The sequence below is a fragment of the Mya arenaria genome, chromosome 12, assembly GCF_026914265.1.
Source record: "Mya arenaria isolate MELC-2E11 chromosome 12, ASM2691426v1".
Classification (NCBI taxonomy): Eukaryota; Metazoa; Mollusca; class Bivalvia; order Myida; family Myidae; genus Mya; species Mya arenaria.
This window is the reverse complement of record NC_069133.1, coordinates 35,852,317-35,970,589: the sequence shown is the minus strand read 5'-3', so window position 1 is coordinate 35,970,589 and position 118,273 is coordinate 35,852,317. Positions and strand designations below refer to the sequence as shown.

Below are 118,273 nucleotides of genomic sequence, written 5' to 3'. Positions count from 1 at the left end.
CTGTAAAACATGCTGTTTTTATTACTACTTACTTGTTGTACAATCAGGCACACATCTTTTATAAAAAATAATTACATTAAAAGTAAATTGAAACATTAAAATCCACTTTTCTGAGCCAGAGTCCTAAACTCACAGTCTTGATTATAAACAGTCTCAAGTAACTAAGAACCATTTCAAAATAAATGGTATAAATTCAATAAGTAATGAAATTCAGCAATTCATCTGAAGGAAAGTTACAATGTAATAAAGATTCAGTTTTGCCACATGAGTCTGAACTCAGACTTAAGACTGATTGTAAGAATGACCTTTTGAGTCCGCGTCTCAAGCTCAGACTAAACGTGTAATAGTTAATAAAGGCTCCTGTGCCTGTTTCTCATACTCAGACTCAATGTGTATTAGTGAATATGGGTACCTGAGCCCGCATCTCAATCTCGGACTCAAGGTGAATTGGTGAATATGCACTCCTAAGCCCGCATCTCAGACATAAGATGTATTAGTGAATATGGGCCCCTGAATCTGCGTCTTCAACTGGGATTCAAGGTGTTTGTGTGAAAGTGAGCTCCTGCGCCCATGTATTAAACTCAGACTCAAGGTGTATTAGTGAATATGGGCTCCAGAGCCCATGTCTCAAACTCAGACTCAAGGTGTATTAGTGAATATGGGCTCCAAAGCCCAGGTCTCAAACTCAGACTCAAGGTGTATAAGTTAATATGGGCTCCGGAGCTCGCGTCTCAAACTCAGACACTAGGTGTTAGAGCGAAAATGGGCTCCTGTGCCGTGTCATAAAATCAGATTCAAAATATATGAATGTAAATGGGCTCTGGTGCCCGCGTCTCAAACTCAAGCATAAATATGTATTAGTGTAAATGGGCTCAGACTCAAGGTGTATTAGTGAATCTGGGCTCCAGAGCCCGCGTCTCAAACTCAAGCTCAAGGTGTATTAGTGAATATGGTCTCCAGAGCCTGCATCTCAGACTCCAGGTGTATTAGTGAATATGGGCTCCAGAGCCCCCGTCTTAAAATCAGACTCAATGTGTATTAGTGAATAAGTAAGTGCTCATGTGCCCGTGTCTTAAAATCAGACTCAAGGTGTATTAGTGAATATGGGTTCATGTGCCCCCGTCTCAAACTCAAGCTCAAGGTGTATTAATGAATATATGGGTTCCAGAGCCTGCGTCTCAAACACCAGGTGTATTAATGAATATGGGCTCATGTGCCCGTGTCTTAAACCCAGACTCTAGGTGTATTAGTGAATATGGGCTCCGGAGACCGCGTCCAAACTCACGACTCAAGGTGTTTGAGTGAAAATGGGCTCCTGTACCCGTGTCTTAAAATCAGACTCAAGGTACATTAGTGAATATGGGCCTTTGAGCCCCCGTCTCAAAATTGAGACTCAAGGTGTATGAGTGTAAATGGGATTTCGAGCCCGTGTCTCAAACTCACACTTAAGTTGTTGTAGTGAATATGGGCTCCAGAGCCCACGTCTCAGACTCGAGGTGTATTAGTGAATATGGGCTCCGGAGCCCGCGTCTGAAACTCAGTCGTAAGGTGAATGAGTGAAAATGGGCTCTTGTGCCCGTGTCTTAAAATCAGACTCAAGGTGTACTAGTGAATATGGGCTCTTAAGTCTCCGTCTCAAAATTGAGACTCAAGGTGTATGAGTGTAAATGGGATTCTGTGCCCTTGTTTTCAACTCAGACTAAAGGTGTATTTGTGAATAAGGCCCTTTGAGCCTGTGTCTCAAACTCCCACTTAAGGTGTAGTAGTGAATATGGATGCTGATGCTAATGATAAACAACAAAGACCGACGTATGTTGAGAGTTTGTTTATTTTTATTGGACACTGCATGTACAGAGGCTTACTATAAGCTTAGAAACACTTATGGCCGTAAAAAATATGGAGTATACTAAGACAGAAAATGTACAACATTCATTGTTTTTAACGTGTATTGAAGTGGATGGCAGTTATTATTTCTAGACTAGCTGGCAACCAAAACATTGAACTACTTTAGCAATTTTTTAACAATACTGCTTGAAAACATTAATTTTAGCACTATTTTCATTGAAAAACGATCAGAAACTTTTGTAATTATATTTTTTGTAATAGTAATTTTTATCTATTTCTTTCAGAAAATCTTTGTAAAGAATACATCAAACACCCTTTCTTTTAGGAAATAAATATTCACCCGCTAGGCTATAAGTTTATTTATTTTAAACCCCTAACTTGTGTATAACAATTATTGAGCTAGTGAAACTCTAGGATTACTTATGCTCTGAATAAGTCCTATAATGATTAGAATTTATATACTTACCATATAATGTGACGTAATTTTATACATGAACATGACATAGTTTTAACTGACGGTATACATGGTCAAGACCTACATACATATAGAACATACAATGAAGCCACGATTGTTTACAAATATGACTAAAATTGAGACTCGATAATAATTTGCACTTTGTGCCAATTGTTCATAACTTTGTTTCAAGTTAACAATGTTGTTAACGTCGTTGTTGTTAACTTCAAATTGGTAACGCTCTGGAAGCTTCACAGATACACTTATGATCCACAGAATGATTCTAAACAAGTGTTGAGACAAAAACGGTTTAGCTTTACTTGTTAAATATGAGCACATCACCTTTAAAAGTTAACAAAAATGTCGTTAATCATGTTGTTAACTTAAACAAAGTTCCGAACAATCGGGCCAATACGATGTATGCACATACTTGTTATAATTATAATTGCAATATTATGACAATATACAATATTAACTTTGCTTTAAATCATAAATAATCTGCAGTATATTTCAAAAGCATGTTATCTTTATCAATTATAATTTACAAATTATGGCTAAGTGTATATATAAGTGAATAAATCAAGATTAATACAAATCGGGACATAATTGTACATTTTCATCTTTTAAAAGTATGATGATGCCTTGCATTTTACAATATATTTCCTTCAGTGAAACATGTTTTCTGTAATATAATAAGCTTTCATAAATGCATCTAACATTTTTTTTACCGCTTTTTTACAATAAATTTACCTTAGTAAATTGTGTATTTGTGTTTGTAATAATAAACTTTTACAAATGCAGAATAAAAATCTGTGTTAAATATTCACAGAGAATATATTCCGTAATAAAATGAAAAGCTATATTACACTGTCAGAGGCACTCTCAAAAAAGTTAAGTCTTCCAATTACATCAAATAATGGCAAAGAAACTTTAAATGTATAAAACATCAAAGTATCCCACTAAAAGCTGAAGCCAAGTTAACCAGGTAATTTTTAAATCCATTAGTTTATACATGTAAGTTTTATAAAATTAAGATTTTTTTATTATTTTTTCAATTTTAAGTTTACACCAATGGTGTGTAAATATGTCATTTTATACATGTACTGATAAGCCACAATTTTGTTAAAATTAATGATTAATTTATTTTCCTTTCAAAAAGAATTTTAAGACACTAAGATAACAATACCTATACGATGTGATATTAACATATATGGTAACCAAAATATGACTATGCAAAAACTCTTAAACAAGCATTCTGTCCAAAACCATCTTAGTATGCTTAAAACGCAAATAAGCTCCGATCTCAACATAATTTCTATCATATACATGTATTCCACACTCAGGTAGACGTTAGAGCATCCAAACAAAACAATTGCTCATTTAAACAGATCTTTGAAAAACGAAAAAATACAAAACAAAAATTATCAAAGATTCTGACTGTGGGCGTAACCTTTGGGCGTAATCCAAGATTCTGGCATTATTGCTTTCAAAAAGAAGGAGGCATTTGCTTTTTTTAACAATAAATGCAAAAGATTCTTGTTTAAAACACAGAAAAAAAATGTTTTAACAATTTGAAATCTCCAGAACCAAGAAATATTTTTCAGAAAAATTGGTACCATAAATTTTTACAAAGCCCATTTTTGTAACAAAATTAAACAAAATAGGAAATATTGTTCATTTAATGCAACAAATTCCCTAGCAGATGCGATTATTTTTTGCACATACCCCTTTTAACACACAACGAAAATGTGTCAAACTCAATAAACGGACAAACACACATAGCGAGGGCTGTAAGCGCGACAGACGGACTTAACTCCTATTTTTATATGGAATCACATCCATCATACAAGCCCCCTTCTTAAGCCCAATAATATTACATAAAACACTGAAGCCATATGTCTGGATATAAAATATACAAGTAAAATGCAAAATTCTAAAAAGAAATTCCTTCATTGAATTTTCTTTTATTCCTCTTATTCTTCTTTGTCCAATGAACATTCATCCATCGAAAATACATATACCGTACATTGCTTGATATATGCCAAAAAATATGCTTATTCTGCACTGAATGGTATTATTGCAATGGAGATATGAAATGTAACTATAACAACAATTATACCAGTAACCATGGCAATAGAGTGATACAATAATTTAAATATTTCAAATACACAACACTAACCACTAATTTATAATAATGTGTTTGAATATAAGCCATGATAAGCGGAATATGATCATCAGTGGAAGAGCAGCAAATGGGCAGAAAATAAAACAAAAAAAACATTGAAAATGAAGACAATGAATTTACACGTAATGGTCCGATGAAATTGACATTCGGGGTCATTCAATGAAGCTGGCCAATCCAAGCAGTCCTTAAACTTTGTCACCTTAAGAAAATTGAACTTCTTTTTGAAATTCATAAGTCCGTTTCAGGACACACTGATTTTTACACTAGGAAAACAAACATGAAACAATTCCGTGGCATTGCTTTCTCTTTAAAGAAGCCATCCACTACTTACTCACTAATTAAGACACATGACAAACATTATTTATCAACAAATTATCCATCACATTGCCCCCCTAAATGCTTCATATTTTTTTTCAAAATCACAATTCACTTGTTTGAACTTCGAAAACTGACACATTCAACAACAAACAATGTACCAACAATCCATTTACTTTTCATCAAAAAGCTATTGCTTGGAATGTGACCATAGCTGTCCATTGAATGACCTCTGAATGTCAACTAGGCAAGCAGGATTAAAAACAGATAAAAACCTAACAGGCAGCTATTGCATGCACAGGTCCAGTATCCTGATAATTATAATAAAAATTAAATGTCAAACTCCAGTATGCCACTGGCTACATTCAAAGCACGGTTAACGTTGCTATAAACTTGGGTACATTGTATCCGTTTTGAACACGTACAGTAACAACATCTTGATATAAAGATGGACTTGGTCACATATCTACAGTTTTCTAACGATGTAATTCAAATGACCAATAAATTGTTGACTTTTTACATTTAATTTGCACCTTCGAACTGTAATGGCACATTTACTTTTTTTTTCAAATTTTTGAATTTCGAATTGACCAATGACAGTTCAGTATCTATAGCTTCGCACCTTGACATTTGCAACCATCCAATCAAATGCAAGGTAACAAAATATAAAAAGTAAAACATAAACTATCACTTTAATGTTTAAGTCTGCATTATGCTGAATCTAAAAGTAAGTCAGTTTCAAATTGAACTTTCTTTGCTTTCCTTATTTTTCTTAGTTTTAGAGAAAGATGGCATTCTAAATTTCTTCTTCTTTTTCTTCTCCTTTGTGGGGGATGGGTGTTCCTTTGTCGGGGACCCCTGAAATTGAGGAAATAATAAAAATTAAAATAAAGAAGTAATATAACAAGCATCTAAACATTAGTTTTTCTACATCATCTTAGAAACCATTTTACCTGTTTTTGTCATTTGTTTTATCAAAGTTTATTAATGAACATAATACTGTCTATGTCCTCCATTTTATTTCAATTCATCAGCTTTAGATATTCAATAATAATTCATGCTTTGTCTCATTTCCTCAAGTGTCTTCCCATTGCTGATGATGTCATTCAGATTTGGCCAAAGAAAGCATTAAAACATTGTTGTTCACTTACAAACCACAAAAGGGAAAAACCTCCTTACTTTTACACTTGAACGCTAGCACTGTTGGTGGACCAAACCATACAAGTCTTAACCAACATAACCAATATCATATTTTTTCTACAAAAGAGCTACAAACCTCCTTGCTGCTACGCCCGGATTCCTCCAGAGTTTCACCACCACTGGCACTGTCCGTGGACCGAAGGGTGTCAGACTTGGCTGGGGATCTCATCTGCTCGTCGTCACCGTTAACAGCTTTCTCTGTAATGATATATAGTTGTGATAGAGTGGGATAAACGTGGGTTTGTAGGTAGTAAGGAGAAGATTGCGGCCATAGGAAATATTTTGGGTGGCAATGGATGGAGCTAAGTGCTGTCAATGCCCAAAGATATCTGACCGCATCTTAAATTCTCTTGATCAAGTGACATGTTCTATTATATATACCATCATTTGCATGCATGACTCGTGTTGATAATGCAACAAAATGGAGTAATTTCATTCATTTCTTAACAAACCGGGTATTTCCATTCAATTCTGACCAAAAATGGAGAATTTCTGTTTAATTCTGACCAAGATGGGGCATTTTGATTCAATTCTGACCAAAATGGGGTATTTCAATTCAAATCCAACCATAATGGTGCATTTCCATTCAATTCTGACCAAAATTTGGCATTACCATTTAATTCTTGTGTGTTTCCATTCAATTCTAAACCAATATTCTTTACAAAATGGGGCATTTTCATTCATCTCTAAACAATGCAGTTGTAGCCTAAAAGGGACATTTCTATCAACTTCTAATGGTTCATGCAGCATCATTCTCTTTAAAGGCTGTAAATACAAAATTCTTGAAAATAAAACAAAACAAACAAAATTTGTTTCAATTTACTTATTGTTGGGATAATCATTAATCTCTTCGTTGGTTTTTTGAGAACTTTAATTATCACATTACCCTGAAAGGTTGTAAGAGTCTGTGTACCTGGTATAAATGTTCATGCAAATCATGCTTTCTAAGTAGGTAACACGATGCATATTTGACGATGCTCCAACCAATATGTTTGAGGACCATGCATTTCAAAAACTCAATTATCTTAAACTTAATTATTATCTCAAAGAATGCAACTACGCTTTTAAGTTTGTATGGTAAAAGTCTTGCCGACTCAAAACAGCACTTATCTTAAGGCTTTCTTCCAAAAGGGAAATGACTAGAAATAAACAAAATCTTAAATCTTGATTTAGGGGCTGTTTGGCCGTTATCAAGGGTTGAAACTATTATCTTACTGCTTACACAACATTGTGTATCCACTACTCTAGCGCTGGCTTGAATGGTATTCTATGTTTAAACAAGAGCGCCATAGAGCGAACACTCGTCTATTGTGTTGTTGTTTCAAAAAGGGGCATGACTCTACAATTATTGAAGTCAGAGTTATATCCCTTGCTAAACATTAATGTATTGTCTCGGGCAACAGGTGTACCAAGTTTTTCTTGAATATTTTTTAAGTTATGGCCAAGGTACAAGTTTTTGCACTACAGCGATGACACCAACATTGACCCCACGGCTATGACCATACTTCGTCTGATCTTTTCTTCGAAAAACCAGACAAGCTAAAAATCATTAAGACATATTCAACAATACCAGTAAATACATGATTCAACTGTGGATGACTTAAAGCTTCGAAAGAAGCCACTACCAAAGTCTTGAAGAACCATGATTACCTTTCTTGCTTTTTCCCTTACGTTCGGATTTAGAGCGATCAAAATTCTTCGCTTTCAGCTCATCAATAACTAAAGGTGAGGAATAAAAAAGAAAGTACACAACAATCACACAACATTCTACTCATAAGCATTAGAGCAAATAAAAACGTGAGACAATACAGGCAAATAAAGGCATCACACTACACTACGTATTTTTTACTTCAACCGTCGGAAAGAAAGAGAAAAAAATGTAAATAAAAAAAAAAAAAAAAAAATGCTGTTTGTTAGACCATGAAAGCATAATAAAAACATCTTCAGTCTGTTTGAATGCATTTTTATTTTTTCTTCAAATATTTGTTGAACTATGTTAACAAGGCCTGTGTTAGCTATGGTACTACTTTTCAAATCCTAGCTTAGGTAACTATTCGTTGATTTTCATCTCAGAAGTTGATAGTTTTAATAAGCTGTTCCTAATCTCTAAGACATCATATTACACCTCAAGACTTACGTTCAGGGCTTTTTGGGGGGTACCTAGCTGATTCTGATCGCTGGAAGTTTGACGTAGGGGTCGTTGGGGTCACAGGGGAATTTGGGGGTCGATCTGCTCATGCAAAACATACGCAAACATGCACAACACTGAACAACATGCGTAAAGAGTTTGTGCCAGTTCTATCTTACATGCCAAATTAAACGCCATCCCAGGGCAAAGAATACCATCAACCCAATAATACTCAGAATACTAATATTCTATTTTAGTAATACAGCCGAACCCAGTAATGGCTCAAACTCGCTATGCTCAATTTCATCAATGACTCGAACTGGATGTAAAGTACCGATCTCCTTATACTATCTGTAAGCATTCCCGCTTGGCTCGAATTCCCTGAGGCTCAAAATGTTTTTGCTAATTCCTGCCAGTTCAAGCTAACCGGGTTTGACTGCATGTCTTTAAAGAATATTAGGATTTATGCTCAAAGCAAGAAAACGGGGCCTAAACCCCTTTTAAAAGTGTTTCCAAAGTCATTCATGTCAAGGTTTCATCATTTCCTACCATTTTTTATGCCAACATCGGAGCAAAAATCAAACATTTCAACTGTACATGAGGTTTAAACCCTCCCAATAGCTGTGTTTGGCATGTAAAATTAACTGCCACTGGATACTTGTCTATGACATAATCACTGAATATGAATTAAATAAATTTATAGCAAATAACATTCTTATAATAACTGTATGCAACAAACACTCTTTACAGTTGTTTTCATAATTATGTCAGAGACTAGAAAATATCAAAGGTCAAAATTCACAGAAATACAAAACAATAAGTTTATAACCATTGTGAATATTAAACATCAAACTTTTTAATATCAATATGCAAATTCTTTTACAGCGGTCAATAATAAACTAACTTTTTTTTATCGCATGACATTCTCTTTTTTTCCATTATTATTATTATTTTTATTATTATTGTTATTATAACAACCATTAAATATTTTCTTACATTATACTATAAAAATAACTTCACATTGACATCATTTCCCCCTTGTAGATTAGCATCAAAATTTTTACCGAAAAATGAATAAATTTTTTGGCAACAAATTTGTCATGTGATAAAAAGAATCTTACATTTGTTGCCATTTAATGCAAAACCTTTATGAACCTTGCTGGATCATTATTAAAGTTTAATAGCTCACCAAAGGCTCGCTTTCAGGCAATTTGTTCCATAAATGTATGTAGTAAATGGAAACTCGTGTTGGATCCTAAACTGAAATGTGTCACAAATTTCTAACTATATTTTTCATCTGTTTATGAAATGTAAACATTCCAGACTATTTGTTTTCTATTTATTACGACAATGCACTGAATTTCATCTGATTAATTAATAAATATGTGCCACATATAATTACCACGTGCATATTCATAAACTCTAAGGCAAACTACAACTAAAGTGTTATGCAAATTCAGCAAAGATAGAGAAAATAGTCAGTTTTAAGTTGAACTTAGAGCAGCTGCACTCTCACAGACTGAACATGTTGACAAGTTTTTGTCTTGGAATTTATGTGAAAATGCATGGAGACCAGTGATATAAGACTGCTGACAAAAAATCAAATCACAGATTTTCATATTTGAGATTAAAATGATGTTTTATGCATTTTTCTTAAACTGTTAGTAACAGTTTTAGCCATAAGACATTAATTTTCAAACGGAAATATGAAAATCTGCAGTCTGATCTTTTGTCAGCATTCTTATCTCTGGTTTGCAGTTATCTATGCAAAAATTGGCTCAAGACAAAAAATAAAAATGTTGTCAAAACGGTAAATCTGTGAGAGTGCAGGTTTAAAGTGCATCAGTAAAATAAGTGTCATTTCAATGACAATTTCACATTAGAAGACACAGTGCAGTTCTCAGAGTGTTCTTATAATTATAAGGGCTGCAATTAACTTCTAATTTAAATCTTCTTTTTTCTAGCTATTCCGATGCAAAAATTTCAGCCTTTTATGTCTCCTTTCACTCTGCAAAACATGAGCTGGGCTTAATTTGTATTAGATTTAGTACTGAAATAGATTAACTAGCATTTTAATCACTACCTGAAGATTTTATTCTGAAAAAAGAAGACTGCTGCAAAGGGAAAACAACATCACTCGCTGGTTAAATGTTACTGCAGTACACCAGAAAAGACACAGTGCTGGCTAAGAAAATGTCACAACTAGAGTATTAGCCAATGAAAATCCACCACACAGTCAGATGATCACTAGCACACAAAGGGAGGCAACTACAAACCAGAAGAAAAGCTAGAGCTAGCTGTCCTGGGCATATAGTCCACCATATCGGCAAATGAAACTTGAGACGCTCGGTGACTGGGCACTAAATCATCGATACTAACACTCCCACTTAATTTTTGTTCAGCAATAATGTCATCAAGATTAGTCTCCCTTGACTTTCTAATTTCTACTCTTCCAAGAATATCATCCACATTTGTCTCCCTTGAAAGTCTGTTTGGCCGAGCACCTGCAGAGTTGCGCTTAACTCTCCTCAACACTAGGGGAAATGGCAAACAAATGATGCTATTAAAGGGGTCAGGGTAAGCATTCATTTTGAGTAAGATGTCACTCAAAGATAAAACAATCAATAAAGCAAATAGCAAGCAAAAATAAGGGGTTGATGCAAGATGATTGTTAGTCCATAAAAAAGAAAAGGAGATACATCACTCTTGCACAAAACCCTCAAAAGGTACACTCCAACTAAGGGTTCAAATGTTTATCTCTGAACATTGGAAAAAAGCTTTCCCTAATTTTTGCACCTAAATAAACTAAAACCATTCTCTATAGTACAAATGTATATTTGATAACTGCAATATAATTTGAAAGCATACTCAAATCATGGCACCAAGATGCAAAGTCATGCAGCAAACAGGGTGGCAGCAATAAGTAACACCTTTATTTTAAGATTAGCATCATATAAATCCATCCAAGAGGGAAGTCTCAGTGTCTAAGACATGAACAGTCTAAGCCATGTACAAAGCCGTGCTTGCTTTATGGAACTCGTTCACGTTTTAAAGCCAGATATTGAAAAATTATAAATCATGTAAAATGTGAATAAAACCGCTGTTTAAATGATGTAACATCTTATAAAGTTCACATTTGAGCTATAATCACACATTTGTAACCCTAATGAAATTGAAATATTTTAGGTTTGGTATTTACATATATCTGTTCTATCAGCCACTTGCTGTTTGTTCATTAAAATATGTAATAAAAAATCAATTTCAACGTTTAAAAAAAACATATGTTGCCAACATTAAGTCTGTGAGCGAGTCCCTACAAGAATTGTAATATTCATAATATTTACACCGAATATTGCAGTCTACTTTTTGTGTAATGGCAAAAAAGGGTTTGAAGCAGTGCTATGCCATTGAATAAAACATTTACATATATTAGAATAGTTAAGTGTATAACGTGTGAAGTGTATGAAAGATTCTCTCTGGGTTACATGGTTGTCTTACGCAGGCTACCTACCAGCTGCTCCGCCCGGACTCGCAGGCACCGATGACGAAGAGGAGATGCTGCCAGTTGCCTCTCGGCTAGATGCAACTGGGGTTTGGGTTTCGGTTATCACTATCGGTTCAACGGGGGCTATTTCATGCAACATAACCATTATTAACTCCATGCTTTTGAATACAGATGTGATTATATATGTATTTATGTGACTAAAACTAATATTATATTGATTCTTTTGCAGCATAATTATTAATCATACTTATTTAAAGGATCAAGCCAGATCATGAACATTTTCAGGAATACTTTTTACCCAAAAGAAATTATTTTCATTGGATAAAAAAGTAGATTCCAGATTATAGGCCATTATAAATTAATTGTGAGATTTACGTCCATTTTTTTTTTTTAAATGGGGGAGCGGTATGACGTGTTATCTTCTATATTTCTTAGATGACTGTTGCATATGGGTTCATGCCCTTTCTTATTGCATAAGAGACCATATACATGTGTTTCTAGGTTCACCAAGAACACCATGATGGCGTTACAGTTCTCTTTTTTCAGGTGAATGTTAAGATCGATATGAGTATGAATAAACGCCATTCCCCGACAGTACAAGACCCATTTACAAGCAAATAGAGAGTCCAGTAAAATATTTTTATTTGAGTAAAAAAAAATTAAGAGGTGAAGGGAAAAAGAGGGGGCGGACGTGGCTGCAAATCTAGCAATTAATTTATTGTCGCCTTACTGCCCAAAATTGATTTTTTTCTAGCTTGATCCCTGTTTTGATCAATATGTTGATTGTTAGAAATGGATATGGTGATGAAAAATGAATGATTATGATGCAAATGTTTCTGATAGCAACATTTATAGATACCATGATGATGGCCAGTACATTCCATGTTTCATAATTTTATTGATTTTTTTGTCTATCAGTATTTTAGCTTGAAGGTTTATGAAATGAATTGTATCATAATTTGTGGGTTTTTTTGTTATTATTTTCATTTGCCCATTTCAGAAAAAAAATACAACAAAAAAAAAATATTCTAACAACACCCAAAATGTATAACTATACCGAGACTACGTTCTAAATCTGTTTCTAAAAGGTTTCATTCAAACATTCCAATTCAATGACCCAAATACACACATAGACAGGACTACACAGAAACAGGACAAAACACTGACACCGCTCTACAATATATGATTAGTCTATCATGTCATATCGCATTTTTCTTTTTCGTTTTGATCGAAAAAAATGATGACATAAGCTATCCATTGTAGTAATTTATTAAAGTTAACAATGTTTTTTTTTCCACAAATACAGGATAAACTAATCACACTAAAACCAAATGATAGCTCAAAGGAGCAAACACCAACCAGTCTGTTTTTTCTGTGTGTTTCTTTCTTCTTCATTCAGTCCTACAAAGCGCATAACTGAACATTTATTAAAGCCAGACTTGTGGGACTTGCAAATTCTTTTTCGCAACAGGAGTACTATGTTTCAGATGAATATCATAAATGGTTTTTGAGTCGAGTTTTTGCACGACACCGCTGACAATGAGGCTGACAAGGCTATGACAATATCTCGACTTATGTTTCTTCGAAAAAAAGACGAGCGAACAATAAAACGTAAACCAGATACATGTGTGTTTATGTGTGATACAATGTACATGTATGAGATATGTTAAAACGTGCAGATGAAAATGAGACTCACTTGCGTTAACTCTATATCCATCCCCACGGCCTGAAAGTCACAGTATGCAGTTCTTGTTAACACAACATCGAAGGCAAAGACACATGGAAATATGCAGATTGATAGATGTCTGATCTGTTGCCTTTGTTTTTATGTGTTTCTAGTTCCATAACTGTAAAGTTTTACCGATTTCTTTTCTTTAAAAATAGAAAATGAATTTTTAGACTTTATAAAAAGGACACAAATGGGTGAACACATTTTTTACGCTACGAAGCAATATTTTACCCATACATCTTTGTTATATTCTGTTTATGTTTTTATCATGATATCTCATTCTAAATGTAATATTTTTCCAAATGAACCAAAGGCAACAATTCATCCTTTTAAAGTATGGCGCAGAATTGTGATAAAGCTGAGTGTTATAAGCAGTGTTCAAGTCTGTCCACCAAAACTACACTTACAAGCTCTCAGAATGAGTATAATGTTATGATGGAACTTAATGAATGAAAATGAAAAAATTAGTACAATGCAGCCTGCATATCAACTTTTACAACATCAATGTGCAGGATAATTATAATGACCTTCAATCAAGTTCGAGCTTAACCATAAAAAGTCCATCTTACAACATCACATGTGCAAAAACTGTTCACAAGACCCTCATCAGTGCATGCTTGACAGTATAATCTACTGACAATATTGGGGATTACATCTTATGGTTAAACCAAACCTTTTGGACTTCCATCTATATCTTATTGCTTAACTTAGTCAAGTGCTGGGGACATGCTTTAAGTTCAGTCCAGGGTCAACATGACTTGAAGCAACTTTTAATATCATTGATCATGCTTCTAAAGTCATCCAACCATCTAGCTTACATCCACTGTATACCCACATCTGATTGGTTCAATCTCTTGCAAATTGCCCATTCAAAGTGCGACAAAATTCTATATTTAGTAACATGGGAAGTCACTAACTTACCTCCCAAGAGGGCATGGGCTCAGAGTCCTCTTTCATAGTTCTAAATATACTAACAATGGCCTGATTTTATATATAGTAACAAGGAAGATTACTACTCACCGTCCTCACTGACATCCACTGCAGGCTGGGAGTCATCTGCCCTTAGTTGCTGGACCTGTTGAAGCCTCTCTTCTGTGGAGATCAGTTTACCATCAGGGCCTGGCTCTAGATTCTCCTCTGTAGGAAAATAGAACATTCTTATTTGTTTTTACTGAAATGAGGTATTTTCACTGATGTTTTTCATATTTTCACTAAGTCCCATAGAGAGATATTTGGTTCCTGTGTTGCATAACAAATGTAACGAATCATCACTTAAAGTTAATTTAATGACATTATCATTATCACGAAACAAAATAAGCCTGAAGTGGGAGTTTGCATTGGTTCCAAATGATCCACCTCCCAATCAGAAGGTTTAATCTCCTAACATATATACCCTTTGTGTCCCATACACCATTCTTCCAATAGAAGAGAGATATATGTACAGTTAAACTCTGTTGGCTCAAACTTGTTTGGCTCGAATTCCTCGTTGGCTTGAACTGGATGTTAAGGACTCATTTTATTATACTGAAGGTAAGAATTCCCGCTTGGTTCGAATTTTTCCAAGGCTCAAGGTATTTTTGCCGGTCGCTAGGAGTTCGAGCCAATGGGGTTTGACTGTATATAAATCAATCAAATATAATAATACAACTATTACCCTGTACAGGGGGGAGTTCACCCTGCCCCCAATGTTCAACCTGCCAATCATAGAGTCCTATTTCATAACATGTACTCTGTGTTCGTACCATTCTTCAAATAAGTGAGACATATTTGTAAATAAATCTTGATCTCATATAATAATAGAACTGTTACCCTACACAGGCGGGAGTTTGCCCTACCCCTAATATTCAACCTTCCAATCGTAAGGTTCTATCTCCTATCATATACCCTTTGTGTCCCATAAACTAATCCATCAAGAAGAAAGATAGTTACAATTTATATAAATATCAATAAAGAATATAATAATACAACTGTTACCCTGTACAGGCGGGAGTTCACCCTGTCCCCTATGTTCCACCTCCCACTTGTAGCGTTCTATCTCCTCCTCTGACATCTGCTCAAATGGGTTTGCAGCGTACTGGGACTTGTACACCTATAGATAAAAGTAATTGTATGCATGATATTTCAAGAATTTATTATCCACAACAAAACATTCTATGCAAGAATTCAATCACAACCATTTATCTGGGTTTTCATGGTTTAATGACATGTTTATTTTATAGCCATTTTTCAAAAACAAAACAACAAATCAAAGTACAAATGAATGTTTCAAGCTTCTTATCATTTCAGAACATTTTCAGAATAGGCCTGAAGGTTAAACAAGAGCACCCCAATGCCAACCCTCATCTGTCATTGTTTTTGTTTGTTGTTTTTGTTTGTTGTTTTTGTTTTCAGACAAATAAAGGGGCATTACTCAACTTTTTTAATGCCACAGTTATCAGTCTTGATACAAATGTGCATTTTTACATTGGTAATATGTAGAAGTTTCATATAATTTTATGAAGCTTAAATTATTTTTTCAGGTATAGCAAATGATGGTTAAAGTTGCTTGTGTCATCAAGGCAAGAAAACAACAAACAAGCTACAAACTGTCACAAACTTGGGGAAATACCCCCACACCTACCTGTACATTGTGCTGCTGGTCTCTCTGGATGATGCCCTTGGAGGCTGCTCCGATAACAATCACACTGTCTCCTGTGGCACTAAGGGAACCATCCTGCAACACATAGATCACAATTCACTGAAAAGAGGGGCCAATTATAAAAATATAATATTTAAATGGTACATGTATACTCACGACTTAACTTCATTGGGAAAAAAAGTTTTTCTTCATAGTAAAAGAACTTTAAAATTTGTGTAGAGATCAAACAATAAAATTGAAAACTCTGGGCAAGATTTTTTTAATTTATTGAATGGATATAAGCAAATAACGGCTTAACTATGTCCATATACCTTCAAAATACATCAGCTGCATACTATTTTCATCAATATAATGTTGTATGCAATTATCAGCATATTACTTTATGTTTTTTACAGTAGATGGAAAAAGTTCAATGATTTTAACTTTATCAAGTAAAATATCAAATCTTAATTCATTAATATCTTGCATTAAACATAATAATAACTATGATTTCTTTAAATTTTTTTTATGTTTTTTGCATTATTTTCACAGAATGTCTACCCTTTTCTTTCAGTTTACTTATATCAATACCATACAATTGGAATACAAATGTTTATGAGAGAATACTTACTTCATCACATCATAGTTTGATAGAAAGTCATAACAAATTTTGTTAGCGAGCATAAGCAATGATTATACGCATTGAATGCACATTACGGAAAAGTGTTCTGGACAGTTGGATGAGATGGTAAACATGGAAACCCTTACTGAAGCCACTGTGTCAAATATCACATAAATTTTTACATAAAATATCACATAAATTATCCCATTTTTTTTTTAAATAGAATAGAATGTTGGTTAACTTATTACAAATCAGCAATTTATCATCAAATATTGTTTATATTTCATGAAAATTGTGTACATAATTTTATCAATTATTGCAGTTTATTATGATATACCAGACATGACACATTTTTTTCTTTTGTTTTTAAGAGAACTGTTACAAAATTCTTCATCTTCAAGCAGATTAAAAATGTTGTAACAGTTCTTCAAAAAAAAATCATTAAAATTTTACAGTCCAATATTGAAATCATCGTAGGTGCAAGGCGGTTGCCAATAACAGAGGGCTTCAGTAAGAGTTCATTTATACAATGGAATGGTAAGATGATAAATGAATGGGCAACTTACATGACCACCGCTCTGTTCCATTTGCTGAAAAGTGGCACAAAAATAACACAGCTACAGTACAGGACAATATCTCGCTACGTGTGCCCACAAAAACACAGGCAAAACAAAAAGGCTACATTGGCAATGAAGCTCGAGTTAAAAAACTTTTGAAATGAACCTTGAGATAAAAACTCGAAAATGAAGCTCATGATGTTGTGTTGTACAATATGGGATATTTACAAATAGAACTTCTACATTGGAATCCCAATGTAATGTGACTGCAGACTTGTTTTAATGGTCTTAAAGAAGTGAAAATGCTTATTCTGTTTTCTTTCCTCTTCAAACAAACACATCAACTAAGATAGCTTCAACTTTTGAAACCTACCTCAACAAATGAATCAATAAGTGTTACATACTAAGTTCCTATTTCATCTAAATTCTATTCATGCCAAAAGAAAACCACAAGCCTTTTCTTGATTACAATTTGCTTCAAAGTACCATTGGCAGTATTAATATGTGGTGAACATGTGTATTGACTGAAGCATCAGAGAATTCCCAATTTGATAAAATATTTTATTATATGCTGTTCAGAGATTTATAAAGATTCATCAGTGAAATAAAAATGATATTTCACTGTTTCAAGAAGTGAAATAACAATTCAATATTTTTCAATGTTCACAGCCTTCTATGCACTTCCAAATCAAACCTCATCGAGCATAAACCTCAGAAACACAATTTATCCTCTAAAGGCATATAATAAACTGAAAAATTATTTGTTTAAGTGTCAAATCACAATATATTTCACCTCTTGAACACCAAAAGAAAACATTCACTCATGGCTATGCCACACCTTAAATATAGCTGGTACTCACTCGGTAAAAAATATTGCGATATAACTCGGAAACAGACAATTATCCTTTATATATGTTTTTGTTAAAACTAGTGCTCTTGCGAAGCTTTTTACCTATTTATAATTGCTAAATGGTAATACTAGCCAATTAAGTGCCAGAGTTTACAAACCTCAAATTTCTTGAATACAAAAAGAAAAACATATTAATTTAAGTCGTTTTTTCTTATAAAAATGCTTATCAATAAATGGACAAAGGGTCAATTGGAAAATGTCTGCATGAACGAGGGGGAACAGTAATAAGAGGCCATGCGCGCTAAAATCACAACATGGCAATGGAAAACAGGTGCTTAATGTTTGAAGCTACGTTTAGTAACTGTGAAAGGATTCTATTTCTGTTTTTACCAAATATCCATTCTGCTAAAACATTCATAAAACAATCAGGTAAATTCATATTTTTCTAAATTCTATATCGCAACAATGTTATATCTTATCTAGGCATCCTTTCACACAATATATTAAATAAAAACAACATATAACACAAAATCGAAAACAATGGTAAACACATTCAATATCATTGTACAGAATAGTAACATTGATTCCAGGCATTGCTCTGTAAGTAAATAAGAAACCATTCCAACAAATAAGCTTAATTCTAGGATACCTCCATTAACCTCAATGTAAAATTTCAATGTCTGGTTACCCCATACAATTTTGGTATTATTTGAAAGGTGTTTGCGTGCTGATCTCAAATTAATGGCAGATAGTACATCATAATTTATTTTATTAGAGTTTGTGTATTTGCTCTCATTTTCATTGAAATTGATCATAAAGGACATATTATGCAATCTTGGAAGGCAAAGCCATTTTTAATAAAAAAAAATCAGTATTTTTTTCTGTTTCTTTTTCTGCACACCCTTTCAAACAATATAATTTGCATATTTGTATATCCGATACTGTAAATACTCCTAATGCTCATATTCAGTAATTTTGTTGGAAATAAATTCAAACCATAGAAACTAAATCTTCTAGTTTCAGGAACAAAGAAAATTAAAAAAAAATGTCTATCAATCTCTAGCACTTGACCTGGTTAGCAATATTGCAATTCTGACAAGACAAGAATTTTCAATGCATCAAGAGTTATGTACCTTGAGTTTTTCAGCCTCCTCCCAACTGAGTCCTTCCAGGTATTTAGACGATGGACCTGCTGAAACCCTCTCTTCATAATAGTCTTTGCGAATCTAAAAATAGATCAAATTGTAATCAATTTATGCTCACAAAAATGTTTTACATCTTAAATAATAAAGATAAGATTTATCTTATGCTGCAATGATTAACAAGTGGCCTGAGCACTGAAGAGTTAGTTATGAAGTATCACCACCGATACATTTTGAAATCAGCTATATTATATATGTGGTTAAGAATGTATTCACATTACTTGGGTGATAACAAGAATTAACCGTTAACAAAGTCAAACATTGGGCAAAAAGTTATACATCCTAATTGATATATAAAATAATTTTTGCATAAAATACAAATAAAAATTAGATTTTGAAACAACCAAAAATTATAAATAATTTCTCACTCTCTTCAAATATATATATATATATACAAGATATGAATACGGTTCTCCAACTAAAAATTACATACATATTTTCACTGTATTGAGACCAGGGGTGAGATTCTCACTCTCTTCAAATAAATACATACATATTTTCACTGTATTGAGACCAGGGGCCATATTCACTAAGGTCTTGGGTATGAGTTTCAGACTCAGAAAAATGAATTCTTAAATATTTCAAAATATCTACAATGTGAAAATTTTTACTAAAGATGTGAGCCTGGTTGTAAAACTCTATTTTTTAGACAGATACCTCAATTTTAAAATCTTTGCTCCTGTAATAACATTTTAACAACAGATCAATTTTTTTTGCTTTTCTGAGTCTGAGTCTTTAACTTTAATGTTAGTGACCCCTAGATTCAGAGTCCAATCATCGCCCCCAATATATTTTCACTCACCATTTTCTGTTTCTGTTTGAACTCCCTGGGGTCGGATCCCTGGGGGGCAAACTGGTTTGGGTGATCTACCTTTATGGCTGTGCTTCTTTTGGGCGAACCATCCTCCACTTCGTCCTTCACCCACTACAAAAATATGATACGGTTACACACCACTCTTAGAGGATTGAAAAGGTTACACACTACTCCTAAAAGCTTTTCACTTTTTTGCACATAAGTGCTTCGGTTATGATGGTATTGAGGTAAAACTAAATTCTAAGAATCATAGCATTTTTCAACAAGCTTTCAGTTTTTTTTAACAAAATGTTGTTATTTACGAAACCATGTAATCATTCATTCTACTTCAAATATATATATCTGAACAGCACTTATTTAATCATAATTTGAACAATGTGGCTTTAATGTATCCACATAAAATTGATTTGACACCATGTCGGTCCATTTTCACATGGTTTGTTTTAAATCATTGAAATAGGAATAAAAAATGAACATCACTACTACTAGCATCTACATGTATAACAAAACACAAACTTCTCAACGTAATATTCTGTTTATAAACGTAAAGTCATTCAGAATTCCTTCAGTTCTCTACTTTTGGCCAATATATCTGGTCACCTACTACACCCTTTAAGCATATATCATGTCAACAACCTGTTTACATTGACCCTGTTATAGGAAAAATATGGGGTCACTGTGTGACCAGTCCTGGACCAATGGCATTGCGTCATTCATGATAGAGCGTGATGTATACATTATTACCCATAACATCAACATTGGAAATAAACATTGAATTTGACTTCCTTTGAACATGGAGAATATGATAAACATCCAACATTTCAGAGGAATAAACATTTGTGCTTTGAACCAGCATGTATTTTGCTGATATGTTAAACAAAACATTTTTAACTTTAAAGGTTATTTCAAGTGTATTAAAACATCCAAACCAACTCAACCAATATTAGCCTAACCAACTGTGATTCAATAGTTACCTTCGCACCCATCATCTGCAAATTTAACACAAGTAATTGAAACATTTTTTACTAGTTTTTGAGATGAATAATTTCTCTGTACCTGGAATAACTTTACCACATTATTGAGCCCTGAGAGCACAAACAAGACTGTCGTGGAGCAAACGACAATGCTCATCTGATCAGAGGATAACTAAGCAATAGTTTTAGTCTGAGTTATGCACCTTGCTATACATGCGTGTATTGTCACTCGCAACATGTGTACCTTGTTTCATTTGATTTTTTTTTTTAATAATTTAAGGCCAAGGCTATGACAATAAGTCATTTCTTCATAACCACCTTATAGAAATTAGTATCTATATATGTTTTTAATCACAGAAAAATTACTGAAAATGACTTGGCTTGCACAAGATCATGTAGTGTATAAATATCTATATTTTGTATTGACTACATCAGTTTTAAGGAAGCCTATCTAATCACATAAGCCTGACAGTACAAAATTAACCATCCTAATCTCCATCGCGGTTAAACCTCAGCATTAAGTGTGAAAAACTGTGACACACTGGGCAAGGGCACCGCAGGCCAAAAGCCAACGCTCACCTGTTATTGTTAGTTTTTTCTCACTTCAACAAATGGCATAACACAAAGGTTATTTAAGCTAAATATACAGGGCCTTCCTTTACATGTGCATTTTGTCTCTGGCAACAAGTGTACTAGAATAGTTTTTAAGTAATGGCCAAGTTTCAAGTTTTTTGCACATAGCCGCGATGCTGATCACATGATTCACACCCAGGCAATGGTACAACCTCAACTTTTTTTGTTCAAATTGAAAGTTGTTACATCATGAAGTAATTATGTCTTAATAAAGTCACATGATGATGATGGTTGAATAAAAGCGAAATACAACATGGGGTCGAAACACGTTGCCATTGTTGGAGATTGCCCTCCTTTTGGAGATTTGCATATATAGCATAAAATTATGCCATAATAATACCTTGGTGTATTTCTTGGGGTTTTGTGTGCCAGTCTCCTCCTCCTCCTTTTTCACGTAAACATTCGGGGAATTCAGCCAGCCAACTTTGTGTTGCTGCTTCTGACGTTCCATGGCAGCCTTGATTGGGGACCTGTTAAATAAAGGACATTTGGTATAAAACATTGCCATACATATATATATATAAGAAAAAGTTCTTGGAATTAAGCAAGCCAACTTTGTGTTTCTTTTTTCTACCATTCCTTCAAAGCCTTCATTGGAAACTTCTATTACAGATAAGTTGGTTATGCATCACATAAATGTGCAGAGAAATCAGCCAGATGACTTTATGCTGTTGATCCCTGCAGTGTTGATTGCAGACCTGTAAAACAATGAAAATTTGTCATGAATCATTTGTGTGCATTGATGTAAATGTTTGGGGAATTCAGCCACCCAACTTTTCATGGTTGCTTCTGACTTTCCAAAGTTTGATAGGGACATATGAAGCATAATTTTACTTAAATAATAGGTAAAATCAGCAAGCCGACTTAATGTTGTCGTTTCTGGCGTTCCTTCATAACACTGACTGGCGACCTGTAAATGAATAAACATTTGTTATAAATCATTTAAATGATTAAATCATTCAGCCAGCTGACTTGTGCAAATGCTTCTGGCATTTTATCACGAATTTGCACTCTTGAATTTCTTTTGACATATTAGTGTATTTCAATATAACATGCAGGTTATTCAGCTGACGGTCTGTCTATAGCCGCCTTGATCCGTAACATATAAAAGACTGGATGTTTGTTACAAAACGCTGGTGTATATTAACATGAACAAGAGGGCTATTTGTCATTGGCATTGTTTTGCCAATTGTATGTCAATGCTTTTGACTCTTTATAGCTGCCAGAATATTTTGTTCATCTAATAGTAAAAATAAACCAATTCAACAGGTTCTTTAATGATTCTTTAATTGGGGCGATGTCATACAGACAAAGTTTATTACATTATTTAACTGGCAAACATAACGTGATGAATAAAAGGATCTAAGGTTATCAGCATTTTACTGTTAACAATAAAATGGAAATTAATGGACAATTCTCCTTCCGTTTAATAGGATTTTACAATCACAAACAAGACATCTTTCAATTACATATTTATGCTTGAAAAGATATATATATATATATATATAAACATTCACTCTTACATGTATTTGGAGTGTTCAACGTCACCATCGAAGACATAGGTAAAGGAACTAGAGGAGGGAGGCACTTCCACCTCCGCATTGGACTTGTCTCGTCTCACATCACGTCTAATGTTGGGCTGCTTGTACGAGTAACCTGTTCTGTAACCCTGCAGACAGAAAAATATTTATATCATTCTGTTTTATAACTGTTCTATTATTAAGGTAGGTATACTTACATTTCACAGTTTCACAAAGACATGATTGACCTGGCTGCTGAGGGCTATACCAGTAAATCGTAACCCACGGGGGGAAGCAATTATTTAAATAGTAAATGGGTGGGTGTCTTTTTTTGCTAATTTTGACCCTAAGGGTAAATTTGATTCTGTAGGGGAAGGGTATACTTTAAAAAAAAGTGCCTTCCCCCCGGGGGTTATATGTTTAAATTGAATAGTCCTGTAGGACTTATATCATTTCAGTGATGGGTTTATTTAGCACTAAGGCCACCAATGGGGATCAAAGGGAGTGAAGCACCCTATCCCAGAACCAAAACTGGCTTTTTTAAAGCCTTTTTGAGGGCTCTCCCGACTTCAAATTTGGAATCTCAAACATTAAATTAAATAACAACCTCTGGAGCCATTGGATCTGTGGAAATCTGCAGACAAATCCTGTTTTTCAGCTGCTTGTTTGATTTACAATACCAACTCCCCCCCCCCCCCCCCCTTAATATTTTCCCGATAAATAGCAGCTTATCTGAACTCATTTGTCTTGATGCTAGTATGCTATATATTCATGGGAAAAAAAACAGGCTGGTAGAATATATTATTTTTTGCACTAATTTGATAGAGCAGAAACATGCTTGTTCAGTTAGGACAACAGCATTTCTGTCTTAATCAAAGCAATTACAGCTATTTACTGCATGCAGAATATTTAAGTGCATTCAGGTCTTGTAGCACTAAAATCTTCCTCCAAATTTGAAAGATGAAGCAGTTTGTTTAAAGGGATATCATTGACCTGTCAGCTGAAATGCTGAAACCATTTCGGCAAGAGGGCAGTTTTTTGAAGCCCTTTGAGGGCTCTTTTAGCTTGAAGTTTTGGGGAGGGGAGGGGGGGGGGGGGCAATTTATCCCTGAATCTGCGAACATGTAACATTCCTGGTTTTACAAATGCACATACATAGACATTTCACATATTGGTTAGTGACAGATTTCTTTCCCTTTGATTGATAAGTTCATAGTTTACCCTGTGAGAGCTATCAATTATGCAACACTTTCAAGGGTATTTCACTTCCACTTATTCACAAACAATCATCTACTGATAAATTATTTAGGGCTGTGGCGATGAAAGTAGCATCAAACACAATGGCGAACATCAATACACGACTAACATTAAGTCAAAAGAATTTTAAAAATTAACTTAAAGGCCTTCAAACATTGGCATAATTAGGGCACATTATTTGAATGGATCTAAACATACAAACTAGAAATTGCTTTTTTGAAAAAGGCTTGTCTCCCTCAACTGAGAAATATTCAATGATGGACATGAAATTTGTAGTTTTGGACCAGACAAAGCTACAGTGAAATTTAGCCTATTCACGTGTACTTAATAATGAACGTCTACTGCATATGATCAGTGATCCTATGAATATTAGAAATTAATGTGATAGATGGATGTAAGAAGTACCATTTCGTTTTATTGATCTCAAAATCAATAGTGGTCATGACCAATACCAGCATAATTCAATTATTTGCTCCCATGGTATAATTTTTTATCTTTTTTTCAAATGATGCTTTTCTTCTTTACGTATCTAAAATCAATCCTCCTCCCGATGAGAATTGATTACGTAATGCATCAGTGCTCACAGCAGACACCTATAAATTCTATCCCCGATGTATTCATTCCCATATTGATTTCCAACATTTTATGACAGTGACGTTTTGAGGTCTGCATCAATATTGTGTTACAGGGATAAGCTGGCTTATTTGTATGCTTGATTAAGTAGGCTAATGACTTTTTTGTTGCTTAATAGAGCAAAATAAAAGCATTGAAAATTATTCTGGTCCCTGTTTAATGTTGATCAACATTTTTCAAATGTTTAAGAAACATTTATTGAAATATGTTTTCTCAGAGATAAATGTCAATTATTTATAGCCTCTGTTTTAAATATATCTTAGATAATAGGGCATTGGATGTTTACTGAAATATATTGGAGATGAATGTCCATTTTTTATAGCTTCTGTTTTAAACCAATTCTAGATAACAGTGCATTGGACCACAGTGTGAAACAAAATCATGAAACATACCAATACGTTGAACTGCATGTTTAACAAAAAAACATTTAGATAAAAAAGTATCGAGTTTCGATTACAGACTTAAAAGCTTAACTTTTAAGTTATCAATCAAAACCTCAACGCGTTTTTATCCTTTCATTTGGATCTATTTTGAACAAAATTTTGAGAGGGTCCCTTTAACTCATCTCATATCACCTCAACTCACAGAATTATCAAGAATCCTCATCTGAGCCTCGAACTCCATTGCCCCAATTTTCCACTTCTTCCCCGAGGAGTCGACACCCCCACCTCCCTGGTTTGCCATTGCGAACGTCTTCTCTTTGATCTCGTTACTCACAAGTACAAGGTTGTCTAAGCCTGCCGGTATGGCCTGGATCTGGAATAAGGTCATATCATATTTTAAGGTAAACAGTGGTAAAAATTAGTACAAGCTCCCAGGCCCTGCACTGGTAAAATGCTTCCCGGGCTTGCTTAAATTCTGGATTTTATATACATGTAGCAGGGCTTGTTGAGTTTCTTAATGTCAATCACTGGTGTGAGAATTCTAGCTTGTCATTCCATAATCTGATTTTGAGGACTGGGCATAATCAAGAAACAGTTTTACACTGAACGAAAACCATCAATCTCATTAGGGACATCTCGAGTCCTATACTTATCGTTTTATCCCTCTCCAAGGACCCATCACTCCCAAAGCAATCTGAAATCCTCGGCTATTTTCCATCAAAACAATCTCTGATGTTTATGGACAGTTTACAATGTCAGCATTCTTTACATTTAAATACGCTGTAAGTAGATCACATAGTACTTTCAATTAAGCAGTTAAGCATAATGAGGTTACTCTTAGGAATTTTAATTATCTATGCAATAATACATTTCAGCGGGAATCAATTTGAACTAAGTAATACAAATTCCACTACAGTTATTTCATATTCATAGTTATTATTTTTACGAACTACTTCTACTGATGCACCGGCATATATCGGAGGTTGTTTTTGATGGAAAATGGCCTAGAAGTTCTTATTGCTCTGAAATATGTCAATCCCAGAGATGCAAAATCTTTTAAGTAATATGTGCATCAAGTAATGCATTGAAATCACAGTTGTTTACACACCACCATGAATGTGAAATATAAGAGTCTCAAAGGATGCCATGCCCTCAAGCTGATTTGGAGATGAATCACTGAGCCTAAAGCATATAAAATTTGGCTCTGACAATCCTGTTTTCTGTCAGGCTTTTAATGTGCCAAATCAGGATTCCATTATAACTGATATCTATCTAATCCATCAGTATTTCTTTTTTTTAAAGACATTTTGCATTGTTCTGAGAAGTTCCCTCTCTGTGCTGTATTTTTATGTAACAAGACCAAACTCATATCCAATTTTATAGTTCAATCATTCAGAACACCTCGGCCATTTACCATTGATATATTTTATAAGTTTAAATCGATTGTCAGTGTATTATTGTAGAAATAATAAAGATCCCCAAGAGTAAAATCATTAAGTTTAACAGTTTATTTGAAATTACTACGATCTATCTGCAGTGTACCTAATTGTATAGATTTCTGACATTGTAAACCGTCCATATACATCCGAGGTTGTTTTCGATGGAAAATGGCCTAGTAGTGCCGAATGACAGTTTAATATCAATTACTTAACTAATATTTGTGAATTGCATGAAGTGTCCACATTGAAGACAAGCAGGCCTCCTTCATTGTTGAGCAACATGCCACAATACCATGGTGACGTAAGATTTTTTCCTATAATCAAACCCCATTGGCTCATACCCGATTGGCCTACATTCCTCATTGGCTCAAAATGGATGTAAAGAACTGATTTCTTTATCTTCAAGGTAAGCATTCTCGCACGACTCTTATTTTACAAGGCTCGATGTATTTTTGCCAGTCCAAGGGCGTTTGAGCAAACGAAGTTTGACTGTATTTAATATAACCAACTATAGGTCAAAGAATAATACCTGTGAATTGCACGCAGAGATTACATTGAAGGCATAATGGTAGGCCTCCTCCACCGTTGAGCCACAGGCCACAATACCATGGTTACGTAACAACATCACCTGAAAAACAATGTCATCTTTATGATATTTGCTGTTTGTATTATTTACAAATATAACATGCTGAATATACACACAACATGGCTCTCAAACGGACTGACAGTGAAGGAAAGCAAAAACTGCTGCGAAATCATCATGGACACTGTGCCCCACAGATTAACAGTGATGAAATTGATCGATTGAAACTCTTGAAAAAGATGCACTGCTGAAAACAACAGGGTGTTAATGAAAACTCTTATTGACAGGTTAGTTTGCAGAGGTTGTGAAACAAGCAAGGTGCCCGTAAAAAAACATTCCGCCCTATTTTTACGTAGGGAAACTGAGCCGAGACAGTGCGTGAGATGACATAGATTGTTGCGGATATATATTCTTTAAATCATCTAAAATGTCAGCAAAAAACTAGCTTATTTTGATAAATCTATGCTTGTTTTGAGGAAATACGGCAATTGCTGATTTGGGGACCATCTGGTGTTCAGTCCCTTTAACTGGTGTGACAGATAAATTGGATTACAACCATCCTTGATAACCTTCTGCATTTGACAAAGAAAATATTGAATCCATTTCAAAATGCAATGGGTTGTCACACCACAATAAAGCGTATGATGACACCAACATCAGGACTAAAACAACAACGCTACTTTTGTTCTTTGAAATCAGGCAAGCTTAAAATTATCAAGCTCTCGATAATCACCAAATGCCCAAAATTAAGACGACTGAGTAATTTGTGATAATCTTAAGTATGTTCCTTATAGTTTTTATCAATTTTAATTAGATTCCTCACTTTATTAATTGGTCCAAGGTTTCTCTGCAGATGTTCACGTTCTGACTGGTCGATGAGGATTCCGTTGTACTCGTGGTAACTGATCTCTCCGCAGATCAGCGCTTCCTGGGACAGGGGTAGGAAGCCACATTTCATACCAGATACCTGCAGATCAAAAAAATAATTGTATACGACCTGTTCGACAAATAATTTTACCTAATGCATTGAAAATGATGACACATAGGCTAAAACATAAAATACTTGAATGAGTCGGGAATTCATTATCTGTATTGTTTTGCACTTTTTGGGGCCAAATTTTTGCCCCATTTGTCACCTGAAAAAGTACATATATTTTCCCCCATAGAACACAACCTATAGCCACAATTTTGTTTATTTTCTCAACAAGCTTGCGAAACACTACTTGTATGGATATGCGTGGACTACTTTTTGTGCACTATGTCATCCAGATGTCTGTATATTGTACATGTTAAAACTGAAATGCGCAATTGCAAACAACTTTTTACCATGACTGAAACATTTACACATAGTTGTAGCAACAAGTAAAAGTAGGCGTAAACATCATGTATGTTCCTCAACCTCTCGATTATTTCCATACTCACCGCGACTACTGCTGGTGTATGTAGGTGAATGATGCACTTGATGTCTGGCCGAAACTGGTGGATGGCCGAGTGTAGCGTGAACCCGGCCTGGTTAACCCCGAGAGTCGTCGTTCCTGGATCAATTACCTCCCCTCGTATGTCGATCTTCACCAGGGAGGAGGCGGTTATCTCGGAGTAGTTCATGCCGAAGGGATTAATGAGAAAGTGTTCAGTGTCCTGGCTTACACGTGCCTAAAAAAATTGACAACAGGTTTTTTTAAACTGTCAGTGATATAATACTTTGATATAAATTTACATTGTACAGTACAAGTGTGCTTCATTGGAATTGCCAGTTCGCCCAAAGGCATTCAAGATCACATAAATGCCCCCAAAATGAATTTCAATCCTTAAATATTTATACAGAGTCATATATTTGTATCAATATTTAGTGGTCTCCCCATTCAAAGATTTATTATTCAGAGTTTAATCTTAACTTTCTACAATTCGTGCATCTTCTATTTGGATAACATTAAAATAACCCTGAACAAAATCATGATTAAAATAACCTTGAACAAAAACTTATCTAAAAGCGGACAAGCTGGTAAACTCATTTAGATACACTCATGAAATTTGGGACCGTAAAGTAGGATAGGCATGAGGCAAACTTGTATTTCCTTCTATTCGGATATGGAGTAACATCTGTCATGTGCTAAGCCCTCAAAAGTTTGCCTTAAGGCCTAAAAAAATACATTTGGTTCAGGTTTACCCGACCCTACTGTTTTGATACTCAGATGTTGAAAAAAAAATCTAAGTAGTTTAAACCTTTTAAGCTTTATACAGAAGCTTACTTTAACACTATTCTCTAATGGTGACAATGACGTTTTTAGTCTGATATAAAAAAAAAAAAAAAAAAAAGCCTACCTACCCTACATGTTTTGTAACCCTAACCAAACCATTATTTTTTGGCCTTAAAGTCCTCAAAAAGTTGCCTTTGTATACATATTTCACTCAAAAAGCTCTGTTTATGAAACTTGAATAAGATAGAATAAATGATTTATTTCCTTTTGGTGTGTTCATTATTTGAATAAATTTAAAACTTCAAAAGGAAATTATATGTTATAGTAAATCTTTTCTCCCAATAAATCAAAATGATACATTTTAACACAAAAGTTCAAACATGACTCCCACAAGAATGAAAATGAAACATTAAAATAAAATCAATTATAATTCAACTTGATCGCAAATAATATGTCAAATTTAGTCTGTACATATAATTAATTATGATTGTCATTTTAAGTGCAGTTTCAGAAACAAACATGCAAAACAATATCTAAAATGCTCAATTAACGTCATATTTCTCAGAAATGCATAATTCAATGTATTTGGATGCATTCTTTTTAAAAAGAAATAAATATTATGCAGGACTTTTTGTTGATCCAGTACGACGATCCCCTCATGTTTTTGAGTACAGAATTAAGCCTCGTTTATGATCTGTTTGCTAAAGGATCCTATGGCCATGTTTCAATAAAGGAAGTCGGAGCTTCAAACTATGTGCAACTTCAAACGAAACCCCAGCTGCACAACTTCATCATCTCAACAACATTCCCCTAAGGTTTCAAGACTTAAGGTCAAAAAGGTTCGCACTATTCTTAAGGACGGTCATGCCGCCCACGGATAGACACAGGCCGATCCCTATGCTGCCCGCTATAAGTGGGGGGTATATAAATCTGAATCAACGACACAAATAGCGAAAAGTTGTTTTTTTTCGTTCTTTTTCTTGATCTTCAACTTAAATTACTTTTGACTTAAAATTAAATCCTGACGTATGTTCAATTGATAAAAATAAGACTGTCGGATGAATTAGCCAAAATTATAACACATGTGCTTGGCTCTACTATGTAAATCCTTGGGGCTGTTTCTATAAAGGATTTTCGTCTTAAGCTTAAATCTTTATAATCGTTACAAATGGCAACACATTTGATTCCTTTTATTGCCTCAACATTTTGTTGAATTTATGACTATTTTTTTTTATTGAAACAGCCCTCAGAATTTTAGCAAGCCCGGAAAGCATTTTACCTGTGCAGGACTTGCGGGCTTGTACAAATGTCAACAACCGTGAAAAAGGTTTTTAATAAAACAGGGCTGCTGGGTAAATTACCGTAATGTGGTTGTATATGCTGTGTGACCAGCCGTTAATGTCCACAAGTCTGTAACAGGCGGCCAGTTTACACCGCAAGGCTTTCTCTTGCTTTGTGTAGCCCATCGCTTCCGTACCTTTGATGTCAGCAACTGGAATAACTGGCGGCGCTGGAAAAAAAATATAAATAAATTTTGATCTCAACCTTTTCATTTCATATTTGTTTTTATTTATGCACTGGAAAAGGACAAAAGTTCCAGTGCCAAGTAATAATGCGACTTCAAAAACAAGTGCAGCTTAAGCGAAAAATATTGGCACAACTTTTGGTCTCAGAGGTTGTGGAGAACAAATTCAATATCTGGGCTATAAATCTATCCCATTGGAAGAGCAGTATAGGCCTAGAATTGGAATATATTTATATGCTTATTTAACCCGAAATGATGATCGATTTACCCATCGTGCATTTGACTGTTTCTTGAAAAGTCGACTTTAAACTATAAAAGAGGCTTCCAATATTTTTGTACATAATTAGTCTTTATATTTTAGGTATATACATGTTTTATGAACTATCAGAATGACAACGACATCCAAAACAGTCCTAAACTGAGGTCATGAACAGAACCTATACTATAAGTAACAGATTTATTACAAGGTGGTGATATTAAATGTACGGTAAGAATAAGTTCCTTTCATTTTTTACTCATGAATAATAACTGATGTATACTTGATTTTTGAAACTTTAACCTGTAGAAAGTATGAAGTCATGGACCAATATATAGATGGGCTGTCTAGGTACTAAGGATTCCCGGCTTGGGTGCTTGTAAGTTTGGTTAGTGGTAACGAAGCCGGACAATTGTTTTTTCCAGGTTTAACAGCTTTCTCCCCAACACAAAGCTACACTGGCAGGCTAAATCATGCCAACGAGAGTGATTTTGAATAAATTAACTTTCTTTATAATCGATATAAAATATATAATGCATAACTAATATATGGATTGCCTTGGTTATGTACACCAATAACCACAGTAGAGTGCATAAAATTGTTGGCTATTAACTGCCTGTTTGAAGCCATGATCTAACGCTTCAACAGCTTTCAAGAAGCAAAACATAATTCGCTATATCTAAGGTAACACATCCTTAGTTTTACCATAAACAATCAAGCAACCCACCATCAAACCCGAAGATCAGAGACAAGTTTGCTGCTGTGTGTATTATTTCTTGGTAAATATTTCTGACACTACAAAGCAAACAGTTTTTTGCATAATCCCAGACATCTATACTGAAAGTCAGGGATAAAACATATTGGATTTCTCAGTCACGCCTGCACCTGGCATAACATTAGTGTTAACTCCCATGTTTCTTCCAATGGGATCGGTGGATGGATTCTGATATCATCATTTAGGAAGCTTCGTCAGAAAACGACTGCCACTTACACGTCTCCTCAATCGGGATCACAGGATGCATTATGATTTATTCATTTAAAAAACTTCAGAAGAAAAACGTCCGCCAAAGTTACATCTTGTCATTAACTGGTTGTATTATGCTGATTATCATGCGCTTGCACATTCCTAGTTGGGTTGTATAAAAAAAAAATGCGCCAACATTAAGAATAGATACTGCTTAATTTTGCTTAACGAAACAAGTCAACTGGTTTAAAGCCAATTGAATAATTTTGTAAAGCAAAAATTAACAATAGCTGTTTCTAAGTAAGGATTCAAAATTTAAAAAAAAATCACAATTATACCTGTTAATACCTGAATACACATTGATCGACTGTTGAATATTGAGGGTGAAAAAGCATGAAGTTTGAGAAATGCGTTTCATTCAATACGTTTAAATTTATATTCAATTCCTAAGTGATCTGGGTTCAAACCTAATTTACTAGCAATTTAAGTTTTCAATTTATCAAATCGGATTGTCTTAAAAAATTTCACTTCAGTTTAACATGATTATCAAATGAGAGCTCTGAAAGAAGGAAAATAGAAAAATGGTGAACAATGTTGTGTTTTTTTAGCCTGCATGATCTTCTACCTATAAATGTCTCCTTTCTACCTGTATAATGCTTGTGCTAAATCAGTCAATCATTCATTGCCAGAGAAAAACAGATGTAGCAATGTTGCATAATTCTCCAACATGCATCCATTAACAATACCTAGTATTTGCTGTCTGCAAAACAGTGCTGGCTTGACTTAAGCATGTAGCCTTGGATAGATATGGATTTCATGGAAATTAAACACGTAACATCAAACAGGGGCCATGCATGATTTGCATAAATTAATTAAAGAGTTAACCAACCAGTAACACCTACGCCTCATGCTGTGTATAATAGCTTTCCTTATTCTTCAAAAAATGAGCTAATGACATTATTCAATTTTTTTCTTCAAAAAAATGTGGTAAAGAAATAATTCATATTTTTTCTTCAAAAAATTGAGCTAAAGAAATAATTCATATTTTTTCTTCAAAAAATTGATCTCAAGACAACATTTATACTTTTTCTTCAAAAAATTAATCTAAACACATAATTCATATTTATTGTTAAAAAAATTGAGCTATGGCCATAATTTATATTTTCTATTATTTTTACCATAAAATGTTGATTTTCAAATCTCAACCCACAACATAAGGATGAGCAATGTGTGACATTTTCTAAGCCTTGATTATTCAAATGTGCACTGATAAACAATATAATATATGCAATTTTATTTAAGGACAAGTGTTTTTTTTGGTTTATGATCACCGAAGTGTGTATGAATATTGAATGTCAAATCTAATACAAGGGGTTTGTCATCGCTTGGTTTATGAATATTGCATGCCATCTAAAATCATGTAAATGTCAGATTATTTTTTTCATAGGCAAAAATTCACACAGCTGTATAATATTTGAGATTATGTCTTGTGAATGACCATTTTGGCAATGGGTTTGGGCGGCACTTAAGGACCCCAAGGGAGGTAGAAGGGGGTGAAGCACCTTATGTCACAGAAGCAAAACTGGGTATTAAGAAGCCTTTCTGAGGGCTTTCCTGGCATTGAATTTTAGCAAACTTGAGTGCCAACTAACAACAAATAAAGTAACAACCAAATGCAACTAGCCTTCTTTTATTCAGTTAAAAAAAAAGTGAAAAATTGTTTTCATTTTTTTTTTTGGTCCCTGTAGCTATAAGATCTGCAAAAATCTGCAGACAAACCATATACATGAATAAATCGCCCATTATTAGTTTAAAGGAGAGTGTCGCTGAGGGAATGCCCATGCTTGTCTGTTTTATAGTCAAACAAGGGGGATAACTCAACAATTATTAAAATGAGTACAATGGGCTCATAATACAGGAGTGTGTTATATCTGGCAACATGTCTACCAAGTTTCATTTGAATGTTTATGTACAACAATGCCAACAAAGAAAACACCAAGGCTATAGAAGTTGGTAACCTCGACTTTCTTTATCGAAAAAACAGACAAGCTAAAAAAAATGGGTAAATTATCTCTGTAAAAGTTTGCCTTAAATAAACTTCCTGTTGTTGCTATATATGGGGATAAGTGGCTTTGATGCACTAGAAAGGCGCTTTTCCTTAATTAGCTTACTGTTTAAGGTGTTTGAGTAAAAAAAAAAACGCTGACAATAATTGATAATTTAGTGGATAGGGAATTCGAAACAACAAATTAAGTCACATTTTATCAAGATCATCTGTATTTCTGAAATAATTGCATCCTTAAAAAATCCTAATATCACCAAAAACCAACACATTTGGTTAACCTTATAATGAAAGCTCGATTAAATTCAAACATGTACTGGATTGGAAAGATTTGCATGATGACATAACGCACAAGTGAAAGAAAATCATTTATCACTGTATGAAACCGCCATTAAAAGATTTTTATCACACAATGTTAAACAATATCAAAAAGCAACTGATAAACATTTTAAAGTTGACAGATTATATCCGAATGAAATGTTTACTCTGGGTTTTATGCACGAGGTGTACATTTAGCAATGAATAAGTTAAAATTAAGAGCATTTTTACAACAAAAGTACATCTTCCTTTTGCCTGTAGGATATGATATTTGATGTTTTTTAATGAGATGTTTACAGGGTTTTTTTTTGCACTGAGGTGTACACTTAGCAATGAGAAAATTAAAATGAAGATCAGTTTTACAACAAAAGTACATTTCATAATTTGCCTGTAGGATATATATGTGATAAATTTTTTTTACCAATTTTATACATCCTAAATTGTTTTATGAAGGTTAAATCTTTGTTCTTCAGAGAAATTACTAAACTTGGAGAGGTATAAATACCTTAAGCTTGAATTAATTAATGCTAAACAAACACTTGAAGGGATTTTTTATGCTCTTTACACAGCAAAATTCTTTCAATACAAGACTGTTTAGGACAAAAAAAAAATACCTGACCGACCCTATTTTTTCCTCGCCGACCCTAATCTTTTTTTAGACATAAACGTAAAAAATTTATAAAAATTAAATTATATCGTAAAAAAATATATTTCTTTAAATATATCGTTATTATTTTCGTTGTTTGTCTTTCAATGTCCCCGGAGAATATACTTTCATTCCTGATTATGTATTACCGAGACGGAAAAACAAAATGTCGGAGGGCATCGAACCCTGTCCGATATCTTAAAATTGGCAAACGCATGTTTACGGTTCAAACACGTGGTTGATCACCTGAGACACATTTTGCTGTCTTTTTGATGAAAATATTTTGAATTATAGTTTGCAGTGTTAATTATCCATACCCATGTCCAAAATAAAAATTACTTTTTTTACGATTAGGCTTTGCGTATATCATGCAGGCTTCTTACGATTAGGCTTTGCGAATTCATGCAGGCTAACTGCCAGGTTCCAATACACATTTCATTAGTTGTTATATAATTTATCCGCAATTATCAATGGTTATTTATTTCGCCTTATGTAAGTCCCATCAACTGAAATCCAAACAAACACCTGTGAAACTTAACAACACATTTATTGGAATATGTTGGCTGCAGATCAAACGGTACAATTTGTGATGTCAGAGCACGAGCGGTGATAAGATCAAAGGTGCGTGGCTATGGTTTGTATCTAATTCGGTCAGTCAGATACCGTATGATCCCATTTGATTGACAGGAGTTCGCCTAGGCGGGTACAAAAATACCATACGATCGAAAAAAACAATAATCAATAATCGTCGTCTGGGAATCTTAAAACAATGACCGAAATGTTTGAATTCACTATAAATATGAATAAAACTTTGATTGTACGAAAATAAGATAAGTAAAATAAATCCATATCTGCGTTTACTTGTTCTATTTTTAACCTATCTCCACTTGAAGGCCTAGTTTATGGAGCTCACAGTTGACAAGAAAATCGGCGATTTTCCTCAAGCAAATTAACAATTTAGTTGATAATTGACTGTTTGGGTAGAACATTATCACAGATTTGTAGAAATTGAAGTGCTGTATTTGTTTTCTAAAAAACGATCGCGACTTATAAACAAGTATTGTATACAAAAAACACCAATTTCCTGGGCAAAATTGGCGAGAAAATACGGTAGTCGAAGGTGATGGAAATGATTTCAGACATTAAAAAATGCTGTTTTTCTCTGACTCTTTGTAAATTATGAAACGCTTAGATATAACATAATTGTTCTGATTCAACTGAAAATTGCATGGTATGAAAACTGTAAAAAAAAAAAAAAAATCCCGACCCTATTTTTTTTCGCCATGTCATCGGAAACACAGGTATTAAATTTTTTTTGCCTTACATAGAACTCAAGTTCTAATGTTCTTTTCATGGCAAGAGCTTTTTCATGTCAATCGCTTTTTTATTCCTAATAATTAAGTCTGTTATTTGACAGATTTTTTTTCATTAATGTTTTGTTAGTCGTGACACGCAAATGTTGACTTTGATCTTGCCAACGCCGGTGTTAGAACATTTTTATGCTCTACTTTTTTCAGGGACCTTTCCTTATAAAATCTTGTCATCATGAATAATAAATGAGAGTGTTTCAATAGTGCAAAATGGAGACCTCTTTGAAATCCATGCCGATGACATAATGTTGTGTGTTCTTTTCTATATTAGTAACAAAACCCCTATATAGTCATATGACAGTAAACATGCGATTCATTGGAGAAGAGTATTCTCCCTTAACTCAATAATATTTATGAAAATGAGATTTAGTCAGTCAATTCTTCCAAGGTTATTATGTCCCAGCCCAAATTCTCTGTTTCAAACTTGTTTTTATGTCATCATCTCATGCATATGATATGCCAAAGATGTAAATAAAAACATGAAACTTGAGACTCGAAACTACTCAAGTCCCTTATAAAAGAATAAAGCTTAAAAGCTAAGCTCACTAAATTTGTTTTACAATAATTTGGGTAATATCAACTTCTTTAAGAGATAGAAATTATTCTTATGATAATCACAATAAACATTTAATAATCAAAATTAAATTTAAGTATATGTATTTGGCTTATTGCAATAAGCTACTTAAGCCTGTTAAGCTTAAAGTGACACTCTTATTCAAAATTAGTATATACACAAGTATAACAAACATCAACTTTGACTGATAAACCTTTAACTACTTACTAAATAATGCATTTATAGAACATATTAATTACTGATAACAAGATTATAACCGTATATTTAATAGCAGAAAGCGCAAAAATATTAAATGATTGGTGAATGCTAAAAGATTTACTGTGATCTACTTTAGACTCATAAGGTAAAAATACCGTGTTGTATGCTAATTTCGTTCAAATTAAACTCGGTATCCTTCATAAGAACCATTGTTTTGGACATTTGTTCATCCTTTTTTGAAAATTAAAACAATATTATCAATTGTGGTAAATCTTATCTGGGAGTAAGAGTGCATCTTTAAGAAGTTTGGAGTAATTTGGTCCAGGGGCTTGTAGATGATCACAAAATACCTACCCCCTGCATTAATGGAGCCATGTGGAAACTTGTGGTTCGGGAGCAGTAGGTTGGAGATCTGTTGTAGCGCGAGCAGACTTGCTGGTGCATTGCCCTGTCGGAGCTGTTCATCTACGATCTCCTCTAGCTCTCGACGAAATGCCTCGCTGTTCAGGATCAGCGAGACGCGCGATCGGTCCGACATCTGCTTGATGTCCTCCTTCACCTCAGCTGGTCGTCTCAAGTTCTTCTGGTACTGTTCATCATCTGGATCTGGAGGAGAGGAGTAAGTATGATGATTTATCATTTATCAAAAGTTACCTTAATTATCTATTTTACATACAAAACATACATAAATCCTCAAAATTGACGAAGTGGTGACAGTCTCCAATTACGCTCTTCTAGTGTTCTTGGTCATCATTTGGATCTGTAAAGGAGTTCAAATAGTTTGTGACAATTAAATTATGGTTTATGATGTCTGTATCTTTTATTATATTCTTGAAAACTCTGAAACCCGTGGAAGATTATTTTTTTCATTTCAGTTATCAAAATTTAAGTCATTTGGATGAACAAGCCCGACTTCATATGCTTCACTGCTTGGCATTACATTTTTGAACAAGCCCTACTGTATAAAACTCAGAATGTGAGCAAGCCCGCATTTTACCAGGGCTTGTGGGATTGTGCTTATGTCGACCACTAGAAGTATAAGGCATTGAAGTGACATTTTTAAATGTTTTTTTTATGTAATAGTTATAAATGCATACACAACCTCAATAATATGTACAATAACATGCGGTATAAGTGAAAAGAGTTGTCATTTATTGGCATGCTTAAGTTATTGAATGGTTAACACAAAGCTTCGCCTACTTGATACCGCTCAGATATGGGAGTTGTATAAATGAACAGAAAGGACGCATGACTCTCAGACATTGTCTATATGTACCAATCCTGCAAAACATGTTTAAATAAATGTGTAGGTTGAGTTGGGCAACATCAAACATTATTATAAATCCTGATGAAAATTTCTCCACTGATAAGGTAAAATACCGTAAAAAAGCAATAGCACCATAGATATGAGCAAGATGGACAGGAATTTTCAGCCTTTAAACAGAATTTCTACCCACTCATTCCAAATGTTTATTTTTTTTACAACTTAGTCGGCTGAAAACCACAAAATGTGCTAATAAAAGTTGTTACGCATGCTCAAAGCAGAATTTCCCTGTCAAAGCTTGTCAAAGTGGGGAACAGACATTATAATGGCTGTTCATGTTTTATTCATGCAAACTTCACCAAGGTTAAATTTGTCGAGACCAGAGTTAGCTGTTGCATAGGACACACATCTGTCAGAAATGCGCCCAGACATATTCGTTCTTTCATTAATGCAATGCAGTGCAATAACGCAATATCCATAACAATCAGCTTTTCAGGAGTAATTCACGAGAACATTTTATTCGAAAAAGGATAATCATTGCATGCAAGACGTCTCGCATGTCAGATAATAGTATGGAAAGTTCCAAGAAAATTGCTGAAAAATGTCTGTAAAGGGCAGCAAAAAAGACTTTTGGCTGACTCAGAGATATCAAAAACATTGTTTTAAATATCTGCAGTTTTGTTTTTGAAACTAAACTGCCATCCAAAAGGTTTAGCTGACAGATCTTATCAACAACAAACATTTTACAGAAACAAAAGCAATAGCAGCATTCAGTGGCAACATCAACAGATGATGTCAGCAGAATAACTGACTTCCACATATAACACCAAATCGGATATTATGATTTAACTAGTAGTGTCTGCCAATGAATCCGCCCATCTCTCTACCAATGAGATCACCCATTCCTCTGCCAATGAGCAATTACTCATCCCTATACCGATGGGATCACCCATCCCTCTGCCAATGGGGAATCACTCATCCCTCTACCAATGGGATCACCCATCCCTCTGCCAATGGGGAATCACTCATCCCTCTACCAATGGGATCACCCATCCCTCTGCCAATGGGGAATCACTCATCCCTCTACCAATGGGATCACCCATCCCTCTGCCAATGGGATCACTCATCCCTTTACCAATGGGATCACCCATCCCTCTGCCAATGGGATCACCCATCCCTCTGCCAATGGGCAATTACTCATCTGCTGATGGGATCACCTATCTCTCTGCCAATGGGATCACCCATCTCTGCCAATGGGATCACCTATTGCTCTGCCAATGGGATCATCTATCTCTGCTGATGGGATCACCCATCTCTCTGCCAATGGGATCACCCATCTCTCTGCCAATGGGATCACCCATCTCTGCCAATGGGATCACCTATTGCTCTACCAATGGGATCACCCATCTCTCTACCAATGGGATCACACACCCATCGCTCTGCCAATGGGATTACCCATCTCTGTGCCATGCCAATGAGATCTCCAATCTCTCTGCCAATGGGATCTCACATATGCGCACTGCTAGTAAAGGCAAATGGCGCTTTATACTAACATCTATTAGCAACAATTTTTGGATTGCGTCAAGCCTGCTGAGTTGTTTTGAGGACTATGATCATCAGTTGTATTCGTATAACTAAATCTTGTTTATTTAATCTTATCATCTTTCAACCTTCTTTTCTTCATACTGCCTTATTTCAACTTGTAACATTCATCCCAACGATATTTTCTGGAAATGGAACGACCCACCCAATCATTATTGAACACTGTGTATAACTAATACCTCTCTTAATGGATAGGACAGTGAGATTACATTGGAGGTCCCATACTATACATTATGTATTACTCACATCACATGGATTGTATTGATTTAGCACAGAGATGAGAAGAAAAAATAATAGGACCGAAAATTGGATGAATGATAAGTGTTTTCATCCTTTGATGTACGATGATAAATCCATAGCTTATACAACGTTGTTTTTTTGAAGCTTGATAATAAATTGCGCTATTCGATATTGTATAGATATATCTTTTATATCTAAGAATTATCTGCTTATTCACAAGCATACATAAATGCTACAATGAATGCACACAGTGTAATGTGTTTATAAATTTTTTATTTTACGTTTTCTTTCTAAGTTTCTTTCAACAAAACTCCTGCTAGACTCTCCGTAACCCAAATTCTGTAGAGACATGTGCTGCTGTTATGGCCAATTAACTTGAAGTGGTTTGGAAACTGTAATTGGCTGTTGCAACTAATTGGAGAAATAAGGAATTTCTGCAATGTGTGTAAGTTAAAGTACAATGTACATGTGTACTGGTGTACTGTACGTCTGCAGCATGTATATTAACAACAGTATGGTGGAAAGAGCAAGCATTGGGCATCTGTTGTTTTTCAGTCAAAAAAGGGTCATAACTCTACAATAAGTATAGCCAAAATTGTGGGCAATGCTGTATGTATGTGTACTGTCTTAGCAACACTTGTACCAAGTTTCATTGGCACATCTTGAATGGCCTTTGAGTTATGGTACAAAGTAAAAGATGCTGACAACAACATTGCCGCCTGTTGTGTAGGCTATGACAATACTTCCACTTTTTTTCCCTAAAACAGACAAGCTAATAGTCAACAATTTCATAACACACTGTCTGGCGAATTGACACAATCATTACCAAACGTCTAAAACAATGGCATTGGTAATAGTGCTGGCGTAACTGCTATGGACATTTCAAGGGGTTAGTGTAAGACTGTTGTAATACATTCTACTGTCAATATTGAGATACAACTTTCTTGTACTTGAAGCCCACAATCTTCTATGGGCTACATTTATGCCATGGAAGAGTCTGCTTCCCCATTATATCTGTATGTGAAATCTATCTAATATGTTACTGTAATTGTAATCCTTGTAACACATACAACATTCCTTAGAGACCTTCATGTCTGGCAATGAGTCTGAAAGTGCTTACTAAGTTACTACTGGACCGAGATCTGATGATCCAGCAATAAAGCATATTTTCTTTATAGTAAAAAAAAATCCTCTATGATAATGAAATAACAATCCAGGGTTTCCCTGAAAAATTTCTGCTAGGGCCTCGATCATCTAGTGCAACAATAAACAACATTTATGAAACAGATAATGTGAACTTGTTTGGTAGAAAACATATTAAAGAATTGATAGAAATCACAATGATGACATTTGATAAAGGTTTTTTGATGACTTCGAGAAGTTCCAGAATGCTTCGGTGACAGGCTCAGATCACTCTAAGGTTTCCTAATTGGTATAAAAAGAATGGTGGTCCTAAAGAACCATCAACCTGCCATGCATTCAGTAAACATGTTTGCCGCAAACGTTTGCTGTTTGGTTCCCTGGGACCTACTGGTTGGACATATATACTTAGGAGACAAACTTCGCGCCGATCAATATCATGTTGAATATCCACTGACTCGATTTGCTCCAAAAATATACAGTTGTCATAACTTTTAATAGATTCAAAATATTTTCATCATTTTTCTGCATTTTAAATAAAGGTACAGTAAGAAACTTGCATATGTTGGATAATGTGCCATTAGAAAAGTTTCTGTGTCATATATTTTACTTTGAAATAGTTGATATTTATATTTTGGTTATATTTGTATTGGCACCTGTTTAACTTGCAATAAGTAATTTATTTAAAATAACTTTCTAATAAAAATATCATAAACATGTGCAGATTTTTATTTCCTTTCCAAATGTGTAATCTTCATATGGGTTTATACCAATAATAAAGAAGTTATCGTTGTTAATACAACACAAGGGTCATATACTGCCAGATGGCTTATCGGTTATTGGAAAATGCCCAGATATTCAAGGTATCATATCTAACTGGGTCTCAGAATGAAATGGGTTAAATGCACTTAGTTTATGAAGATTGCTCTTTATACAGGTTTTTCGTAAAGGTGTTCCCTACAGCCTAAAGTGACTAGACACCAGCCGATACAATTGAAAGAAATAAGAAAATTGTCTTACACAAACTTGCACAAAATTGACATTGTTGTGAACAACACAATGATTATTACTTAGGCCTAAAAAAAAAAATTGTTTGGTTAGGGTTACATCCTTAAAAAAAATAGGTAGGGTAGGTAGGCTTTTTATTTTTTTTTATTTATTTTTTTTATTAGGTTTTATATAAGAAAATAATTTTCATCATTGGAGAATGGTGTTAAAGCTATCTTCTGTATAAGCATTTAAGGTTTAAACTTAATATTAAAAAGCAATTTAAAAAAAAAACGAGATTTTTTTTTCTTTTTTTTTTTTTTAATTTTTCATTTTTTTTTTTCAAACTGACTATAAAAACGGTAGGGTCGGCGCCTATTCCGTAGGTAGGGTCGGGTAACCCGAACCAAATGTATTTTTTTTTAGGCCTTACTGATGTATCATGCACATTGCTTTCCACACATGCATCTTCTGCAGTTTTGGGGCATTTTTTCAATTCGAAATTTACGGGGTCGTCTAGCACATAAATCCCAGTTAGTTTAAAAATAGAGTCAGTATATTTATCTGTACTCATACATAGTTAAGATTTAAACTGGAAAGACATTACACACTCATTTTTAAACAGGAAAATTAGGTCAAGACAGTTACAAGATTGTTGCGTTTATTCTTTTAATCATTTAAACTGATGTATTGGGCCTGAGTCATACTAGCTCAGATTGACAGGTCTAGGATTGTTTATTGGAAATACTGTATTTACCAATATTTGGACCATCTGGTGTCTAGTCCCTTTAAAGAAATATGATAATTCTGTTGTTTACCTGAACAGGTGCTCTGTCATTATTATTTTTATGCATATTATTAAATTTATCTAAAACAAATTATCTGTCATATAATGTAAAACAAACACTCTAATGAATAAATAAATACAGAAAAAAATGTTTTTTAATTGCATGTTTACATTTCATATATATACATTATCAGGAAATGAGTATAAAATATTGCAGGAGAACTCTTGAATGAACCTTTTTCAACCCAGGTATGACAATAACCGCCCTGGAATTTCTCCAGAACTTGATAAGCTCAGCTGTACATATATACCTGTACATTTTCTGGAATGTGGGTAATTTAAAGATACTCACAAGTTGTACTTATGATAGGGCCATGTTATCAATTGAACATACAACAAAATATTTTAAGATTCAGAATTTGTTTGATCATCGTAATATCACTACTGATGTTGAAATTTTGATTTGCCAATTCAAAATAATCTTTGTATTAATTAATACTGCGTTTTTAACTTTGATTCAATATATATGGCATATCTCTCCTATGAGCAAATCCTGTGGCATATCTCTCCAAGGAGCAAATCTGAGGCATTATAATCTCTCCTAAGAGCAAATCTATGGCATATCTCTTCAAGGAGCAAATCTAAGGCATATCTCTCCTAGGAGTAAATCTGTGGCAAATTCTTTCCTAGGAGCAAATCTGTGACAAATATGTCCTAGAAGCAAATCTGTGGCAAATCTCTCCTAGGAGCAAATCTGTGGCATTTACTCTCTCCCCGGAGTGCACTCACGATGGCACGATTTCATGATGGCAAGTCGCCTCTTCTTTGAATCAAATTGTTAAATCATAAATGGAAAAGAATGTTGACATTTTTCCCAAATATGTTACGTACAGTTTAAATAGCATTTAAGGGGTACAAAAATCACTTAAAGTGCTTTTAAAATACATTGATAAATAGAAATCCTTTGGAATGAAAAGTGAAACCAAATAATGATTTATAGCATACATATGAGAAAATACTCAAATATCATAAGAACTTTAAAGATTGTTGACCTAGTTTTAAATCTATACCAATATCAACAGCTCATATTTTATACTCCAATGCACAGAAATATGTTTCATTATTTTGAAACTGGATAAACATGTATAATACAGTCATCTTTACAAAAATGACTTAAGAGATTCATAACTCCATTTGCATATATTGATTCAGGTTAGGTTTTGTTCAGTCACCGGAGGTTATGAATATGGATCAATGTGAAAATCAGATTTTGCTCATGTAACACGCTACAGTTCTCATGTAACACGCTACAATTCTCTGAGGATTGAAAGCAAAAACATTTTAATCGTCATTTAAAGAAGAAGATAGAATCTTATTGATTTCATCACTCACATTAAAGGTGCAATGAATGTCATAAAGAAAGAAATCAACAGATGTCAACAAGCTCAAGTATTTTCCTACAATCAGCAGTGATCAAAATTGAGCACATGCCTGCTGAAATTCTGGATTGTACATAGCACAGGCCTTGTTGAGAAAATCTAATAGTACTACTAGCGAAAGAGTTCTTCTGGCTTGTACATAATCAATTTTGATGCCTTAATCACCACATTTAATCATGCTCAGAAATTAAGTCTTAATGTTCCACAAAATCATCAATTGTAAAAAACAAACATTCTCTCTAATCTAATGCATCCAGAAACTCAGCTTATCATTATAAGATGTTAAATCCAGAACGATCCAAAAACTTATGTGTATATTAATGTGGTTTGGTACCCGATATTGCATTATAACACAAAATCAATATCGTTGGAATTTCATGGTTATTTTTAGCCTAAAATACATCTCGCATAATTATAACTAACCCATCATTGTCCTGGCGATTAATATTTTGTCCTCTTTGCCTTAAGCTACAACAGTTTTCACTTAGTAATCTGATTAGCAGGCCTGATCGATGGAACTAATTCAGAAGTCATTGACCAATATGAATCAGGTTTTGCAACCTTATTAATGTTAATGATGTGACATTCATAATATTACCGACCTTATGGAATTGCTAATTCATCTAGGCTGACTCATGCTAGGAGAATGGCAACGTCTGATAGAGCAGCATGTGTTGAATAACATTTACATTTATTTGTTAAAGTGTCAATTAAAGTTTCTTGAGAATTTCTGGAACAATTTTTAAATTATGGCCATATCGATCAACGTTGCTTTTTTTTTCATTTGAACCACCACCATGCAATGCCGACTGATATACATGACTGTGATGATAAAATAATCATAAAAAAAATGTTGTTTTAATTCTCTTACACAGACTTTGTAAACAACAAACAATAATTCACCCTACAAGTTTAAAATGCATTAAATGTTACCAGTCCTGCAAAATCATTATAAAGAGGTGGTTCTGCTCTGAGAAAGAAAACATTGAGTTGACAACGCCCTGAGATGTGATCTCATGCGGGTTAAGTGCCACTTGATTCCAGCAGTGCTCAATAGAAACAGCATAAAAAATAATCATTCATATGTTATCATAAGTCAAGTACATTAGAAAAGGAATTCAAGATATTATGGGGGCTGATTTGTGCCATTTCAGAAAAGAAGAAAACCAACCACGGAAAAACCACCTATTAAATTGAGGGCAAAGATACCTAATAATAAAAATGTGCTGGCATTATGAGCTGGAGTTGGCGCCTTTTCATGTATATGTCCTGGTAAGGCTATAACACAAAAAAATCCTACATATAAACCTTTCCGCCATAATAAGGACACTCAAAAAGAATGTTTGTACGTGTGTTATTTGATATGCTATCGTATAGGCATGCCCACTGGATGACAAACAATAACAATTTAACATGTACAGATTACATTCACTTTTTCTTTACTACAAGTTCAAACTTCATAGTTAGCCGCTATCTAAACAGTATCAATATTTGTTTAACTTTTTTGTATGTGACTCAATGTCTATCAAACGTAAACCAGTCAGTGAGGTCATAAATAATAGAAAGTGGTGGGTTATCACTTCAATTTACAAATTACTCATCAAAATTGTGAAGTTTTACTAACTAAAACTGACACATACATCAAACCATTGAGATGAAACCTCTCAACAAGGGCAATTAACAGATAATCTCCTAACTAAATTCATCCCAATCTTAAAACAAAGGCATGCAGTTTTCATATCATTCATACAGCTGAACATTAGGAACATTACAAGTAAAGCAAAAACATGTCAGGGTTGTCAAATAAATATCTTCTACAAAGTAACATTGGCTTGAACCATATGAAACAATCATTCAGCACCTCTACAGGGAAATTTTGAAGGCGAGCCAAAATATTACAGATATTATATACATGATACACTCACTGGCAGAGAGCAAAGAAAATTTGTTGGGTCTGAGGGAAAATGTCTGATTTTTTGCTGATAGGAAAAGCTATTTTCTGATAACTTATTTTCTGTGAAAAATAAACCCTGAACCAGCTGTAAATCTATATCTAACACAAGCTGCCCGGTTCTGACAAGAATACAACATTAGCAAACCTGGGCATATAAATATGATTTTTATCATATGAAAAGATTTGCAAAGATCCCAGGATAAAAATTTACCCTACACCCCCACCAACCCTGTTGGTATGCCATATTCAGGAGATTGTTTAAAGAGTACTTGGGAATCATGGGTTGGGACTCATGGGGTATGCAGTACATAGAAACAATCTTTTTTGCAATATTAGGTATGCAGATGATCAAAATAGTTCATTATTTTGAGTTTTGAGCTAGCAAGATGGGAGGAGCTTAAGATCACACTCTTAGGCTGCGATTATGACTTCAATATGAGGATTCTGCAAATTGGCGGTGCTAAATTATTATACATAATTTTGGGTTATATCATTATTATATGCATTGATTTCAATGATTCTAGTGTATAAAATAAAGTGTTGCAGAGCGCACACAATCATTTGTTCGTTGTTGTTTTTTTTGGTATAAAAAAGGGCGTAACTCATTAATTAAAAGCAAGAGTTGTGGGTCTTGCTGTACATGTTCATTTTGACTCTAACAACATGTTTAAGCAAGATTTATTTGAATATCCGAAATGGTTTTAGAGCCATTGCATGAAGGTTAAGATTTCTAACAGCAGATGGCGACACAAATGATGATGGCACCAACACCAACATGGCTAATATCAACTTTTTTCCTTTGATAAACAGACAGGCCTAAAATGCCACTGCAAGCAAAAACTGACATTAACCAATAGATAAAAGACAGGAAAACAATAATTTGAACACTAAGAGTGCTAATAACCATTAGTATCTGATATGTCAAATAAATGACTTTTTATAGCGAACCATAATTAATGTTTCCATTATATATGAAAACAAAATGGTCTGTCTGGCATAACGGTAATTGTCCATCTTGCTATATGGGTGAGAATTTTTCCAATGTTTCTCTTTATTCAATATTAGTACCAATAGAAGATCAATCAAACCTCATAAAAAAATAGTCTCTACCAGTTATTGACATGGTTTTTGCCAATGAAAGTTCTTGTTTTTTTATTGAATAACCCTTAGGGCAGATGCTGGTCAAGATTTGGTGTAAGAGGGGACACAAGTTTGGGGGTAGTAACCTTTGAGACCATAATATACAGGGGCACAGCTAAAGCCAATTTGATGTGTAGGCACAAAAGTTAGGGGGGTAGCTTGCAAATGGTGCATTTTGGCATGTAGCAAGAGGGAAAATAGCCTTAAAAAATTGAAAACAAAGACTTTCAGGTACTTTATCCAAATCAATTGATCAAAATTTTCATTTTTTTTTTTTAAAAAGGCAATGAAAGGCTTATGAAAGGTTTTAACGTGGGTAGGAGTTTTGGCAAACAATAATTTTTAGCAAGCAGCCTGACAAACAACATTTGCAAATTGACTGATGACACCAAGATTATGACAACGACATCACAAAAGGTTCAAGTTTGCGATAACAAGGCAACCATCTTGACTAATGTCTTCTTAAGCCTTTTACCTATGGTATCTATGTATTTGCCCGTGGGACTGGAAGGCCCATTCATCTGCGGGACCCCGTTTGACATGTCGTCTGCCCGCTACACGCGCCTACACCCCGCCCTGAAAATACAAGATAAACAGCTATGAAAATCAAATTATTACTATAACATTATCATCTTAACTTTTAAGCTTCATAAAATAAATACCATATTCACACATTTTCATAACATCCTTAAAACATAGGTGAAAAAAATAAATAAGCAATAAAATGCTTCTAGGCCTGAAACCCCCCAAAAATGTCAGTCAAGTACCTGAATGGGTTCATGCAGTCATGTAATAGTCGATTTAATATACATTTAAATCTGATCTGCTGTTCTCAGATTTCAAGTCAACACAATTGTAGATAGCAAAAAACCTAAACATCTACAAATATTTGACCAATTATCTCACAAGACAGGTGCAAGCTGTAGATAATTGGTGACAATCATAACTCTTTACAACGACAGCCATAAAATATGACCATAAATGTACCATCACACTTGTACCATAGAGGTATGTCGGATTTCCCACTGTGAAAATTGTTTTATTGTATTATTTACCACCCCGCAGTCATGACATTGAATATAATGGGACAGAGATGTATGCCTTTTTACACATGACCAAATAAAAACATCTAATAGTTAACCAGGTCAGTGACACATCAACATGAAACCTTTACATGTGAATTGAAAGACAAGAGCTCAATCGAGCAAACACGAACAATCTTGACTGATGTTGTGGATATGTTTCAAACACAAGGCATAACTCAATAATTACTGATGCCAGAGTTAAAGGGACTGGACACCAGATGAAACCATTGCAAGAAAAAAAGAAAATTGTACAAAATATTGATATCATTGTGTATAACGCATTGTATCTTACTTATACTGATGTAACACATTGCTTACAACACATCTATCTTACCCAGTTTTTTACGCAGTTTTTGCGTATTTTTTCCGATTCGAAATTTATTGAGTTTGACCACCATGTAAATCCCTGTCAATTTAAAATTAGCGGTATATGTATCTGCACTTATCATATGACTTTCACATGCTAAATATACACACTATAAACTAGGAATCTATTATGCATTATTTTTAAACAGGTAATCTCAGCTAAGACAGCGACAAAATATTCTTTCAATCATGTAAAATGAGGTATTATCAGCCTCATACTAGCTCATCTTGACTGTTCTAAGCATTTTTCTGGAAATAATGTGTTAGCTGATTTTGGGACCATCTGGTGTCTAGCCCCTTTAATGACTTTGCTATAAACCAGGTTTTATTTGAATATCTTAAATGTTTTTTACAGCTATGCCAAGGTTGAAGATTTCGCATGCCAACACTGAAGCAGACACTGACATTAGCTCGAATTATTTTTCTTTGAAAACAGACATGCTAAGAATTAGTCTAGTGTATTAAAAAGGTTTACGATCTAAAATAATCCTTGAAAGTACACTGCACTCATAATATTTTCAAATGCATCTGCTGCAGAAACCGCACCACACTAAAAGATTGAGAATTTGATAAAGAAAAATGGGGTGCGATGTAACCCTTCACTAGGTTACAATGCACCAATACACATGAACTCGCTTATCATGGTCCTTGGTACACCACTGTCAGAGACTAGGAATCAAACCCACAACCTCATTTACACACAGGTGACTCTGAAGAGGCTGTCCTCTTGTATAATCCTGAAATATCCCCCTAATCTCACATACTGACACAATTTGACTTAAAGCTAAAACAATATAAGCATTAACCTTGAAATCCAAACAGCAAAGACAAATATATATAGGCAGTTTATGCTAGGCTGCCATCTTTTCCTCAATTAATGTTTTTTATCATCATACCATGCATACTAGAGTCTAATGCACAACATGCTCTGATAATTATCTACGAATGCATAATGCCTAAGTGTACACATTAGAGTCTGCAATCCATGATGCCCTCAAAATTATCGAAATATGTTACAAGAGCCATTCCAACTGTGAATTGGTTTCTTTTATCTTGGTTATTATGTTCCATTAGCAAATAATACCACAAAACAGATTCTGGCTTATATCACTGTTGGCAAATACTTTGTAGGCATGGTTTATTTAACATGTATTGGCTATTTTTTGGAAATGACCTACAACCTTGGAATTGGGATTTTTGGGCATAGAATCGGAAATTATGTATCTGGAATATATATATTTATATATATACTCAAAATACTCTTTTTTACCATTTACTTGTGGGGTTTTAAAACTTCAACACCAGTAGATCAAACTATTTCTGATTGGGAATTTCTATTCAACATTTATATTTTCTAATGTGCCACAGATAAAAATGGCTGGAAAAATAAGTTTAGGCCTGAGCACTGAAGAGTCGCGCAGGATGCCAACGCTGGTCTATTGTTTCGCAGAAGGAATTCTCAATAAAAAATTAAGTCACAGTGGAGGGACTGAATGCACTTATATAATTATGCATATTATTGTTTTTGAACATTACTACCATGGTTCAAATGTGAATAATAATCAGTGAAATTTACCAGTTTTCAAGTATTGACAATCTTGGAATATATCAGTGTATTTATGATTACCACTCAAATTTAATGGTTTTCCACTAACATTTTCATTTCTGAAAGAATAAGTGAATTTTTCAAACATAATATCCTGTTACTTTTCATAAATGCTCAATGAAATTAATTTTACAAAAAACATAACATTATACGTTTATCAAAACGTGCAATCTAACATACATGGAAATTCAACACCGTCAGCTACGTTTTTGAGCAACAAATGTATCAATTAGGAATGAATTATCACCCAATAAGAGTCAAGTTTAGCGACTATTAAAACGATCATTGCCGAACTTTAACTTCATTCTTGCTTCAGTAATTTTTTGTGCAATCGAGGGTAAGGATTAAATGAAAAGTGTCAAAATACTTTAAAATCAAAATACACAGTATTCCAGTTTTCGGAGAGTCTTCGAAACATGTTTTAGTCATCAACAATAGGGCATTTAAAAGGAGCTCTGTTTTTTCTTCCATACATTTTTGTACAATTATAAGTATTAAAATTTAACCACTTCAAAATTCAAGATCATATGAGGATGTTGTTGAATTAATATGACAAGCCATCTTGAAGTTCATGCTATAATTACATCATCACATAGGACATGCTTTTTCAGCACACAATACATAGTAACACTGATTGGCGGAAGTTCATAAGTGAAGTACCAATTGTAAAACAGAAGACTTTTAATAAGTGACGCCCTGTCACATTTGTTCACTTCAGATTTTCAGTCATTTATTGCTGTGGAAAAATATGTGTGAACTCAAAAATATTTCATGCTTCATAATTATCAAAGATAATTGAGGGTATGACCCATATTATAAACAGTAACAAAGTCTTATCCTCCTTAATTGGCCCATGTCAGAAAGCGGGCTGGTATTGAATATTGGTCTGGATTAGATCTAAGGATGGTGTAGCTAATTGGATTTAGTAACCAAGGTTGTTAATAATTGATCTAATGAGTGAATGAAGTCAATGATGTATGACCATAAGATTAACTTAAGTTTAATATTGAAGACCACCAGCCATGCATGTGAAGTTTGGAACATGTATCAACTGCCATCTTCTGAAGAATTTTTTTTTTTTATAAACATTGCAATTAGATTGTTCACACAGATTATTCCACAGCAATAGCTCAAGTCCAGAAGCTGTTTCAAACCTACAATTAGGAGAGGTTTCTCAGAACAATACTGTGTGTTGAACTAAACTACCCTTACAAGCAAATACTGTTGTTGACCTTCAAATTCTGTGAAATTAATATAAATCTCTTTGTTCACATTGGCAGATTAACTGATTCAAAGAATGATTTTGTAGATTAATGACATTACCATTAATCTTGCATGAGATTACTCACACTCAATTGTGCTTTAGATCTATCACAAATTTCACAAATATCCTGGTTACCACCTTAAGCGGTACAAAATACATATACTGAAATTAAGTACCACCAAAAAATAGTTTACATGTTCACTTACAAGTAGTGTTTCGCAAAGTAAAATCTTTTTTTTCCACTGCGTCCCATCTTAAGCATTTAGGGATTTTACCTGTTTTTTTTCACCATTTTTTTTGCCTGCATCCTATCTATGCTAGCGTCCTATTTACAGTATAATACGCTAGCAACACTGCGCCAAGTAGTTTAGTTTCCATTGACCAAAACCGGAGAAAAGGAAGAATGGGTTGGTATTAAGTATAGTTGTCATGTTCATGAACAAGTAATGTTTCGCAAACGTGAAATAGTAATACTGCGCCTTATACAGACAAAACTTGATATGGTGAAGTCAATGGGACCTAGAAAGATACTCGAAATAATGAACATTCCGTATAACCGAAATGCAAAAAGTGTATAACTGAAACGACAAAATCGAAGTGTTCGACATTACCAGAACATCAAGATAATAAGAGTTTGAAATAGCAAGTTTCGACTGTATATAGTTCTTATTGACCAAGTGAGTATTAAATACACCACAGAGGTAAGCAAAGGAGGAATGGGATGGTTTAATCACTGGGTATCACATTTAAGTGAAATATATGAGATATGTTATCCCAATACACACATACAGGTATGCCAAGTATCTCTCACCTGGCTGAAATTACAGACCCATCCACTTTATAAATGGCCTAGTGGTAGTAGATATAAAAAGTCTGAAACACATCCCAGTGGGTTAAGAGTTTATTTATTGTATGAAAATATCCAAGAAAATGTTGCCTGCACTCTTAAATACTAGATTATTCTGATTTCAAATCTGGGAATTATATCTTACTATTATTTCGTTGTTTAACAATGTAAATGGGAGCATTAATCCCTGAGTTTCTTGCCAGAGGCTGACATGACAAATTTCCTGCAAGCCAAATGATGCAATAAAACTGAATATGCAATAAAACTGAATATGACAAGAGGTTCAGAAGTGAAATCCATTAATAATGCTGCATGACATGCAGTATCTAGGTGTAGAAGTAATGCTTCAAAATATATATTCACTGGGCTGATATTCAAGGCTTAGTTAAAGTTAACAACATTGTTAACACAATCGTTGTTAATTTTTAAATAACCACTAGCTGCTATGGGAGTTAAATGGATACACCTGTGATATGCAGTATTTCTAAAAAGATTTGAGACAACTGTTTCAGCTTTCACCAAATATTTCATGTTTAAAATTAGCAACAATGTCGTTAATCACGTTGTTTACTTTAATAAAGTTCTGAACAATCTGCCCGATGTTCTGCAACAACTTACTAAGTCACATACAACAATACAAGGCTGCAAAGCCAATTTCCTAATATAATCAGACATTTAGTCTGAGAATTTAAGATTATGAATGTCAGACTAAATGGATTAGTTCAATTAATCATGGCCGTGTTCAAATATTTGGATTAAAGACTTGACTTCTAGACATTTAATAGGATTATCCACATAACCATGCATTATTCACCAAATCCATTCAAAGGTTCATTAGAAAGTGTTAAGTTCATTTTATAAGGAGTGGGGGCGCTACTTTGAATGTGCACCCCCTCTAGAAAAAAACATACATGGTTTATATGTCGGTGGTAAGGTGTTGTTGTTTTAGTTGTTGTTGTTGTTGTTTTTTTTGGGGGGGGGGGGCAATTTTAAGTTTGAAAATGTTCATTCTAGTGTATTCTATTCATATTTATTCACGAAAAATTGACAAAAAAAATATTTGTGGGAGACAGACGCCAGGTGTTCCCCCGACCACCCCCTCCCAATCCGCTAGTGGGTACTTAATTTGTTTCAAGAATTACAAACTTAAGAACAGCACTGTCAGATGAGGAGTATATATAACTGTTGTACATGCATGATAGATAACAACTCATAAAACAAACCCCTTCTCAAATGGTACATACATGCCCACCATAAAATATCATAATTCTGCAGAATAAACAAGACAGGATTGTGTGTCTGAGTATGAGAGAATAACCACATGTCAAGATCTACTTTCTCTATCTACTTCTTCATGTTTAAGGGTGCTTTTTTCTGGTTAAACAGAGTAAGGATTTATAAGCATAAGATAAGATAAAATAAATACAGATAAAACCTGAGCTCATGCAGAAATGAATATTTTTATGCATTTTATAGCAATCACATTTATTAACATTTACTTAAAGGTCATCCAAGTACGAAAGAAGCTTCACATGCACTGTAGACAATTCACTGAAAAGAGTTAAGTAAAATTGTTCATGTCAAAATTGCAAAAAGATAATACTCTTAATCATGAGGTCATGGGTATGATCCTTAAGTCATTGGGCCCAAAAAATGGTTTGGTTAGGGTTACCTCCTTTTCAAAAACAGGTAGGGTACTGTAGGTAAGATTTCTTTCATTAGGCTTTTTGTAAGAACGTTATTGTCATCATTGGAAAATTGTTTAAAAATAATCGTCCTTATATTATGCACCAGTCAATTGTAACCACGCCCCATCGGTCTGGGGGGATACCGGGGTTAGCCAGGGAAATGGGCCCTGTTTTTACCTTTCAGGTGGCCCCTCAGTGCCGGGTGAATGTGGTGGTTTTGTCTTTGCGCCAAAAATACTTAAAAGTCTCTGGGGTGCGGGGGCATTTGACCAGCAGTTTGTACCCGCAGGTCGGGGATCTTACCCGGGCTTGGCTGGACCGAAAGTCAAAGTCCCCGCTATTCCCATTACCTGGGGAGGGCCATGGTTACAACTGACTGGTGCATAAAGCTTAAAAGGAATTAAAATACATCGCCTATTTTGTAGGTAGGGTCGTTACCCCAAAACCAAATGTACTGTTTTAGGCCTTGCCATTTACATCACCACATGTACACAGACTGGGCAGTACTCTGCAAAGGTTAAAGGCATATTTCATAATTAAGACAGTCTGGATTCTTAAAGCATCTCAGTTTCTCAGAATCATTTCTCAGACATCTAATGCTCATGTTAGAGTGCTTTGTCATTATTCCTGGCTCTTATCTCTCATCTGACCAATTTATTTCTGGCAAAGATAAAATCAATGTCCAGAAAAAGTTGGGTGTGTAACATAACAATCTTGCATGAATAAGCAACAGATAAAATTTCTCAGGAAAAGACTACCCTGCAGTTCTGCAAGTCCCTACACATAAACAAATATTCTTGTTTGACTTTGAATTTATGTCCAAACATCTAAAGATTGATATCTTCCTGTCACATGACAGCCCTTTCTTTACCTCACAAGCATTTTGAATTGTAAAAGCCTTTTCTTTAAGATGTTTAATCATGTTTTGAAATCAGAAGCTTTCATATATCCTTATTCTAAAGGGTTTAACTTAGCAGTTTACAAATGGTGCTGCACCCTGCCCTAAATTGGTTGGAGACAAGTATGAGCCACACTTCGCCTTTATAGAAAGAAATTATTAGGTCTGTCAAATAACAATTTTGTATTTATATTAATCTTGTACAACGTTTATTAATATATATACAAACTTAACATATTTGGCGGGGTTGAAGCCAAATATTACTACAATTAAATAATTCCCAACAGTTCCTGTCAAATTCATATAATGTTCAAGTTCTTCAAAGCCCAAAACAATGTTTGCCCTTTTCTCCCTCAGAACCCTGTCAAACTTAAAACCCTGCTAAAACACTAGTAAAGTTATAAATACATCATCAATAACTTATTATTCAAGCGACCAAAACTCAAATGATGATAAAGCAAAAAAACATTTAAGATGAATTGAGTTTGCTGCATCATTGATTTAACAAAAGACGTATATAAAAACATTTAAACTCACCTTGATAAAGTTAAACAAGTTAGGAGTTAAATCCTGGTCGTAAAAATCCAAAAACTATGATAATATCTGTTAAATCCAGGAATCTCCTTGTTTTAAACTTTCATACACATACGCGTTAACCATACACTCGAATATGAATCATCGAAAAAGCAAACAATTTGTATTCCAAATTCAAGGTCATAAGTTTGATAACACACTTCACTTTATTCTAAAAAAAGACATACATCCAGCTTAAAAGTATTTTTTACCTGAACGTTAAGTTAACGTACCTGCTTACTATAATTACAAAATCTTATTTTCGTTTATTATCTGTACTGAAATGTAGTTTAAGCAGATATTAACATAGAGTACAAAACACTTGTTAACTGATAAACAATGTTTTTAGACATTAAATAACACTTAAAATGAAATATTACTTTACTTTCTGAACAGATATATTGATCCACTCGCTGTGCGTTGTGCAGCAGGAAATAATTCCCATTAACCAATATACATGTAAAAACATCAATTTACGACCACATAAAATTGAGCAAATTAAAAGAAGTTATAGCAGCTTTTCCACAGCCGAACAAAACACAGTGTCTGTACTTTAGTTTTAACTTTCAAGCAAAATTTGCTTTTAAGCAGTTTTTGCAACACTTAGACACACCGAATCATCCGTTGTTTGAAAAACCACCGAAAAAAATCCAACCACAAAACGAAACTGAATTTAATTCATAAACCTTAGACGAACACTACAACACATTGACAAGTGCTGTGACAGTGTGAGATAGACTGTGACACACATGGACACTGGTTTCCAGACTGGTTACACATGCAACATTCACCTCACATCTTGCTCACTGATTCCAACATAATCTGCATGTAGTAGCTCTTTCCTCATTAAAGTTGAGCCCAAGCCAGTCAAAAGGGCCATTTTTGAGGCTACATCAGGAGTAAAAAAAAAAAAATCAAAAAAATCCACTTACCTGCCCGCCCCTTTTTTCCCTCTTGAATGATAGTGGAAACAAAGAATTTTTTTTAAACCTCACCAAGATTCCCATAGAAAAAGAAGGAGTATTCAATATGCAAGGCAGGAGGGGGATTACACCTTAACATGTGGGTATGTGAAACCAAAGTGTCTCCCTCCACCCGAAAAATTGCAAGCTCAAACCCCAATTGGATTATGTTGTCCAAGTCTCCAATTATTGCTTATGATAGGTGTTCTAGGAATTTCTTCAATATTTCTCTGGTTTGGGAAACATTTGAGCAAAGTATATTACAACCACAATCAAAAGTACTTCGCCCTAACTAACAATAGGATAGCTATGACATCACCATGGCTTTTCTTTCCAGAAAACAACTTCAAAGAAATACATAATTATGTGGCAAGACTGTCTAGTAAAATAAACACCTTACAAAATAAAACCTTATCTTTTGGATGGAGGTAAAATTTAAATCATAAACCGTGTAGCAAAATATAAATTTAGAGCAAAAAAAGTAGAACACTTTCAGTCTCATTATAGGAGGCGTTTTCCCTCAGCAAGTTCCGAGAAACTGTATCAGCTTCTGTATGGCTGATGACTAACCCAGACATGAAGAGGGAGATGCTGCTATCAATATTTCTCTCTCTCAGGTCTACAAATGTAGCTGTTTCTAATGATTGGAAAAACATGTACACTGTATTGAACCATGCAACTATTATATCGCCTAATGAAGAATTCATTACACAAGGGCTGCTCTTGTGAGAGACTTAGGGTTTCATCCAGGTTGTAGGATTATTTGAATGAGGTTTTAACACTTGTAAATAATTACACCTATGTAAGTTATGCTGCAATGAAATTAAATTATTACATAGACAAATGGCAATAAATTATTTCAGTCTGCACAAAATACAGAAGCTTGAAGATCATTAGATTGCTTTTGGCCCGCACAAAGTCTATTGTGTACTTTAATTGTATTATATATCACAAAACTGGCTGGGCAATCCTTTCAGCCCTAGAATTAATTAATTCATAAATATAGGCGAAAATGCCTTGCATCAAAAATCATTTTCTGCAGATTGAATTATTACCGACAAGGCCAATTTTTAAATAAATGTTTAACAGGATTTTTTTTTAAGATTATGGTAGAGGGAGGAATTAACAATAAAAGCCACTTTTATTTTCTAACTTTTATTCTGGGAAAATTTCAAGCAAAATAACGAACATCATGATCATTAAAACTAAAAATAAAAACTTTGTAACTTTTTCATCCCTTATAATAAATACCAAGAGTCAAAACTAGAAAAATTACTTTTCTCTGATTAACATAAATGATCAGGCTTAAAAAGAAAGTACAGGTAATGTTCGTGTACACCCTAATCGTCCTGGTACCTTTTGTTCTGTTAAACAATACATCCATGTCAAAATACTATCTAGCTTCTAGAAATCACCTGCATAACTTTTTTTTATCCTGTTGCACGCCCAAATTTCCCCCATTGTTCTTTTTAATTAATGGCAAAATGATCACAGTAATTATGTGCTTGAACTGTATACTGAACAATGACAACAACTTTGCAAGGTTTCTAGGACCAACAATGACGGGCTTTTATACAGTATTTAATAATTTAATTTCATATATTTAAATCATAACATTATTTTTTTTTTATAATGTTTCCAAAGTTCTGAAAGCACTATTTATGTTGAAGGGAGAAATTTCCACGGCCAATCATTAAAGGCCTTACAAACAATCACCTTAGGCGCTATTCATTAATTTAATGTAGAAAGTGTCCATATAAGTTTGAAAAAAATATTTGTCATTTAAAACTCTATTTGCCTAGAAACCCTTAAGTCTTTCTTAATAGAAAACAATAAAGGCTTTATTTGGCAGCAGCTAAAAAAAATAATTGAAATATATCACATTTTATGATTTATTTTAATTTTTTAACAATCAGACATAATTATGCTCCCATTAAACAAATATTTAAAAACTCTGGCCCGCATTATGCTCATTTTCATTTTGGAAGACTTTATAATTTACAAGTGTATAATCCAGTCTGAGCCAGCCTAAATAAAAAACAATCCAAACTCAATATTTTAACATTAAAAACAAATTATTAATAACACTTCCTCAGGCAAGCGACTTTTGCTTTTCAATTACAAATTTACAAAGCTCCAACCTTCAAAATAACGAACTGAATGCAATTACATTCCAATGTTTATAATTATACCTGCTTTTGTCAATTAAAAACCAACATGAAAAAAACTCCCCTTGAAATCCATTAAACTCATACAGTCTTCCATCTGGTATGCTCTGTCTATTAAAGTATTGATCACAGGACATGTACATTGTTGACAAAGCCCACTGATTAACGATGATTTATAACCCCCCACCACTTCAACATGGGTGTAAAATCCAGATAAAAATGCTGGTTGCTTGTCAATTCATTATGCTGACAAAGTTTTCATGAAGTGGGTGCAGACTTTGGCAGTCAAATACAAGGACAAACTTTATTGACCTGAAGTTAGGTCGAAAACACTTTAAATACTTCAACTGATGTCAAGTACAAACTTAAACCATTGTTTTCCTCCTTTTCACATTGTTCAATACAATTTCAAAATCTAGAAAGTGGTCTAGTCTTCATTTAATATGTATTGAAGATGCAACGGAAATCACAGGAACAGCCCATGAGCAGCTAATGCATTTACACTGGCCTTGTGCTAAACAAGGCCAAACAAACAAAGAGCAACACACAGCTTCACAAGACAACAAACCTTTGACCTTCACCGTGAGAGAGACACACATCTTCATAAGACAACAAACCTTTGACCTTCACAGTTAGAGAGACACACATCTTCATAAGACAACAAACCTTTGACCTTCACAGTGAGAGAAACACATAGCTTCATAAGACAACAAACCTTTGACCTTCACCGTGAGAGAGACACATAGCTTCATAAGACAAAAAACCTTTGACCTTCACCCTGAGAGAGACACATAGCTACATAAGACAACAAACCTTTGACCTTCACCGTGAGAGAGACACACAGCTTTATAAGACAACAAACCTTTGACCTTCACAGTGAGAGACACACAGCTTCATAAGACAAAAAACCTTTGACCTTCACCGTAAGAGAGACACACAGCTACATAAGACAACAAACCTTTGACCTTCACCGTGAGAGAGACACACAGCTTCATAAGACAACAAACCTTTGACCTTCACAGTGAGAGAGACACACAGCTTCATAAGACAAAAAACCTTTGACCTTCACAGTGAGAGACACACATAGCTTCACAAGACAACAAACCTTTGACCTTCACAGTGAGAGAGACACACAGCTTCACAAGACAAAAAACCTTTGACCTTCACAGTGAGAGACACACAGCTTCATAAGACAACAAACCTTTGACCTTTTCAGTGAGAGTCGCACAGCTTCATAAGCCACCAAACCTTTGACCTTCACAGTGAGAGAGACACAATTTCACAAGACAACAAACTGTTTACCAAACTGTTGACTTTCACATTGACACAGGCACACAACTTCACAAGACAACAAACCTACGACCATCACAGTGACAGGGGCACACAACTTTACAAGACAGTTACCTTTGACCTTCACATAAGTCAGACACATAACTTCATAAGACAGCAAACTCTTAAACTATCTGTGAGAGAGACACACAACTTTACAAGACAACAAACCTATGACCTTTACTGTTTACAGTAAGCCTTTTTCAACTCTCAGTTGATGAATTTTGTCTGAGCAGAATACAAAAAGTAGACAAAAAATAAAAATGTAGAAGATAAGGCACGGTTTCCTGGAAATTGACATGTACCTGCATTCAACATAAAGACATAAGTTACAATTATCCAGGGAAACATAACAATTACTTACATCATAATGAAAAGACAACAGTATTACATCAACACCAGAACTTCTGTTCCTGTAGGTAGGTCATATCACTTACTTCTGAGAGAAATAATTAAAAACAGGGCAAGGTAACTCTGAAAAAGCTGGGAGGTTATTATATAATCCACAATACACCAAAGACTCGAATTCTGTAAATATTTAAAAACAAAATATCGAAGCTGCAAGCCAATATTGAGAGTGGAATGCAGTGTGCGGAAACTAAAAATTTGGCATTATTTTGTTTGCAGGCTTTAAAAATTGTTAAACATTATTTGCCACACAAGACTGGGGTAAAAATTGAAGCAGTCGTCAGTATGCACAGGGGAGAGGCGTTACACCCCCAACCATTAAACTGCCTGGTAAGCAGCCAGCCCCACCCACTTACCTCACAAAAAAAATAGCAGTGTATACATATACATTATTGTATCAAATATTGATTGGACAAGAGGCCAGTCTATAGCTACCTTTCGCCAGGTGAGGTGATTAAAATGCAATTTGGTAAGACCTCTAGTTAAAATGAAGACCCCCTCCCCTGAAAAATATGTACATTATGATAAATGTTCTGGGTTTTTTGGAAATTTACTGCAATTTATTAATATCCCAAAATATGTAAGCCTTTTCCTGGGAAAATCTTAATAAAATGTATAGGCTTTTTTTATGCACAACTCTCGACTTTAACAAAGTTCAGCGAAAAACACTTCTTCAAATTTGAAATCTTGAACAACAAGAGGCCAACAAATAATTATGACAAAATGAAAAGATTTTTAAGTTACTTCATATTCCATTACAATTGAGGTAACTCCTTAGACATTTATGGCAATCTGACCTTCATATCTGTTAAACAATATTGTTCAAGTTAAAAATCAGAGCAAACCTGAGGCATACATAGAAAAAAATAACAACATTGTTACAATAATTAACAGAGTATATAATACACCCATGAATGCAAGACTTGCCTGCCTGGTATCTTGGAATGTTTTCACCAGCTGGCCCAAGATGCCTACCTTTCCATGTAGAAGATCAATGTTAGGATTAGCATGTGAACTATGCTGATATAAGCAAGATATGGTGTTAGCCAGGCTGATATGTTGATAGGCAATGGCTCCATCAGAAATGCCTGTACTACACATTATTGAGTTATATTGTTCTACCAGTTGGTCAAGCCTCCAGAATCTGGCATTTAATAGTTCAATTCTCACACAAAAATGAAGAGCAGTTTCCCATCATCAGGATTCCTAGAAGTGATTCTTTCACTGATGCAAAAGGTTTTATTTATGAAAAATACCCCAGGTCAAATTAAAGGGTTACAAAGCCTTTCCCTAGAAAATTAATAGCTGGACTTGTTCAAAACTTGAGTATTTACACAGCCGGGCATGGGACAATTTCACTTCAAAGAAGTTATATATTAATACCCCACCTCTTTCAGACTATTTTGACTGGTAACTGGTTTTTTTCATGTGTTTTCTTCTCATGAAGTGCATCGGTCAAAATAAGCACAAGCCCAAAGTATTGCACTGGTAAAATCTTAATACTTTCCACTTTCCATCCCAGGCTTGACCAATTCTTGATTTTAAATAGCCAGGCTTGTTGATTTTCTTATTGCAAGCACTGCTTGTTCATCCAAATGTCTTATTTAAATGAGTGCAGTGGTCGAAATAAGCACAATCCCAAAAGCCCATTTCTGGTAAAATACTTTCAAAACTTGCTTAAATTGAAATGTATTAAGCAGGGCTTTATGTGCCAAGCACTAGAAGAATGAGAATTCAGGCTCGTAGAAATCTGCCCAAAGTTTAATTTTGATGACGTTGATGAAGAATCAGACAGTCAAATACAATAAGCTAGTTGATTAGACACAGGTCTATTATTTTTTAATAAATATCAATCATGCAGTTCAAATCAAATTTAAATGTTTTAGAAACCAAGCAGTGCATGAACAAATGACTAGAGTATTGTAAACAATTGTATACATGTTGGATTTACAATCTACATCAGGAATTCCGATCAAATTAAAAACTGAATTCAAGATAAAACATCAAACAATGACCTTTACATACCCGACACATTGCACGATATGTCAAGAGGATTCTTTTAAGCTTTAAGAATGTAGAAAAAAATAAGAAAGAGTATTTTAATGGTTAATGTATTAAAACCAACAAGTAAAGAAGATAAATTTGAGGTAACCAGCCATAATCTTTAAGCCTAGCATCGTTATAATGTCACCTCACAGTTGGAATTCCTAGCCTTGTGACTCGCCTGTCAAGATTTAATCATAGCTTCAACAGGGGGCACCATTATGTATCAGTTAATGCTGACTGGGTGCGAAATGGTTGTAGCTTTTTTTTAAAACTATAAGTCAGAGAGTTTATAGCTGTTGAATTAAAAAAGGTTGACTTATTGTTTGTGGTTTGTTTATAACAAACATATCCTAGCCAGGTTACTTAACTAACATACACCTAAATCTTAATATTTTTTGGAGAAATTCACAGACAGGAACTTGGTCCTCCTGTCCTGGATTCCAGCATCAGGGATGTGATTGACCTGGCAGCTGAAGGGCTGATAGGGTATTGGGGGCACCAACTGGGGTCAAAGGGGGTAAAGCACAATGCAGCAGAACAAGCAAAATTGACTTTTTAGAAGCCCTTTTGAGAGCTCTCCTGACGTCAAATTTGAAGCAAATTGGAGTGTCAATGCTTACAACAAATAAAGTAAGAAACAAATGCAGCCAGTTTACTTTTTCTAATCACTTTTACTCTTCTTTTTTCATTTTGATTTATTTTTTGGTTCCTTACAGGAGCCCTTAGATCGGCTGGAAATCCGCAGACAAATCATATCCCTGTGTCTAATGACAGCCAGACAGGCCAGATTGAACAGCTGGGTCAACTACTTAAAAAACAAGTTATATCCCTGTGGCTATACATCTGGAATAAACTGCCAGCTACAATGATGCCACTTACACTCCAAGGATTCCAAGTTGCACTGAGCTTCAATGTAGAACAGAGAGGCCTTCATCTGACAAACATTGGTGTGAGCATCATGCATGTATGAAAAAGTACATAGTTATTAAATGTATTACACTTTTTAATATCAGTATCATTTGGGGTCCGATGGCTGTCAAATCTCTTCAACATGACTACTGACCTTCATTTGGAAGAAGAAAAGTGTGAGATGGACTACATGGATCCCATTAACCTTTTAAAACTGAAAAGAATTTTCAATTTGTCCCATTCATTTTGAAAAACATCTTGGGACATTAAAATCAACAGACTTAAGCCAATGACAAGAAGAAAACTTCATGCAGCCATCAACTAACACTTGCTTAGCTTCGCAGGCACTGTAAGCCTGTGCCTTAACATCATTTCAAAAAATGAAAATGATTTTTGGTCTAGCTTAAAGCCCTTGGCAAGGGGTTATTTTACTGATCAAGATCTAAAGCTTCCTTGCTATTAAATTTTAAGAAAACATTTGTGGTTGACAACTTTATCACCCCAGGATAGATGTTTTATTAAAACATTGTATCATTTACAAATTGTGTACTTTTTGCTTTGACTAAAGATTCAAATTTCCTCATCTTTCTCGTAAACAAAAATATTTCAACACAACAATATCAACTTTTAGAACAGAATGAAATACCATATAAATTTACGCTAGGAATTCAGGTTTGTATCTTTTACATGTGCAATAGAACGTACGAGATGATGTACTATACATATCAATGTTGCACGATGATGTTCGGTTTTATCTCACTGTCATATAATTTGAATCATGCTTTATTCTGACATTAATATCCTTGAAATAAAAAATTGTATGAAGGTTGTCCTGTGGTTGGCTTACTCATCTCTCACCAAGACGACCCCAGTTCGATTCCCAGTATGGGCGCATGTGAGTTTGGTCAGTGGTCACTAAGCAGGACAAGTGGGTTACGTCTCTGGGTACATCGGTTTCCCCCACAACACAAGACCACACCCTCATGCAACATCGTGCCAATGAGAGTGTATTAGTAAAGTTATCATAACTTCCTTCACTATTATGTTAAATAAATAATGTTTCGAGTAAATGAAAAACATAATCAGCTATAAATTTAATAGTCTATATGCATGATAGATGATTCCTTTAAATTGAGTTTTATCAAAGGTGTTACTGACTTACCTGTGTATTGTGACGTTTATCCCACAATTCTTTAACAATAAATCCACAATTTCTCCAAGAATTCAAGAGTACTGTTAGAATTGCACACAGTGAGTGTGTGATAAGGATAAAGATGATTTTTTACAAAAGTTGCAAAAAAAAGCACATTTTAACAACAATGGTTTTGTGTGTTTATATCAGGTATTAAATATTATTATTTTCATAAAACATCCCTTCAATTTAACATACATCAGTTGTTTAATAACAATTCTGTCACAATTAGTCAAAATAGAAAACTTACCAGATGCCTGGCATAAAACTTAAAAGACAAAATAATTTCAATGTTTATTTAAGCTAACTCCTTACTAAAGAAATTCAATAAATTAGTCCAATACAGCTAGACTATTTTTATTTTCCAAACCCATCTATTCACACTGTCACATAAACATTACACAGCAAAGTTTGCCAGATGCATTAAGCGGAAAAATCAAAGAAAAACATCTTCTAAAATGTGACAAAACTAACAATCCAATATTATCATGTCCCGTGCAGTGAACTGGCTAACCTGATGTTCTATCATTCAGAAGACTGTCAACACAAGCCTAAGGTTACATACTGATTAATCGACTGTATAAATTGTTTCCCAATAAACCGCTACAAAATGCAACAAAGATCTATACTTACTCGCTCATTTAATTCAATTTGAAACACAATAAAATTATATTTAAACGATCTTGACCGTTATGCTTCTTTGACCTGAATTGACAGACATTCTTAAGCAGACATATAAATGGTAGACTCAATGTTTTCTTTGAACAAAATTATGCAATAACAATAGCATAGGACCAAATTAATGGTGACACTATTTACCATAAATATTTTAGGTCTGTTCACAATTATTGAGAGGTCCAGTGACAGTTTTCAGAGGATTTTTTCTTTTTTTTAGCTTAATTTTATATTTTAGATTGATTCTGATGGTGGGGCCAATCATTTACTTTTATTTAAATATAAACACAAACATATATAGTTAACTGAAAAGTTATTGATGATTCTTAAGTGATAATGAGATTGCAGAAAATGAAAATGCTGTATAACAGGACAGGAAAATGTACTATGCAGCTTGATATACATGTTTCACAATGAGATGGGTATAATTATGCTTAATTTAAGATGAAGTGTAAACAGATTGTCTTGAACCTTGGCACCCAGGTTTCAGTCAGTGTGTCAAAGATGTTGTATGATATCAGACTCTAGCTGCAGAAGTGATTGGAAATCAATAAGGATCTATGAGATAATATCTCTATGTCTGGCTCTAGATTGATGGTAGAATTAACATGAATCCAAATCCATTGTAACATGAAACATTTTACCGAATTTTCGATACATAGCATGCAGTTATTCTCCCTAGAATATGATTAAATGTATTATTTATTGCCTGCATACTGTAGATCAAATTAATGGACTTGGCATTTTTCCCCGTGTACATTTTGTACACAACAAAGTAATATTTAACAAGAGTCTTTATCCAAAATTTTCCCTGCGTATTATCTAACCTAGCACATTGCAATATCTACAGTAAGATTTGGTAACTTCTAGGACTGGTCGGCATTCCATGTTCAAGACTTGCTCAGAGTAATTGATTATCAATATATACATAGATTTACACATACATATTTTTTGATTATTTAATTATATATGATACAGCTAAGCATTGCAGCCAGAAATATTCCAATACTGATTGATGAGATCAATACAAGATGCATGCTCTCACATTGCAGATAATTACTATGAGAAAACATTTCATTTTATATGCAAGGAACCTGGCCCGAGGCTGTTACTATTGGTAGCAATTAGTTTACAACAACTTTCATTGCTTGTTGACTCCAACATTTTATGCTTACTAAAACTATGTGAGGATTCTTTATATGATTGCATTATTAAAGAGTTAAGATGATAAGGTATTAGAATATTACCAAATTGACATGCTCAGGGTTGTACCCAGGCCATTTTAGCATACTCTTAGTCTTACTGGGCATCCACTTTTCAAAATCTGATATTCCATATACAATCTCTTTGTGTAAATCACTGGTGATGTATTCATTATGAAATTAGAAGTGACTGACTCAAATAAAAAAATCTCTGATTTACAGACCAATCTTGTGAGATCTGTAGTGGACAATCAGCTGCCCAGTAAGCTCAGTACTTATAGCTCTGTGATATCATTTGTGGGTATGACCCCAAACTGCCAGTCTAACTTTCCTTTGGTCATGAGTAAATGAACTAGCTGCAATGGTAGAACAGAGAGAAGTGTCATGTGCATGGATAAGAAGCAGTTGCCAGTAGATAGAACTATGTGCTTGTGAACTGGCAGCTTCGGGTTCAAGCCCTGCACACTTTTCTTCCAAGGCTTACTTTCCTGGTGTCAAGAGCACCTTGATAAACCTTCATGATTAATGAGTTGTATAGTGTTCATGGCTAAAAAATCAGCTGCCCACTTATCTCACTCAAAGAGCTCTGCGCTTATGTTCCAGCAGGAATGGCCCAAGCACTGCCAGGATCATTGTCAGGCATATCAGATACTGTGTTGTCTGATGACAGACAATACATGAACATTGTGTTAAAATGCAGCATTTAAAAAAAGTGAACCATCAAAACAATCGGCAATCTCGTAATGCAACAAATTGTTCGTCAGAGTTCCCAGAATATTACCCCACCCACTAAATACAAACAGAAAAGTCAAAAATTAGTTTACAATACAAGGTAAAATTTTAGGCAAACATAGCTAAGCAGTGGGAAAACACCAATAGTACATGGATAAACTGATCATCCTTAAATAATTCGATCATCAGAAGTAGTAACAACCGTGAAATTGTAGTTGCAAATCGAAAATTAGCCACTTCCTATCAAACTCAGCGCGTGCATAAATTTACACTCGGTGCCTTTCGCCGGTTATCCACTCAACACAGCGTCTAATTAATCACGATTCATGCGTTATTCTCTAATCTGAAAACATTTTTATAGTTATTGGAAATAAAATGAAAGTAAATTACCTGGTATTTAAGTAAAAACCTGCAAACTAGTAATCCAAACGAACCGCAAGTTTGACCCAGTTCTCGAGCACAACTCTATGCAAATGAGATGATACACACTTCCAAAAATAGATAGTCTGGCTGTTCCGCTTTGCGAATTTACAATATAAATATTCGATAAGACTCATTTCGATGTTAAAAAACATGATTCTTTTAATAACATTATGTATTCAACTGTTTAAAAATGTTTTAAAATCAAAATGTTAACATTACTTTTGAGTAATTATAATGCATTCGGTGTACATACAACCTTATTGAATGAATTATCAAAAAGGGGCGCAAGTATGTAAAACGCAGAATGCAGATTAACTAAATTGTCTCCCTTGGTATTTCACATATTGTAAAGGTTATTTAACACTAAATCACGTTTGAATAGCCTCCAGTGCTTAAAACTGTTTTGTTGACAGGCTATTTTCACGCTGTCAGAGCGATGATTGACAACCAAAGCCATTCTGCAGTATATAACCTTAACATTTAGCCATATTTACTTCCAAAAGTAATGAGCAGTACAGTACAGTATAGAAAAAAAGAATCTTTGTGTTAAAACAGATACTTCTTTTACCAAAAAGGCTTTTTATACCCCCACCCCTTTGGATGGAGAACGTAATTTGGTGCAAATATTAAGTGAGAAAAATGTTTTCTTTGCTTATAAAGTGAAATGTTTTCTCATGAATTTATCAGAAAAAATACCGACCCAGACCAGGTACAAACTTTTGCCTGGTAAGTGGACTTTTTTGTCCAGTTAGTGGCGAATAGCACATTTTCCAATCGGCATCTTAATAAGTTTGATAGCATAACTGTAAAGGTAAAAGCGTTATTGAACATATTGTGGATTGAGATGCAATGATTACAAATGAGCGTGTTGATTTTATCCACAAGTTCATGTATGTTCTGCGCAAATTTGGCATTCTGTGCATGCTGTAACTGCTTGCATTTATATTCCTATTTTCTAATCACTTGATTGTGCGCGCCAAGTTCTTAGTCGATTTGTTTGTTCCTTAACCATTGGCGTTGCTACAAATAGGCCTTACAGGCCTGGGCCAATAAAATGATAACTTTAAATAACCCTAATATGCAATAAAAATAACTACTAAGCACTTTGAACAACTCTGAAAATTGTTTTATTTTAACCAAAGCAAGTCTGGTGTTTATTTAAACTACGTGCGGGGTGAACTGCTTGATTGTATTGTAATTATTGCAAATATAATTAAGTGTGTGTAATGCACATATAAAAGTCATAACACTCAAATAGAACCCATGACCGGGCTTACAAGTTTTTAAGGCCTAGCAACGCCCCTATTAACCACCCCTTGTTTGTTGGAAGCACATAGCGCGAATTTTGTTTAGACTGCTCACAATCCACTGTCTCCTTTTAAAAGTAAAAGTGTGTTTAACATCCAAATACCAAGCCCCAATGTAAAAAAAAAATACTCCAGTCACATCTCATTCTCAGTCTCAACTCAATTTCCCACATAAAAGCAGAGTATGATTCAAAATCCTACACGTTTTAATTTGTTTTGTTTTTTCATTTCGATACATTGTTTTATTCATTTGAACAAACAACTTTTGAAAAAGTGTAGTTAAAAAAACCGAATTTCTTACAATTGCCCAATTACTTTTAAATTTATCTGAGATATTTGTATTTTTGTAGATGTTCCATGCTAACTGAAGGCTATTTCTGAAACCAATTACTGTTGGAACACACTTTTTTCTTTTACACAGAAAAATAAATTACTTATATTCTAATAAAAGCATATCAAATTTAAAGTTATTTTTCCCAGAACCTAACAATACAAACATACTGTTTATGACAATACTTGAGTCATTTGTATTCAACTTTTGTAGCATATCCTGCAATACCGGCTGTATTTTATTGCAATCCCAAAATAGATGTAAAAGAGTTTCTTTACAGCATTCACAAAAGGATCAATTATCATTTTCAACCAGCTTCATTTTATGTAATAATGAGTTTGTTGGTAATATTCTATGAAGAACTCTTAATTATAACCATTGAATATAAGAATCTTTTGTACACTTAAATACACAACTATAGACATTTTTCCAATTAATACAGACATTTTCATATTGTAACAGCCATTTGTGTTGACTTGTAGGAATTTCATTATTTTGTAAGATTTTGTAAAGACATTTGTTAACATTTTCTTTTGACAAAATTGGGTTAATAAAAGTGTTCGTACATGGGTTACTACATTCTAAAAAGTTAAAGATATTGAACACAAGATTAGAATGCCTTATATAGGCCTTAATTGCAGAAATTAATCCATTATTGTGTAAAAAGTTGATTTTCTTATCAAGTATTGCTTCAATTTCCAATAGGCTATACATATTTCCATTGGCATCAAAAACATCTTTCACACAACGAAATCCCTTATTGTATAGAGTATGAAAAAATACATAGTTTCCATTAACAAGATTGTGGTTATAAAATGATGGCATATGCATAAATTGATTAACATTGTCTATGCAAAACCTATCTATATATAACATATATGCATTTATTACATCTTTCCAGAATATGTTTGACATCTTTTGACAAATGATTTCACAAAATTTCTTACCACATCCTACACGTTTTTATACATTTTGAAAACGTATGTTCTCCAAGAATGTGTTTATAAACAGATTTTATCAATATTTCAAAGAAAACTAATTCTAAAGCAAAAATTATACTTGAGTAATTGTTAAAAAGCAATGATTTGTACTCAAATACACTTTTGGCTGTAGAATAGTTCCTCTTGGAATCTGACAAAAAGCTTTAATCAAAATATTCTATGGTAGAACGCGCTTTTAAACGCGTGTAGAAACTTTTGATGCTATGTGGTAAAATGAGTTAAAACTGAGATTGAGATTTGACTTAAGTTTGTTCGTGATACTGGCCTCGAGATATTATAATATTGAAATTACTGTAACTGTGCAATTGGCTGCTGGTTTCGACCCTTCGAAGCCACAACCTCCTGTGTGAAATAATCGCGGACGTCATACGTTTTCCACCTGATTTTGTCTAACAGTATACAGTATGTAATTTTGCTGCTCAAATAAAGAATAAGGATAAAAAAATAGTTGAACAATTGAAACTGTGATATATTAAATCATTTAAATTTAATCACAATCATTCAAGCCTGACGGAGAACTCATAAACTCATACTTATTCACGTTCGCTACAAAATAGACTCCAACATTTCCGTTCGATTTTTTTTTAAATACAGTCATTAAAAGAGCTGGTTCACGTATGATAAAATAGCGAAAAAAAAGAAAATTGTCGAAATCTGACATAACTTGGCATCGATGTGTACAATGCATTAAAACTTACTAACTGAAGTACCACATAGTTTACAATTTATTTAAGTTTAGCAGTTATTTCGTATTTTTCCATTAAAAAAGATTACTGGGTATGTATACCAGGTAGAATTCATTCCTTATGCGTGATTGGCTAGTCGGTGTTATCACGTGATATTACCGAGGTAGGTGTATAGCTTAATTAAGTCACCCGATTAGAATATGCCTTTGTAGCTCAGTGAGTAAGACACTGGACTACAACTTTGGCGACGCGGATTCGAACCCGGTCTCCGACACATTTTTTTTTTACATTTTGGTACTTTTTTTACAATTATGATATCAAAGCGTAACACATTCTATTAGATAATTATCCTGAGATTCGTTACAGAAAAAAAATATTTTTTTGGTGCCAATCTGTGACACAGTCCCTTTAAAGCTGCTCTCTCACAGATTGAACGTTTTTACAACTTTTTATTATTTTTTTTGTCTTGGAACGAGCAAGTTTTTACGAAAATCCATGGAAACCAGCTATATAATACTGACGACAAAAAATTAGATCGCAGATTTTTATACTTTTGTTCAAAAAGTGATGTTTAATGTATTTTTCTTAAACCGTTAGTAACGGTTTAAACCATAAAACAAGAAATCTCGAACGGAAATATGAAAATCAACGATTTGTTTTTTTGTCAGCAACCTCAGTATATCATTGGTTTGAAGATATTTACGCAAATGTTTGCTCTTTCCAAGACAAAAAACACACAAAAATACAAGTTATAAAAATCTGTGAGAGTGCAGCTTTAATCCGAAACTGTCACATTTGGATTGTGTGATTCGGCCATAACAACATTATATTTTAATAATGTAATGGCAACATTTGTGGCTTATTTTTTTTTACATATTTACGAATTGCAAAATGTAATCATGAAATAAGAAAAGATGTACCGAGGATGTAGACCGATGTAAAACGCGGAAACAATCCGCGCGTTATACACGAAAAACACTACCCGCGTTAGTGATTTTATTTAAGATATGAAAATTTTAATCTGACATTTACATGATTTAATTTTACCAAGACAAACCCACCCATTTAAAATATTTATTTAAAGTTCTTTCTTTTAATTTCATCGGGTGAAGGCAACATCTGGACTTTACTTCAAGGATTCTGATGATGCTGATGCTGATGATTATGACGACGACGACGGCGGCGACGACGACGACGATAATGATGATGATGATAATGATGATGATGATAATGGTGGTGGTGCTGCTGCTGCTGCTGCTGATGATGATGATGATAATGTTGATGATGATGATGTACAGAATGCTTAAATATTAAAAAAGGTTTTACACTTTACGCCTGTCTAAACAATATTGTTATCTTTGACATCAAGAAAACAGTCTAACAAAAGTAATTTCAAAAATTAGAAACTTGGAAAGAAACCTGGCAAAAAAGTTTAAATATTGAAACACAATGCGGCGGTCCCTATGCTTTTTTAAATAATTGCTATTGTTATGGTAATAAATAAATAGCCTTAACGATTATCAGTTGTATAAGAAAACGGGATATTTTTAAATAAGTTTGAATCAAATTTTTACTGATTTGTGTTTTAGTATTAAGTTTATATTCCAGGGCTTTTTTAATTTTAAAATCACAAAAGCGTCACTGATATAAACATTATCAATGTGCATGAATCTGTTATATCAATACTTTGCTCTATTCAAAAAGAGTCATGAATTGCAAACAGAAAATGTTCTAGATTTTAACATTTTACTTAAGGTAAATGACTTTCGATCACGATTATTTTTCAAAGGCGTGGTAGTCTTATTAGTTTCGCAAAACGATATATACAAGAAGAATATTCATTTCCAAAGCTATCATTTCCGAGCTGTGTAATAATTTTTGGCTCATCCTGGTTTTGTCAAATATGCCGTAGTTTTGTCATATATTTGGTGTCGTCTTCATGGTCATTGACGTCGTCCCTGTCTTGCCAAAAAAGGTTTATATTGATAATATATATTCAGACTGTACGATGTGATATCAGACTAGATGTGATATCAGACTGTTCGATGTGATGTCAGACTGTACGATGTGATGTCTGACTGTACGTTGTGATTTCTGACTGTATGGTGTCATGTCAGACTGTTCGATATGATGTTTGACTGTACGATGTGATATCTGACTGTACGATGTGATGTAAAACTGTACGATGTGATGTCTGAATATACTATATGATATCTGACTGTACGATGTGATATCAGACTGTACGATGTGATGTCTCTGACTGTACTATGTGATATATATGACTGTATGATTTGATATCAAACTGTACGATGTGATATCAGACTGTACGATGAGATGTCAGACCGTACGATGCGATGTCAGACTGTACGATATGATATCAGACGTTACGATGTGAGGTCAGACTTTACGATACGAGGTCAGACCGTACGATGTGAGGTCAGACTGTACGATGTGAGGTCAGACTGAACGATGTGATGTCAGATTGTACAATATGATGTCAGACTGTACGATGTGAGGTCAGACAGAACGATGTAATATCAGACTGTAAGATGTGAGGTCAAGCTATACGATGTGATGTCAGACTGAACAATGTGATATCAGACTGAACGATGTTAGGTCAGACTGAACAATGCGATATTAGACTGAATGATGTGATATCAGACTGCACGATGTGAGGTCAATCTGTACGATTTGAGGTCAGACTGAACGATGTGATATCAGACTGTAAGATGTGTGTTTAGGCTGTACAATATGATGTCAGACTGTACGATGTGAGGTCAGACAGAACGATGTGATGTCAGACTGTACGATGTGAGGTCAGACTGTACGATGTGATGTCAGACTGAACAATGTGATATCAGAATGAACGATGTTAGGTCGGACTGAACGATGTGATATCAGACTGTACGATGTGAGGTCAAGCTGTACGATTTGAGGTCAGACTGAATGATGTGATATCAGACTGTACGATGTGAGGTCAAGCTGAACGATTTGAGGTCAGACTGAACGATGTGATATCAGACTGTAAGATGTGAGTTCAGACTGTACGATGTGATATCATACTGAACGATGTGATATCAGACTGTACGATGTGATATCAGACTGAACGATGTGATATCAGACTGTACGATGTGAGGTCAAGCTGTACGATTTGAGGTCAGACTGAACGATGTGAGGTCAGACTGTAAGATATGAGGTCAAGCTGTACGATAATTTATTTTCAAATTCAATCAAAAGTCACGCATACATTTATATTTGATTTCGCTTTAAATATTGAAATAGCATAATATGCCTTTCATAAACCATACAATAAAAGGTATAAGAAGTGGCGCGTTGTTGCGCGTGACTCATCTTATATTAGGGGTGTAAGATGGGGTTTTCTAGCACTGGTCACATGACCGGAAACACACGTCCGGTATGCAAGAATGTACTATGCGATATATCTGACTGTACGATGTGATATCAAACTGTACGATGTGATGTGATATAAGTCTGTACGATGTGATATCTGACTATACGATGTGATGTCAGACTGTACGATACGATGTCAGACTGTACGATATGATGTCAAACTGTATGGTGTGATGTCTGACTGTATGGTGCGATGTCTGACTGTACAATGCGATGACTGACTGTAGAATGCGATGTCACACTGTATGATGCGATCCCTGACCTTACGGTGTAGTGTCAGATTATACGGTGAGATGTCTGACTGTACGATATAATGTAATATGAGACTGTACGACGTGAGGTCAAGCTGTACGATGTGATGTCAAGCTGTACGATGTGATGTCAAGCTGTACGATGTGAGGTTAAGCTGTACGATGTGATGTCAAGCTGTACGATGTGATGTCAAACTGTACGAGGTGAGGTCAAGCTGTACGATGTGATGTCAAGCTGTACGATGTGATATCAAGCTGTAACGATGTGATGTCAAGCTGTACGATGTGATGTCAAACTGTACGATGTGACATTAGGCTGTACGATGTGATATCTCACTGAACGATGTGATGTCAGACTGTTCGATGCGATGTCTGACTGTACGGTATGATGTCAGACTGTACGATATAATGTCAGACAGTATGATGTGATGTCAGACTGTACGGTGTGATGTCAGACTGTACGATGTGATGTCAAGCTGTACGATGTGATATCTGCCGGTACGATATGATATCACACTGAACGATGTGATGTCAGACTGTTCGATGTGATGTCTGACTGTACGGTATGATGTCAGACTGTATGGTATAATGTCAGACAGTATGGTGTAATGTCAGACTGTACGGTGTGATGTCTGACTGTACGATATAATGTCAGACAGTATGGTGTGATGTGATATCTGACTGTAAGGTATGATGTCAAACTGTACGGTGTGATGTCGGACTGTAAGGTATGATGTCAGACTCTACGATATAATGTCAGATAGTATGGTGTGATGTCAGACTATACGGTGTGATGTCTGACTGTACGATATAATGTCAGACAGTATTGTGTGATGTCAGACTGTACGGTGAGATGTCTGACTGTACGATATAATGTCAGACAGTATGGTGTGATGTCTGACCGTACGATATAATGTCAGACAGTATGGTGTGATATCAGACTGTACGGTGTGATGTCTGACTGTACGATATAATGTCAGACAGTATGGTGTGATGTTAATTCTGACTGTAAGGTATGATATCAGACTGTACGGTGTGATGTCAGACTGTAAGATGTGAGTTCAAGCTATACGATGTGATGTCAGACTGTACGGTGTGATGTCAGACTGTACGATATAATGTCAGACTGTACGGTTTGATGTCAGACTGTCGGTGTTTTGCTGACTATACGGTTTGTTTTCTGACACTACGGTGTTCATTCAGACTGTACATATGTCAGCAACTCCATAACTCTAACTACTTGAGTAATGCCACTGGATCAATTGAGAAAAACAGACACTTTGTACTCGTTAACGGTGCTCGAATTTTAATGGGAAGAGTCAAAACTGCAACTTTTTTGTCCGATAAAGTAGCGACATTGCATATGAAATATGATGATATTATGGTCCAAGTCCAGGTCACCTTAAGATATGTCTTGCGCTACTCACGGGGCAGCATCAAGTAGTCTCAAAGATTATTGGACGAACAGGATGGCTGCAAAAATCGTCGCTTCAACTGCAAAATAAAGGGTATACGCATTGTTGCTGATACTGTATTATCTGTAGAATAGTAAAGAAGTTCACCTGCTATTCGCGTTGCCTCTTCTATTAATCAAAGAGTCATTTCATAAACTATATTGTAGAAGTACTACAAGATTGTGGTAACGCAGACTCGGATGAATTGTCCGCCATAGTTACACCTATATAACCCCTTAAAATTGCACTTGGTTTGGGTGTATTTAACTGATTACTTTTTTATTTTTTAATTTTATCGTATATGGTCATATAGAAATATTATCCCCTAAGAGTTACAGTAAAACAAACCATTGACAGGCGTAGGAGTATTCCATTACCTTAAATCTAATAAAGGACATTTCGTTATTTTTTTCAAGCAATTGTGAATTGAAAACACAAAATAAAATCTTCAAATACCAAATAGGATGATTAAATGAATCACCGGGTCATGTTTGTGGAACGTTTAATATAACCAATAGAATCATGATGTTCTACCTTGTCACGGATGATTAGGTTTAAGACTGTTCAAATAAAGTCAAGAGCTAGAAGTCTTTCACATTGTACTCTTCATATTTAAACAGAATCAAGTATATGGATATAGGGTCATTTTTCTAAGGGGTAGTGTTTTTCACCCATGCCAAGTTTTTGTATTTTATAACATGGACTTGTGACAATGTAACGCCGAAATATACGAAATATGGAACTAAATATTCGGACTAACTTGTTGGTGTTGTGCTTAACAATTCTTGGATTAGGAACTGTTTTTAATACTCAAAATGGTAAGATTGGTGTGATAAAACATTGATGAAATAATAAAGATAAAAATGTTTGACAAGACACTTAAAAAACTTCGTTTCAACTTTTGATCAATCTATGCCATCTATCGCTGTTACTGTTACAGCAGAATTTGCTGTTGCTGCTACGGCGGCAAGTTGTTCTCAACTACAATTGAACTGGAGAATAAAATGTCATTTCACCTTAATTTGAAACTATTGCTTTTTTCTGGTATCAAGTAGCAAGCCACTCAAGCATTCGTAATGAAAACAGCAGCGGCAGCAATACTGGTGCCGCTGGATCAACAACGAATAACTTCGATGGTTTTGCCGATAATTTTCATGAATAATTCTTCTTCTTCTTCTTCTTTTTCTTCTTCTTCTTTTTCTCTTCTTCTTCTTCTTCTTCTTCTTCTTCTTCTTCTTCTTCTTCTTCTTCTTCTCCTTCTTATTTTTCTTCTTCTTCTTCTTCTTCTTCTTCTTCTTCTTTCGTCTTCTTCTTCTTCATCTTCTTCTTCTTCTTCTTCTTCTTCTTCTTCTTCTTCTTCTTCTTCTTCTTCTTCTTCTTCTTATTATTATTATTATCATTATTATTATTATTATTATTATTTGTATTTATTATCATCATAAGATAATTTCTGTGCAATAATGCTGTGCTATATGTTAACCTGTCTGCTATATAACTCGTGTTTCGAGTGGTTAAAGCCTTAATTCAAACAAGCTGGAAATAAATTTTCTTTATAGTGTTCAATTTCACATAGGTCGTGAAACTCCTTAATTATTTGTATAACCTTAATTTCAAGAGCATACGAATAAAGCAATTAGCACTTCACGGAATTTCAAAATGTTTTATTTTTTTTGTGATTTTTTTAAAGAATAACACCAACAACTCCCAACGCCGACTTTTAAAACTCTTCTACCAAATACATTAATGCATTTAATAAATTAAATAATCGTACAACTACTACCCTTAGTCCATGAATATTCTTATTTTTATTAATACATATATCAATAATAGTTTAATATATTGTAAATGACAAATTTCCATAAATTTAATGAACATTAAATTTTCCATTTCAGTTGAAGCAAATGTGTGCAATCAAAAACACGCTCAAACTTTACTTCAAAATTTATCAGGCAGTGTATTTTCATCGTTGATGTCACGTGGTTCATCTTGCGGGTAAGTGTTTTGGTGACATATTGGGCGTCCGCTGGCAAGAAGGCAACCACTCTTGTTGTTTTTTTCGTTTTCATTTCGCGTATTATAGGAGACGACGCTGTTATCCAGATGATTCCAATAAACTACTATTAGTTGGCCTGATAAGTATAATTATAAACGTTTGTACATGCTTAAAAATATTTATTTATTGTACTCAAGATAATGCTATATATCGGATATCGCATAGTGTATGTCCTATGTTTTGTTTTCATAGTTTAATACCATCATTTAACTGGTCCCTTTGTAAAAAAAAACAAAAAAAAACAACATATAATATAGCAGCACAGATTAGATTGGCCAAGCTTGGAATTAGAAAATACAGTTCAGTGACACCAAGAAGATATTGGATACGTATATACATGCACATTGTCGACGTTTTTTAATATTAATTGAAAGACCTCTAAATTGATACACATGCGCAGTTATTCCAGCGACATTTATGTCAAGCATCAACTTATTCTTGTGTTTTAATTAAGTCCCTTGAGAGCAACCCTACATTCTTATACCCTCGATTTCCGATACTCTAAGTACTCAGTCCTTTCGAAGAATCCTTTATCATTTTTAACAGGATAAAGCTAAGCTCATTTTTGTTTGGTAAAAACTTTGAATTTTTAAAGGATTACGAGACCTTCAAAGAAAATTGTTTTATACGAAATTATAATAAACTATGTTTTGTACTGTAAACTTAAGTTCAAGTTAGTAATTTGGCCAGTATATATGGTATTGTTTTGTACTGTAAACTTAGGTTCAAGTTAGTAATTTGGCCAGTATATATGGTATTGTTTTGTACTGTAAACTTAGGTTCAAGTTAGTAATTTGGCCAGTATATATGGTATTGTTTTGTACTGTAAACTTAGGTTCAAGTTAGTAATTTGGCCAGTATATATGGTATTGTTTTGTACTGTAAACTTAAGTTCAAGTTAGTAATTTGGCCAGTATATATGGTATTGTTTTGTACTGTAAACTTAAGTTCAAGTTAGTAATTTGGCCAGTATATATGGTATACATAAAGGCGAGCAAATAGGTTAATGCATTTTTTTCTAATTTTAATGCATTATAGTATTTAACTCATTCGACTTTAATGATCAAAAATCAGTTTATAATTTAGGTAGACCTATAAATGCGTTACTCGTATTCCTATTTCGAGCTATTGAATTCCAAACGGCAATTTACTGATTAAGTACACTGTTCACATATGACCCCAGACCCGGGTGAGTGAGAATAGGGCCCATAAAATAATATTAACTAATGTCTTGAGTCATCGGAGGTTGAGATTCGTGACTCAAAACGTCCAGTTTTAATTGCAGTGTAAAGCTGCTAGTTGTAGAGCTATGCTGGTGAAAATTGCTGTACTAGTATATGTTTTAAATCACACATTGCACAATAATTTATACATATTTTGTCAAACATGATAATGTTCAAGACACTTTTTATCATTTGATTATCCGCTTTTCTGAGTCTGAGTCTCCAGCTCAAATGGGCCATGATGGGCACAGACCGTCCACATTTTTTTACAATCCGACTTTCTATAACCCAGTAAGGATGAGTTAGGTGTTCGACGACTCCAATCAAGGGGGAACGCCCAAAGACACCTTTCGTATATAGTCACTTATCTACAATTACCAAACACATGCAAAATCAATGCTTCCTTTCAACTTAAAGAAATATTCACTCGTTAAACTACCTTAATGATAAAATTGTGGTTTTTCATAAATAAAAATAAAATGTGTTTTTTTCAGCTTATCAGCTGGAATCGGATACTGTAGAATACTTTACCTTTATTTTTTGTCTAATTAGTTTATATGATTAGCAAAACAAAATATATGCCTTTCAGAAATACGTCATTTCCGGAAATATATTTGAACCTCACAGATGAACTCAATCGGTGCAGACAATATTCAGGCGAGGCTTTTTCAGATATAGTGATATCTCATGCAGCCGCCTTAAATAATGTCAAAAAGAAACTGTGTGGTAAGTATTACAGAATTGCATGATTTCTACGATATTCGAAAATACTTTTCAAAAAATTACAAGGCGTCAGGGCTACTATGTTGAAGCATACATGTATATTCAATTGCCAGCGTCTTTTTTGTCTCCTGTAAGATAGTTTTATATGATAGGAATATATCTTGAATAAGCCAAATACCCACCAGTGTTTGCTCAAATATAGGAAATAAAGCGAGTATATTTGTAATTAGCTTATATATTATTGATGTCAATTAGTAGTACAATTAAATGTCCGATGGTTAGTTACAATCAAAATGTCGTTATAGATTCTGATTCTGAACAGCCAGAGTCAACAGACTGCAACATATACAGGGCCGAGTTTTGTCTCAAAGAGTACTCCAATGTACTCAGTCATGGTCGCCTGTCATCTCTGTGCAGGTTGGTGTAATACCATTCAATCCCATATGATACCCTAGCGTGTTCATCCAATTCTCTTTTCACGTTTAAACTGTACTTGTGTTGTTAATAAAGAGTCAGATCTTCTCAATCAAACCGAGACTGTTGCAAATGAATAGTATGAAATTCCCAGTTTAACAGATATGGCTGATTTACTTGCTTTGTATGTATGTTTTGTTTCCAAATGATATATCCTTCTAAATGTATTTATATTTTACAGACAAGCGAAACTGACCCTCGAATGCACAAAGCCGCTATTAAAGGCCTGTTCCGGAGTGAACAGATATGCAGTTGCTAGGTTAACAGATGAAATTCAGTTGACTTATGACTTAGCATGTCAGCAGAGCTCATGCAGAGTAGATATTGCAACCAAATGTTTGATGGACATGAGAAATATGCTGGACTATCCAGTCACTATTGTGATGAATTCGCAGCTTATTTGCAGGTAAAACTCGTAAACTGTTGTTAATTTCACCAACAAACAGTAGAACCAAATATTTGGTGATACCCTTTTTATTATATATCCAATCGTTATCAGTTTTGGCTTGAAAGTCAATTAAGATAGCTAAGGAAAATAAGCTAAATATTGTAATCTGCTGCCAATTGTATAAAACCGGTTTTTGGTCTGGTCAAAGTTATACAAAATAAATCATGTTGACAATTTAACAACGTTTTATACAAATGGCTACACATTACAGTATTTAATGCTTGTTCAACATAATGTATAAAAAAAGGTGATTTAAGAAAACTGGCGAATATACATAAACCAAAGATGCAATAAGGTTAAGTTGTTTTGTTGTTGTAGATTGGTTTTGTTTAAATGTTTTCATCACACAGATATGATTCAAACTTTCATTTTAAAATTTACCTACGACTTACTGTCATAACATTTAAATAATATTTCAGAAAGTTTTGCACCCTATCAATAGTGAATAATCACTGATTATATCATATGGTTATTTTACTAAACGAAACAAAACTGTTTCAGTGAAATCAGCGACACTCTTGGTTGCATCAACAACCATACCGATATGTGCCCGACAGAAATCATCCCTCAGTTCCTGTCACAAGGCTTTGTTCAGCTCTACGAAGTTGGCAGAAGGCTTTGCCCCTCTGTTGACAGTACAGTCTCTGTACCTGAAGACTTTGTGCTGCCGATGTATTTGGCACTTGTATCAGAATCTAGATGGACTTCGAAGAAAGATATTTGTGGGCAAGTATATATTTCTTCTTTTGCATTATTGTTTTATACCCCGAAATTATGATGTAAAGAAGCATAGTTAACTTATATGATCTAGTACTTTAATGAAATTAAAGCTACAGTTCTCTCTTATCCTTATCTACTTTGTTTATGGCATCTGTAAAAGGCTATCCATTCAAATGTGTCCTTTGCAGCAGACTTGAAATGCGTTGATATATTCAATTGCCGTACTTTCAGGCTCTATCAGACAACAATTGAATCCTTGGCAAAGGACTCCGTTGTCAAAAGAACCAGCAGCACTGTAGAATTTTATACTTGGCAGCAACATGTTGCATTTTTCTTGAGCAAATACACTGGTTACTGTGGTTCTGTCGAAGATGTAGCATGTGATTGGGTTATTCGTGCCGCTAACGAAAACCCATCTTGTAACAAGGACCGTGCAAGAGAATGTATCAATATAGGACTAGTTGCCGAACATGTTTTGAAAGTTCTAACAGATCAAACTACTTGGCAAGGTGTTTGTCAGTAAGTATTACGAAATAATAATGTTTTAATACATGTATCACGGGGTTATTTTAAGCGTTAGTTACTAGTATAAAACTGTTCGTTATGTTTTCTGTGAATTATAAATGTGTTTACTATCAAAAACGTTAAACATCCACACAAACAGACTTTGACCGTACAATGCTTATTTAGTTTTGTCATGATTAAAGCCATTGCAGCATACACGGAGTTGTTGTATGTTTTCAGATTGAGTTATAATATGCTCACTTGTGTTCAAATGAACACAGGTGGTTGCGCTGGTTACACTGACCTTTCGGATGTGGCCACACTAACTAACCAATTAGAGGATCTTGTGGGATTTGAGTGCGGCCAACTAGGCCCCTTGATCCCAACAGATAGGTGTATTGCCAATGAAAACCCTTGTAGCAACGTGCAAGCCATTGATAACTGTTACCAGACATGGTCCACGGAAGATGTTTGCATGTGAGTGTTTTGAAAATCATTAACGTGATTTAACTAAACACGATTTAATATCAGCATCACCCTGTGTCGAGAAGTGCACTGCAACTGCAATAATATTTGTCATTGAACAGTCTCAATATAATCGATATGGTTATATGCGTATTTCATATTAAATGTCTGCTTACGAAGGATCTTTTTTCCCGGAATGCATTTGACAGTTTCAATACCATCTTATCACATTATGATATCCGTGAAGAGTTTCTCTGTTATTTCAGGAATACGCTTGAAATATTTTCTTGTGTCCAAGGTTACACCTCAGCCTGCAGTTCCGCTCAACTTGTTCCGATGCAATTCCTCCTAGACTGGAGACTAAATGACTGTCCAAAGAACACCACAAATAACTTGATGCCGGAGGACGCCGTGGCAGGCCTTGCCGGATGCCAGCTTCAATTTGGCTATGCAGTATTCACTGAATTACTTACCGGCTCTAGTAAGATATCTGATTATAAACGTAGAAAGTCTATGTTACAGATCTTATCTACACGTCACTAAATGTTTGTCAATGATGCTTCGTGTGAAACACTATTTCATATGCAATGTTTATAAAACATGTACGCATTCGTATCTCGTATATTTTCAGGTTTTCAATCCATTCTATGTAGCAACCTTATCACATACAGCCAGTGTTTATCAATACAAACGGTGCCAACACTTATGACATTGTATGGTGGTGATATGGACGCATTTCTAACCAACAAATGCATGAACACACAGAACGGATATACACTGGATCTCCAAGGTGAGATAGTAGGCAGTAACCTATATACTTTTTTAGTTCAAATATGTTTGTCGTAGTGTATGTCCCTTGTTGAATGTCCGTTTGGTTTTATCATTAAATCCGCGTGCTATTGAAAACTATCGCAGTGTGTGTTTAGATGATTGGCTTTCCCTCGTGATTTTCACATTATTCCTGGAGGATTATACAACTGCTTGTGTTTTTACATTTCTTCCATTTTTCTCAGAATCACCAAGCTGCCTCTTTGATACGACTGTTGGCGAAATAACGCTTGTCGTTGAAATGTTTGTGAATTTTCCATTTGCAAGTATGAAAGAACAAGAACACGTCTGCAGGTAACCAAATAGAAAACATAACATGAGAAAACCATTGGATGTATAGGAGTTTTTTGTTGTCTTACTAACAATGCTTTATTGTATGCCATTAAAACCGACAATATAATTATATTAAGAAATCCTAAAAAATGAAATTTGAATTGTACCTTTTCTAATATTAAATTTGCTATGGACATTTTCACTTATTTTGTTTAATTTTATTGTTCTCGAATGGAGGGGAAAAATCTTCAAACACATTCACCTCTGTCAGCACCAGTTTGGGATTTCATACATGAATTGCTTATCTTCCAGGAGTTACTCTTACCTGACTATTAATTGGGCTGAAAGTGTTTCAACTTGCTCCAATGTGCGGAAGTCAGTGGTTGACGACGCCGAGAAACTACTGAATGAACTTTATAGTTCATATTGTCCACGAACTGATATGTCGTGCAATGCGGAGAAGGCATATGAATGTCTGAACAATTTTGGAGCATTTTTGTATTTCGCAAATGTAGGATCCGACTTTTGCAGGTAGTGTTTTTATTCTTGTTGAAGTTTGATTTACTTTATGACTTAGTATTCACACATTAATCTACTTTGAATTTGAAGAAATTTTAAAGTCATCGTATTTATTAACAATTTTGTTTGAGGCGGTATGTGCAAATTTAATTGAATATTTATGCGAAATTTAATCATGCAACTTACGTATCAAATTACCTATTTATATATATTTTACAGATATACCATACAACCATTATAATATTCAGAGTTAAAATCATTTTAAAATTCCAAACCAATGCATAAATATTTGTTGTAGAGAGTTAAACAACATCTATGACTGTTTATCAAAGACTACAGCTGACTGTGACCAAACCGTACAGAATTTGCTTCAACAGGAGTTGCAAACTCTTCACAGTATGATGGGCAATGTTTCATGTCCCATACCGGATTGGTGTTTGACTCAGAATGTTACACTTCTGAATGGGTGGCAGCGAGAAATGTGTTCTGATTGGGGAAAGTGTCAGATCTATGAATGGCTACCATGCGTTCTGGAAAACGGATTACACACCAGTTGCAGGTACATGCGTATCTTTTGACTAATACGATGAAAACTAATGGTACAAGTGTTAAGTGATTCCTTCCTGGATATTATTATTTCCTTGAAAAAATAAAGTTTTCATACTGAAATGTTTTCTTTCCCTTATGTTCTTAAACAAAAACATATCTGGAGCTTATCCGCAACTGTAATTGACTAAATTTTGTGTTTGTTTTTCAGCAACGAATCCGTTGGAATAACATGTATTCGCGATTCATTGTCGAGTTGTGATCCGCTGCATGTCCTTCAAGCTGAAAGTGAAATGATGTCCTGGGTGTCTCAGAATTATGGGCAGTTTTATTCGGGCTGCGATTTTAGACCAGGGACGCCTCCGAATACTGCTCAATTTCACAGCGAAATCATTGGTTGCAGTAACTACATATCAACGGATGTTTCAAAGGTATCTTCACGGTTCCCAAGGGTTCTGTCAGGGGGCAATTGAAACCATTGCAGTTATCATATCTTACAATGAATTTTCCCATTCAAACCGAGATGTTATGACCCTATTTTGTACACCAAGTTGTTAACCGTATCTTGCCTAAAGGACATATCTATCCAATTGTTTTCAATTTTGAATGAAAGAAAACTGCTGCATATAAATGCGCATACCACTTTATGTTTTTTTTGTTCAAATAATTTCAGCAAGGTATTTGTAGCTCCATCCAGCAATATATTAACTGTATCACCGCGATTGACGTGTCAGATGTTCCTTCCGTTTGGAAAGGTCTCATAGGACGCAGCCTTTTAATTTGGCAGAAAAAAATGTTTGTGGATTGCCAATCATCAGATTCAACGGAATTCCTTGTGAATCCTGCGTTCAATACGTCAGGTAGGCTTACCGGAAAACTGTTTGTTATTGTAGCTGTGTTGATATTCTGCCTCTTCAATTAAGTCCTATAGAGTTAGCAAAAATAGTCTGAACGGCTGGCATTATTCAAGTGTATTTATGACGCCCTAATGTTAATTCGTTTCGAAATGACTCTCAATCGTTAACATTGTTAAATGCTGAATGAAATTTTCCTTTGATTTCAGGTTTGGTAGGAAACTGCGCGCCTGTGTCTCAGACATGCCTTGCCGGATATACTGACGTTATTGTGACTCGATTTCCCCTTACACCAGTCACAGATAGGGCAGATGTTCTTTGCGAGATGTAATGTTTTATTGATTATGGTTCTACATTAACTAGTTATATTGTCAAACATTACTCCTTATTCCTACAAGCAACATCATCGTTAAAGTCTAAGTACTAAGCTTGTACCTGTAGGTTTAGTGTATTATTAATACTATTCCCAATTGAGATATTGGTTATAACAATCGTATTATATGACCCTTATACCATTAGGGCAAATGAGCTACGACGGTGCGTTTTGGAAAACGTGGCAGGATGCACCGACGCTCAATATCGAACCATGTTGACTAGTTCACAGTGGTTGTTCGAGTCACTGGAAAGCCAGGGTGCATGTGGCAACCAGTCAGATGTAGAAACGATCACTGAACGTGTATGCAAGCCTGAGGATGCTTTGAAATGTATTTCCGATTTAGCCTCGTGGTTTGACGTTTCCGAATTTCAGAGCATCGAACCCATTTGCTTGTGAGTTTGTGTTATCTCTAATTTATTTTGTTCATGGAAATTCGTTTTGATTAGAGTCAAAATTTACTTGTCAAATATGTGAGCTTAATTTGTAAAATCACTCATGTTTTACTTTCGTAGCAAGTATTGCATTCAACAATATCTTCATATATCAATCAATATTAACGTAAGTAGTAATATTTCAACATGACACATACACAAAACACTCGGCATTTCACATTTAATTCTGTATCATTCAGAAAAATGAATGAAGCGTCCGAATGCGTGAACAGAATGACCAGTAGCTGTGATTTTGAGACGAAATCGACGATAGTTTCAACTTACAACGGGATTTCCTTGCTCGTAAGAAGTGTGTGCCTAGGCGAATCTCCACCACCCTCAAGAAGCCAGTGTCCAGGGGAAGACGGATCCATGTATTGCAATGTTGAGGAAGCACTTATGTGTATTGTCCCAGTGCAAGCTAAGATGTTGCAGCAAAACTCTACTGTTCCTGAAGTTTGTGGGTATGAATCTATTTGAACTGTTTTGAATGTCAGATACAGAAGACGTGTGAAATTGTTTGAAATTGTTATTTATTCCAACTATCAAAACAAACTTATTATGTGTATGTTCAAACTGTTGAAACAACAAAATAAATCTTGTTAAACCAAATGCATATATTTGGTTTAAGGTTGATTCCGGAGATGAAATATTGTTTTCAACACGCCACCAGTGGATGTGATGAGGCAACAAATTCAGCACTTAATGTTCGAATTGTCAGACTCACCAACCGACTTAATGACCAGTGCCCTCAAATATACTGCGACGAATGTGCTGCTCAAAATTGTATAGTCATGTTAAGAAGGATACTGCAGTATGGGACAAACGATATCTGCAGGTAAGATTTGCAGTCCACTGTGCGTGTATTTTATTTTAACAATCGTGGACACTGGTGAAGATAAATAATGAGTAAGTTTCAAAAAAGGAATCGGCCTGAAGGCGGACACTGACAAAGACCCTCCACCACGTTCAGCAATTAAACGTAAAACAAACAAAATAAGAAGAATGCAATGTATAATTTAAAAGTTAATGTTCATATTGTGGGTAGTGTAAATTGATATTCAACTAACCCTTTTCAGAACCATTTTGGAAGCAGAATACTGTATATATGAGCAAAGCCACCACTGCGAACCTGCTGTATATGAGGTTTTAATGCAACAAATAGTTGCCATAACTGGAGAAGACGCAGGGCTTTGTGAAACGTCATTGGTGTCATGTGTAGACAATTTTTACCAAGCTGGTACGTTAGTGTGATTATAAATACAGGTTTTTCGTGTGTGTGTGTTTTTAAATAATTCATTTTGTTATAATGGGGAGGACTTATGCTCAGTACAAGTAAGGCGTTTTTATTGATCAATAAGATTGTGTTCAACTATACCATTATTCATATTTAAAATTATTTAGCAAGTATCTCAACCCAATTGTCTGGGTATGGCCTTGGCTATTTATGCAATTTGAATAGTATGAGTTCGAGACAGTTTAATATACTATATTAGTTTTTTTTTTGCTAGCCTTTCAGATAATCGATTACCAGCCAAAGGTTTCGAACGCATCGCTTGATGGTGATTATTTCTTTTCTCAACTCTGTAACGAGGCTGGGACAAGGTTTCAGTGTATCTCTAACCAACTGGGATCTTTAAATGACAGCTTCATTGATGTTCTGAACAAGACGTTACAAGGAATCGGGGAATATGTGTATGAAAAATGTCAAGGTAAAGTCAAAGTAAAGTCCAAAAATTATAATGTATGAATTACAATCTTCATTTGCATGTAAACAATGTATTGATTTTCCGTGTTTTAATTCAGTGGGTCCGAAGTTTCTCCAGACTGAGAAATATTATAAGACGCATCGAAAAAAGGCATACCTAATTAATCCATTAAAATGTCTTGCTTCTATGTCATATCAGAGTATAGGATATTAGCAACTGTTCGAAAGTATGTATACACATTGATATTGTTGTTTGGTCAGAACGAATGATTTAACTATTATTATTGTAGGAATACCGCTTGAGTGCTACAGATGTAGAAATGCAACCTCCAACGATGACTGCAATTCACAAATTACTGAAATGTGCTCAGCAGACAAAATGGTGAATAATCATCAGAGATTAGAGTGTTGACATTGTTTGACTAGCTGTTTCTGTCAAATAACAACTCAATTAAACCGAGTCTGCAATTGGCCTACCTTAATTGTATTTATGTTTCCAAAGGAAATCGTTGCATCGAAAACATTTTTCGTCGATTAAAAATCAGGCTTTAGTGGTCATTCAATATACAGTTTTTTTTTGTTTTTCCTCTTCATTAGAATGTTAAGAGAAAATATTCAATACATATGTCTCTGAAAGAAATATTATATGAAAATAACTGTTTGCAAATATAATTTCGGTTGTATATATAGCAATTTGTCTTATACGAAGACTGAAAGTTATTAAACATTTCAGTCCGTTTTCAATAAACATATTAAAAGTCAAAGTTATGGCTCTTATTTCTCGAAACTTCTTAAGCTTAATAAGCTTAAGTACATACTTTAATGGAATTTCGATAAATGAAAAATGGTTTAATGTAATTAACATATAGATAATTCCTATCTAAAGTATAAGAAATCTTAAAGAAGTAAATATTATGCAAATTATTGGAAAACAAAAATAGTGAGCTTAGCTTAATCCTGTTATAAGGGACTTAAGAAGTTTCGAGAAATTAGGGCCTGAAGTCTAGGTTCGTCCCTGTAAATTCCATTTTAGAGTTCTTATTATTTTAATACTAAATTTGAAGTGTTAACATATGTTATTTCCTATGTGATCTTTCATATATAAGAGTTGCTTTTCAGATGTGTGGATCATTCTTTGACGGAGAAACTATAAGCAAAGGTTGCGTCAGTCCCTCGTCTTGTCAGCCTGGCTGTACCGAACTGGGCTGTATGAGCTGTTGTGATTCACCATTATGTAACATGCCGGTTAATAACGTTATTTACGAGTCTCAAAGTTGTCAGCCACAAGTTGTGGCGTGGTGTTCGATGCAATTGGTGATGTCTGTGATAAGTGAAAACAGCACTGTCACCTGTGGGTAGGTTAATATTGTTTGCATATACGCAGTGAGCGCTAAAGCATGTCGCGTCATTAAATGTTGGTTGGAAAAGTTCAAAAGTGGTATAACTAGGCGGATCGATTTTCATTTATTTTTCAATTTATTAATATCATAATATACCTAAATTAAAAGCAACATTCTTTCATTATGGCAAATGTATGCCACTGTGCTATATATAGCACTTGTATTTGATACATGTTTGTTCATTATTTTATACTTTCAATTTTCTACAGAATACTTAGTGATACTGTCGACTGCATAACGGAGTCCACGAGGAGTTGCATAAGTCCTACTACAATCCATCTTACGACACTGTCAAGCCAAATAGCTTCTAGTGATGCATATACTAATTGTTTCACTCAAAACCCCATCTGCGAATGTGGCCAATGTTCTTCCGCCCTGTTGTTGTCGGTGTTATTTTCTACACCTACTACGGTGAATATGTTGGCACACTGCAGGTAGGTTATTAACAACCTACATTAAAGGGGTATGAGCCGCCATAATACGGTCTCATAATTGGTTAGTTGAATGCTTGCTCTGACGGTATGCTTGGAAAAGTTTATGGAGAGATGTATTTCCACTTTTTAGACGGATTGTTCTGAAGCGTGCATGTGTTCACTGTGTAGAAGTACATTAGTGCCTCACTTATTTTTTCTTGAGCCACCCGTGAACTTAATGTTTACTCTTTAGCTTAACGTGGTTGATGGAGCAGACTTCTGCCATAGTTTCGTTTATTCCACAATGTGTATTACGACCTTACGCTGTAAATTAAAGTGTAACTGATAAATTAGCATCGTTATTTTCCCACGTCCATATATCATACTAAATTATACAGTTTATGCATTTTGCTATTTCGAAACTCAATTGTTGTCAAGAGATGAAGTCATATGTCATTCATGTTTTATTGTTTTTCATTGCTCTACCTCGCAAACTGGTAGGGACACTTTTTGTTATACCTCTGCTATTTTTAATGTTCTGGAACTATTCTGTTTTTCAGAAATTTAAACCAACTTCTTAATAACAGTTGGAGTGAAGTAGACTTTGAGACCTGCAGTCTACAAACCGTTACCACGACAACAAACAATCTTAATATGGCAGCATATTACATCAATGGGATGTGTAGTGGTTTCTCGAACATTACATGTAAGTTTGAATAAGTTGTATTAACTAATCAACTAATACTTTATGCACAACTGGATGCATACTGGAATCTCCATACAGTGTTTATTATTGTGATAACGACTATGATATTCCATGTATTATTGCGCAAAATATGTTTTTTCATATTTTTTTTTGCATATAGCAAACTGGTCAAGGAGCTATTAATTTGGAGTGTTTTCACCTGAATATAAAATTATAATCGTATAAGAGTTGTCCATAGTATGCAATGTTGCGAAGTCAAAATAGTATTCAACGTCGTTTTGTTATTTTTCTTTTTAGCATATTCTGTGTGAAAAATGACTTTATATTGAGGTATGCTAATGGAGGTATAATTCACCGTGTAGCTTAAACTAGGAAACATTTTCTCAGTTGTTTCATGACGTTTGTGTTTTGATTTTAGCATCTACTGTGTGTGAAATGGATGGAGTATTATATGCCAACGGAAATTACTTTTGGGATAAAGATGGCTGTAATATGTGTATGTGCAGTCAGGGACAAACCGTTTGTACTCTGATGTCGTGTAGCAATCAAAGTGAGCTTCTTATTTTTTGTATTTCCTTTAATTTTGAAGGTATGTCCCTTAACCTTCCAACTGGTGGTTAAATTCATTTGGATGGTATATTCATGACTTCATTTAGGAAGTGAGTTTTTAGAAATAAATATTACGATGATACTGCATTTCATCCTCTTAATGACGTAGTTTGAACGTTGTCGTAGACACTTCCCGGAGCAAACTAACTCGACCTAGAATTTATAAAATTAGGAACTCTACATATATCCAGGAAAAATCACACTTACTCGGGAAAGCAATACATATACACGAGATACAAAAATAACTACACAACGCCGTATTTAGTCAGTATGATGAAAACCCATAATTAATTAAGCATTTCAATTTAGAAACTTTTTTAATTTCCTGATTTTGCAGCTGTTTCCCCGACTACGTGTCCGTATTCGGGCGCGTCTCTTGCATCTGGCGACTACACTATGTCTGAGGATGGATGTAATGTGTGCGCATGCTTCAAAGGCAATCTGGAATGTACATCGATACCATGTCTGCAAACAGGTAGTGCGTTTTTCGATTTTCTTTTATAGACAAACTTTTATTTATGTATAGTAGATTGCCTTTATGTCGCGATTTTGTTTTTGCGCTTCCTCTAATTGAACATTTTATTGGAGGTTTAAACTCAGCGACGTCAATTAGCGGAAAACTATACTAAATTGAATGTGTTTTTAAACTCGCGATTTTATGAAACACGCGTATATAATCCGTGTGATATTAATAAGTGTACTGTATATTGTGATTTGTGGATATCTGATGACCCTATAATGTTTGAGTATCATTTGAAAACGTGTTGTGTGAAGTAAAAGAATAAGTAAAACTTTATGCTACAAACAAGCGTGTTGACTTTCCATATTGCAAAGCAAGTCAATTCACGCCCAATTTTATTTAAGTAAAAATACAATTTCATATATTTTAATGTAAGATATGAAGGTGTACAACGGATGCATAATACATAAACAAGCATTTAACCTTCTGTTCTAGGTGGACAAACCTGTAAAAACGGCGAAGACACCATCCGCGAAGGGAGTATTTTTCTAGCAAATGATGGATGTAACTATTGCATGTGTATGCAGGGAAAAGTTGGTTGCACTCGACTGGCCTGCGGTAATATTAGTAAGTGGCAGAATATAACGTTGAACTATGTATGCATTTTTCAATGCTAAAACACGTATGGAATGTATCTGTTTAATACAAATATAGATGCGGTGATTGTACAACGGTGAAACCAGTTTTAAAATCATGCTCACATTGATGGATGTTATTGATAACCAAATATTTTTATTTTTTGTTGTTGTTTTATTTTTATTTTAAATGAGTACATATTACCAAACTCGTCGTAGCATTTGTATACTTTCAGCCTCAGCACCGCCGAATTGCCAATACGGAAGCAGATTTTTATCGTCTGGTAGTTTCGTTGCGGCGGAAGACGGATGTAATGTCTGCATGTGTTTTAACGGTCAAGTTGCGTGTACAGATACAGCATGTCGGCCAACAGGTATTGATAACCTTTATACAATTTGTTTGTGATGGTTTTTGCCTAGTGTTAATTTGATGGAGTTTTATATATATAGAGGTCGTAGGTTCGAATCCAAACAAAAGACACCAGTAATAGTTTATTCCCAGGAAGCGAAATTGAGTTTGATTCATGTCAGCCTACATGTGTTTCTCACAATCGAGATAATTTAATTTTGTATGAAGTTTCATGTTAAGTATAAGCGAACTGTAATGATAAATAATTTCGTTTAGAACAAGGAAAATGCACCTTTAACGACGAACTATACTATGAGGGAATGTATTTCCCGGCAAACGATGGATGCAATCAGTGCATATGTTTTCAAGGGACAGTCGCTTGCACACAGGCATTATGCAGTGTCACAAGTAAGTTATTAAACACAGTATTGAAACCCAATTATCAAGGAACGACACGCCCCAATCTGGATCAAAATAGCACAATCTGAAATAAATAGTTTAAAGCATTGTTTATTAATGGATACGTGCGAACCCCCATTTTCCAATATGGCCGCCATTCCATTTTTGACGGATACAAATGGGCCTACGTGAATACATGTTAAGAAAAGCCAGTATTACCAGTATCAAGTCAGTAGACTTTCACTATATTTTGAGTCCCCTAAGGGATGAATAGAACTAGTTTGCCAAACATTTTTGAATGCAACTGGCCAGCTTTTGCTTTTGTAATGCCTAGTTAAAACAAAAATTTGTTCATGATATATTATGATAAATCAGGCACCACATGATGTTGGTTTCTTGTGTATCTGTGAAGTCAATGTTATTTTATAAAATACTGAATTTAAGTGTTTGTTCTTTATAAAAATAAATAATTAATTATAGAATAAATAATAAATACGAGGTATACATTTCGAGATCGTACATAGATGTGTAGATATAAGAGAAAATGAATGTTTTTGTCTTTGAAGCAATTCCTCCTTTTCCAAACCAATGTTCTTATTTGGGGAAGAAATATAGCAATCGCGATGTTTTCTGGTCTGAAGATGGCTGCAATGTTTGTGCATGTGTCGGTGGCAATGTCTTTTGTACGGAACTCAATTGCAAACCGAAAGGTAAGTGTAGGCTATCATCATATCGTTTGTTTATGGTATTTGAATTTATAATATTTCTTATATATATAATGATTCGGGTCAATCTTGTTTCGTTTCTGATTCCTTATTCTGCTTGTGAAGTGTGTTGAATGCTGCCATTTAAAGTTTGCAGTTTATTTGCATTTTCACTGAATGTGATAAAAAAGACTATTGTTTTACAATATATGTATGATATCATCTTGATATGTTATTTGAGGCTTAGTTTTTCGCATAAATATTTAGAAACTTAACGCGGTAAATTTTGGTTTTTACCGGCTGAAAAGCATGCTCATGAGTTGGATATTACTATAGGACGCTTCTCTGACCTTCTGTGTCATATTATATTCGCTGTGTAAGCATGCAAATGTGTCAGAACTCGTCAAATCATAACTTGTTATAATTATCTCAAAATCTGCACCGTTAACTGTACTCATTTGTCTCAATATTTTAGTCATCTGATATTTGAAAAATAGAAATTAGAATTTTTTGAAACGTTTTCGTTGTGGTTTTTATTAATACTATAATAATGGCATTGAACCTTATATAAGTAAAGACATATCGACATGCATGTGAGTGCGGTCATTGTACACTATATATCTGAAAAGATTATAATTGAAACATTTTTCGTAACTGAATTTCAGGTCATAAAATGTGTAACTATGGTACGCGTTCATACCAAGAGGGCGACACTTTTGTGGCAATAGACGGTTGTAACCGCTGTGTTTGCAGTGCAGGCAACGTTGCCTGCACTCTGATGTTGTGCACTAACGCCAGTAAGTAGAACAAGTTATTTTCCTTTATATCGCATATCAACATTATAAAATTCTCCGTGCCCTTTCTGAAGTAAGTACTGGAGAAATACCAAGATGTCTGAGTGCGTGTAAATACTCTATTAGCTTTGAAAACAAAACTTCAAATAATAAAGCTATACCATTTTTAACATGTCTGCTTAGCGAGGAAAAACTTCGAGCTATTGTCACAACGATAGTGTCATCGGAATAGATGTGCAATAATGTCGACCGTTCATAAAAAAATATCTGCATATATTCATATGAAGCATATCGTACATGCCATCAATAGAAGACCCTAAATCCTGACTGTTCATTATTTGCTTCTTGGATTTAAATTACACTTAACAACATATATTTGACATGTGCCAACTATTTTGTTTTAAAGCCCAGCAACAACAAAGATGTTTTCACTCTGGTGAAACATTATTGTCCGGACATTATGACATTTCGAAAGATGGATGTGAAGTCTGTGCATGCTTTGATGGATTTCTGTCATGCTTATCTATTCCCTGCCGCATTAAAGGTAACGTTTTCGTGTACTCAGTATGTATTCCTCCTCTATGTTATTTTCCTGCAAAATAAAAGAAAGTTGTTTCAATCAAGAGTTGCACTACTCTAATGTTCTGAATGTTTTTCTGTAAACAGATCACTGCGACATGAATGGTATAGAGACTTGTATCAATGCCGCAAACATTCCGTACCTAGCGTCATATGCACCACCAGGAATGGCTCAGTATGTTTGCAGGTAAATAATGTTTAAGAAATTATTGGTAAATTACTTACATTGCATTTTCTGTTGGTGTTAGATATTCACAGACAGTCTCCTATTACTAAAATAGAAATTTTTACATGTTTCGTGATTATCGCTAACGTTGCACACTGCCGTCGTGGTGACTGACCATATACTTGTTTTTGACAAAAACTTGACAGGCGTAAAATATTTTCATGAAATTGGCAAATGGGCGTATTAACACAATAACAGTATACATATGTGCAGCAATCTGGGTGTTCAATTGACTTTTTTTAACTGTCAGCAATGGATAAGCGTCGTAATTAGTTTGTGTTGGTTTGTTCAGAAATAATTTTTTCTTGTTTTTAATTTTAGATCAGCTCTATCAATGTTGCAGTGCATTTACCCAAAACTACACAGTTGTTCGGCATCAGAGGTTGAAATGTTAAACAGCTTTGTATGGAAGCAAATTTTGTTAGTTTCGCCAGTGTGTGATGCGGTGGTGATGAACTATTTTGAAAGCATTTGGCGGACAAACTATACAGATGTTGCAGAAAACCAATGCTCATTCAAAAACGTTGAAACGTGTTTTAATACACATGATCTGACTGTTTGCGAGTAAGTATGGTTCCAACACTTATTTGAAGCAACCTGAGATCTATGCGTGTTATATGGCTATAGTGTTTCCCTTTTCCAAAAAGTTTAATATTTATAACTTATTTACATTGAGATTATCGTTTGTGTTTTGTGTGTTTTTACAGGGATAAAGAACATATTAGACTGCAGTTTAAAAGTCGTAAAATGTTTGCCCTTATCATACAATACTGAATATCATTATACTTATATTTGACCAGTCAATAAGTGTAAGGGACACATATAGTAATTGAATTTAATACTAATTGAGTTTGCCTTTTTCCATTGTTTATGTCATCATTGAATTTTACAGAAGTTCAGCAAGTCTGTTGAGATGCCTGGAAGGTGCTACAATCAAATGTTCAAGTGTGGAAATGGTCACAATAATGAACGTTATATTTCCGCACCTTCAGTCGTACATGCAAACCTGCCAGATCTCTTTTGAGTGGCAACGAATTGATAACCTGTTTCCAATAGGTAAGTCAGTAGTGACTACTAGATACAAAACATGTTCCTGCATCATTCTTTGTCGTTATGTGACATCCCATATTGAGCGAAATTAACGATGCTTTGTAATCTGTTTTAAGTATTGGAAAAGTTAATTTGATATTTGATTGTATTCTTTCCTTTTACAGCAAAATGCTTCGCAGACTTTTCAACATTAGCTGCAGATGTAAACGACGTTCAGGACATATGTCATGTGATTCCGAATCTAGATGCATGCCTCAGGAACATAACATATGCAATACAGATTCAAAGACTATTTGTACAAGATGTTCTGAGTCAGCTCTCACATGTCATGCAGTTTTGTTCCACACCAGCAGGTAAATGGCCTCAAAACTTACAGATATTTTCACAATCTTTTTGCAAATTTGTTTTTAACTCGTTGTGCTCGTCTAAAAATATTGCATATCATTGGCGCATTCCAACTTTGTTTCAGATGTTGTAGAATGTTTGGCATGTAACAACGAAGAAGAAATGAGCGAATGTAGTAACCCTTCTACAATTACTTGCAAAATGAACGAGGTAAGACCGCAGTAATATTGTTGCATTGAATTTAAATATTCGCCAATTAATCCGTCGAATAATAAACATTACATGTTCTAGAAATGTTGTTTAATAAATTATACGTTGTATATATATTTTTTTGCTTTTGGCGCAGAATTAAATATAGCGTTATTAATAAATTCCTTAACAAATAAAGCTAAGATTGGAACAGAAAGTGTCGTGCGTTGGTAAGACTCAAGCTTTAGGCTCGAGGAGTTATGTTTATTTCATAAACCGCACAACTACAAGTTTATACGCGATATATAATACACATTACAAGTTTCTACTAAGATACTGGTGCCTCTATTTGGTCGGACAGTGAAAATTAAGCTACGATCACGAATGGAATATTAACGATTATCAGACAGTCTATAAGTGCATGCTCAGATATAACTACATTTATATACTTTTCATTATAGATATGTTCCTCAATCTACCATGCTAATGCCATTTCGGGAGATGTGCATGTTTTGAAAAGCTGCGCTCCTGAACGATGGTGTAGGAATATGTATGGTTGTGACGTTATGTCTATGACCTGTATTTCTTGTTGCTACGGAAGCATGTGCAATGCCGAAGGAAATATGACATTGACCACAGTTAAACCCACAATCCAAACAACTCCGAAAATGACTGGTAATATTGTTATATATTTATGAGTGTGTTAAGTTGTGATATGCGGGATATTTAACAGAAGTGCGGATATCGGAACGCAAATTAATATGAAATTATGTGTAGGTTTTGTTTAAAAACAGTATAGCATTATTTATTCCGCTTATTCACTTATTCAAAAGTCTCAAATATAACGATATGTAAATTAGTGGCGAAACAACTTTCTCCGTTTCGATTCCTGGACCGTGAGTTTCGTTGTTTACTAAGTTGATTTTCTTCGGACAATCCGGATCACACAACTGCAACAGTCAAACCTCCCGCGTAGCTTCGTGCTACAAGATGCTGCAACACCATCTCTAACAATGTTGTAAGCATAAATGGATACAAACAAAGCAGAGTTATCATTTATGTTATATTTTTATGATTAATTTTTACAGGAAGGATGAAGGATGCAGCAATATTCATTTTGAGACGTGTCGTTCTTTTGTTAAACTACCAATTCATGTCTCCGTCCAACAAGGAAAACTTATGCAGGTACATTCTAAACGAGATACAAAATAGTAGTAATAGTTTTCCGTGGGTAATTTTGCCTGTTATTCGTTCGCCACTAAACGCGATTATAGAATGTTTTGGCTACTGAACCTAAAATAGTAACGTCAAGACAGTAAGTGTGAGACTCAGACATAGAACAGCAAAATTATGCCCCCTCCGAAGATGCGCGGTTATATTGCTTTGTGCGTGCGGGTCCGTTGGTCCGTTGGTCTGTCGGTCAGTACACCAAAACTTGGTCCGCTTGATAACTGAAATAAATTGGGCCTACATATACTAGTATCATTCTTGGTAGGTAGGTTAGTCATCAATATCAAATGACCCCTATTGATTTTAGGTCAGAAGGTCAAAGGTCATCGCGTAGCGATCTTGGACACAAAAAGCTTGTCTGATTGATAACTAGAGTAAGCTTGGTCTTACGGTCATTAAAACAGCAGGCATATTGGTTATGACCAGCACATGGCCCCTAAATATTTTGAGTTATGTAGGTCAAAGGTCACGTCCGCAGTGAGCATGGTGCTTGTCCGATTTATAACAAGAGTATACGGTCATAAAACATAGTAGAGAGGTTTGACTTAGCCAGCAGATGACTCCTATTGATTTTGAGGTCAATAGATCGAAGTGCACGGTCATGTAGACCTTGAACACTAACACCATCTCAAATTAATATAAAGAGAAGACATGGGGCTACGGTCCTCAAGCGTGGTTAAGAGGTTGGTCATGGCCTTAAATTACCCCACAGATATTTAATGCGAAATGACTAAATGGCTGCCATTAGGGGGATACAGGTGTTTAACAATCACCTTTTGTCCTATCATAATGACTATCCCAATCGGGGGCATTTGTCACGTGTTTGTTTCAGCTCTTGTTCCATTGTGAAAATGCTATGAGAAGAGCATTGATTGTGAATATTGTTTATTATCTTATAAAGCACATTATTGGCATTGGTTAACACATAGTGTGTCAATATCAACGATATTAAAGATACCTTTAACATATTTGAATGTGAGTTTCAATGTCGCTCCCCAAGGGAATATGAGCTTAGAGCTTGTCTCGGTAGTTTTATTTGCATGGTATTGAACATGGTCATGTGTATAACATGAATGATATTTTAAGGGTATCCGATGTACATTTACATTTAATCAAAACATCGGCAATAGTGTTAAATTTAGATTCCTGGTGACCACTTATAATTTGGGAATTATGTATTGCTTGCTAAGCTCACCAGTCATCAAACTACACACAGTTGTTCATTGGATATTTAATTGAGCAACAATACCTTAAGTGGAAATGAAATGATTGCCAGGATTGCGACTGTAAATTCATAATGATGCATAACGTGGCGAGAAAGCTCTTTTTATGTCATATTTTGATAACATGCATACTAATGTATTTAAAGAAAATTCGAGGTCGATATGGATTCATTCTTTGATCGAATGAACGAAGAGGAGTTACAAGAATTGTCATCGTTGTCAAAATGGATATTATCCTGGTCTGAAGAAGTTTGTTCAAAGCATATGGTAGACGAGCAAAAATGCCTTGAAGCTACATACTGTGTTGGTAATATCAGACAGTTTGAACACAAGGACGAAGCGTGCAGGTGATTATGATTCAGGTTATATTAGGTATCATGGAGATATCTTATCAATGAAAATATCATATAAATAATTTCCAAACAAGCATTTCAAAGTACATTTAAGGACTGGCCACTTTCGCTAACGATATCTTTGAACTTGGAAGTAACAAAAATAAAGTTAATATGTAAAACAAAAATTATTCAACTGCTATTCCGGATCATTCGCATGGTGGCATATTATTGCTGTAAGATTCGTATATCGTGAGTTATTATGTTACCTATTAAGTGGAATTTATATATCGTGAGTTATTATGTTACCTGTTGAGTGGAATTTGTAGACCATGACTAGATAACCTGTAAGTCTTGTACAGCATTAAAAAGGAACAGGAGGCAGTTCCGGGCACGTTCACGTCTTATGTCAAAATACATACAAGTGGTACATAGGAGATAAGTACTTTATATGTTGATAGCAAAATGAATTTGTAAAAGGGAGAAATTAAAATGTATTATTTTCATTTGTTTAAGTGCCATAACAAAGTCGATTAAATGTCTACAAGAACACTACAACAGCTGTGGATATGATGGTAAATTTGCAATTAATAGAACAATGGAACTAATAAATAACATGGAATTTGTTGCTTGCGAAGAAAACAAATTAGCATCAGTTATTGCACCTAAGTGTGTTGATGCGTCAAACACGGAAAACGCAACATGCAATTGGACAATTCTTGAAATGTGCATTTTGGCAGTCAACAAAGCGTCCTATAATCCCTTCTTGAAGCCGTCAGAACGTTGCCAGTAAGTATCTTGTTTTAAATCTTCATTAAATGATCATGCATGAACTGAATGTTAAAATTTTGACTTAAAAGTTAAATTATTAAAGTGACATTCTTATTCAAAATCAATAAATTCACATGTAAAACAAACATCTATTTTGACTCATAAACCTTTAACTACCTACTAAATAATGCATTTATGAAAGTGATTAATTACTGATATCAATATTGTAAACGTGTGTTTGATAGCAAAAAGCGCAAAAATATTAAAAATGATTGGTGAATGCTGAAAGATTTTCTGTGATCTACTATAGTCTCTTTAGGTAGAAATTCCTTGTTTTATGCTCATTTCTTTCAAATTTAACTCTGTAGCCTTTGTAAGAACCGTTGTTTTCGACATTTATTCATCCTTTTTGCAATAATAAAACAATATTATTACTTGTGGTTATATCATATTTGGGAGTAAGAGTGCATGTTTAAGTCTTACCGTTATTTGATCAATGCCAATTTACGTCACTATACATACGCAAAATTGTTGTCGTCTGCTGAGCGTTTCTGTTTATTTTATCAGCTCTTTTTAAGACCATGGCTTTGCCGTATAAAAGTGAGCCTTATAATCATACATGTACATTTGCACACTTTTAATTCGAAATGAGTGTCAGAAGTATTTAAAAACTTTGCTGAATCTGTTAATTTTCATTACATTAAATAAGCATCACCATTAGGTTTTAATAATTTCAATATAGATATGCATTTTGGTTGTGCAATGACCAGTACGCTATTCATTTGCATATTTATTTATTTATTTATTTATTTATTTATTTATTTATTTATTTATTTATTTATTTATTTATATTATAGTTATTAATAAATTAATTAAATTTAATTAATTAATTAGTTAGTTAGTTAATTTATTTATTTATGTGAAAATATCAAAAAGGTGAATTTTGTATTACTTTGTCATTACTTACAGCATTTTGAAGTCTGGACTAGCCTGCTTGAGGGACAATTCTTACAACTGTCCTTTGCAAGTGCGGGCCACTTTTGGACAGGAAATAATGGATATAATGCATTTCATAACCCATGCTTGTCCAGGTACCAGTTTAAAATACCACAGCGTTTTATGATATAATAAATAGAAATACATTCTATTTAAACGGTACGTTGACAAACTGATCGTGTATTGCAATGTATGTAACCAAAATGTTATTAATGAACTATTTAAATATGTCCATTTATATTTCAGACGCATTTTGCAATCCGCTGTGTGATACAGACTCAGCAAATATGTGTTTGAGGACACTAGAAAACACACTTCACACACTAAAGAACGATTCAGATGTTTGCGGCAATATTTCAAGTTTATACCACTGTATAATAAGTTATACTTCACAATGTGTACATGACGAAAGGACAATGATTTTAAAAATGTTTAAAAACCTGACAGTCCCTTTCAGAAAAACGTGTCTAGAACAACCAAAAGACAATTTTGTGTGTACACAATATTTCTTGTATGGAATTGATGACCTGCAATCATTTGATGAACGTTTTATTTTAAGTATTTTAAGGAAAGCGATAATAGAAAGCTCTTTAAATTCGTATTTCAACAGCCTGTTAGAAGAGGTAAACAAAGATGCTATGCTTGCAAAGAAGGAGATTGTGGATTATTTAACAACCTTTCTAGAAGAATCAAGTATTGATATTTCTTTGTTTAACACAACTGAGGAACAGTTGATTAGTATGTTTAATGCCTCGAATGGTATGGGTACCACCTATGGAATTGGACTACCATGGTCAAATCCTGAAGAGAAGAATGAAGACGACCACACACCAACTTCTAACGAAGTAAGAACAACTTTACGCGGTGTCGGACTACCAGCCGTACACTCGGATGTGACAATGCCCAGGAAAAATGAGTTCGGCGTTCTGCAAAATTTTCTATTGAAGTTATTGCAACAGTGGACACTTATGAAATCTTCAAATGAAAAACCTCCAGAGGAATTGTTTTACACCGAAACATTCTTACGGCATTATCTTGGCGATGATGTCTTTGATATCGTATCAAATTCGTTCTCAACGGATATAGAAACTCAAGAGATAGAAACAAGCACACGCGAACTTCTTTCAGCCTTTTTGAAAATTTCTACTAAAGATATCGAGTATTTGGTTGGTCCACCAGATAAAGTCGCCTATAAAAAGAAGTCGATGTATCTTTGTTACAGTATCTTCAGTGCGAGGCAGTGTATGTCAAATGAATTGATGAAAAGGTCGTTTTCAGAAAGTGAATACCTTCTTTTAGAGAGTACCCTCATAATGCTAAATGCCTATGCGGAGAAATCTTGCCACGGTTAGTATTTCTTAGTTATGTTACTGTTTTAACATTGATACGTCCATGTTTATTTTGATATGTCGATGCTAACTGAATTTTGAGTCAGTATTTTACATTTTATTTTTGTTTTGGATTTAAATTACGTGTATTATTTTGAACTGTTTTATAGAACAACAGTGTCATAGCTGCGTTGGTCTGCATGACAACATGGAGTGCAACATACAGCCTTTAATGACATGTGGATCCTTACAGGTTACCCTATAATTATATCCTTTAGAAATGTCTAACATTAAATTTTTTTACCTTCCTTATAACAATAACAGGATTTTAGCCTCTCATCGTCTTGTCAATATTTCCGAGGTGGTCAAAATAATCAACTAGATGAGACAACCATGTGCTATTATGTATTGACGAAATATAATCCCTTTATTGGCAAGCTGAACGTTTACATGAAAACCAGCATCATGCTAATTAGACTTTAAAACTCGGAATGCATACATTACGTGATTATATTGTGCGAACGGGCCCCAAATTATCTCCTTTTATTTCGTATCAGGTTTGCCAATCCAAAATTGTAAATGGTCACATTTACAAGGGTTGCCAATCTACATTTACATGCCAAGCTGAGTGTGGCAACGACACATCTTGTTACTGTTGTAGTGGAAGTAAATGTAACGCGATGGAGAGCAAATGTATGTACTTTTAACTGTTATTATGTTTGTTTGTATTATCCATTGTCGCTGTCCGTCCCTCTTTGCATGTATGCCAGGTATCCGTGCCGAGGCGGTTTACCCAACAATTCCATTTACTATATTTTGATAATTATGTAATAACGTTGTGTCTCTCGTTAAGTGTTTGTGTTGCTTTAAAATTTGTGCCAAAAAGATGCACTCTTACTTCCAAATAAGTTATACCACAAGAAATAAAAAAACAAAAAGGATGAAAAGACATAAAAAACCCCAATGGTTCTTAAGAAGGATAGCGTGTTGAATTTAAAAGAAAAGTGCAGAAACCACATTTCTACCTCGTGAGAGGATAGTTGATCGCTGTAAATCTTCAGTATTCACCAATCATTTAATATTAGTGCGTATACAGCTATTAAATACACGGTTACAACATTGTAATCAGTAATCAATATTTTGCATAAATGCTTTATTTACTAAGTAGTTAAAGGTTTATTACTCAAAATATATGTTTGTTATATATATGTATGTATTGATTTTAAATACGAGTGTCACTTTAAGATATTGGTTAAAGTTTTGTCGAGTTGGATTGTCCCGATAGTTTCCATTGTTTTTATCGATAGGAAAAAAATGCAAGGACATTTTTGTACAGGAAACGTTTGAAACAAACATGTACTGATAGTGATATTATTCTATATTTGTATTGATGAGTTTATATTAGGCTTTGAACACTGTACCTTTTTAACAATACTCAACGTGAATTTGCTTCTGGGCTTGTTTATATAGTTTTCATTAGATAATTCAATAAAAATAGTTCTGTCATTAGCAGATAGACCTGTTCATGGTTCATTATATGTGTTGCTTTACACACATTCCTTAAGCCGAGTTTCATACTATACTAATGCTGAATACAAAATTTTAAGAGTAAAATTCAAAAACAAACGCAAATGCATTATTCAGAAACGCAATAAAACAGATATCAAGCAAAATTTATTTTAACCTTAATTCATTTTAATGACGATATACTTTTGGTACTTCCGCTTGAACGGCATCTCAGAAACATTACTAGGTTTTTGTCGTTCTTTCTTGTCCCCAGTCGAACGTTCGTTGGATGATTGCAGCCACAAGAAAATGGTTGACGCTACACAGAACCTTTTCTGGAATGTTGCAAACGGTGGCAGTAGCAAGTAAGCCGTTGCTATATGTTAGCAAATTAAATTATTTAGATATCACTTTTAACGTTTCATACATATTTACTTTCATATCGTTGTAAGTAATGTTTCTCAGTATGCAATTTTGATTTTATGCAGCTATACAACGTTACTTGGTATCGTGCAAGATGTAGTCGGAAATTCCTACTGTCACACTGACCTGAGCAAACTATTTTATCAAGAAGGAAAGAGGATGGAAAATTTGTTAGACGCAAAAGCATGCAGCAAAGAAAATAAAGCTCTGTTTTGTGAAATGGATAGTTTGGTCACGTTGGAAGCCTTACTGTCTTCACAATACAGATCTGATGAATATACTCTACAAGTGTGCAGGTTTGTGAATGAAACTTTCATTTGGTTGGATTTAACTCCTTAAATGTTTGTTTAACCTTGGTTCTTTGGCCTTGATTCTAGTTATTAAACGTTATGCTACTGGATTTATCCCTTTTCATCGAACCTGCTTTACGTGTATATTGTATTTTTTATGAATACTGAACATAATATAACATGTTCTTGAACAATGTTAATACTGCTTCATTACTAACCGCTTCATAAATAACAAACGTGTAATACATTGATGGCAGCCGTTGAAACAGTTATGTTTCTGTTTCAGACATTTTAATACAACAATTACCGAGTTGATAGGAAAGGCTCAAAACGGACAATGCTGCGATGAAAACGTGTTTGTGCATGTCCTTCAATCATTTAGCCGCATTAGACCGTACTGTCAAAATATATCCATGGGACTGTTGTGTGAACCATGGGTAAATGGAAATTGCAAGCTCATTGAATCAAGGGAGTCAAGCCTCAACAACCAAAAGGCAGGAATTATTCTTGAAGAAGTGTGTAATGTAAATACATCCGCTGTGAATGCCTCGTTCGACATTCTTCGATGTGAAGTGACCAATGCTTTAGAAGCTTGTTTCCCGGACTCAGGAAATGACTGCTCGTATGTACATGCGCTATACTTTTATTGGATTTCTCTTCGAACTATTGCGTTTTTTCTTTTTCTTTAACTGACGTTAGTGATGAAGATGGTTTGATTTAGGATAAAATGATTAAATTTATATACATTTTCAGAATTTATAACGAAACCGTGGCGTGCATTGAAGACTACAGTAAGATTTGCACACATATTCAGAAGCTTCCACTTTTATTGAAACAAAGACAATACTTTGGATCTTGTTTCGACGGTGATAAACGGTAAATTCATATCATTAAATTCGTTTGTAAAAACATGCGCTTAATAACTTTCATTTACTGTTTTTAGGTTCTTATTATCATAAATGTTTGAGTTTTTTTGTACTTAATAATACCATAACATATTGGTCTATTGACTATTATGGAAAATATATATAACTAATGTTTCCAGAAACACGTCTGATCAAGTTTCAACCTGCTTAATGCCTCTTATGTATATTGGCGACCATCAATATAATGCTACAAACGTTTCGATATGCGAATATTTGAAAGAGGCAGTAGAGTGCTTCAACAACAGTCTGAACCAGTCGCCCAAAGGTTTGAACGTTGGACATACACAGGTGTTTCATAACTTGCAAGATATATGCCAAGGTAGTTTTTTTCATTATATTTATATAAATGCAGATTATAGTTTAGAAAGAAAAACATGAACAGTAAGTGAAAATTTAACTAGTATAAAAAATACAGACATGTTTATAGTAGTAGATGATAATCAAGTTTCTCCTTGTAGTGGACATTGTAGCGACTGCTACAAATGTTGATACCGTAAATAGAAATGTATCCTCGATTAGATATACAATTAAACACCGTTTAATAGCGATATTTCGGATGATTCTTTTATAAAATGAAAGCGTTCGCGATTCATAGATGTCGTAAATTATAAGGTCGTGAAGATTGCAATGTCGCCTTCACGTATAAATGTATTTGAGATAAATACATATTTATGGCCATCAAGCCGGTAATTTAAAATTGAATTTTGTATCGTTTAATATAAAATATATATTTCTAAATTGGTAGATATCGGATCTGGGTTTTCTTCAGACCAACCAGCTTGCAAAGCCAGTCTCGCTGTTCCATTAGCTCTTGCGTTAGTACAACCAGTATTGCCTTGGAAGGACCAAGACTACATTTGCAGGTAATGGAGCCAGTTTATTTTTTGTATCAATTGCAATCTGCAAAATCGGTTCAGCAGTCGGGACATAAGAATATGACTTTGTGAAAATTATTTTAAAAATGGTATGGTGACAGATATTTTGTAAAAATAAAAACAACAACTTCTTTTTACGCAATGTTTGATTAAGTATACAGTTTCGCACGCAGATATGTAAAAAACATTGGTAGATTTTGATAAGAAATCATATTACGATTTTCCTTTAATATTACATATATAATATTGTAATTTTTAACTTTTAACAAATGAGCAATATAGTGTTTTGTTGAGGTCCCACAGATGGACGTTCTTGGTCCTCGAATGCAAATGAAAAGTGATTTGTATTAACATATTCATGCGTGTTAAACTATTTTATTGCAGTGGAATTGTGATGGATACTCTGCTTAATTCAAGCACTAATTGTGACTGGACATTGTCGAACAAAATACAACAAAGTATTCGAAATACATGTCAACACTACAAACCAGTGTGTCAAAGGCAACGATGTGATCATTCTAGTGTTATGCTTATACTTGAAAACTTTGAGTTTTTACTAGCGACGCCAAAGATGGCGGATCAGCTGCTTTGTAGGTATGTTGGATTGATTCTTTACTGAAAAAATGTAACTTATTACAGTTCAAAATATAATGTGTATTAAATTGGAGAATGCATAGCTTATGGTGCTAGACACATTTAATTAAAATGTCATATATGCTCTACTTACCTAAGACGAACATTTGTAAAACAAGCTAAGGAAAATTTATAAAGTGAACGTGTTTCATAAAATGTTGTTTTAAATGGTATCGATTGTAGGGTTCTTTATATCACATGATATATTGGTCGCCTAAAATGGAGATGTTTTTCATTTTCGGAAAAGAGATTACTGCTAAAATCGTAGGGCAAATGAGGTCAAAGTCAATATATTACAATAGTGATGTATAGAAAATACTTGATGTTTGTATTACACTCGTTAAAAACGAACGTCATGTGATAAATTGTTTTTCATATTCATAGTCAACATGCATTTGTACTCTTATAACCTTTGTGCTGCTCTTGGATATTCTAGAATCGTGGCTGATATGACTGAAGACCTGTCGTGTGCCACACATAACTGTTCACTGGAAGAAACCGCGACTTATCGCCAGAACCTCGAATACATAGACAGCATCCGTGGATCAAAATGTCCCAGTATTGGGTGTTTGGTCAAAAGTGAAACGAACACCAGCGAAAATGGTTTGAATCCTTTCAATGTCTTTGTTTGAATTAGTTGTTTGCTAAACAATAATATTGATCTACTGGTCCCTTCTTAAACACTGGATACGGGATACGTTGACAGTGTTACAACTACCGTTGGTGTGAATAAATTATTGATAGCACAACACTGTATATTCAGATACTTATTTCAGGGCTTTGCGATGTATCGTCGGCTCAGATGTGTGCAATGGAGTTACAGCTTGCTCCACAGAATGCCTCATCTAACTGCAGGTATAATTCATTGAATGTGTCCCGTATGTAATGGTTTTGTCCTATTTCAGCAGTGATTTGAGAATCGTAATAAGCAGATCATTTTGCTACAGGCGTTGTCAGAATTTATTCTATTCAAGGTGATCATGACATGGTGATCTTTTTAGATGATTATAATGTCAACACTCATAAACTTCTCATAAAGAGTTGCATTCTGTTTCAGCTATTTATTTGGAACAATAGAAAACATATCTACGTGCGTTGAACCAAGGATCGCGTCTTGCAATACGCAAGAAATTACAGAAGTAAAGAATTTCTATTCTCGACTGCTTTCCAGCACAACGTGTCCTATTAACTTCATGGAGGTTTTGTTTAGAAGAAACGCAACTCAGTGCCAGCAACAAGTTTGTTCATTGGAGTTTACCCTTCAATGTATAGATGACCATTTTCAAAGAGATAACAATACATGCAGGTACGACCAAAACTTTGACGTTTTCCAATCGGGTTATTATCGGGTGATTGATATATATATATATGTGTTTTGTGCATTTCTTGTATGTGTCAGTTGTGTATTTAAACTGCTTGCCGTTTAAATGATGATGGTCGTGCCTCTCATCAGTACCATTTAGGTTGTAGACTGCTAGTTTTGTCATTGCATTATTATATACACGTTAAAGCGGTTTTATTTGCAATTTGCACTGTTTGAACAGTCGTGTCTTAACATTTCAGAACTATTTCCGAGTCTATACAGTGTTTGCAGATGTTTGCACAGGATTGCTCGGATATCCACAAAGGGATAGCATTGAGCTATCTGAAAGCAGATATTCTATCACGAACCTTTTCTGAAGAGTGCGATACGTCATTGATTCAAGAGGAGATTAATAATCTTAAAGACAACGAAGTAGATAACTGTATTGCAAACATGACGGAAATGGTCAACATCAACGGTTCTAGAGGTGGGATGTTATGTTATACCTTCTGAATCTCTATAAATATCAAAATAGAAACGTAGCATTCTTTAATTATTAACTATAGTATAGTTTATATTAGCCCTAAATATTTTTTTTAAAGGCATGGGTATTTGTCATACTAGTATAAACTATAATTTCCAGCATTTTCTAACTTTTATAAACAGTGTTGAAAATAATTATTCACAAATACTTAAGTCATGTTCAATATTGCTTAATGTTTAAATATAGGGTACATTCTATTTTTTTTTTATTTCATTGTGTTTTTTTTTTCAGGAATAAATCAATGCGCATTGATGAACACTTTATTGAATTGTGTACAGAACCAAATGACCAACCAAGACGAGCCATCACTGTATGTACAAAACGCTAGTATGTTCAACGCAGTCTCATTGGCAGTTAACACACTGAAAACAATTTGTTACGACAAAGGTTTGCTCATTAATAGCAATTCATGTTAACCTTATCTTTAAAAAAGATCACCCTCACACACGATTAGTTTAACTATGTATTCAATGAATTATATTATACTTGGTGTTAAATATGCAAATGATATTTCTCTTATGGATTACGATTGATGGTATATATTCAGGTTTTGCTGCAATTAATTTGTTGGAAATGAATAATGTTGTCTGGATTAACAATTTATTTGTCTTTTTAATAATTATCTTGATATATACTATATTTAATCCGTTGCAGAAGGGACGCAAAACACAGTTGCTATAGGTATGGCACATTACATTGTATATCGCAAATAAAACAAACTGATTCTTGTTTATAAAACACATTATTTAGAGTTAATAAAAACTTCCACTACGTACGATGAATAGTTATACAAGGTATACAAACCTCAATTGCATAAACTTTGTAAATATAGCACAATTTAATCACAGATACTACTACGTATGTTGAATATTAAAAAACTATTAATACTTCCATATCATATACTTTGTGAGAATAGCAACATGGCTGTTTATTTTATTTCCTACAGGTGGTTGTGATATAAAGCCGTCTTTTGATTGCATCGAATATGCATTGAAATCTAGTCTCCTCTCCGGAACGTTTCCCCTCGATACAAGAAACCGTCTATGTAGGGAGTAAGTATAGTGGGCTGTTTGTAAATATTCGGTTCGTGCTGTAGAAGTCGTTAGCGAATTAAGACGTGATGTGTGTGGATATCGCTTTCAGTTAAATAACAAGAAAAAGAGGAATTATTTAAAATAAAAATCGACACCGACACAGCAAGAAGTGTAAACTTTGATCTTTTGGCAATATTTATTTGCTATTTTAGTGCATCTATAACATTTTTTTTCTTTTTGAGTCCTCGAGGATTTCCATTTACCCCGTAATATGGACCTAGAAACGTTTTCAAGTTTTAATTAATTTCCTGGCTTTAGTTAGTTAAGTTTCTCGTTGGTCATATTAAATAATTAAGTGATTCTTTATATTACTTTATTTCAATGACTTTATTTTATCTTGACATTTTTTACTTATAAATATATAACACCCTTCTTAATTTTACATTGAAGCGATATAAACGAATACAGATAGAACATGACTGAGCGCATGATTCCATTGGTGAATTATATATGTCAAGTTTTTCGTTATAAAATTATCTGCATGGGACTCCAAAATATCCAGGGATATGTGTTGTCTCACAGTTTAGATGCATCGATTTATTAGCTCTATATTCTGTTCGGTCGGTCGAAACATTCAAAATTTACAGTTTTGGAGTATTGGAAGGCAATCATTAGACAATATATCATGTAACACCATTAAAATTTGCATTATCAATTTTACTGTTATCGTTGTGAAGTAAATCAATAAGCTTTAAAACATTTATTGTGAAATAACTTTTACAATTTATATTTTTACATAAGCACTATTTTTCTTCAGAAATGATGTAGCGAGACAATGTTTAAGCAAAACATTGACAAGAAGTAACTGTTCGAGTGGTACGTCCACCATGCTGACATCAACTATTAGTCTACTCGAGACTTTGGGACAAATGTCAGCTACATGTTCACTAAGACCAGCTTTCTGCAAGCCCGTACAAGCCGTTATTTGTATATCCGATCTAGGACGAGCGCTGACAGATCATAGCTCGCATCCGTTTGGTAGATCGCACAAGATCTGCAGGTTTGTTTGATTAATTATCTTAATGACATTAATCATCATTGATTATGTTTTAAAGAAACTTGATATACTTCTAATATCTCCTTTACATAAGGTGGTGGTGGCGATGGTGGTCGGGAAGTATTCAACTAATCAAACATAGTTTCTGTTTCCATATATGCCAATTCTATGGCAACGTCAGAGAACATTGTTGAAAGATGTATATTAGGGACCACTCATACATAGAAGTTTATTTTATATACATATCATAAATCCAAAGCAATACATATGGCCAAAAATGTACGTCCGTAGTGAATTCCAGTGTAATATGGCCGTATTCAACCCTGCTGTCGTAACATCATAACGTCGTAAAAAAAATGTGCGCCATAAAAAATTACCTTTATTATGATATTATGTGTATATTTAGTGATATAATCCAGTAATGTATATAACAAAAGGGTTATTACTAGCGCCTCGTTGTATCCGAATTTGAAAAATGTACTCGAGTCGAATACAAACTCCCGGATCAAAAGCGCAGTAGTTATAACTCTTTTTTTGTGCGTCCGAATGACCACTCTTGCATAATTTATTAATTACAATGTTGATTGAAACCCGATTTCTTTTCAATTACAAGACTATATCTGATGATATTTTTGCTTACTTTTGTTGTGGCGTTGATAATGACAGTTTTTATGTATGAATATTAATGTGTCGTTTATAGCTCATATTCACAGACAGTGGAATGTTTGACACAGTCCCTTAGTGTGTGTGATACCACTACCCAACAACGTGTACTGCAGATGTACGAACCACTGAAGTGTCAGGCAGAAAGTGTGTGTCCACAACATTACATTGATTACCCGGCGTATGAAAACAAGGAAAGCTGCATCAGTCCTAGAGGTTTGTAAAGTTAACATAAGTAAGCAATTAAGTATGTGTTTTTTAGGCTACTCTTGATTTACCTGATAGTTTGATTATATGCAGAGAAAACTGAAATTCAGAAATATAGTCATATAGTTTTGATTTTGATTACAGGATCAGTATTTGAACAATACGGTGGGTGTCAGCCACTTAAGTCTATTAACTGTCTTAATGAAGTTATACAGACTCCTTTCCACATGGACAATACAACGCACTGCAGGTGAGTACTGATAAATGAGAGATAAATGTGAGATTTCAACGCATTGGAGTTGTGGTTAACATATAACGTCCTTTTTTATTCCTAGTCAAACTTATGCCATATCTATGTATTTTAGTATAAATAAATTGATGTATAACCTCAAGTATGAAACATCAAATAGATTAAACATTTTAAAATTTAAACCCACCTGATCTATAATAATGAAATTTACGTTTGTAGGTCATATAAGGAAGCCATCCAGTGTTTCTTCCACAACATGGCTGGCTGCACGGACGAATTGTCAGTAACTGCGGCAATGTCGGGATTGCTTTCCGTTTCTCAACGTTTGGAAGAATCATGTTCTGTTGAGATTAATACGTGTTGTGAACACGGACAAGGCACTGAATGCGAATGTGACGAAAACATTTTTCAAAACTGCGTTGACCAACTACAAGACGATGTTACATTTCGAAATGGAAGCCAAAGCTGCTTGTATGTTGAATAAAACGATCTTGCATTGCAAAAATAAATTTGTATTTATTTACCAAGCTTAAACAAAAATTGCGTTATTAACCTTCGAATCCATTAACATATACATTTATATTGATAAAATGTTATAGCTTAAACATTCATGAGTTATCAATTGTATTATAAATTACCAGCATTCTGATTAATTCACTATGGTTTGTTTGATTTGGTACATGTCTTTGTAACATTTCAGAACCAATCAGATTGCGGAATATTGCCTAACAAAGACAACAGCCTCTTGTTCAACTGTCTCGAGGATTTATATACACTCGATGTATAGATACAAAGCTGAACGCCATCTGGCAGACAGTGAACAATGTGGAAACAATTTACACTGCTTGGCCGATTACATGACTCTGTTTGACAGTGCTGTGGGTCTAACAAGATCATCTTCAAACAACAAATTGCTGAACTCACGTGAAGAGCACTATAATTCTGCCCAATTTGTTTGTACAACACGAACTCACACTTTCAATTGCTTAAAGTCACGTGTATTAGGTTTGTCTGAGGACGTTGCCGACGTATCACATTTTGTTATGCGATATATCGAGAACGTGTTCTCGGATGTTTGTTCAGGTAAAATGTGTGTATTTCTATTCAAAACATAATACTTAGCTTTACTTGTACCCTTTTTTAAATTTCTACACAGTAAGTTATTCACGGTTTGATAATTAACGTTGAACGTTTATTATACTATATTTTGCAGTACTCTATGGCCTGAGAGAAGGCATCGATGACTGTAACTCTACCTGCATGGATTGTTTTAGAGAACAAGGACCTATCTTAATGTCGGCATTGCTATCACTTGACGAAGCTTTAAAAAACAAATCTTCATCCGTAGAAGTCTTCTGCAGGTATCATCATTCGAATTTAATTTCGTCATCTAATATGGACAATAATGTTGCAATTATTTAAATTGGCGCTTCCTTGTGTCATAATTATATAACATATAATATTATGCTATGCCTTGGTAGATTTTATTACTGAGTGACATTTGATAAGACGAAATGATAGTTAACTGAAAACATTTTATGTTGTAGTAACCCTGTTTTGATGAATATTACCGATACTCGCAGCGCAAACAACACCTGTGAACATCATGAAATAAACTTAAGGATGAAAGAACTGCACACTAACCATTGTGCGTCCCCATGCAATACGTCGTTAGCAGAAGACTGCTTACAGGAATTAAGAACTTACATCGACAACTCTACTGAAGATATATGCCGGTATGACTTTTTATATTAACAAAATAACAGGATGAGAGTACCTGTTTTCTGGTGTTAAAGAAGTCCGCCTTTCGCTTACAGAAGTAGGTTTGGTCCCAACAATAAAATTTTCTCACGTCATCTCAAAATGGACACAGGTTCTTGTAACTACCTAGCTTTATGTCTGATGGACGTCTTTGAATGACGTTATCGCACTTCTTATGAGCTTACTCTGCTGCTCGAACTTGATACATTCGTTAACTGATAATGTTGGTAATCGGTCGTTGAGGACTTAAAAGTAATTTATCATTTGATATGTTATTTTTTATTTCATTTTTCTTCATTGATTAAAGTTAATGCTTGCTCTGATGAGACTTATATTCTTTGATTTAGTAACTATTTATGAGTGTTGGGACAAGTGTGAGTTTATTTCCATGTTAACTAGTTTAAGCCTCCAATAGACTCGGGTTTCAGTGAATACTTGTTTCACAATCGGTTCCAGGGCGGTAATCCCATCATTTATCAGTAAATCAAATGTTTATGAGAGTCTGGCTGTTTATGGTGCGTATATTTGTGTTTGTAGATTATATATGTTTCTTTCTCTAGTTCATTGTTGTTTGGGCCCTTGCATTGTGACCCTAAACTGTGTTGTTTTGTTTTTGTTGCTACTACTACTGTCGTCACAATCAAGATAAATGACGTATAAATATATAGCACTATACTGATATTAACAACGTTTCCTTTTCGATTGATTGATAAGTGCATGCAACTTGCCAATCGGATAAAATAAACATTTTACTAAATTCTCAATATGTCGTTAACCCCAAGTTATATAGCTACCCTAAAATAACAGATACTCACTGAAATGACAACACAAAGATATTTTGTTGGGTTTTTGGCCGAAATATATATTTTCAGCTGGTTCTGATGAGTCTTATAATTTTGATTTTGTAATTTTAAGTTATGTTGGGACAAGTAAATGTTAGGAGCCATACAGACCAGTTAAGGCCCCTAGTAGACCCGTGCTAAAGTGAACTCGTGATTCATTGACCATTTTAATTATCTCATTTACAGGTAAAGCTTTCTTGATGCGTGTTCTGTATGTGGTGTTCGTATTTGCATATGTGATCTTTATACGTTTGTGTTTCTAGTTCATCGTGTTCTGTATGTGGTGTTCGTATTTGCATATGTGATCTTTATACGTTTGTGTTTCTAGTTCATTGTCGTTTGTGTTACTAGTTCATTGTCGTTTGTGTTACTAGTTCATTGTCGTTTGGGCCCTTACCTTGTGCTTATATTTTTTACTATTCGATTGCTTGGCTTGTCCCTGTAGCTTTCATTGTATAACATATATTGCATTGTTTTTAGGAATGGGCTTATGTAAATGTATTGTCGGTACTTTAATTGAAACTGAAATCGCTTTCTAATTTATAGAGTTTATGACGACATACTCGTTTGCATAGAAGAGGCAACAACGCTTTGTAGTGTGAATGAAACGGCCTCTTACATTGAAGAAGCATCAGGGCTTCTTTCTGACCTAGGACAAACCTGTTACGAAATTGCTGACTACTTCAAGGTAAGAATGAGTTTTCTTTTTAATTTTAAACTATTGACTTTTTACACGAACCATTCAATAAGTCATGCATTTAATAATTCCATCACATTTTTATACTAGGTATCCCCACAAACATTCCGACTTTATGAGGGAGAAAGTGTATTTGTATCAGTAACAATGACACGACAACTTCCTGGCTGCCAGACGAACAATTGTCATGTTCAAATATATCAAGAAATGTCGTCGTTTCCTGTTTGTGGAGTGAGTCCTGTCACTAACGATATGTGGTAAGTATAAAATAATCAGCATCAACTCAGCCCTTTTAACCATACAACTAACTTGAAAAGTCGGTGTATACCACATATCATAAAGTTTCTGGTATACCACATATCATAAAGTTTCTAGTATACCACATATCATAAAGTTTCTGGATCTGTCATTAATCTTAAAGTTTAAACATATGTAGTTAACCTTAGTATGTTTACCATGTTACGATCCATATCAAAATATCTTACATCTGTTTCGTCTCGAATGCGCTGCAATAATAAGGTTGGTTGAGTAAACTAAACGTGATCATGTCTTTAAACATCTTGGAATATGTTTTTCCAACTCAAAATGCTGATATGCGATGACATATTATTATATGCACGCGTTGGAGTTATAATTTTTGTCCATATTTTATATTATCATTAAAGCTGCACTCTCACAGATTGAACGTTTTGACAACTATGTTATGTTTCGTCTTAGAACGAGCCAAATTTTGCAAAATTGCATGGAAACCGGTAATATAAGACTGCTGACAAAAATCAGATCACAGCTTTTCATATTTATGATTACAAATTTATGTTTAGTGCATTTTTCTTAAAGCGTTAGTAACGCTTTTAGCCATAAATCAATGATTTAAAAACATAAATATGAAAAACTGCGATCTGATCTTTTGTCATCAGTCTTATATCACTGGTTTCAAATATTTGTCAAAACAGTAAATCTGCGAGAGTGTAGCTTTAAGATGTCTAGTGCATATTTATTATGCAGTTTTTGCACATTTACCATTGCCAGAGTCAATTACTGCACTTGTCGCTGTAACCTGGTAAATCTGCGTTTCGATTTCATGCGTGTTTATGCAATATGCAATATGAACGTTCATTAGCGATCATACTACATAAACCCATGAATGATGGAACCAGTCGTGGTTGACATTTTTCTCTGCCTTTTATTTTGAAATGATAATGCATTTTTTAATAAATTTAGATATGTTCTCTTCTCTGCTTTGGATCTGCCAAATAAAGTAGATATTTGAAACGGTAGTATTGTCATGCGATTAAAGAGGTCGTAATAGTCTAGTCCGAATGCAGAAGTAAACTGAAATATGACGTCATAACATGCACTGTGGACGTCAGTATTTCTCTACATATAAGTAAAGGGCAATATGAATACTTCATCGTAGCTGTCTGATCATTTTTATTTAGTTTTTAACATTTGTGCA

The 118,273-nt window shown here is 34.4% G+C and overlaps 1 protein-coding gene across 15 annotated transcripts; it reads right to left on the bottom strand.

The window, feature by feature from the left end:
* Positions 1 to 1,810: 1,810 nt before the first annotated feature.
* LOC128210389 (alpha-adducin-like) lies at positions 1,811 to 68,557 on the bottom strand. 15 transcript variants are annotated; one of them, XM_052914718.1, is made up of 22 exons: positions 68,450 to 68,557; positions 48,585 to 48,685; positions 37,911 to 38,162; positions 31,005 to 31,153; positions 28,868 to 29,098; positions 28,269 to 28,412; positions 27,392 to 27,490; positions 25,626 to 25,796; positions 23,154 to 23,299; positions 21,971 to 22,100; positions 20,012 to 20,134; positions 19,141 to 19,233; positions 17,167 to 17,190; positions 15,982 to 16,074; positions 15,336 to 15,450; positions 14,382 to 14,498; positions 13,329 to 13,358; positions 11,639 to 11,755; positions 8,137 to 8,229; positions 7,650 to 7,718; positions 6,076 to 6,197; positions 1,811 to 5,657 (listed from the first exon to the last, which is right to left on the bottom strand). In XM_052914718.1, the coding sequence occupies exons 2-22, from the start codon at positions 48,649 to 48,651 to the stop codon at positions 5,538 to 5,540; spliced, it is 2,505 nt and encodes an 834-aa protein (XP_052770678.1). In that variant the 5' UTR covers positions 48,652 to 48,685; positions 68,450 to 68,557; the 3' UTR covers positions 1,811 to 5,537. The 15 variants fall into 15 exon arrangements, with proteins under 15 accessions (XP_052770678.1, XP_052770679.1, XP_052770680.1 ...); XM_052914719.1 differs by lacking the exon at positions 68,450 to 68,557 and adding an exon at positions 68,262 to 68,337; XM_052914720.1 differs by lacking the exon at positions 68,450 to 68,557 and adding an exon at positions 65,421 to 65,577.
* Positions 68,558 to 118,273: the final 49,716 nt, after the last annotated feature.

Coding starts and splice junctions, on each gene's coding strand:
- LOC128210389 (XM_052914718.1), bottom strand. CDS start 48,651: ATGTCAAACGGGGTCCCGCAGATGAATGGGCCTTCCAGTCCCACGGGC. Junction 38,163..48,584: donor CAAATACATAGATACCATAG/GTAAAAGGCTTA, acceptor CCTCTCCTCCAG/ATCCAGATGATGAACAGTAC. Junction 29,099..31,004: donor GCATATACAACCACATTACG/GTAATTTACCCA, acceptor CAATTTTTTTAG/GCACGTGTAAGCCAGGACAC.